Source organism: Vigna unguiculata, chromosome 4 (assembly GCF_004118075.2).
Source record: "Vigna unguiculata cultivar IT97K-499-35 chromosome 4, ASM411807v1, whole genome shotgun sequence".
NCBI classification, from domain to species: Eukaryota; Viridiplantae; Streptophyta; class Magnoliopsida; order Fabales; family Fabaceae; genus Vigna; species Vigna unguiculata.
In genome coordinates this window covers 157,909-266,484 of record NC_040282.1, presented here as the reverse complement: position 1 = coordinate 266,484, position 108,576 = coordinate 157,909, and the positions used below count along the sequence as shown (strand labels likewise).

Here is a 108,576-nt window from a genome sequence, read left to right as displayed (position 1 = left end):
TCATTTGACGAGTTTGAAAGCAAAAAAATAAAGTTTTAAGTTTGATTTCAAAATTTTGAAAAATAAATACAGTTGTATTCTACACATTCTACCAATGAATCTGTGCCAGACTGGCAGCAGCTGATACAAACAAAAACATAAAAACAAAGCATCTTCATTGGTTGGACCAGGTCTTACCCCATTCTATACTCTACACCCACACTGTGTAACGTGCAGGCAATACTCACCCTACACGTGTCACACATCAGCGGCTACTCTCCCCCTCTTCTCTTCACTTATATTGCTACACAGAGTGGCTTCTACTTTGCCAAGATTCTCTCAACCAAACCAATCTTCACTTTTTTTGTTCCTTCTTTCCTTATAAACCATTCAACAACCTTAGCCTTTGAGGTGCAACTGCAATGGAGGTTTTAAGGGTTCAGGTTTTTCTCATGTCCCTTATAGCTCTTGCTTTCTCTTCTCTGCCTTCTTCCATCAATGCTCAGCTCCTTCCTCCTGCACCTGCACCTGCCCCTACAAGTGACGGTATGTATGCAATGCACCTCTTCTCAATTTTCTCTTTTTAGGTTTTTCTTCTTCTTTTTTCATTTATTCCCTTTTCAACGTTGGTCATGATGTCTGAATTGAAATTGGGTGTGCAGGGATTGCAGTGGACCAAGGAGTGGCCTATGTTCTAATGCTGCTGGCTCTGGTTCTTACTTACATCATTCACTGACCTTTGTAAACCTCATTCATCTATTCACTGCGTTTTTCCTTTGTATCATTCTCTATTGTATTTATTTCTTCTTCTCTATTCTTTCAAAGAAATTCTTTTTTGCTATGTGTGTCTCTGATGTCCGCAAATTTCTTATTTTTATTTATTTAGTGGTATTCGGTGGTCTAACCTAATTTTCTGGTTGCACACACCACTCTCTCTTTTCATGAGTCTTAGAGAAATTTCTTTTGCTTTTTTGGGTCCTTTTGCTTCTTAGAAAAGTAGTTCTAAAACACAACCTTTGGTTGCTGAGATTCCAAGGTTGAAGATAAACCCAACTCTCCGCAAAAACGGAATTTTAAATGTGGGATGTGGTTAAAATCAAAGTAGTTTATTTCATCTCCACAATGTCTTGATTAAGTGCTTATTTATGGGATGAGAATGTCATAAATTCCAAAGGAAATTTTAAATTTCAATCGTTTCAAATAAGTCAAAAGAATATTACTATTGTTGGTTTTGACACACACATAAAAATATCCTGCTTTCATTTAGCATGTTTAGTTAGGTCCACATCCCAAACAATTTTGTTTTGAAGGAGTATCTAACCGGTGATACAGATAATTTTGTAGTTCTTGAATTTCAACGTTTTCCAAAATTCATTAGCATAAACCCATAATTTGAACGATTAGTGAATTTGAACGTGTAGAAAATGAAGAGCACTCACTGCCACTAAGTTCATAATGTTATCGGCTAAGTAAACGGGTTGTGAATGTGATCATCTGACCAGGATTCAATTTGCTATTTCCACCTTTGGTAGATACAATCTTAAAACTATTTGGTATTAACCAAAGAAGTTCTTCAGTATGTCTATGTAAAAAATTTATTATAAGAATTAAGAGAAACGATTTCTGTGAACTGAAACTTTTCAATGTTAACAAATGCACATGTGCAACTTTGTCTTAACAAGGACAGGGATGACAAAAGCTACTCACCTAAAACCTAACCCATCCGTTATTTTTATTTTATATATTTTTTATGTTTATACTTAAATTTTTCTAGAAATATAGATAAGTTACTTTAGTAGTTAAATTTTTTAAACTATAAAGTAATTAAATAAAATTTTCAAACTATAAATTTAACTTAAGTATAGTAAATGTTTAAACTTTAATTTTTAAAAGCATTTTATATTTGAATTAAAATACAATGAATAAATTAATATATAAATTATTCAAAATGTATGTAAAATTAAACTTATAAGAAATTATTATCTCACAAATTCATTAAAACTTGACTGGTGTGAAAATAAGTAACAATTTAAAATTCAACCCAAGCCTATCCTCTGCTTCAATCCACTGTCATGCCAAGTTGTAGAATTCCTATAATTCTTTTGCTCAAATGCTGACCTTTATTTATATCAGTTTACTGAACTTTAATATAACCAAAACCAGAGTTCAATGTCATGTCACTGACGTTAATGTCATGACTGTGTTCTAGCGCATAGGATAACCACATTCTTATTCCTTATACTTCGCCTTAGCATGTTTAAGATATACATTAATTTAACAAACCGTGTTAAACTGGGCCGTACAAAATATAACATAAGTATAATGGAAACATCCAAGATGAAAGTAGTAAGTTTTACTTTATGAACGACTTTCATGTTCAATTTCCCCCCTATATACATTCTCTGGTCTGTTCGATAAATCACAAAGACAAGCATGCAGGAGAGACACCATTCTCCATTGAAGTCACCAGTTGTCATGCACAAAAATGCCTGCAAAAATTCTGGCTCAACCAAAGCCAGAGGCAAAACCGATAAGAACAGCTTAACATAACATTTTCATTCTTTTCTCACAAGTTATGATTTGTATCAAACTAAACTGAAACTATTGATGTTCCAACGTGAATAATGAAGCATACACATCATTTAACTGCCATAGTTCATGCAAAACTAGTTGGACGAAAACATACTAACACGCAAGGAGTACAATACAAATTGATAGTGTTACAGCTGAGAAAAGGGACCTGCTCAAAGTGCCATCTCAGCTTGCAGAGCTGCCAATTCATCTTCTTCAGGAGTTGGCTTTGAAGCAACAGGGCGAGTAGGTTGCCGCCCAGCTGGGACCTGCACTGGGGCTGCAGGAGTTGTAGTAGCTGGCTGAAGAAGCTGTTCTTCCAACTCAGCACCTTCCAGTTCTTCAAGTTCCGCTTCCAATTCATCCTGAAAGGAAAATAGATTCAGAATGATCCTCAGACATGGATTGGGCTCTATAGCACTACAACTGTACTACAATCTAAAGATATAAATATCTTGTTTGCAGCTAATATAAATAAAAATCCAGAGGATGACCTCGTCAAAATCAGCAGCTGCACCAATTGGAGCTGATAATGCATCCTGAATCTGTTTCATGTTCTCAGTCTGTTCGTTGATCTCATCCATGGTCTTGTCAACATCATCAATGTTCCTGAAAAAGAAAATGACGCAACTCAACAATGTCATAAATCAGAATCAACAGCTGAAAACAGATATTAGAAGCCATGACACATGAAATTGAGACAAAAGAAATACAAGAAAATGCTGAAAACAGTTAAATCACTAAAAAATTTAAAACATAAAGAGGACTCCAGTACACACGTTGCTTTTTGCATAGCCTTCATAGCAGCTGCTCCTGTTCTTAATGCGTCAACGGTTTCTGTGGTGGCTTTAGCACCTTCCAACATTATCATCTGTAACACAATATAACATCATAAGATGCCCAACAAACTAAATCCTCTTTTGAACCATATACAAATTGCTTCCGCACCTGATCATGAATACGCAACTGGAAATTTCCAAGCTGCTCTATTTGTTGTTCATATAGCCTCTTCCGCTTCAGACATTGTATTGCCGCTGCATAAAACAAGAACTCAAATAACATCTCACAAATTAAGTGAATGTTGGAGAAAAGAAAGGCACTACGAGGATATTCTCGAAATCAAGTATCCATGAGTTTAGTAACCTACCCCTTTTGTTCTTCCCCCTTGTGAACTCTTTGGCCTTTTCAACTTCTGCTCCAACCTTTTTAAGGAGCACTTTCTCCTTTTTCTCCAGCATTTCAAGTGTCTACATGATTCAAAGAACAAAACATTCAATTTGAGAGAGTCTCCCTAGGTGCAAATTGATTCCAACAAAGGGTAAAGACATACCACAAAATATAACAAATAATCAGTCGAACACATGATCATACCAAGGTCGTGATTTGAATATTTGCAAGAATAATAACTAATGTGATGATTTTGAGGATACTAAAGTAAAGACATGGCTTTCCACGACCACAGGAAACCGTTTGCCTAAAAATTTGACCGGGATATGGAGCAACTCTTATTTGTTATTTATTCAATACTCCCAACACGAAAACAAATAACACATTTTTGAAGGAAATTTACAACATACCTAGATAGACATAATGATATAGACACATATTAAAGCGTAATCTACTTACATTAAAGAAAAAACAAGACTAAAACGATTCGCAAGGCAAGAGATACCATCTTATAGTTCGGAACTAGGAAAGCAACTGAGAATATGAAAAGAACTACCCCTATCCTCTCCGGTGACTGAGGTTTTCATGAACTTAACAAAATATCTAGCGAAATTTTATTTTAAAAGCCATATCATATGGGAGTAGATACTCCTCAACACACATCACATCACATGAGTAGACCAACCCATCCAAAACAAAAGTTATTTTGTAATTTCACCAACTAAATTAGCAACCAGTAATACTTCAAAGATTTTGTTGATAGTTCATAGCTGAAGTGACTATGCAACGTTTGCCATGGCGGCGATTGGGGACAACAACTCCCCTTATTGGGGCAAACTAGAATAATAGTAAATTGAAGTCAAAGTAAACAAACACAAAGAGTTGGATTAATGAGATATGCAGAGTATGACAAAGCGTAGCAAAAACGAATTGAGAAAATAAAAGGAACCTCGTTTAACTTGTCCAAAGTGGCAACAGCATTGGTCTCCTGTTTAGGTTTACCAAACATGCGGCTAAACATGATTGCGGTCGATTCAAACCCTACTGCCTCGAAAGCGAAGATATCCTCGATTCTTCAACCGATCTTCCTGAAACCATGAAAAAAAATTGATGAAAACCAAGTCAAAGAATTATGATCAATCTTGAGCTGAGTGAACGATGAAGAAATGATGGGTACCGAAAACGAAACCGGTTGAAAAATTGGAATTTGAAGTGAAAGTGAGAAAGATTAGGGATTGTGATTGGGATTGGATCCAAGAAGAGAAGGGAAAGGGAAAAAACAGAGAAGGGTGGTTTTGAGGTGTCTAAGCTTTGGTTTGCTTAAGCGTGTTGTTTTGGTGTCTTCTTTCTTTCATCTTCCAACCAAAGAAGGAATCGAAGAACCTTCTTTGTCTTTTCTTCCCCTCCACGTGGCGCACATTACTTTTCTCTAATTTAAAAAAAAAATATTGAGTGACCGATTATGATAAAAAATATTTATAAGAAGTAATTTTATTTCAAACACGATTACATTATTACATGTTAAATCAAGTACTTCTAAAGATTTAGAATTCAGATTTAAACTGTATTCTTGGTATTTATAATTAAAGTATTATTTTCAATATACATGGCAAATGTTTAGTTTAATGAAAACTAATTTCTTAACAAATAAATATTTTTAAATTATGTAATATTTAAAAGTCACCATAAATAAACATTTTTGAAAATGTAAATTATATTTAAATTTCTAATGATTTTCATTGCAATGAATTATTTTAACTATTGATAATTATTTAAAAAAATAATGAATAGAATTCCAAACAAATATAAAAGAAAATGAGTTGAAAGAGGAAAAAAATGAGTTGACTTGAAGTTCTAGAGGATAATAAATCAGGATATTTGAAATATTCTATTCCGCGGCTGATTTTATTTTTTATTTTTATATAAAAAAGTTAAACGACTAAATAAATAAATAAATATATGAATAAAAAAAGAGTAATTTTACAATGTTAATTTTTTTAATTTATTCTTTTGCCAATTAGTGAAGGTGGTTATAAAATGCACTGACATGAAACATACAAAAATAAAATATTTAAAATTATTCTAACCAAATTTAGTATATTGTGAATGAAGATTGAGATTCTTAAAAGTCAAATTATGTTGTTTGAAAAATTATTGAATTATATATATATAAAAAAAAAATTCTCTTCTAAAAAATTTCAACACTCAAGTCATTATGAATTTTAGTGAAATATAGATAATTTAATAATAATAACAAAATTATTCCTGTGTTAAAATAATATATTTATAAGTATTTAAACTGAGATACAAAAGAAATAGTATCATATTTTACTAATATCACATATCTTAAAAATTGTCTTTAAAATTTTTTCTCTCTTAAAAATGCTAGATTAAAAAATAAGAATCCTCTTCTAATCTTTTTACAATATAAAAGTAGATCGAAATTTTAGTATACTCATATTATAAATTAAAGTATACAAAATAAAGAAGGATATTATTACTCTATTAAAAATCAACGCAAAAGAAAAATTTTAGGTAAATGAAAAAAATGGCTTGCAATTTTAAATATGCTTTACATATTTATTCAATTACACTTTAAATTTAAAACCGCCAAAATAAAATAAATAATATTCTAAATACAAATAATATAAAAACCATACTGCATTCGACACTTTCATCGGAACCCAATACCTCCAGAAGGAACAAGCGCCGCCGCATCACTACCAGCCTCTGTTGAGCACCTCGTCGTCCGCCCTTCCCACAACGAAGCTGCTGCTAGGGATGGCAAAATGGGCCAGGCCCGATGAACCGGCCCGCCAGCCCGACTGAAAAAGCATGGGCCAGGCCAAGAATTTCAATCCGCCAACCCATGACAGCCCGGCCCGTCAAGCCCGCTGGCCCGTCAGGCCAGCCCACGGGCCAAAACGGGCCAGCCCACGGGCCGTATAAGTTAATGAATAAAAAAAAAACACGTGCAGTGTAGCAGCAGGAGGTGGGTGGAGTGTTTAATTTTTAAGATTTTAAAAAATTCGTTTTCAAAAAGAAGATCTAGAATAAGTTCTTTTATTTATTTATTTATTTTTGCATAGTATTATGTTTTTCTCTTCTTTCTCTGCAGAGATCTCTCTGTCTTCTTCTTTTCACTGCGGCGAAGGCAGCAGGAGTGTTGTGCACTAAGAAAGGATATTTTAGCCTTTTTGATATTAATATGGTGTGCACTTAACAATGATGGGGTGCAAGAAGCACAAACCATGTGCGAATTCTGAAGTGGACGCATTGTGTTTGGGCAAGCCCAATCAAACCCAATTTCATTGTTAACAAAAACCTAGTTTCACCGAGACAAGTAGTGGCGGCAAACTCCATTAATATCGTTGTCACTTTCATCCAAATTCCAAAACCCAGACAAGGCTTAAAAGGTATTAGGGTTTTCTTTCTCCATTATTATCGTTGCCACTGCCAGACTTATTCCTTCATTCCTCTCACACTCTCTTCTCCTCCTCCTCCACCACCCGCGTTTTGGGAAACCAGAAGAGAGCACCCTCGTTTCTCCTCCACCCACGTCGCTGGCCAAGAAACACGAAGGCAGAGTGCAGGCCATTCACGGCGTCTCCTTTCTCCTCCACCGTGACATCCACCACGTCGCTGGCAGGGGCAGCAGCGCCACCATCGGACTGCGATTGACGAACGATTTCGACAGCCACGACCACCACGAACACAGGTTTGTTTGTAATTTGCGTTCTGGTTCCCTTTTCTTTCAATTTGTAACCTAAATTTATGATTTTCGTAACCCTAAAATTGGTTTCTTGTAATTGGAAGTTATGGTGTATGTGTGGTTGTTGTTGCTGCGATTTGTCCTTGTTTGGATTGGACCCATTCTGTGAATCATAATTGTTGTGCTGTTGTTGGTTAAATTTTCCCCCAATTTCAATTTCGTAGTTGCTGCCGTTTTGGTGTGGTGGTGATGTTCATTTCTTTTTTTCTTGTTTTTCTAGTGTTACTATTTTTTATCTGACTGTGTGATAGGCTGATAGTTGTGGTTGTTTTCTTTGTTTGTCTGTTTGTCTGTAATCATGTTGGAGATATGTGGAGAACATGTATTTCATCGTTGCACTGTGATCAAATAAATACTGCCACTGTTTCATATTGATCTATCATCCTTGAGACAAAAATATGTTCTTCATTAATGATTGAATTATATGATAGAAAGTACCAAGTTGCAAAGTTGTATGTGCCGTGTTTGCAAAGCTGGGATTGAGTTGTTTGGCATTAACTTAAACTGAAATTTGCTTATACACTGCAGTATATTTGATGTAGAACTATAATGCCACCTCCTTTTTAACTGTTCTGAACTCTAATTTGTTTGAGGCATCTCTACCGGGGTTTGATGATGGGGAGATTTCAGAAGATGCTCCTATTGATTTGGAGGGTTTAGATGCTTCTGCAGCACATGTTGCCAAACAAATTATACAACCTCTCATCCATAATTAATGCTTCTGTTTTTTTTTATGTAACTGTTTGCACTTTGGTAATGCTCCATGCCTAAAGTACTCTAATTCAGACTTGTTATTGATGTTGCAACAGTGTCTTGATGACTTGCAGAGAGCAAAATGTCATTTATATATATTGTAGGGTTGTTTGTTTTGTGATCAGTTATATTATATACTGCAGGGTTGTTTTTGTTGCAATAATTTTGTTGAAATCTGATTTTGGACTGAAAATGTAACATATGGAAAAAAGCCCGCGGGCCAGCCCACCAGCCTGCCAGCCCGCCAGCTTGCGGGCCGGGTTCAAAAGTGTAACCCGTTTCACCCTTGCGGGCCAGCCTGGCCCGGCCCGTATAAATCGGGCCAAAATCGGGCCGGGTCAAAACGGGCCGGGCTGGCCCGTTTTGACATCCCTAGCTGCCACCGGTGGTCGGGCCGCTGATTTTGAGCCCGGCGAACTCCACCGCGATCATCTCGTTCCTATTCTTGCTCCGATCGATATCCGACGAACCTGGTTTGTTTCGTCTCTATTGCCTAATGATGCTGGTGATTGAGTTAGGTTTTTAACATTTTCTTTTCGGAATATCAATTGGGGAACTGGCTTTGTGGGTTTATGTGCCTTGCTGCTGTTGAATTGGTATGTGAAAAAAAAATTAGGAATGTGGTACTGTGTAAAATGGAGTAATGATTGAAAGGGGTGATAATTTGGTGAGTTTGATTTTGTTGTTTCATTGAACTATATACATCGTTTTCTACTCAACAGAAGGGCGATATGTGATGCATGTATGCAATCCCACCAGTGGAACAGGGCTTTGTTGTTGTGTATATATTATTTTCCATTTTTCTTGAATCTGAAACATGAACTATCAACAAAATCTTTGAAGTATTACTGGTTGCTAATTTAGTTGGTGAAATTACAAAATAACTTTTGTTTTGGATGGGTTGGTCTACTCATGTGATGTGATGTGTGTTGAGGAGTATCTACTCCCATATGATATGGCTTTTAAAATAAAATTTCGCTAGATATTTTGTTAAGTTCATGAAAACCTCAGTCACCGGAGAGGATAGGGGTAGTTCTTTTCATATTCTCAGTTGCTTTCCTAGTTCCGAACTATAAGATGGTATCTCTTGCCTTGCGAATCGTTTTAGTCTTGTTTTTTCTTTAATGTAAGTAGATTACGCTTTAATATGTGTCTATATCATTATGTCTATCTAGGTATGTTGTAAATTTGTGGAATCTATGTGTGCACTTTATGTTTTTGGGTTTAAGTCGATTTTGTTGGTGTTTTGGTTCGTGACTGGGTTGGTATCTTCTGATTGTTTTTTGGATGGGAATCATTGGTTTATAATGTATCTAAGTTTGTATTTGGATTGAGGAGCTAGAGTCAGTACTGTTTGGGTTACATGAGTGAGGAAATGGCCATGAAAAAAAAAAATGAATCGCATTGGTATAGATTTAATTCCATAATTGATTTGTTTGGAATGAGCATTTCGTTAATTGGTAATTGAGCCCAAGCCTTTTGCTGTTTTCATTAATTGGGGTTTTTTCAGTTTATAATTGTGGTTTGAATCTGAGTTAATGCATTCTTTGGGCTATGCTTATGAGGAAGTGAATAATGAGTTAAATTTGGATTGTTGATGATTTAAATTTCGTTTAGAATACTTGATTGTAGAGATGTTCTTTGATACCTCATATGTTTGAGACAAATGCTTATTGTTTGTGCTGACTTCTCCATAGCTATATGATTTTGGTTTGTGAATTCTAAATTCCTTTTTAAAACTTAAAACACCGTCTCAGTGGCGTTGCGTGCAGTGGAGAGAGAGAATAATGGAAGAAACAAAGAGAAAGGGAGAAGAAGTGCTAGCATCAGTTCATTCCACGGTGTTCAAAGAATCAGAAAGCCTTGATGGAAAATGTGCTAAGATTGAAGGCTATGATTTCAACCGTGGCGTTAACTATCCGCTGCTACTCAGGTCCATGGCCACCACTGGGTTTCAGGCTTCGAATCTCGGTGATGCCATCCAAGTAGTTAATCAAATGGTTTGTTTTGTCTAACCAAATTTCTATGTTTAGGTGAACTTGTGCTTTTTTGCTTATAAAGTTGTGATTTTTGGGTTGAAGCTAGATTGGAGGCTAGTTGATGAAGCCGTGACTGAGGATTGCAGTGACCATGAGAGGGACTTGGAGTACCGAAAATGCGTGACTTGTAAAGTGTTTCTGGGTTTCACTTCTAATCTTATTTCCTCTGGTGTTAGAGACATTGTTCGGTTTCTTCTTCAGCATCGCATGGTGAGTCACTTTCCCTTGTTCAAAGGCCAATTCAAGCCTTTCCAATGGTATTCTTCAGTGCTTCTCACACCATCATGGTTAAATAGTAAATTCAAGTCAATTTATTGATTTTGTTCTTTTTTTTTGTTTTTTGCATGTTTTGCTATGTGCAGGTTGATGTAGTTGTTACAACTACAGGTGGCATTGAAGAAGATCTTATAAAGTGCCTTGCACCAACATTTATAGGAGATTTCTCTCTGCCTGGGGCGTATCTACGCTCAAAAGGGTTGAATCGGATTGGTAATTTGTTGGTCCCTAATGACAACTACTGCAAATTTGAGGACTGGATTATTCCTATTTTCGATCAGATGTTAAAGGAACAAAACACTGAGGTATTTTATTTACCTTATGCGTTCAATGCAATGTAAAATATGTAGTTTGGTTTTCGTGGAACACCTGCGGTCATATTTATTAATTCATACTTTTGTTTGTAATTGTGATTCATGTTTAGTTTGTGCTAAACCAAAATCAAACTAACTAAACTATGATTTTATGCATGACCTGGCAAACCTTCTCCAAAGCAAATTCTTTTGAAGTTTTCACTTGTAACTTTTTCCTTGGTGCATTTTCTGTTTCGCAGAATGTGTTATGGACACCATCTAAGTTAATAGCTCGGTTGGGGAAAGAAATAAACAACGAAAGCTCTTACCTTTACTGGGCGTACAAGGTAATTATGAGACCAACTTTTAATGGGTCGTGCTGCTCCCTGTACTACTCTGTTTCTGATTTGAATCTTTTTCGTAATTAGACTCTTGTCCATATCTGTTGTGCTCTATATAATAGTATATACAAGATGCAATGCAGTTATTTGTTTAGATGTTCAGATCTACTGAACAATTTGGGAATTGTAATACATATTACGATATAATATTAATAACATTTTTATGATATTTTGTAGAACAACATTCCTGTTTTTTGTCCGGGATTAACTGATGGCTCGTTGGGGGATATGCTGTACTTCCATTCCTTCCGCAATCCTGGTCTGATTCTGGACGTAGTGCAAGGTTTTTTCCACACTCTTTCTGCTTTTTGTTGCATGCATGATTTTGAAAAATCTGGGAACCATCACTAAAATAGTTTGCAATATAACTAGATATAAGGGCAATGAATGGTGAAGCTGTTCATGCAAGTCCCAGGAAGACGGGAATGATCATTTTAGGAGGTGGCCTTCCAAAACATCACATTTGCAATGCCAATATGATGCGTAATGGGGCAGACTATGCTGTTTTTATCAATACTGCACAAGAATATGATGGTAGTGATTCTGGAGCTCGTCCTGATGAGGCTGTTTCATGGGGAAAAATACGTGGATCTGCTAAAACTGTTAAGGTACATCTTATGCATACTTTCTCAAGTGTTTTCCTTTTCAGATTTTCTTTCTTTGCCTTGCATGTAGCAATGCCAATTTTCTCGGCATGTTTTTAATAATTCCTTTTCATCAGTTTTTACTTTGTTGTAGCCATGCATATTGTACCCTTTATTATAAAACCCGCAATTAATAAATATTTAACTACTCAAACACTATTAATATTCATGAAACAAAATAGGTACCAAACAACCATCAATACCATATCTCTTAAATGTCTTTTTGTACATTAAAACAGGTCCATTGTGATGCAACGATAGCATTCCCTCTGCTGGTTGCTGAAACTTTTGCTTCAAGAGTTAAACCTCACCATTGATGGAGCCTAAAGACGAATTCACTCTCAAGTTTGATTTAGTTGTTTCTTGATTGACGATATTGAAGTTTCAGTTCGCTGTGGATGCTTAACATGGCAATCATTTGATTCTTCTGCTGTACATAGCAGAGGACAATGCAGGCCTTTTCAACCATTCCAAAGTTATCCACTGATCTTGACAGTGTGGAAGTCGGGATTTGTAGATGTAGTTATAATTTTTCACTGGAGATGATTGTACTACTATAGTGTTTAGGTCAAATAAATCTTGAAAAACTAACTGATCTCGTACGTTATTTATAATTTTTTCAAACTGGTGGCTGTATTACAGGTTGGTGAAAAGTTATGACAGTACACAACTAATTTCTGCTAATGTTGCATTTTTCATTGCAACTAGTGTTAGAAAGTATAGAGATAAAATGAAGTCAATACAAAATTAATAATTTTCTTGCAGTAACAGTGTGCCTTTCGTCTTACAATTTCACAAAAAATTACAGTTTAATTAATGAATCCCAATGGTCCCATGTATACTGCTATCTTGGGAAAGAATAGGTGATAGATTCACTATCATAAGAATGTGCTTCTGATGAACTGTAGAATTCAGTGTAGATTTGTTTTGGAGGGGGCACAAATGTTTCAGTGTTACTAGGAGATTCCATTGTCAAACACTGTTTTAACTCTGCTATCACAACACTCATTGTAGGTCTCTGAATGGAGGTTGATGCAGAACATTACAATGCTATTCCTAAAGCTCTACACCCAGAATTAGTGAATTATTTGAGTTCTGATATCAATGCAGGATTCAATTTGCTATTCCCACCTTTGGTAGATACCATCTTAAAACTACTTGATATTAACCAAAGAAGTTCTTCGGTATGTATATGTAAAAAATTTATTATAAGAATTAAACAAAACGATTTATTGAACTGAAACTTTTCAACGTAAGCAAATGTACATGTGCAACTTTATTTTAACAAGGACAGGGATGACAAAAGCTACCCACCTAAAACCTAACCCATACGTTATTTTTATTTTATATATTTTTTATGTTTATACTTAATTTTTTTTTAGAAATATAGATAAGTTACTTTAGTAGTTAAACTGTTTAAATTATAAAGTAATTATATAAAAATTTCAAACTATAAATTTAACTTGAAGTATAGTAAATGTTTCAACTTTAATTTTTAAAAGCATTTTATATTTGAATTAAAATACAATGAATAAATTAACATAAATTATTCAAAATGTATGTAAAATTAAACTTATTATCTCACAAATTCATTAAAACTTGACTGGTGTGAAAATAAGTAACAATTTAAAATTCAACCCAAGCCTATCCTCTGCTTCAATCCACTGTCATGCCAAGTTGTAGAATTCCTATAATTCTTTTGCTCAAATGCTGACCTTTATTTATATCAGTTTACTGAACTTTAATATAACCAAAACCAGAGTTCAATGTCATGTCACTGACGTTAATGTCATGACTGTGTTCTAGCGCATAGGATAACCACATTCTTATTCCTTATACTTCGCCTTAGCATGTTTAAGATATACATTAATTTAACAAACCGTGTTAAACTGGGCCGTACAAAATATAACATAAGTATAATGGAAACATCCAAGATGAAAGTAGTAAGTTTTACTTTATGAACGACTTTCATGTTCAATTTCCCCCCTATATACATTCTCTGGTCTGTTCGATAAATCACAAAGACAAGCATGCAGGAGAGACACAAATCTCCACGTTACCATTCTCCATTGAAGTCACCAGTTGTCATGCACATAAATGCCTGCAAAAATTCTGGCTCAACCAAAGCCAGAGGCAAAACCAATAAGAACAGCCTAACATAACATTTTCATTCTTTTCTCACTAGTTATGATTTGTATCAAACTAACATTTTAAAACCAAACTAAACTGAAACTATTGATGTTCCAACGTGAATAATGAAGCATACACATCATTTAACTGCCATAGTTAATGCAAAACTAGTTGACTCACCATAGATACACGCTTCACATACAACATCATTAGACAACAATTGACTCACCAAAAATACACCAGACAGCACAACCAATGATTCCAAGAGGTGATTGTGAAGTTCTCATTTGATTTCCTTCCAAATTCATGGCCATATCAGTACCAAACGTGGTGATGTTGTAATTTTGTTCCAATGGTTAGGGAATAGATATCAGCACTAAAGTTCTGTTTTCACTCCCTTCTTTGAGATGGTTGTCTTCTTTCCCCTCCACCACTGTCGTATATGACTAGAATATTTGTTTGCTTGTTTCTTCAATGTCATGCTTGTATCCTCAATTCTCCTTTTTATCACCTGTTTCCAGTCTCTTTTTCCACTTTCTTTTTCTTTCAAAACTCTTCCCTGCAAAACGCAGTTTACTCAAACCATCAGTCTCTGTCAAAATTTCAATCAATATGAATAAAAGGAACAGTTAGTACCAATTTTGATGGGAAGTTCGCCTCTTCATCCTCGTCTTCATCTTCATCATCGCCATCTTCACCACCAAAATTCTTCATGTTCATCAAATCATCCCTTGAGTACATTTTCATGCCTGGTGCTCCGGGCATGCCCTGAACCAGAAAGAAATACAACGTGATCATAAACAACAAGTAACATTCAGCAAACAAGAGTTTATTAATCATGTATTATTAGTGTAAGAGGCTTTACAGAATTTGGATTTTCTACCGGGTTTGTTTGTACTGTTAATAGAGAATCTGAACTCGGTTTTACATTGTTAACAAATCAGAATCCTCAGTAAATTTTTCAGAAAGGTACTTATTATGGAAGTCAGAAAATCTTAACATACAAGATCATTTAAGACAGGTTGTCAATGTAACGTACCCTTATACTGTCATACCACATCTGATTTATTCTAAAATATAAATACAAACATAAAATACAAGGAAAGAAGGTGAAATACCTCCATAGATTTCAGCAGTTTTTCCATTTCAGCTTCCTTGGAAGACTTTGCAGCAAATGGTTCACCAGGTGCCCTGTTCTGCAACACAAATAGATATCTTCATGACGAAAATAGCAAGATTTTCCATTAAGAAATCATGCACACCATCAAACAGTAATGCTAAGTGCATACAACTTTAGATAGCATCATTGCAGATCAACTTTCTAGTTTCTTAAAAACCACATAGTCCAAATAATGGAAAGTTTAATCGGTATAGTATCTATAATTTGAATCCTAAAAGTGTTGGGTTTAGGGTAAATATTTTGGTTGATAAAAGTAATCACAGATTAGAATTTTATAACAAAATAAAGTAACTAGCACTTCACCCTGATGTTCAGCAAAGACATTAACAAAAATTAAAGGCAAAGGTTTATATATATGTGTCTGCAAGAAGACAACTGCTCCTATACTTAAACATAAACTGCAATACTATGGTTGTCCATCACACATGCTCAATTTTCTTGTTACTCTTTTGTTTTCTTTTTCCATCATTGACAATAAACCCCAAGCATTCAATTTGAATGCCTAAAGCGCAAGGATTATACAAGACAAACCAAGAGAATCATCGTAACAATGATCACCAGAAAACTTATTATTCTATACAGCAGCAGAAATCACAAACTCAATACTACCCAAAAGAAGATTATCTTTAACAACCAATTTCCATGCATCAATAATTAGTTCACAACGAAACTGTATGCCAATCATAACCATATCACCAGAAGCATCAATTTTAAACTATAGTTACCTTAGGGACTGGGGGTGGCTTGGTACTGCATGCTTTAGTAAGGTCTTTGCAGAGATAATTGCGCAATGAATCAATATCGGGCTTGGAACTATATAAATATTCAGCAACATCAGTATCCGAATATCCTATAACCTGCAAATTCCACATTACCAATCTAGTATCACAAACATCTCAACATAAACATTTGTAGGATACCACCTTCAAATATGGACTTTTTAAAAACACAACATATACAAAAACCAGCGCAGGAAGTACATTTCAGATGATGAACAGTTTCAACAACATCATAGATATTGAGTGAAACTTGTTCCTTTATTCAACTCTCTCACATAAGCCAGTTTCAGAACCAGACCAAAAGATGAAATTTACTGGTGGCAAACAAAAGCACTGAAAGCAGGTGTAAATTGAATTTGGAATATACACATACCTCCTGACAGGCTCGCTCAATTGTCTTGCATTCAGAATTGCATTGTCCTTCAGAGTCTTGTTCCTCAAGCTGATAATGAAAAAAGAAGTTGGAAAAACAACATCAAAGTATTACCACAGAGTCCATACGACCAACACATTTTTTTTTAATTTAATACTAATACTTATTTCTTTCACAATCCAAAGAAATTACAAGGTGCAACAAATGTGGGAAAATGGCATAGCAATGTCAAACTCAAATTAAAAAATAGAAATTTACACTAGCCATAAGAAGAGTTCTCTTACCACCAGCCTATCTCCTTCCTCCACAATATCTATGCGCAATATCCAATCCGCTTCTGCCTTTTTCAGATTACAAACATTCTCCGCTATCTCAATGATCTGGTACTCCGAGATCTAACACAGAAATACACACAATAATCGAATATCTATCACCAAAAGCCTACAAATCAGTTCTAAAACAAATACAAGGAAGCTATTCAGAAGGAGAAAAAAATAAAAAACAAGAACCTTTTTGGGAGCGATCTGAGCTTGCTTGTTATGAACCTGGTGATGCAATTCCTTAGCGAGCTTCTCACATACCTGACACCTTATGTACGGAATGTCCTCCTTTCTTGCCACCCCAACCGGTTTCTTGGAACAGTGTGAGAGGGGCACCCATGCTGCAACCACCACTGTTACAACTACGACCCAAGACACGCCCTTCATCTTCCCACAACGCCTCACAGCACCACCTCGGATAGTAACAGCTGATACTCAGAAAGATCACAATTTTCACCAAATTAGACGACGGTACGATTCGGTGGTTACGTGAGTAACACACCAAATAAATCAACCGTTGAAAAAACCCTTTTATTATATAATATTCTTAAATACATGTAGTTGGCATTTGGATTTTAAGCCCAAACTAAAACCCCAACGACCCAAATCGAAAATCCACCGGTCACCTCGCGTGGCAGCTCCGTCGGGTCTCTGGTTCAGCGGCGTCACTGTTCCCTTCTTTTATTTTCCCTCTTTCGTTGTTCCCTCGTGCGTACGTATTCCCTTCTTCTCTTTCTCCTTTTACCAAACATTATATCTTCCTTTTATTTGTTCATTTCATTTTTTTTATTTTTCTGAATTTCGTTTGCTGCTGTTATATATATATATATATATAAATTATGTAGTTTTGTTTTTTTATTTGTTTTTTTCATTTCAATGTTTGTTTTGTTATTTTATAAAATAAAAATTACACCTTTTTAACTTATTTGATTGGTCCAAATAAGAAAAAAAAAAATCTAGGCCCACATTCTCCACCAATAGGAGAAAGCTAACACGTAGATTGAGATTTCAAATTTTCCCGTAAAAGAAAAATCCAATTTTTATAGTGCACGTAAGAGTCAGTACGAAACCGGTTCGAACCGGGCTCAAATCCTGACTAAAACCCTTCTCTTATAAACCCTAGAAATCAGATTTGCTCGTTTATATTTGTACTGGGGAACGTCGATTAAGCACTCTTTTCTTCTTCAATGGAGGCCACAGATTTGGTCCCTTTAGTGGGTGAGAACTACGCCCTCAAGCTGAAACACTCAATGCAAGAACTTTTGTCTAAGATTTCCGAAAAGTCATCAAATTTGTCTCCTTTAGTCTCTACGTTTTACGAATTGATGCAAGCGAAGGTTGATCCACCCTTCGAGGTGATATGGGCCTATGCAGCAATAACCTTTCGTGGACGTAACCCGGAGAAAGGCGATGCCTTGGATAAAATATTGGTCGCCAAAGACTTGTTTCAGTTGCTATCTGCGTGTTCAGGTTCTGTTTGTGCTTCAAAGAGCATCGTTTTGCTGGCGCCTGTTGTTTTTGTGCTTCACGGAGTGATAGTGGAGCTGTTAGGAAGGGAATTGAGATGTAAGAGAGAGAAGAAAGCTATGAGGGAGGTGAAGTCTTTGGTGGATGTAGTTCTTGGGTATATAAGCCTTTCATGTCATAACAAGGTTTATGAGGAGGAATCTGATTCAGCGAGATTGATTTTTCCTTTCACTGATTTGGCTCATCTTTGGGTGACCATGAATGGTGACGCTTTTCGATCTTTGTTACCTCTTGTGAGCAGTGATGTTTGTGACTGGATTTGTTCTAGAGGGTTTCATGTTGATTACTTGGGTGGTGCTATCATCATGGAAGTGTTCTTATTGAAACTTTGTCTTTCTTTTAATCTGGCAACGTCAAGGGAAGGATTGGAAATGAAGCTGAAGAGTTGGGCTGTTAGCTCAATATCAAGCTTTCAGAACATATACTTTTTGGGTTAGTTAGGTTTTATTTATCTTTTTATTAATATTTCAGTTTCCCCTTACTTTTCATATACATGTCAATGTAGCTTTAATTTACTGGTTTATAGTCGAAGACTTGTACGCAAGAAGTTATAGCTCTGCACTATGATATCCTCTATGAAATGCATGAATTTTCCATGGGCCAGGTTATTTGCATCTTTGGTGCATTTTGTCCAGGAAGTTCTATTTTGAACCTTTTCACGATTGAACTCAGCTGGGTCATCGAAGAGTTCCCATTAGAAGCACTTGATCATTTGCTTCAACTTTTCTCTAGGATTCTCATTTTAATGGTTTCTATTTAACGTGTATTTATCTTTTGTGTAACCAGAGATCCTTATGAGGACGGCACTGGAGACACCATTGCCTCTGATCTCAATAGTGGTCAGTATTTTATCCTTGTATTCGCCATTAGTTTATGTAATTTGTTTCCTTTTTATTGTATGTAATTAGAAAAGGTATTTGTTCTCATTTCCGTTGCACAAAAGTTCAACACCATGATTTTATAGACCACGGCTATTACTAGTATAATCAAACTTTTCGTTGATTTACACTTACCCTTGTTTATTTCCTTAGTCCATTTATGGGAATGTTGGGATTCTAAAAAGTGTTTCCTTCTATCTCTATCCGTGCAGAAACCTGAAGATGAAATTCTATCTAGGAAAGTTATTTTTGATGCTGTACTATTTGTAGACTACCCTTTCCTCTATTCAAATGCCAACATACAAAACCTCACCTTAACCAGATTGATTGTTACTCATGGGGCTGTGGAGTATTTTAGGTATGATACTATGAGGAATTAATTATTGTATTATGTGTATGTAGTTCTCTCATTTTTGTTACATGGTGTAATTTCTAAATCTGTATCAACTCAGAGGACTTGGTGATCAGAATAGAACTATCTCGTATATGAAGGAATTTTCTGCTTCTCGATTGCCATTGCAAATAATTAAATGGGTCACTAGCCAGAATAGTTTGGAAGAAAAAGCTGGCAGAGCTAATGGATCCTCTCCCAAAGCTCTTATACGTGAGTAGATCTGCAACTTATATTTCTGATCAGATATGGTGCTCAATGCATTACACACCTAAAATGTTATTAATGCACTGTGTTTAATCTAACCAGTTTGGCTGCTGAGCCTTGAGAATCAAGGGATCAGAGTTTTTGAAGATGATATTTTAAAGAACCGTGCTGCATTAGGTCTTGATACTTCCAAACCGGAGCACCCTGCAAGTAACTTGAAGAAGAAGATAGCAGATGATGACCTTTTCTATGTTGATAATGCTGGGGAAGAGGGAAATACAGGTGAGGATGATAAGCAAAACAAATTGATTAGTGATGCGTTTGTAGCTGCTGCACAAACTATGAAGTTACCCAAGAATAAAGCTCGGAAAAGAAAAGGAAAACACAGTGAAAAGAAAATTAAATTTGTCAAATATGATCTCCATCAAAACTCTAAGCCAGTCAAAGCCAGGACTTCAACCGCAGATGATAGTTCAAGCGGTGAGAGTGAAGTTGAGGACCCGATCTCTGACACAGATGCGTAAGCTAGAATACCAAACTGATATCAGTGTTAAAGTCACAGCCATGTTATTTACTTACTCCAACAAGTTGCCACAGACCCTTTTTGTTAGGATCCTTTACATGATGAGAGGTCTCAAGAGGTGGTGAGAAGTTGCATACTGCCTCATCAGTTTTGTCAGCATTGTGTTTCTGTGTTTGCTAATTTAGTTCAGGCAGTCTCTAACGAGTTTTTGGTGCTGTCACATTGCAGTTGCACTGAACTTTCTTAAGAACCTGCTTAGTTTTGTGTGTATTATATTATATTAGTAATGTCTGATATTTAATACTGAAATTTGTATCCGCAGAATCTTACATTTTATTTGCTTTTGCCTTTTGGTAATCTAGATATGCATGTAACTGAAAATGAATACTCAACAATTTTGTCTGAAAAGGTCGGCATTTTTTTCTGTTGCGATGCGGTATGGAAGAAAAAAATTAAGAATGTTCCAAATTGCCAAAATCTTTAATCAATGTAGTGCAGTGGAGTTCTAATTGGCTGTTTTGAGCATAGTGGTAGAAACTGTGTTTTCATTTCGTTGAACTGCAGATTGAAGATTTTTCTTTGGTGATTTGAAGTATTATGCTTGCTACTCAAGTTCAAACAATAAAGTCTTGATACTGAAGAATTTAGTAACGTAAGTTATGTTAGTTGGGACAGACAAAAATGTCAGAAGTTGAAAAGTTAAGAAATGAACTTGAAATGATTATAAGTGGTGGTGTGACACATTATTAGAATCAGAAGGAATTGACGATGTAACTCTTGGTCCTTGACTTTAACATTTTATTTATTCCAAGTAAATAATGTCCTTTTATTATTTTCCTTCAAACACAATCCTGTTCGAGAGAAATGTTTCAACAAACTTCCTTGACTACATTGTAAGAGAGTAACCCTTTTTCACATTGACCCTGAAAGTCCTCTTCTAACAAAGAACAAATGAATTGCTGGCGTAACAAAGAAAAAAAGACAATGTGAAAGTGATTAATAAAAGATTTGAAGCTGTGGGAAAGATGTTAAAAATGAAAGAGCCTCTATGTATTATTAATTGCTCATCTTCATAAATAAATCTGGAGTCCGTATGGAATGTACATCATATACAGCTCCCTGATTCCTTTATGACTGCCTACAAATGGGATGCACCCACACACATACATATGTTATTGTTATTATTATACCTATATATATACATATATATATATATATATGTATATGTATATATATTCATATTCATAGCCTCCCACGGATTCTGAATTTCCCTTTCTATATCTACAATCCGCCATCTCCTCTCTATTTGTCTCAAACAATAAAAAAATCAGAAAAATCAATAGAAGAAGAAAGACTGCTATGAAGAAAAATGTGTGCTTGCTCCTCCTGGTCAAACTTGCAGTTAAACACGTGTCTTTATAGGTTTCAGTTTCAATCCCATGCTCTCTGGGGAAAGTAGTTCAGGAGAGATGCAAGATGGACTGAGCGGGCTCTTTGGGCTGCCACTGAGATAGCTTGGCCTATACATCCCATATCCCTTTAGAAAGTTCTCCATAGGGACCAGCATTGCATATGGTTGTTCCTCTGTAACCATTGATCCACAACCCTGGACCTGCCAGATCAATCCACTCTTAAACATGCTTCATGCATCATGCATTCTCAATTTCTTATCATAATCAAACACTAGTTATAGGTTTACAGAATTATAAAGCTAACCATGCATGTATATACTCATTATTTACATGCATGTCACCAGACCTGTCAATTTGACCCATGTGACAGATGTACATGTTACATATACTAATGAACATTCATTCTTTCACGTACCTCGACCAAGGCAGTGTATCTCCTATCAAGTTTTGAAGTCATATGAATAGCCTCTGAATGGAAAGGAGAGCTGTCCCCAACAAAAATAAGTGTACGACATTTTAGTCTCTTCAATCCTTCCGTTATATCAGGTCTCCTGCAAAGTTTGCAAGTGAAGTTGGAGCACATAGATATGCTAACTCAGTTAAGTAAAGGCATGTTCAGATAAAACAATTACAAGCTCTATGAGAAGAAAATACGTAGGTAAAATTGAATTGAGCTTCTCTCAAAATAAAATCAACTTATGCCTTAAACTTTTATGAAAGTTCTTCCGTCTATCCTTTTAAAAAACTGAAGTACATACTTTGATGTTATCTAAAAAGAAAGTCAATTTGTTTTATATCTTTATTTTCATATAAAGAAAATTATCTTAGCAGATCTTACTCATTGATAGCCTGAAGAAACCGAAAGATATTGATGCTCTTTCTCTCATCTAGGAGCTGGAAACAAATCGAGAGAAAGAAGCAAAGTGAGGTATATGCAGCAGAGAAAAAAATAAAATTAAGAAAATAAAATTCATATTTCAGCTGCAGCAGAAAAATGGAGGGACTAAAATAGCTTTGCACATACTTTTCTGCATGCTTGAACTATCTCTGATTCTGGAAATTCAGCATCACCACGAACTTCCTGTTAAGGTTGGCCATGAAAACTTGAAACATAATAAACAAAGAAATGCAAGAGGGCTAAGATCCTTGCATTACAATACCTTGCTGAAGTAGCGCTGGAGCAGACACTCTTTCAACACGCCACACACACCGTAGAAATATAGCAAATTTGACATCATCTAAAATTAAAAGCAGTCTCAGTATAGTAAAGTTATCAACCAGAGAACTCGTGAGTGCATTACTGTTGCCATTTTAAAGAAACCTTATTATAAAACCATTCAGTCCAAGAAGGAGCTTTGCACAAGGGAGATACAAGTATTAAACCAACAACACGCTCCCTATATTTTGTCTGCATCGAAATAAACATAAGATGTGCTACGTATTAAAACATATTAGGTACAAATTTTAAATAGAAAAGCTACTGATAAATGGTTAAACAGTCTCTTCAAATTGAAATAAGGTACATACAGCGAATAGTGAAAGAATGTAAGCACCAGCTGATGCTCCCATACACATCACTGCACCAAGCCTGGACAAGGAAAAAGTTCATGCAATCAGTAAATACATCAGACACATTAGATTTTCCCACACTACATATATGCAGTGCTCTTTTGCTCACTTTCAACTTTTGTGCATAACTATGAAAAGAACCTGAAGTGATTTGTCTCTTTCTACATTGGACGTGTTCTTAAACACATGGAACAGTTTCAGAAAATGAAAAAGCTAACAATAAGGCATAGTATATAGTTACCGAAAATAGTTGAGAACCTCAATTATTTGATTTGCTAAGTCTTCAGCAGAAGGGATTGGATCATCGGGACAAACTGCAGCTGCTCCCAACTACAAAAACTCTTGTGGAATTTGCAGATAAACTATGTAAATAATAATATTCAGTTTAACATGCAATAAAAATTTCATTTTAGTAGATAAACTTACAAACCTCATGCCCAGGAGGACAGATATGATATATACAGAAGTTATGAAGAAGCAAAGAAGCGGCCTCTGGACAGAAAAATAATCCTTGGAAACAAGACAGATCTGCCTCAATACAATGAAATAAGACAATGCCTCAGATCAAACATAAATCTATACAACCATTAACATGCTCACAAAGTACTAAGCAACAAATTTAAGAACAGCTGGGGAAAAAACGATTCTTGACATTTTAAACAAGAGTAATGTGGTCACAAGAAAAATCAAAATGACTCCACTTACAATTTAATGCTACATCAGGGTAAGTGATCAGAGGTGGTTTGTTTTGATCGCCACATACTATAACAGATACAGAACCACAGCCCGTTCGAATATGATGTTCCTAGAATAATATACTGAAGTAAGTGTATGTCAAAAATACAAAAAAGAAAAAATGGGGCAAAGAAGCACAAAAATTGAAGCAAACTTTCTAGTGAAAAAGAACGTCCCTGTAAAGCAAAGGATATCCTTTATTTTGTATGTACTCCATTCAAGTAATGAAAAACTGTTTCAAACATATCTAAATTATTTATTTACTGACATGGCTGCCATGTGCCCCTACCCGTCTTTTTGGATGACCCAAACTAACAAGCAATAGGCCAATAGCATATTAACTCGAGGTTGAAAAAAAAAAAAAAGAAGATAAATGACATAAGTACTGCCAGATTCCAATCATTGTATCTTCAATAAACAAAACAAGGTAAAGCCAGTGAAATGAGGATAGTGTCTTAAAATGTTACATAAAGAACGACTTTACCTAATCCAATAAATAACCGATACGTATATAAAGCACAAAGTAACAGATAGAATTGGCCCAAGTACAATAATGATCAAAAGGCTAAGAAAGGCACAGCGATGATTCTTATAGACTGTAATGCACTTTGAAAGAACCGATGAGACAGAAAAGCCAAACCACAAAGGATCCAATTCCTTCAAAGCGATGAACATCATCATATAAAATACAGGAGGTAGAAAAAGAAAAGAAGAACCCTTGACCCCACCTAAAAAACCAAAAAGAAGAATAAAATGAAAAGGAAAACAACAAAGTGTGTGCAAGCAAGAAAACAACAATGAAATTTCCCATATCATCTAAACCGCATCCAATGCTGCAAATGCAAAGGTAAAATCCATTTCCTCCACGAATCGATAAATCCATATAAGAAGCCCGATAACAGCTTAAAATTAATAAAGAAAAAACGGAAATTCAAAAATGGTGAGTGGATTGGCGATGCAAAACATACGCATTCAAAGGAAGAACATAATGAAATGAAACAAGAAGGAACCCCGTGACGAATTGCTCTACTAAAAAATTCCCAATTATGCGAAAGTGTGAAGGGTTCTTCAAGAAAAACTCTTCAGCAGAAAGAATGTGGTGAAAAGAGAAATTGGAAGAGGTTAATGAAGAGAAATGAACCCATTAGAAAAAAGAAAAGCTTTGGCAGAAAAGAAGAAACCTTTCTGGCTAGAAGGAGCACCTCCATGTCTACTGAAACGGATTCAGCCATGGGTTTTCTTGGCTGCAGCTCTGCCCTCTGTCTTCTTCTATCAAAATTCTTCTTTTCTGTGTTGTTGTTGAGCTATGTCAAAAAGGGTCATGTTATGCATAAAATATATATAGAAAGTGAGAGAGAGCGCAAAGACACAAAGCGGTTGTTCGGTTGTTTCTCTCTCTTCCTTTAGCTAACATTACATTAAACCTACGGTTAACCACCACCCACGGCTCTCTGTGACTTGGGTCAATTTTTAACCGCCACCCAACCATGTTTTACACTAACTAAACATAAATAACCAAATTATCCTTTTAAACTACCAACAATAAGCTCAAACTATAATTATGATTCATACTAATAATTAGTTAAAATAATAATAAATGAAGGCAAGAATGTGTCAATAATATATATATTCTTTTATGTTTTTCTATTATTGCTAATGTTTCCAACAACAAAAAAAGTTTTACTTTTAATGTTTTGGTCAATGTCTTATAAACATTTACTAATGTTTTTATGTAATTATTAATACCAGTAATATTTGTGTACTAACACATTAAAATGTTAAATGAGCTGTTTTTTAATATATTTAAATATAGGATTGAATATATTTTTAGTTTTTAAATTTTAATAAAAAATTAAAATTTATCTTTTGTTTAAAATTTTGATATAATTTGATTTTAATTTTTAACGTAATTTAATATTTTTTTAAAAAAATTTAAGATCAAAATATATCAAAAAAATTTAAGTTTATATTTAAATTTAAAAATTAAAAACATATTTAATTCTTAAATATAATGATACTTTTTACGTATTTTTATTTTTTAAATATCTGGAAATCTTTTGATATTCATTAATTATGAATGTTATTGTTGTAACTTCAAGTCAACGTACGTGAAACTATAAACAGTATCTAATATCTAAAGTATATGAAAAATTTTGTGATGTTAAACTAAATAAACAAATATTAAAATTATATCAACATATTTATAATTTAATATTTATGAAAAAAATTAAAACTAATACTCCTCAAACAAACGCTTTATTTTATTATATTATTTTTTAAAATTTATCATAATTTACGTACAAGAAAATATTGAAACAAATTATTATAACTTTTATTTCTCAATATTTTGTTTACATAATATATGTGAATTATATAGTAATATTTAAATATAATTTAATTTCTTTTGCTATAACTTAATTGTTTGAAACAATTTTTAATCATTAATTTAATAAAATTAAATATTTTTCAAAAAGAAGTCATTGGTGATAATTAAATTTACAGATTAAGTATGTTTTTAATTTCTGAACTTTAATCTAAATCTGGAATTCATCACTCTCTCTAAGAGATTTCGATACATTTTAATTCCTAAATTTTAAAAATAAATGAATATAGTCTTTTTAACTCAATTATGTTAACTTTTTTTTAGGTATCAAACGTATTTCTAAACAAATATTGAATCGAGAATGTGTCATGTAAAAAACTTCAATATGTTACGTAAAAAAAAATTAACGTAATTATCCGAATCAAATTTGAAATTTATAAATACAATTCCACTAAAATTTGATAAATACAACTTTTTTCCTCTCACATGTTCTATTTTGGGTGGATGAAATAAATAAAAACACAATTTAATTATAAATATTTTATACTTTTTCTTGTCTTACTTATAAACTAAGTATATGTACTAATTAGATTATTAGTTTCAAAATACTCATCTTTAAAAAACAATTGTGCCATTTGTCTTCATTAGGGTAAATTTCTTCTTTAACTTTTGCATGTCATTCCACAACACATTAGAGTGTAGACTTCATCATACTTTGTCATTTTTCTCATAATTTTCTACTGATTTATAGTTTGATTGGTAAGTATTATTTTATAATTTTGCCAAAAGCATATTAGCCTGAAATATTAATTTTTTTCCATTAGTATTTTAAAAAAAGGCCAAAAAGAATTAGTGTAAAACAAAAATAAAAGGGAATAAATTGAATTTAAATATTTAAAAAAGAAGAATGAAAATGGGGGAGAGGGAGGGACCTGGTCCTACTTGGAGGCTGTAACATAAATCACTAAACCCCATCCTCATATTCAACTCAACTACGCAATTAAACAATTCTCAAATTCAATTAAATTCAATTGCTTTTTCTTTCGTTCCTTTCTCAATCGTAATTCTTCTGAAAAAATGGAGGAGCAGAAGAGGCATCACCCAGAAGGCGGGAACAAGGGTCCGCTCGATCTCATGCCCCTTTTCGCCAAGGAGTTGCTCGCCGGCGGCCTCGCCGGCGGCTTCGCCAAGACCGTCGTCGCTCCTCTCGAGCGTGTCAAGATTCTCTTTCAGGTCACTCAAATATTCTTCTCGCTTTCGTCTTTCTTTCTTTCATCTTCCAGAATCAAATGTACGATAGAGATATAAAATAATAGTTAGTTTCAGTGTTCTTTGCTTTAAAACTGTTCATGTTTCTTGTTGCTTGATTTCTTAACGGGTTTTCTTTTTTTCTTTTTTTTTTTTTAATGGCAGACGCGAAGGGCTGAGTTTCAGAGCACAGGACTGATAGGATCAGCGGTCAGAATTGCCAAAACGGAAGGCCTTCTGGGTTTCTACAGGTAGTTCTCAACCCAAACTCGTAGTCAAGGTTTTCAAAAAACGGTGAATGAGTCATCAAGGTTTATTGAGTTCACTGTGGCTCCGATGTGGTAGCATTAGCCACACTTGTTCGTGATTTCTGACGATATCAAGAATTGCTATGTAATTGTGATCGTGATCATAACTGCAGATTATAAGCTTCTTTTCACTCTCACGATCTCGGGGGCTGTATCTTTTTAAGTATCTTGTGGATTTATTTGCAGAGGAAATGGAGCAAGTGTTGCAAGGATTATTCCTTACGCGGCTATTCATTATACGTCTTACGAGGAATACCGGAGATGGATTATACAAACTTTTCCTGATGTGTGGAAAGGTCCTACCCTTGACCTTGTGGCAGGATCACTCTCTGGAGGGACAGCTGTACTTTTTACTTATCCGCTTGATTTGACTCGAACCAAGTTAGCTTATCAGGTAAAGTATCTTTTTCAGAAATTAATTGTAATCTATTTTTTGGGGGTTAGGAGCTGTAGGAAAAGTTTTAAGCGTTAATTTGTCTGCATTTGATTGAAACTGCAGATTGTTAGTCCAACAAAGTTGGGTGCTTCGGGGATGGTTAATAACGAACAAGTTTACAGAGGGATCACTGATTGTCTTACAAGGACTTACAGAGAGGGTGGCATCAGGGGTCTCTATCGTGGAGTGGGTACGAATTTAAATCAGCTTATTTCCATTTCTCGTATTTTTGTATCGTGTATCACTGTGGCATTTTGTTCATGGCAACAGCTCCAACTCTTGTTGGAATATTCCCGTATGCGGGTTTGAAATTCTACTTCTATGAGGAAATGAAGCGCCATGTCCCTGAGGAGTACAATAAAAGCATCATGGCCAAATTGACGTGCGGATCAGTAGCAGGGTTATTGGGTCAGACCTTTACATATCCTCTTGAAGTTGTTAGGAGGCAAATGCAGGTAATTTTCGTATTCCGATCACCCAGAGACTGATTGGTAGATATCAAATAACAGTGTACAATTATTTGACAAACATATGGCCAGATTCAAAAGCTCCAGCCCTCTGATAATGCTGAATTGAAGGGGACTTTGAAATCTATTGTTTTGATTGCCCAAAGGCAAGGCTGGAAGCAACTGTTTTCAGGGCTGAGCATCAATTATATAAAGGTGATACAAGTAATAGCTTATTAAAAGTAACAGACAGACACTCTAAACTCATTCTGTATGACTAATTGTTGAATTTTGTGATTCAGGTCGTTCCTTCTGCGGCCATAGGCTTTACAGTTTATGATACAATGAAACTATACCTGAGAGTTCCATCAAGAGAAGAAGCTGCAGTTGAAAATTGAAATGGTAACCAGCAAAAGAATCAGCCAAGCATCATCACAATTATTTTTAGTATAAAATGGGCCCCCTTTCCATTTTAGCCTGCTAACTTCCAATAAGCTTCAAATTGGCTTCTTGGTCTCACTCAATTTGACTGCCATTCATACATAAGTGCTGCTGCACATTGCATTCTTTCAAGTTGTACAGTGAGATGGAGCTTATATTCCATCTTCAAATAGGATAGAACTTGTACTTCAGTTCACCTTACCAAGGAATGATCCCCTGTCTGGGTTTCATTCATATGGTAGCCTGCATTCTTTCTAGTTGTACAGCGAGATGGGGCTTATATTCGATCTTCAAATAGGATACAACATATACTTCTGTTCATCTTACCAAGGAGTGATCCCTTGACAGAGTTTCATTCATTTCTTCAGTTGAGGAAACACCATGTATGTTGTTTAGATAGGAAAACCATGTGCTCATTAAATAAAAGATAAATTTGAATGAGGAAATAGAGAATCATTTAGAAGTGTTGTTCATATCTAATATCTCCTCAATGCATTTGGTTTATTCTAAGCAGTCTCCAGAATTCTATTACCTTCCAGTTTCCGTGGTCAATTGTTCTCAACTAATTACGTTATATACTTCAGGATTTAACATCACAATATACTGTGGGAAGGAAAGACTAATCTTTAGAGAGTTACTACTTAAATTATAGGGGCGACATGGAACACTCTCCATATTCCATCTATAGGATTTACATGCTATCTAAATTCTAGATCACTAAAAGTACATTTCTAAGAACGCTTTATAGCATATTCCTGGAGCAAACATTTCGAAATAAGTATACCGATTGTTTGTTACCTTTACTAATAATCGCGTACCACAAAGAGAGACAAAACACAGGTCAATTCATTGATGGAACAAAAAATTCTTTGATCTGCCTGACTATGAATTTGATCCTTACATATTTGTCTGCAAATAAGAAACAATCTAGTAGTATAACAACATCAATAGTATGTACAGTTGAGCAGTTTTACCAACGCTACCAATAATCTCCACAGGAGCATTTTCCATCTTTAAAATGATGGAATCGCTTGTTATCCCTAACAATTAGCTCCCTTCCAACAATCTTGGACATAATTTTGATTGCATTGTGGCAGTCCCCACAGATACGTAGGTTCTTGATGATTCTAAGTGTCGTCCTCGGGGGTGTACTGATGAGACCATAAGCAATTGCCAAACGTTCGCTATGATATTGCAAGGCCTTCTCTTTTTCCTCCTCATCAATGTCATGGAGGACATATCTTGTATCCGGCACATAACCGGCTTCCCTCATCTGCCCACTCAAACCTCCTAATTTCTCATGAGTCTCTTCTTTATACGGTATAGAATACCGATACTCAGCCACCCTATTCTTCTCCTCTAGCATGTTAATATCATGCTGCTTCTTTCTTGGAGGCATAGGAAGTTTATCAGTAATGGTTTTTGACGGATCAAGATACTTTAACAACTCCTCTGCACGATCTTCAAGATCTAAATTTCCATGTATTCGCGCAAAATTTCGAAGAGACTCCCAAGCCTCAGCTCCAACCTCAATTGGCATCTTCTCAATGAACTCCTCAGCTTCATTCAATCGACCAGCATTCCCCAGAATGTTAATAACCTCCAAGTAATGCTCCATTCTTGGAACTATTCCATTCTCCTTCATGGACTCTAAGTGTATAAGCCCTTCTTCCACAGCTTCTGCCTGTGCACATGCAGCCAAAACCAATTCAAAAGTTTCCCCATCAAATGGCACCCCTGCTTGCTTCATCTTCTGAAAAGCCAATAAACCATCACACGCTAAACCATTAGCCGTGTACCCACCAATCATCAAATGCCACGAAGCGGTATTTCTCTCCTGCATTTGATCAAACACTCGGCGTGCATCCTTCACACTGCCACATTTGCTGTACATTCCGATCAACCTGTTGCCCAGTTCAACGTCCCCACGAAAGGTCGACCTTCTCAGGAATTCATGGACCCTTTTCCCCAATTCAAGCGACTTTGTACGCTCACACAAATTCAAGAGCGCAAGATAAACGCGGTAATCAGCAGCAGCACCTTGACCCATGAGTTCCACTACTTGATCGTGCTTACCCTCTTCACACAGGGCCACCAAGTCCACATTCAAGGGTAATGAGGCGTTTTGGTTTTGTTGATCGAGCTTCGATTTGGGTTCTATGGGATGGTTCCCCTTACGCAAAGGAGGGGTTTTGTAAGCGGAACGACTAGTGTTGTTGCCGTTTCGACGCCTGCTGGAATCAGGAACCGCGTAGGTGCAGATAGGAACGGAGGTAGAGGAATGGGTGAACACGACGGAGTTTGCTGCGCGTGAAATGGATCCCACAGCAGCCATTGATGCGTGGAGTTTGAGCTCCATGCTTTCGGGTAGCGTTGAAGCTATCGGAAAACAAAATATCTGTTTTTCGCCCTCAAATTTAATTTATCGCTCCGACACTATCTGTCGTGGCAAAATAGATTAATAATTCTTTTCTTTTTTACAAAATTCAAGATAATCTTGTATTTTTTTTTTCAATTCAAATTATGTTTTTTACCATTTTACATAATAAAGTGGTCGAATATTACATATGTGTCCTGTTTACAAGACACAACATATATATAAAGAAAGTTACTTTTTGAAGAAATAATACATTCCCGTTGTAAAAACTTTTTTTTATCACTTCAATAAGTTACATAAATTCTTAAGCAACTCACATGATTTGTCTACTTTAATCTAAATGATTTATAATAAAATTTAAAAAGTTACTAGAAATTAATGTACGTAGTTCACTTTATGAAAAAATAACTCCCACGGTAATATTTGTATGCATCTTCTAAATATAATAAATTACAAGAATTTAATAATTTAAATTAACATTTTTTTATTTTCATATAGATTTTTAACTATGTTTTAAATAATAATAAATAATGAATTGAAAGACACCAGAACATAATAAAATGAAATAAACATATTACTCTATTATTTATACTTTTATAATAAAATGAATCAAATACTCTTTTATTTTATCGTTTGGAAAGAAATGACAGATTATTATCGAATCTTACTTTCTATATTTTCTACACTTTAAAGTGTGGTAAGATGGAGAAAATTCACTTACTTTTGTGGATAATATAAAGAACTTACTTTATAAAAAAAAATGAGATGAAAACTAAATGTGGATATTGATTTAATAGAATTGAACCCTTTTTGTTTGACATATATATGGTCAAATTTAATATAAACTATATTTTCTATTTGTAATACTATTATGTATATATCTTCATTATACAGTGTTATACTTATTGATAAAATTATATAAATAGATTCTTATTTGAATACCTATCAATTAAAAGTTGATATATCATACTAATATTTAGAAACCCATTTGAAGAATTTTTTAAGTATGGGGATATGGTTAATAATGTAATGTAATTAATCATAATTCTTCATCATCAATCACGTTTCATCTTTATATTTACAAACTAAATGATGAAATAACTTTTCACCCTTGACTACTAATCCATCTCAGTAAACAACACACTACCTCTTTCTTGTAAGTGTGATCTTTCTCACATAAAATTTATAATAAATATTGAGTTTAACTATGTTTTTATACATTATGAAGAGATAGAATCTTAGATGCTTAAATTTTTCAAAAAATATTTCAATCTCTTAAAATTTTTTAAATATCATGAGCATTACTTAGTTATCTGCTAAATGCATTGAACTTTGTTGATAAAATAACTATGATAGGATGCAGAAACCGATTTTTCCAGGAAGGAAGATTCATTTATTTTCCATTCAAGGTAGAAGCATAACTTTCTTAATATTGGCCATACAAACCACATTGACTCATAATTAGCGTATATATATAGGCCTCAATCAACTTGATGGTTTAAATCTCTGTCTGCATTTTTGTAATCTTAAGTGCTAAAAGAATACAATGGTTTAACATATCTATAAACTTGTACTTTGATGCTGCTGCAGGAAAACAGAGCACATTTCTGACCATAATAAACAATCGCTATTCCTACAATACAACAACAATGGGAAACAACTACTATTACATACTTCCTTGCCTTCAGAGAATTATAAGTGAAATTTCCCTAATAATACAAACATATTTCACCCTTCCAGCATCTGATCAATGCATTTTCTGCTGCAAGAATTTTTTTTTACCTACAACTGGTGGTTTGCCTTTTAAATAGATATCAGCTGTTCAGTTATGACACTCCAAGTCTAGCATCTAAACCCATCTTCTAGCAGGTCATCAGCTAGCAGCAACAGTCTCTGTCTAAACTTCAACTAACTCATTGTGGTGATTAAGCATGACACTTGTTATGCAGAAATTCTGCAGTGCCAGTTATTTCTGATTTACATGAAAGGATGCATGAATTCTTCTTCCTTTGTGCTCATGGCACCTTTTTCTTCCTTTAACTGGTTGTCTTGTACAAGCAGAGCCATCATTTAAGATGATTCCACATATATCTGTGTTTGATATACTCTCATCAACAGGACTCCCTACCAGTGTTTGTAGAGAATTTTTTACATCATAGCTGACATTTTGGTATCTGTATCCATTGCCTTTATTTTGAACAAATGCACCAACTCTCCTCCCTTTATGCTCATGGCACCTTTTCCTTCCTTTAACTGGTTGCCTTCTACAGGTAGAGCCATCATTTAAGATGATTCCACATACATTGGTGTCTGTCAGACTTTCATCAATATTGCTCTCTGACTTGGGAACCCTGGTTGCTTCGGCAATGGAAACATTAGCTCTCATTCCTTTGTGTTCGGGACACCTCAATCTTTTCTCAGCTGGTGGCCTTTGACAAATCAAACCATCATCCAATGCCACTCCACATATTTTAGCATTCTCCTGTTCCTGAACGAAACCAGTGACACTTTGAACTATCCTAGGACGTGATCTGTTAAAACTGAATACCCGAGATAGGAAATTATAGCTCTCATTGTCCGCTTTATCTAACTTGTCATCTGCCTGAGGTGCCTTGCTTGATTTAATTCGGATGCCCACTTGCTTCTGAGTAAATGGTAGTAGCACTTTGGCCACATCTGAAAGTGTTCTAGTGGCTGAAGCAATTTTTTGAAGCTTTTGAAGAATTTCTTCAGGTCTACGGATTCCATTACTGCTTGTGTTCCATGCATAATCAAATGTACTGAGCAGCTGAGCTTCTGTTCGCAGGGCATCTTCCTTGTTTTGCATCTGCTCAACATAAAAGCATGGTTTGCTCATGAAAACTTGGCATTTCTTATTATGTAAAATACAAATGCGCATTTCTTCAATCTTGAGTACAAAATTTCACAAAAAACGCATTAATCCACGTCAAGTATATAGTTCTGTTAACCGTATTTCCCAAATAAGAATTTTCATCACTTCATCAGATACTGTTGGGAATAGTCTAAATATGAGTGAAAGTTCTACATTAGATACAATAGATAAAGTTAAACACTATATAAGAATAAAGACCCATAACACTATTACCTTAAGGTTTTTGGATAAAAGTAATATCAAAAGACTTATATGTGTAAGACCAATATCATATATATATCTAGAACTACAATCTCTCAATGACTATAATCAAAACATATGAAACATAACCCAACAAATACTAAGCCCAGCCATGACCAAGGACTTCTCGTAATAATGAGCTCTGAAAATCTGTAATTTGTAACTAAAGAAATTTGGAATCCAAGTACACATAAATCCTTTCTTTATGTCATACTACTCTTATGACGTTTTTAAGTAAGCGCTTGCAAAATATATTTTGAAATTATGTGTTGTATGTTTAAATGCGTTTTTATTCTAAAAATAAGTTGGCAGCAAAACTCAGTAGGAAAATTAGCCAACATACAAAACCACCTAAAGTTGTTTCAACTCAAAATCAATTCTGCAACATGGACCAATTCCTCAATGTAAAATCAAACATGAGAGCATTACCAAAAATTAATGTAATTGGTATGTTAAAGTGATTCTAACATCACCGAAAGTGAATCCAAACACGCCAATAAGGACTTGTGTGAATTAGGCATAAGATGTTGAAGGCAATAGTGATCTAGCTTTGGGGACAGAAATACAACAAGTCAAGAATGTTCATTGGAAAGCAAAGCATCTTGATCTTATAACTTAGAAAAAGAAAATCACATGAAATGTGAGATATGTACTTACAGGAGCCCATCTATAAACGATTGAGAATCCTTGTGAAAACACTTCCTCAAACAAGGGGCGCCCCTTTTGGGGAGAAGAACCATTCGAACAGCCACTGTGCAGATGAGCACCTGTTCTGCCATAACGTTGGAGTCTTGTTCTCACATTATCAGCTTGTCCAAGGTAAACCACCACTATGCGGTGAGAATGAGGGGCAAGCTTGGAAATTTCACGCCCCAAACCACCATTGATCACAGCAATTCCAAGCTCATACACCCCTGGATTTGATTCCTGAGGAAGATTATGGATCCTGTATCTTGCACACCCTTCCTTTCCTTTGGAATGATCTTCCCAATCAGAAGGCCCAATCAGTATCTGAAATCAAAGCAAAAGCAACTCGTAACATGAACAGTTGAAAGGTCCACTCCACTCCACATTCCATGTCCACAACAACCTCGTCAAATCAAACAGTTATTAACCGTCTCCTCTACTTCTAGTCGGAAATTGCGGATTTTGTTAACAGAAAGAAAAATAAACACAGATTCACATCATTAAAAAACATTAACATAAGAAAGCACAAATTAAAACCTTCCAATGGGAGAAGCTGGAATCGTGTTTTGTGCGGTTGCATTGTTCCCTCTTCAATCTTGTGTTGACCAACGCCACCATCACCGAATAGCGCCGTCACACACGCCGTGGATGAGTTATGGCCGTTGATGATGCTGCTTTTTTGTTTCTTCCATTTAAAGCTTCCAAATACAACGTTTCTTTTTACTATTTTATTGACCAAAGTGCCCTCTTCTATCGTATGGCCCTGCTCATTATTTATTTTAGTTAATAATTGTACATTAATCAATTAGAGATGAAAGTTAGTATGACATTTAATTAATATAATTGTTATAAAATTTATTTTATATGCAAGTTTGTGATTAAATTCATCACAAAACTAATTCACATTATTAATGTATACATTATAATATGTTTTTATTATTGTGGCAGTTTGATGGTTTTCATTATAATAATATTAAATAATTTAAAATAAATTTTGACCAATAATTATTTTTTACCGTTGCAATATGTAAAGTATGATAAATAATTAGTAGAGATTTATTAAATATACTTTTTTTTTACTGGTACAAATTTAAATTTGTGCCATCATGAGAATTTTAATTTATTATTTTCAAAATTGTGTATTTGTATATATTAGTTCATTTATCTATATATAGGATACATCTCTTTGGTGTTTTTTTTTTTTCAATTTTATTCTCTATTTTCAAATTATTTATAATGGTGGGCATAACGGACTTTTGACGTGAACTTGTTTTTGGGTTTAATGAATAGAGAAATTTACAATTTTAGGGAACATGAAAAGGTTTTAATTACAAAGATGGTATAAATTTTAGTTGATCAGAATTATTGGATTTTATTTAACGCATATAAATACTCTCAATCTGATGGTAAATAACTAACTATTCTTTTATTACTAAGTTACTATTTGTTCTTTTTGACTAATTAATGACAATAAATCATGTTTTTAAAGTAAACATTGGGAATAAATGAGATAAAATCGGGAAGAATATTCATTTTAATCATTGATATTATATTAGTAATTTTAACCTTTCATTCATTAAAAATGTTTAGTTCAGTTCTTAATTAAAACAAAACTCATAATCTAATCGACCGTTTCTTACAAAAGAAGGAAGGTGAGTCGTGCACCAGTTAATGGAAGGAGAATAATCTTTAAAGAGAATAAATAATCACTATGATAGTTTTTCATTAATTAATTCATTAACAAATATGAGGTTAGTAAAATTGTTATGAAATAGGTCAAATCAATTCAATTGGACCGAAAATAGTCCATTCTCTGTTCCAATTCGGCCACACAAATTATCACATCAATCTTTCAAATTATATAATGAATAGCTCTTGTAGACTCTAAGTAAATATCTTTTGTTGGCTTATTGCATCTGCCAAATCAAACAAAATGGAAATACCATAATCAATTCTACATGGCTTTGGCCATTCTATATTTCTTATATTCATTTCTGATCTCTGATTTTTGAAGCTTCTCTTCTCTAAAACAGGCTCCATGCATGCACTAATTGTTTAGTGATTTCCATGGTAATAGTTGAAATGAGGCAAAAGGATTGTTACAGAAAGAAAGGTTGGGGTGAATTGAGAGGGAAAGTGGTGGTTGTTGCAGTTGAAGCAACCAAAGAACAAGTTTCAAGGAGTGGTTTGATGTGGGCTTTGACTAATGTTGTTCAACCAGGAGATTCTATTAAGCTTCTGGGTGTCATTCCGGTTTTCTGCTCAAGTACTTCTTTCATGTCACTTCATTATTTTCTTCTGTTATTAATAATGATTCCATATTCAAAGATGCTGACATTATCCTAAGACATGTTCTTTTTGGCACTAACAACGATGTTATTAACTGTGTTTTGTTTTGTCTTCACTTCAGACATCAGGGCACTGGGTCTCTCTGGGCTTGCTTTTGCTACAGATTGTATCACTACTCAGTGGAGATCCCGTTTAGGAACTGTCTCAGATCAAAGACAAGTTTTTGTGAATTCATGTTCTCAAATGGTGCTTCAACTTCATCAGTTTTATGATCCAGAGAAGGTTAAATCATAGCCTTTCAATAACTAAAAAATGTTTCGGTTTTTCACTATGTGCTAACATTCTGCTTCTCTGATCTGTCAACATTTAAATAGATAAAGATCAGAATCAAAATTCTTTCTGGTTCTTTTTGTGGAGCAGTGGCTGCTGAAGCCAAGAGAGCCAAATCAAGCTGGGTAATATTGGACAGGTAAGAAATAATGTAATGAACATGTTCTTTGTGCATGTAACGCCAATTCATTTCTATTTACGCACAAATGTTTACAGAAAATTGAAAAATGAAAAGAAATACTGCATGGAGGGGCTCAATTGCAGTGTTGTAGTCATGGAGCGATCTGGGCCAAACGTTCTGCGATTGAATTTGATCCTTTCAACAGCTATGGAGCACAATGCATTTCCAAGAAACTTCAAAGGCAAGTCTGAACACGAAGATACAATTAAGGGTCCAATTGTTACTCCTGCAAGTAGTGTAAAACAAGGGTCAAAGACTGCTAGTATCACTGGAACACCATTACCCTTTTCTCAGAACGAGGTGAAAAATCTGGAGGAACCTGTATCCAATTCAGAGAGTGAAATTATTATGAGTTTGTCATCCTGCGGCTCATATTTTCAGCCATGGATTTCAAATGCAATTTGTGCTGATGACGATTTTTCAAAAAACATTAACATCAACCAGGTTCTGGTTTCTCCCACAGAAGCATTGGATCATGAAGCTGTCTTAGGAGTGCTTAATTGTAAAATTGATGTGAACATAAGTAGAAGTGTTAGAGAAGCAATTTCTCTAGGCCCAAATGCCACTACTGCATCTCCTCCATTGTGCTCTATTTGTCAGCATAAGGCACCTTTGTTTGGGAACCCTCCAAGATGGTTTACGTTTGCTGAACTGAAACTTGCCACTGCTGGATTTTCACAGGAAAATTTTTTGGCAGAAAGTGAGGTTGGTTCTGTACACCGTGGAGTCCTATCTGATGGCCAAAATGTTGCTATCAAGCAGTATAAATTAGCTGGTACTCAAGGTGATGAAGAATTTTGGTCAGAAGTTGAGGTCTTAAGCTGCACACAACATCGTAATGTTGTGATGCTGATTGGGTTTTGCATGGAATATGGAAGAAAAATTCTGGTTTATGAATATATCTGCAATGGATCTCTATATTCTCATCTTCATGGTAAATATTTTGAATTTCAAACTATTCAATAGTCCATGTATATAGAAAATGGCAAGCTTCAGTCTTTATTTACACAAGTTAAAAAAGAACCTTTTGCATTACAAAAACTTGCACAGATTAAAGTTTTCTGGTTTGCAAAGCTTTTTGGCATATTTTGTACGTCTTAGAAGGTGCAATTATGTTACTGTAGTTAATAAGAATATGCATATTAAAATCTCAACAATATGGTTCTTGCAGAAAAGAATGAAAATGTATTGAATTGGTCTGCACGCAAGAAAATTGCTCTGGGAGTAGCTCGTGGGTTGAGGTACCTTCATGAAGAGTGTAGAGTGGGTTGTATTGTGCACAGCGACATTAGACCCTGCAATATCTTCCTTACTCATGACTTTGATGCATTAGTATGTCCAAGTTCAATTACTCTTTATTAATTTTACAATGATCTATGTTTTAGTTTTATCAGAACTAGTAACTTCATCACTTTTTAGTCCTTGTTCTTCTGTTTGCTGCTGTGTCACTTGCCTATGCAAATACCAAGAATCTTGGTTTCTGATAATATTGATTCAGCTAACTGTGACAAATGGATTCAGGTGGGAAATTTTGGGCTTATGAAATGTCATACCAATGGAGAAATAAGGGTTGTGGAAAGCACGGTGATGGGAAGACTCGGGTAATAGTATAAAGCAGTAGCAGTATTTGAAGAAAATTTTGATTTTGTCTCTGATTAGTTTTGGAAAGTGATGATGAAAAGTTGGTGTTGCATGCACATGCATAGGTATTTGGCTCCAGAATATACTGAAAATGGTGAAATCACTGAAAAAACTGATGTTTACTCATTCGGGGTGCTATTACTGGAGCTTCTTACTGGATGCAAAGCTTTGGATAGAAACCAGCAATGCCTCCATGAATGGGTAAGCTTTTTACAGTTCATCATATTCAGAATATGTGAAACAATATAGTGAGTTCAGATATTTGGATAGGGTTTGGTTGAGCGAGGTGACATTGATGAAGTTGTGGACCCAAGAATAAGAAACTGCAGCATTAATGAAGAACTTCGTCGCATGCTGCAATGTTCCATTTTATGCATCCAACACGGTCCTCATTTAAGGCCATCAATGTCTCAGGTTGAAACATTATGTTTTTTTTTTTTTAAATTATATTTTATTGCATTGGTTCCTCTTAAATTAATCTATAGTTCTTTGAATTATGTTTCTCTCCTACAGGTACTCCAGATGTTAGAAGGTTATGTTTTGAAAAGTCCAAAAGAATGAAGAAGAATTGAGAAAGTTTAAGGTGAAGCTGTGTGGTGGATCGTGATGAAGTCGAAACATGGATTTTGATGAAGTTATTCATATTGTTCTTAATAATCAACGAACTTGAATTTTGACTTTTATTGTCTTTTATAAACAATTCATTTTCTTAGTGCTTTTATTTGTTTGCCAATGAATTGAAGAGGTTTTTTTTTTCTTGTGTGTGTTTTTGAACTCAAATAAAATGCATGTTTGGTGAAATCTATACTCATATTTACACTTTCCACTCCTACTCTTAAATACAATTTGATTTAAAGAAATAATTTAACTTTTAAATTTCTCATAAATTTAACTTCTTTTAATTAAGCTTTTACTTTAAAAAATTATGTACATTAAAGTAATATCGTAATGATGTATCTAACAACTAATATTTATCAATAAAAAAATTTAAAAGGTTAAATTGAGTTCATTCGCAAGCATAATACTACTGAGAAAGAAGTTGTGAATTCTTAAACAACAGTAATTAGTAAAAAGAAAAACAGATAATATTTATTTTTTTGAAACAAGTTATAATTAGTTTTTGCAGAAATAGTCTTAGCGGAAATAGAGTATTAGGAACAATCTAAGTTTAACATGAAACAATCTTAAATAAACATTGTCTTAAGATTTGTTTAGATTAAACATTTGGATTAAAAGTATTGTGAAAAAGGTTGGAATATATATATATATATATATATATATATATATATATATATATATATATATATATATATATATATATATATATATAACCCCTTTTTGAAAACTCCGATGATGGAGAAATAGTGTGGTGATGTTGGAAAGCAAAGATGTCGTGGTCGTTCCTGAAAGCACGCAGTCGCTGCCGCTTTTCCCTTTCTTCTGCGCTCCATCACTCTCGCTTCTTCTTCTTCTCCTCTCGTATGTTCCCTATTCACTCAATTCATTCAAATTTCTCTGTTTCTGCTTTCACCGTGAGTTGTTTGTGCGAGCTACGCAGAGACGAACCGGGTTCACACTTCCACACTCACAAAACCAAGTCTTATCCACCCTACTGCCGCCGTTCACCCTGATGCCGTCATCGGTCAAGTACTTCTTCCTTACACTTTCTCCCTTTATTGCTTCAACCAAAGTTTCCTCCTTTTCTACTCAATTTCTATTGGGTACTTCAAATTCTGTTTCTCCACACTTAATGTGTATCGCACGCACTTTATTAATCCAATGTTGTGCATTAATCAAACATATTTTCACTTCCTAACCAAATGTTGTGCTCAGGGTGTTTCGATTGGTCCCTTTTGTTCTGTTGGCTCCTCTGCAAAGCTGGGGAATGGTTGTCGACTTTATCCTGGAAGCCATGTTTCTGGAAGTACAGAGTTGGGGGACAATTGCACGTTGATGACGTGAGTTTAGGATTCATACCTAAGATCACTGTTTCAGATAAGGTTTTGCACTTCTGAATACTTCTTTTTTGTACCATTATATGATAGTGGTGCTGTTGTTGGTGATGATTATCCTGGACGCACCGTCATTGGAAGCAATAACTCAATAGGATATCATGCTGTGATTGGTGTCAAACCTCAAGACCTGAAATACAAGGTATGCTTCACATAAACCGGGTGATGTTTTTATATTTTTTTTGTAGTTTCATGGATTTTTCATTGACTTTGGTAACTGTCTTGTTAACATACACAGTCATTCCATAGAACCTGATCATTGAATTCAGAATCATGGTCTCATTGTTTATTGTGTTATAGATATGAGGTTGAATATTTCTTTAGTCAGGAAGAATATGTAGTGCTCAAGAAAAGTCTACAAAAAGTGTTTGACTTTCAGTATTTCTACCTGTAAAATCCTGACAAGGTCTTTGCAGAAGTATTGAAAGATTTTATATTTTTCTAGAAACAAAGCCTTAAGTATGGTTTGGACGCACTTTTATCTCTTTTAATTTGCTTGAAGTTTTAAAATGCCTTTCTGTTTTCAATTTCTTTTGTTCTTCTCTTCCTTGAGTTGCATTCCAATTTGTTATTTTTTCAACCCATTCTTAATTAACTGGTTTCAAACCCCAAATGTTTTACTGTAAATTTTGCTTCACAGAGATGCATTCTAGCAAAGCAGATTGATTTAATTTCTTTTTCTTCCAACTTTAATAAGCAGTCTTATTCAATTATTACAGTTTGTTTTTATTCTGGACACAATAATTAAGCTTAAGCTTGTTCAGAAAGGCATAGCAATGGTATTAATTAAATCATTGACTCGACCCTCGACTTGAAAGTTCATTGTGTTTGAAGGATGGATACATCAGACTAGTGTGCTCTTCAATACCATGTTGAGGATCTAGACATAGTAAAAGGCTAGCTATTTGGACAAAGTGCATGATTGATTTTGATTCATGTATTACGTTGTCCTTTTCTGGCAGTAGAACTCATTATTTTTCCTTTGTGACTTCGTTACTGTTTGCCGATGTGCTACATTTCTTTGTGGGTGCAATTTGTGAGAGTTGTCAACATATCTATCTGTTCGGAATATCTTGCTATTTGCAGGACATTATTAACTGGTTATGTTGTGTATCTGTATTAACCTGTGTATGAATCATTTTCAATGTTTGTGTTCATGTTAAGGGTAGAAAAATTATGTTGTTCATGTCTGGCTTATTTTGGAAAAGATGTAAGCTCTTTAATGTGCCTTTCATGCAGCAAGAGGATGAATGTTTCCTGGAAGTTGGAGACAATAATGATATTAGGGAACATACTTCAATCCACCGATCTTCAAAATCAACTGATAGGACGGTGAGAAGTAATTTTTTACAGTAAAGAAAAACCTTAGAAATTTTGGGAGTCATAAAAGTACATGTACCTTTTGATACTCACCCTGATCATATGATCAGGTTATTGGTAATGGAAATCTTATAATGGGGAGTTGTCATATTGCCCATGATTGCAAGATTGGTAACAACAATATTTTTGCTAACAACACTCTTCTAGCTGGGCATGTGGAAGTGGAAGTAAGTTTTTAAAACCTAAATCATTCTTTTATGATAAAATATGTTTGTTATTTTGTTGTGTTTTAAGCATGGAATTTAGAAAATCAACTAAAACTCTTTGCATTGGAGGACAATGTTCACACTGCAGGTGCAACTGTTGTGCACCAATTCTGTCATATTGGTTCGTACTCTTTTCTTGGTGGTGGTTCTGTGGTAGGTTTTTCTGTTAATATACCCTTATTGAAGAACTGGTTAAGCAAATACCTTTTTACATTGCCAAAATGATCTAGAATTACTGAGGTATGCAACTTCAGTGTGATGTTCTTACATAAATGAAGGTTACCCAAGATGTTCCAACGTACGTGATGGTAGCCGGAGAAAGAGCAGAGCTTCGTGGTCTTAATTTAGTGGGCCTTACACGGTGTGGATTCAGCAGTGCAGAGGTTTATCACTTTTTAAATTTAGTTGCTTTAATTATATTTTCATCACCACTAAACAAATTTTTTGGGTAATGTTTCAGATCAGAAACCTGAGAACAGCTTATCGAAACTTATTCATGCGCGTTGATGCGAATGCGGGGTCTTTAGAAGAAAGGATCGCAGAAGTGGTATTATTTGTGTTTGTCTATTTCTTCCTTAGGGTGGATTTCTCATTGTAAGCTTATTCTGCAGGAGCTGCATGAAGAATTGGGTCACGTTCCTGCTGTCCGTGCTATGTTGCAGTCTATTCGCAACTCATTTGCAGAAAATCGTCGTGGAATATGCAAGATTAGACACTGGAATGCCTCTTGAAGCATGCTGTGCTCACTTCATATATATTAACATTAATTGAAGAAACAGAAATAAACGGAGTTTACAATTTTGCAGATGCAATGTAGTTTACAGTGAATTTAGTTTACGATGGAGTGCTTCTTTTCATTGCGGAATTGTGAAAGTTTTGTATAGGTACTGAATATCATTCTCCGAACACATTCTCCACATAATAGCCTTACTTTGCATAAATTGTCACTTTTTTTCAAATCAAGTTTGCCTTGAAATGTATAAAATTTCTCGGTGGCCGATCTCTCTCTAAAAACCAGTTTATTAACATATGTAAGCTTCCAAAAGAACCACAAGGCTAAATTTGCAACAGAAAAACAAATAGAATTGCAAAGCATGCTAAAATATATTAACAATGGATTGAACCCCAAATCTGAATGCAGGACTGAATATTCTATACATCATTCCAAACAAAAAAATTATATTGCGCATTTATCTATTTCATCGACCAGTGGGGAAATGCTCTATAACTGCAAACTGATGGATGAAATCTCACTTGACGTCTCAGTAGCATTGAAAAAGCACATCAATACTACGTCAAATACGTGCTCTTATAGTACATCAACACTAACAGCGAACATAAGGTATTCTTCTGAAAACCTGAAATGGACAAAAGCTAATGAACCATGCAGCTTTCCAATATAATAAAATGATGCAGATGTTACCTTCCCACGCATCCAAAACAAAGGAATATGTCAAAACGTTTACTCCATTTTTTTTTCAAAAAACTGGTAAAACTAATTGGTGATTAATTATAGCAAGTGCAATGAAGATCTTGCATGAGAAAAGAATATTCTAGGATATTTAGAAGGAAGTCAGAGTATTAAGGTCCAACTGAATCTACATCTATAGACATTTAAACGTCATGTTGGAATCAGATTGAAATTTACAATGGCAATGAGATTATGCTGTATCATACCTATCGCAACTTTTTTGCACGTTTAGAGGGTCGTACCGTCTCCTTTTTTGATTCCTCTGGAGTTTTTAAGTCGATAAATGGCTGAAACAATTGAGACAAAGGTTATAACCAATTCATAATGATACAAAAAATAGTCCTTGAAAGAATCTAGTATCTGCACAGCCATCAACGAATTCCTTTTAAAAGGAGAAACAAAAAAAATGTCACCATTGATTGACTAAGAAGAGTAGTGCAAACTATTTGGGGGAGTCGGGGAGGACCATCAACTAACTGCCAAGGTTGAATCAGTTCCAATGATTTGAATAATGGTCCAACTGGACTGGATTAAAATTATCAAGTAGCTTAAAATATTTGTACTTGGCTTATCTCAAGGAGGGTAACCCTTTAGAAGAGATAATGTGTAGTAGCAAAACCATTTATTGGAATATTAAGGCAGTTTTAACAATATTTTGTTAAAAACGTGCATGTATTCTGTTAAAATCTTCAAAAAATTTCAGTTAACAACTACGCCCTGTTTAGATAAACGTCTAATCTAAGAAGGTAAAATATAATTGAGAGGTTTTGGAGATACATATACATTCCCAAAAAAGTTAAACTAAACTTATTCACCTTAAGTACTCCAGAAACAAGATGGTAGGAACTTGAATAAAAATTCAGCGCATAAGTTAATTCTAATCTGGGGGAAATTCAATTTATCTTACTTTCTTGTTTAAAAATAAGTTATTTTAAACGACACTTATTCTCCCAATGCACAGTCCTCAAGTTCAATAAGCCAAATCCAAAAGCTTCTACATGCAGTCAGGTGAAGTCTTTTGCAAATGGGCTATATTCTCAGAATAATGCAAAACTAACAGTCACAACTCGGTTTCTGTTTCTTCACAAAGATCTGACTCAACTGAGGTAATGTGACTAGTCTAGGAAGTGTGTACCAACCATTATCTATTTTTATAGCACTAAAATGCCAACAGTATACGAGGCTCTAAAGTTAATCAGAGAAGTATAATAGAATATAGATGAAAACGAGTTTGCATTTCACCTCTTCCCATTTGGTTTGAAGTTCCAAAAGCTCTTGACAGTAAGCAAGGCATTCGGCATGGTATACCGCTGCTAGGTCTTTGATCAAAGCCTTCCTCTTGATGATACCGACCACTTCAACAATAATTGAAGATTAAGAAAATAGAATTATCATTAATCAAGCGCAGACATCCCAATTGCAATGTCAATTACAGAATATGTCCACAATCACAAATACCAATGCACGACCGATGTTTCAAATCGAAGCCCTAAAAACTCAAAATTTCAATTCGCGAGAAGACATAAAAAAGAAAAACAGAAAATAGAATCTGTAACAGTGAGAGAGAGAGAGAGAGAGAGATACTCCGACTAGGGTCAAACGGTAATGGAGGATCGGAAGGTTGTGGGGGTTTCGGTTCTTCCGCCATAGCTTTCTGCTGCAGTCCCTCTGAACATGCTGTCGTAATTTCATATTGACTGGGCTCACTCTATTGGGCTAACAAATGGGCCTTTTTTTTTCTTAGCATTCAATTCTAGGAACAAAAAAATGTAACACTTCGTATATTCTGCAAAATCACATTTGCATTTTTAAATATGTTTTATAAAAGAAAACTTTATCTGTTATCATTAATGTTGTAGTTTTTTATGTATGTCATTTAGTCTATATTTTTTATTTAACCTTCATATTTATATGATGATGCACTTAAATAAAATTATTGATAAATTGTATTTACTATTTAAAATAAATAGTATAGAATTTATGTCTACGACATGTATATATTTATAGAATGACGCGTTGACATTATTTTCAAAATTTAAAAACATAAAAAAGTAAAATTAATATCAAACGAAAATTTAAATTCTAAATCAGTGATATCCTAAATTGATTTAATACAGAAATCCTTCTATAGTAATAATTATAACATGAATTAATGTAGAAAGGTCTCTCCTAATATTAAAATATTTTGACTTGTTATAGAGAATTTATTGTATATTAATTTAGAGACAAACTTATGTTGTATATCACTTTATATATTAGTAGTATCAACCCATATAAAATCTGAAAAAAACTACTATAAAAAGTGTTCTTTGTACAGGTGGAATATTCTGTAGTGGGTCTTTCATTTCAACCTTTGTGAGATGCAGTTTTCTATGTTTTTCCTTTTACTTCCTAGTTTTGTTTGCACTTCTATCGTATATATAATAGACATGCATAAATGCAACAGTTTTTATTAAAAAAGTTCATTTTTAGAATGATTTTGAATGTAATTATTACAAAAATAAATCATAAACAACTTTTAAACTGGTAGTTCATATATTAACAAATAATAGAGAGGTGCATATAAATATACTTGTGTGTGAATAATTCATAATTGCACGATTAAGATGTTATTATGTGTAAGTTAAGGTGTGATTAAATAGAATAATAGTGGGTGATTAGTGATAGATGATGATATCAGATAAAAACTAGCTAAATGATTTTATAGTATGAACTGTCGAAAACTGTCAAATACAGCTCCCAGTTTCCTCATCTCTGTAATCACTATTTTTTCTTTATTTGTGTTGCTTTTGACTTCAGGACAACGATGTTCTGAAGAAGATACCTCTTAGCAAAATCAGAAGGGTGTTATTCAGAAATGTTGTAAGGGTACTCATACTCTTAATATAATGTATCTCACAGTTGAAAATTTAGTGGCCTGAGCTATTTCCGTAGAAACAAAGTGCTTATACATTGGACATTAATTAAAAATCATTCAGCTATCTTCTTGATTTTGGTGATCATGATAAAGAAAAACAAATGTTGTTATTATAATGTGTCATTGTTTAATAGCTTTGACAGATTGCGACTTGCAAACCAACCTAACCCGTCCTTTAACCTTTTTTCTACACCCTATGTTTGGTGCTTCGTTTTCCATAATACTCAAACACTAATTGTTACTATTGTTAATTTTTTCAGATTGGTCGTCCTTTCTCTCTGCATCTGCACTGCATCGTCACGTCCTAAGGAAGCACACAGAAAAAAACTATAATATGCAAACAGTGCTCGTCAAGGACTTTGATAGGTCAATGAGTAAGTTCAGGAATGAGATAAGAAACATCATATGTAATATACTATATATTCTCTAAACACCACAAGATTCCTTCCCAACAAAATGCCAAATAACTCTCATATACTTCTTCTGCTGCACATCTTCAACTTGGATTCAAATTCCTAATGCTTAATTAATTATAATAATACCACAAACCACTACCAAGGTGGTGGGTGATATAACACCACTTTCTCATAAACAATTTAAGTACGTTTCCCTATGAACAGGAATATCCTTAATTACCTCTCCTTTACCTATGTACCTTTGCAAAACAATCTGCATGCTGCTTTTAAAGCATGATGTGATATGTCTTTTCCATTCAACTTATAGCAAAATTTGCAACAGTTAATTACTCATATACGTATAAAGTATTAAATATGTATAAACTACTTACTTTTTGCAATACATTGATGAAGTGGTTAAAAGCATTAGAAAGTACACGTGTTTTGTGTGTGAGTATGCCGTGTGCAACCCTAAAACACAAGTACTCACCAAATAAGATAAGGTATCTATATCCTCATGATTTCTTTTGTGTACAAAAGAGGAAAAGAATAAAAGAAAGAAAATTATTGCAGAAGCATATATATATATATACATATATATTTCAACAATAAACTATGTCCATCCAATTAATTTCTCTAGGTGTGCTTCCAATTTCACAACCCCACACCTCACTCATCATCATATATACCACCAAACATATCTGTTATTTCTGCTCTCTTTCTCTCTCTTTTTCTTCTAAGATACACACATACACACACACAGTTTCTTATTCTGCTGCTGAAAGTGTCAGCTGAGAAGGGAAAATGGGCAGAAAATGCTCACATTGTGGAAACATAGGTCATAATTCCAGGACATGTTCTTCTTTCAGAGCAACTTTTGTAGGAGTTCGTCTCTTTGGGGTTCAACTACACATATCAAACTCTTCTTCTCTTACCATCAAGAAAAGCTTCAGCATGGATTCCTTGCCCTTGTTATCCTCTCCATCTTCCTCCTTTTCTTCATCAAGAATATCTATTGATGACCATCTATCAGATTCCGATGGCCTCATTGTTCGACCACAAGACAGGAAGAAAGGTATGCATCACACTCAAATTCATCCACATTTTTAGATCTATTCCTCCACAAGGTAACAATAATAACATTAAACTTCCTTTCTTACTGTGGATTTTTATGTTCTTGCACAGAAAAATCAGATTTTTTGCCACTTAATATATATTTTCTTTCTTCGTTCACCCATCATTTTATATTATATGATGATCTTTGTTCATATATACACATATAATATAGGAGTGCCATGGACAGAAGAAGAGCACAGAACATTCCTTGTTGGACTGGAGAAGCTGGGAAAAGGTGATTGGAGAGGTATCTCTAGAAACTATGTGACTACAAGAACCCCAACACAAGTTGCAAGCCATGCTCAAAAGTACTTTATTCGGCTTGCAACCTTGAACAAGAAAAAGAGACGTTCAAGTCTTTTTGACTTGGTATATACATATATAGATATAGATGAACTCCTTAGTTATTACCCCATCTTTAGATATATAATGAAATTTGGTGTTTACAGATATTGATTAATTATGGCAGGTTGGTGGAAGCTCTAACTCTAAGTCAGGTGAAATTGAGAACGATGTCACCTTGTCACTTCTTCAAGCACAAGAAACCAAACAGAAAGACAGTGATGATTGTTGTGAAGATGAAGCAGGTGCAGATCATGAAGCTGTTATGTGGCTTCATCCTCAGATGAAATCTTCATCGAACAATAGTATTGCAGCAATTCCTGATCTGGAACTCACTCTTTCAGTCTCCAAGGGAAAGGCTAAGACCATGGAACAAACTAAATCAACCCCTGGTTCCTTCCTTCTTGGCCCAATTAGCGTCACTTAAACAAAACATCATAAATCTCTCCAAAGAAAACACATTTTTAATATTGTTGTTGTTTTTGATATCGGTAATCATTAATCAGGCACTAATCTACTATGCAATCGCATGTCTTGATGATATATAGAGCAAATGATTATTTTATGTATGTATAATCAAATATTTCTTTGTATCATATAGCAAATTAGTTCAGTCTGTTCAACGGAGTTATTAATGAACTGTGAAATTTTATATACATTTTTGTTCCTAGTTGATACCTTCCTATGGGATGTTTTGCTTAATATATGTCTTAATAAATGGTATATATAGTGTAATAAAGTTTGTTCTGAATGCATAATGCACAAGTTTAATCACAACTGAACAAGTATCCTTTTTAAGTGCTTTGCCATGTCAATAACTCTACATAATAGAGACTGCTGATGGCAAAAAAGTAGGTGATTGGATGAAGTTTGGTTTTCCTTACTTTTGGCACAAAAGCTTTTTTATTTATAATGTTGGGTTTAATTTAAAGTAATAATGTTGGATTCTGTTGAGAAGATTTGGACTCCACTACCACTAGGGTTGGAAAGGTGGCCCTCTAGCCTTTAGAATTAAATAATTAAACACGCATATAAAATCTAAAATTTCCTTTGTTTTGGAAACATGACTCAACATATGACAGAATTTTGTTCATTAATCCATTCATATAAAATTCATTTCCCTATTTGATACACTGATAAAGTGTAAACCTTCTCTTAGTTCAATAAAATCGGTTATTATACTGTTGATTATATTAACATGAAGTGCCATACATTAAATATATTCAACAAATTTGGTAAAGCAAATAGTTTTGGGTGATTGTAGTATATATAACTATATGTAGCAGATGTTCTCCAAGGTGTGATAGTCTAAACAAGTTATAATGAGACTTTGGAACAAACTGTGGAGGGATAAAAGATTATATTACACATGCTTGTATTAGTATTTATTAAGCAAACAAAATGACTCAATACAAAAACTGGTTTATTTGGTGAAAGAATCTCATAATGAATCATTGTATTACATAATTTATTGTACTTAATGTGATACTCTAACATCTTGTCTCCTTTGGCTTCACTCTTGCGACTGAATATGGAAGGTAAGATGTGCACAAAAATACTGAAAACTTCAAACACAATTAAAGGAAGTTGTTTTTACTTTTCAATGTTTCTAGTAATCCACGAAAGAAAATTCAAACGCTTAACAAGACAAAGTAGAATTTTCCAGAAAGCATCCTTGTAAAGCACATGGCTTTAATTAGTCTATTCTGCATCGAGCTATAGTGCTTTTAAACTAAGTGATTTTTAAATTGGTCCGACAAAACTCGTGTATCATATGATTTTCATAGAGTATACATAATAATAAGGTGTGCTAACTTTTCAGATGTTGGTATTTTCAAGCAGATGATGCTTTCTTAATTTTGAAGGCTAGGAAAGTCCACAAAACAAGGTAAAAAAAATTTGTCATATGTTTTCTTCCGATTCATTCTTTAACATACAGCAGAGATTGAACTGTTAAGTACACCTAACTTGCCCATTTTTAAAATGAAAGCCTTTGATGCAGAATCACACATGAAAAGAAAGAAAAAAAACAAAAATTACTACAACATACCCTAATTATAATCCTGTTGAAAATGTGAAGATAAGGATAGAATATGAAAATGAAGCTTGTCCACAAGATTCTAAAGATCAAGAATATTGTATGTGTCAATCAAAGCCAGTAGGGTCCTTTTGTCAGATGTATCCCATCTGTGTTGAAGTTAAAATCCATTAGCAGACAAAACCCTAGACTGCATTTCAATTTCCTTATTCCATGGTTCTTTCTAAATGACTTTTTTATGTATAGAACTTTTTGTATGTGTCTTGAAACATGAACATAATGATACATATATGTAGTGGATTTTAAGAAAACCAACTGCATAATCTTCCAACCATATATACTCATTCTGAATTTTTACGATTGCTTTTATTGCATTTGTCATCATGCATAAGACTGATGGTTACTATATTTTTGCTTGGATGAGTGAATATGATGTATCATATTTATGAGCACTTTTTAGACATAGTGACATCTCAACCAACAATCCGTGTCTTCTTTACTACCTGTAACCATCTGTGTGGTGTCAAATTATTTGGACTTTTCACTCTATAGCAGCTTTATATATACATGTTCTATTATGGTTCACATGAAAATTGTGGATGGAACCATTTTGTCTTTGTTCAAATGTAATAGACCTATGAGTAGCTTATTTTGGATAATGCAGCCACACCTACAATTTACATGAAATTTAATGCAGAACAAAAACGTTAATACAAACAAATTAGGTGTCTTAATTCAGGCATCACCAACCCTCTCAGCATCATCATCAATGCTCAAAGCCCCTCACCAATATGCTACTTCTTAATTTGGATGGGACCTCTTTTGAATTTGGTTTCACTTAAAACCACTTATTAGTAGGTCTTCTGTAATTTCCTAATTCATTGCTTTAACTTTAATCTGTTACCAGAAAGATATCTATGATCATATGGCATGAAAAATGTGGGATTTAACCTCATTTCTCAAATGGTTGGACCAATCATTTTTTGGCCTCGTTCATCATTTAGTTTTGACCATTTGAATTTGCATCAGCTGATTCTACAGTCTCTGAAGAGTGCAATGTAAGAAAAACTACTTCTAGTATTAGAATTAATGATTTCTAAGTTCTAAATCAAGAAACTATATGTAAAAATAATAACACAATTTGAAGACCGACATTCTTCAATGATAAGTAAAACGCATAAATATATTCGACTGGACCAATATTTTCTTTTGTCTCATGCGTCATTTAATGTTGTCCATTAAATTGGCATCTGTTATTTCTGCAATATCTTCCAAGTAAGCAAACGCAGAAATGTGAAACTGGACCATTCTTTTGTCGTATTCTGATTTTGTCCATAGTTAAAATAACATCAGCTAATTTAGTTCTATTTTTGAGACATCTCGTACATATTCTAACTGTATTCGTCCCATTTCACTGCTACAGCATCATTTACATCAAAACACAGTAAGACTTTTTCAACAGAAGAAAGAGATTCACGGGGCTCAAATTATTCTGTGATTGGGAAATATTATTACTTGAGGAGGATGAACTAGTTGACATAGGCTCATTGTGATCACTAACAAAAAACTTCTACAATTTCTTATTGTTCAAGTCAAAAAGTACCAGATTAGTCATAAGCATCAAGAGTTATCTCTATTTTTCCTATTTCTCATAGTTCTTATATACTCATCATTTCCAAACCTCTTATATATCCCCTTAGTTTTTATTGTTCTCAAAACTCTCTATTTACTCCAATAACCTGTCTCTAAAATATTCTCTTCATCCAAATCGGTATTTGACCTAATATATCAATCGGAATTGAGCTTTATTGACCCGATTTAGTCCTTTATTGACCCAAATTAGGTGTCTTTAACACCTAATTTTTTAGCCTAAATTTTTTATATCGCTTTTAGGGAGATTTAATTTCTCGACCAAAGTTTTTATATTGGCACAAGTAAATACATAGTCTGCTAGTAAGTAAAAGACATTAATTCTTGAATAGTTCTCCTGTTAGGCACACAACATCAAATCTCTGGTTCTGCAATCAAGCTTAACACATATCTAGACACTCAATTCAGAGTTTATTCATGCATGAATATTTATTTCAATTTCTACACTTAAAAGGGCAGGTTTCTTTGTTCTTGTGAAGGAGAACTAGAGAAGACATTTAATCCAAATAGACAAACTCTGCTGTTTTATATGAGGAAAATAACTCCTTTGCTTACAAAAGGACCCTGAATTTCGATTTACAAACTGAAAGAACATTAGCAGACAAGTTGCAACTTCAAGATGTACTTTCGGAAGCTTCAAGAATGAAAACAAACTTTAAAAGAAACATATATACAGAAATTATATCTTCACTTTTACAAGAGAAATTCAAAACTGTTCTCCGTTTTATTGGTCATAGATGGTAAATAGAAGATACAAACAACACAATCAGTTATATCAATTCCTTTCTATGATCTTCTCCAACCATAAGTCAGGAAAATGAAAACCATCCATGCTAAATTTACTCACCAAAGAATGAATTGTGCTTTCTTTTAGTCTATATCCTATTCTAAACATGAACTCTAAAACAACCAAAATGTCATCCAACATATCTTCTTGTGATAGACTGTTAATCAGGAACTCAAAAGTCTGCTCCTGCGGTTTCAGCTTCCAACTCGGCATGTTTAGCAACCACTCCAATCCCTGCAGAGAATGTCCTTCTTTGCATAACCCACTTATAATATAATCATGCGTACTGGCTGTTGGTTGCAAATGCTTATCCTGCATATCCTTCCACAGCCTAATCGCACCCTGTGTATCTCCTTCTTCACATAGTCTTTTAATAAGAGGATTAAGAGAGGAAACTGATGGCTCTAATCCCTGTGCCAGCAGTTCATTCAATAGTTTTGTTGCCTGAACCAGCTCCCCATTCTTGCACAGGCCTTTAATAAGAGAATTGTATGTGATCAAATCACGAACAATGCCCTTCTGAACCATTTCTTCAAACAAGCTATGTGCTTCATCTGTCCTTCCATGCAAACACAAACCTGAAATCATTGTGGTATAGCAAACTGTGGTTTCTGCATAACCTCTGCTGCACATATCCTCAAAGATTTTCCTTGCCTCAACAAGATCACCAATCTTAAAATACTGATGCATCATTACATTATAGGTGTATTCATTTGGCTGAAATCCTTTTTTAATCATCTCAAACCACATTTTCCTGGCCTCCCCAGGCAATCCCATCTCACAGAGACCCTTGATCACAGTTGTGTACATAACCCCGTCTGGGAAATATCCTCTGTCCTTGAGATCATTAAATACCCGGAAACCCTCAGAGTTCTTCCTCTTCACGAGTCCATTAATGATTTCTTGATAAGTAAAGATATCAGGATTGCATTGTTTGGCAATCATAATATGAAGGATCTCAGATACTCGAGCATATTGTCTCTCCTTACAAAACCCCCTAATAAGTGCATTGAAAACAACATTCTCAGGAAGTAAGCCATTTTCCAGAAGTTCCCTAAGAAGTTCATACCCTTTCAAAGCTTTGTTTTCTGCACAGAATGCCATTATCAGATATCCAACAGTTTCCACATTTATGCTAGCAGCAACACCGGACTCCGTCATCTGTTCATACAATGTCCAAACCGAACCAGTCCTCCCAGCCCTCAAACAACTCAAGAGACATGCATTCCAAGTTGCTACGGAGGGGCAAAACCCAATCTGTTTCAACATATCAACTGCATCTTCAACCATCCCAGACCTGCCGAGACGCTGAATATAACCCTCCAAGGAAGCAGGCTCTGGAGTGAAGCCCGGGCAATCAAGCAATGATTTAGCTGCTTTACAGGCTCCAGCATCAACAAGCGCACAGAAGAGGGCATTGCAAGATGATTGGTCAGGTGAGAAACCACAAGAAGAGCACAGCCAGTGAAAGAAACGGAGGGAGAGGAAGGCATTGTTCTGGTGGTTAAGATAAAGAAGGAAGAAAGAAGGTTCAGAAAAATTAAAAGATGGATACAGGGAAAGAAGGGTGTCCTCCCATCGGGCCTTTGTTCTTGTAATCTTACAAATTTCATGGACAAAGTTGCAATCTTTAGCATCGAGGTTTTCGGTGGGAAGATCATGATTCCCTTGTTTGGTCTCTGAGGAGAGGTTTCGGAATTGGGCAAATCTTCGACAGAAGAGGGTCGCAGAAGAATACATAGGAGCTCCCCTCACCATTGTCATCGTCATGAAATTGGTACACGCAGCTAAAAACCTTAATATAACAGGAAGAAACAAAAATCAAATGAAAATGCTTGGTGGAGCTTTTCGATGGACCTGAGCTCCATTAGACTAGCCCCTGCCCCCAAACCACTGAACAGGAGAGGGGTATGAATGTAGAAGGTTCCTCCAACTCCTTGCGACCTTTTTATTATTTATGAACTTCAGTGCTCAAACACACAACCATTGAAATTTAATCCATCAGAAATAGATTGAGCTGAGAACCCTGCTATTGAATTGAAAAAGACAAATTACATTCTCAATTCAATTATCCATATGCTTGACAAAATCAAAGTCAAAATGAACCATGTATTTAGTCCAGAAAGAAGATATTTTTTCTCAAACTGAATCAAAATCAATTAGCTTACCCTAATATTATCATTAAGCTAAAAAACTTTTCGGACTCTGAACTAGAATAATTAACAAATTGAAATCTTAGGGATTCTCAAGACCTGAATAGTGTTTTACCCAAAAATTAATAGCATCACAGAAACCTAAAACTTTGTTCGGTGGGTGGAATGTGAAGGCATGTTGGTAAATACTGAAGCAGCAATGCGAAGCTTGCATGAATGAATAAAAGCTAAAATATTTCAAAATCTCAAGGCGTAGAAGGTGGATTGCTAAAAAAATGCATTGAATCAGAAATAAAAACACGAGTGGATTGAGAGAAGGAAACGAAAGAACCTTTGTGAAAGAGTGAGCGTTGCAGAGGAAGAGGATCCACCGTAGACACGAACTGCAACGAGGTTAACGGCTGAGAGGGGAACTAGCATGTACAAAAAAATCATATAGAAAATATAAAAATAAGAGATAGAAAGAAAATATTAAATAAAACTTGGAATTCCTTTATCGCATGAGCAAAAGGTAAAAATTGATAGGAGTTTGAAAGTTTAAAATGCGGGCTGGCCCGGCCCGTTTAGCCCATCCCGCATTTGGCCCGCAAGTTACGGGCCGGACAGGCCCACACCGCACAAAATTCGTGGGCTGGAACACATGGCCCGCCCCGCAGATGTCTTGGCCCGCAGGCATGCGGGTTGACCGGCATACATTGGAACAGTTTGACTTACGAAGAAAAACACAACCTGAACATTTTAAAATAAATTTTGGACATCATAAAATCATAAAGAAACAGGTCCTGCACAAGTGCAATAAACAACATAGAAAAACACTCCATAAAATCAAGTCTTGAAGTATCAAAACAAGTCTTCGAGCATGAGAAAAACAGGTCAAGTTCAATAAAAAACATCAAAATCAATTCAGGATACAATTTCGAAGCAATTCAATTAACAAGTTGCTGCCATACCTCTCAATTTCGCAAAACCCCGTCAGCCACATATTCGAAGCCCCAATTTGGAAGAAAAACCCTGCTCCAGCAAAATCCCCCTCAATTTACAGTCAATCGTGATCGATTCAGCGAAAGAGACGCGTTTTGGCCGTCAATCGTGATAAGTGGCCGTGACTCGTCGTCGCCGCGTTCGAGACACCGGAAACGCTGCAATGGTGTCTGGAAATCGCGAGTTGCAGTCCAGATGCGAGGGAAAGAAAGAGATGGAGGCAGTAGCGTTGTCACCGGTGCACGTGCGATGGAGGCAGCAACGTCGTCACGGCGGTGCGATGGAGGCAGCAGGGAGAGAAGAGAAACAGATGGGTCTGTCCACTGCGAGTCTGCGACGATGGAAGCAGCAAGAGAGAACACAAACCAATATTTCAGTATTTTTTTTTGGTGGTGCTTAAAGACATGAATCATATTGTAAAACTATTATAAGTATTATTTAAGGTGAATTTTAAAAGAATAAAGCACATATATCAGCTTATTTTCTATTTTTATCGAGTTTAAAAATACAGTAACATTTGTAAAATTATTATGTGAAATGGTTTAGACGTAATGGGAATAATTAAATAATCATAGCTTAAACTTAAATATAATAATTGAAAAATCTCGATAAAAAAAGAATGGAATAACTCAAATGTGTTAATTAAAATTATGAAAAAATTATTGTCTAAACATTATATATATAAAAAAACCTATATTCCACACTCACATATAATACACTTTTGAAAAATCATTACCTAAAATTAAGATCATACTTACTTAACTTCAAATCATAATTCTTACTTGTTGACTAATTAAAAAAAAAAAGTCTTGATTTGAATGTCTAAGCATAAAAAGACGTGTTAAGATTTTATTTTTTTTTAAATGAGTCAATTTTAAATGAACACTAATACTTTTACACCTCTACTAAAATAAAATAACCATTGAACAGTTTTATTTTAATAATGTAATAATATATATTAGAAATTTAATCCAAAAATAGAAAAAATATAATTAAAATATTAATGTAATGAATGTTATAGTGATTGTTTTTGTTTTAAGAAATTGTGAAATATCGTTATTTTTTATTATACGCAATGTCATCCAAAACCGCCCACTGGTTTATCAACTCCATTCATAGTTATTCATTCTGCAACCTTTTTTTTCTTTGCTATTGCCCATGGTTTCGTTCAACCAAACTCGACCCACTTGAAGTTGAAAATAATTTTGTTGAACAACAATAACGTGGACCAAGATCAGTGAAACTAAGAAGCATCATTGAACTTGCTTTACAAGGGAAAATCTCATTGTTCATCAAAATCAAAGAATAAAAAATGCAAAGGATCACTTGATAATGGAGAAATGAGCTTCCACTGTTCCCATTCTCAAGCCACCATGTGCAATCATTTTCGGTCTATGCTTAGCACATACTTGTCAAACTATCTAACTTTGGAAAAAATCCATTCACTACTACCAACTTTCTCTTACAATTATCATAGAATATACCACCTTTTGGAAGCCTATATATTCCCCATTCAGTGATGTATCTTGGGCAAACAAACAAACACTTACCACATAAATGGCTATTCCTGTTATAGATTTCAGCACTCTCAATGGAGACAAAAGGGGTGAAACCATGGCACTTTTGCATGAAGCTTGTCAGAAATGGGGTTGCTTTATGGTAAAGAGAATTATGTATATATATGTGTGTTATTACTTCCTCCTTCCACCACTCTTTTTCCTTTTGCTCATTTTCACAAATTGTATATGTGCAGATTGAGAACCATGAACTTGACAAGAAGCTAATGGAAAAGGTGAAGCAGCTAATCAATATTCACTATGAGGAGAACCTGAAGGAAAACTTCTACCAGTCTGAGATAGCAAAGAGCTTGGACAAAAAACAGAAAACTTCTGATATAGATTGGGAAAGTGCTTTTTTCATCTGGCATCGCCCCGTTTCCAACATTAGGAACATCCCAAACCTCTCTGAGGAGCTTCGGTGAGTTAACTTACTCAACATTTCAGTAGTTTTTCATAATTATAATCAATAAATAGAAAAAATGTGTTAAAAAGTACATCAGAAAGTGTTTCTTTCAAACAAGTCACAATCTTTCTCCCAACACATACACAAAGAATCTTAAGATGGACATGCACATAATCTTAACGATGGTATTAACAATTGTGTATATAACTGCAGCCAAACGATGGATGAGTATATTGATGAACTCCTTAAGCTGGCAGAGAAGTTGTCTGAGCTTATGAGTGAAAATCTTGGTTTGGAGAAAAACTACATCAAGGAGGCATTTTCTGGAAGGAATGGACCTGCCATGGGAACAAAAGTGGCCAAGTACCCTCAGTGTCCACACCCTGAACTGGTTAGAGGACTTAGAGAGCACACAGATGCTGGTGGGATCATTCTATTGCTCCAAGATGATCAAGTTCCTGGTCTAGAATTCTTCAAAGATGGCAAATGGGTGGAGATTCCTCCCTCCAAGAAAAATGCCATTTTTGTCAACACAGGTGACCAAGTTGAAGTGTTGAGCAATGGCTTGTACAAAAGTGTTGTGCACAGAGTCATGCCTGACAAAAATGGAAGCAGACTCTCCATAGCCAGCTTCTATAATCCAGTTGCTGAAGCCATTATTTCCCCATCAAACAAGCTTTTGTATCCGTGTAATTATCGTTATGGAGACTACTTGGAGCTTTATGGCAAGACCAAGTTCGGTGAAAAGGGTTCTAGATTTGAATCCATCAAGAATATGACCAACGGCCATTACAAATAAAAGAACTCAAAAAAATGCCCTTCTTTCTGGCTAATTTTACAACTCATGTTCAAACGTGCTTCCAAAACGTAGCCAAGGAAAGGAAATGTAATAGGGGACACGTTTCATTTTTCTTTTTTACATGTTTCAGTATGAATAATAACACAAAAAGCAGTTTTTTCTTTAATTCATGAGAGGGGTAAATTGTAAACCATTTTTATTTGTTTATATGCATCCTTTTCTGTTATTATAATAGATTTCATTGTCGTCGTGAATAGTTGTTCACTTTAGAAGAATCTGATATCCTTTTTCTAAATGAAAAAGTTAATACAGTCGTGGAAGAATACGAAATAAAAGAAAAAGTGAACTTTTAAGCTGTGAAAATACAAAGGCAGAGGAGATTTCTGCATATCTATGTCCAATTCCGTGTCCTCTTCTGCTTTGGTTATTTTTTTAACATTTCTCATGCTTTAGCCAAAGAAGCGTGCACAATGTACAAATAAATCCTTCTCAACATTTATTCATTGATCCAGCCACCAATAAAAACACCAACCAGCAAAAGATGCATTTTTTCTTTAACATATCTATTCTCTAATTTTACTATAACGAACGTTCTAATCCAGAACTTGCAACAGAATGCAGTGAAAAAGTTTAAATGAGATAAACTTCAAAATCTCATCCACATACTTCAGAACTCAAAACATATTATAGAAATACTTTCAGACATTTAGATTACTATTACTCAAGAATTTTTTACATCAAATACTAAATTTAAACTTGTAATGTGAGGTGTGAATAGGCCACCTTTGACACACAAGCCATCTTCATATATTTGGTTCTCTACTTCACTTCGCACACTCCACCTGTGAAGTTTAGTTTACAAAAACACATTTTTGGAAGTAGAAGAAGAGTATTTAAGATCCCATGGGAGTAAGCAACAACATCACTGCGGTGGTGAACTTCATAGCCCTGTTGGCCTCAATACCCATAATAGGTTCAGGAGTATGGCTGGCCTCCAAACCAGACAACGAGTGCATCCACAACTTCCGGTGGCACGTCCTCGTCCTTGGCCTCCTCGTACTCCTCGTCTCTCTAGCTGGCTTTGTCGGAGCTTACTGGAACAAGCAGGGCCTCTTGGCCTTTTACCTTTGTTGCATGGCCATCCTCATCGCTCTTCTCCTTTTCATCCTCCTCTTTTCTTTCATCGTTACTAGACCCGATGGAACCTACTATGTCCCCGGAAGAGGCTTCAAGGAGTCCATGCTCCATGGTTTCTCCCCCTGGCTAAGGAACCATCTCACCGCTTCTCGGAGTTGGAACAAGATTACCACTTGTTTGGCTGATTCCGATGTCTGCATTAAGCTCACGCAGGACTACGTATCTGCTGATCAGTTCTTCAACTCTCATATCTCTCCTTTACAGGTTCCTCTCATATCTCATCACACACTCATTCACTTTGTTAACCATGTCGTAGTTAAGTGAACTTTGTTAGTTACTAGAATTTGCTGAACTTTATTGCATGTTCAAGAACACTTCAATTGCTGATCTTTATTAAAACTAATGCAACGATTCACACGAAAAGCTTTGAACTTCATGGTTTTAAATTAGAAATTCTTTTAGACTGTGAACAATTAAGAATAAGACTTCTTATTGGGTGATATGAGATTCTTAGGGATGAGTGAAACATGATATCCTTCTAGCTCCTTCCCTTTGGAGTGGCTTAGTTGTGAAGTTTCTGTGTAGCATAAGAGGAGTTGGGAAAGAAGAGTGTCTGTGATGTTGGAAGTGGGTGGGACCTGGTTTTCTATCTTATTCCTGCAACTTGGCCTACCATATATGACATGGATGGTTTGGTGTTTAAATTAGAGGGTATCAGGCCTCCAATTCTGATACTGTGACCTACCTGCAGATAACAACTGTCCACCTAAATCTCATCACTTACAACTTTACTCAACTGTATCTTGGGTCAGCATGACTTGAAAATGCATATGTAAATAGTATAAAACGTTACATTCCATCCACATGGACTAGAATGGGAAGAATGATTTTTGTTTTGCCCCTATAAAGGTCTATATGCCAGCTGAAAAAGCTACCAACTCATCACTGATTTACTTGTAGAGAAATGGAGAAAATTCGGAGCAGAATAAATTAATCCGCCAACAATATTTCAGCTCATTTTTTCTTGCTTTATTCCACGTGCTGCTAAAGCCTTGTTATGGTTGCCAGCTTTTTTGGCTGGATGTATATCACGGGGTTGTTTTCTTTATGATAAAATCTGTTTTAGGTCTATTAAGTTTTAGTAAAAATTAGATTTGATTCTTGTATGTTAAGAATGATGCCTTCAGTGTTAAACTTTTGATTGGTACAAACGATCTTGTCCCTTTTCCAGAAACTTAATGAAATTCACATATTACTAAGAAGAAGAGATTTTGAGAGACATGAAACATATTATAGTCCTGTCTCTTGCTTTTCCTTTGAAAATAAAACTCATTGTATATCAACAACTGATGTATTACAGTCAGGATGCTGCAAACCTCCAAGTGCTTGCGGATACAATTATGTGAACCCCATACTGTGGATAAATCCTGTTAATCCAATGGTAGACCCAGATTGCTACTTGTGGACTAATGAGCAGAGTCAACTCTGCTACAACTGCAATGCATGCAAAGCAGGTCTTCTGGGGAATCTCAGAGAAGAGTGGAGAAAAGCAAATATCATTTTGATGGTGGCAGTTGTTGTCCTCATCTGGGTCTATCTCATTGCATGCAGTGCCTTCAAAAATGCACAAACAGAAGACCTTTTCCGTCGTTACAAAAGGGGTTGGGTTTGATCTTCTTTCTGCCACTCAAGGTTTTTTTTTTCAGTTCCCATCCTTCCCTCTTTTTATTTTAATTTTAAATTTCTTATTCCTGTCAGTAGCTTTTTCACTAATGTGTATATTCCTTGGTGGTTTTCTCTTTAGGACTATGAAAAGTAATGAGAAGTGATAAAGGAAGAATTCTTTCAACATTGAAGTAGTCAAAAGAATGGAATCCTGATTCAGGCTTTCCTGGGTATACAGTAATTCTTATATGTCAAATTGTCCATGACTTGTTATATATGCATTTTGAAATAATCTTGGTGCTTAGATGTTGGTGGTATATGCAATCTTGACAAGCATGCCGCTTTAGCTGTATTTTAAATGTGTAATCAAATTATTTGAAGAAATTATAGTTTAAACAGTAATCTTGATTCTTGAAATTGAATCTTAAATATAAAACTGTGTTAAACACTGATAGAGAATTTTATCAGTCATAATGATTCTATTTGACTCCTCCGGTGGAACGTACTTGTGATCTCTATCAAAGCAAAAATTTAAATGTTGATCAGGCAAAAAGGAAAAGGCAACCGACACCACTCGCCATAAAGAAAAGTGCTTTTGAATTTTAATGTTTTGCAGATCTCCCATGAACCGAAAGGTAGATCTTCCCAAAGTAACAATATTTTATGAATGATTGTAGAGTAAAAGAAACAGAGCTAGGAATTCAGTTTGTGAGTCCAATGCTGGTGGCAACACTCACCAACACCAATAGATTAGTTATCTATTGCATATATTGATATTCCATGAGACAATAAAACAATTTAACTGGAGTTTTGTATGCATTTCTATGAAGGGCAATGCTATAAAAAAATTTGCATGCAATATGATTATAAGAATGAATTTCTTGCTGATAACTGATAATAAGTAAAATAGTAAATATATTACTACGAACTCTCATTTCGTATTTGTCTCAAGCAGTAGAGAGTTTCTTGGAGTACACAATGTACATAGGATCTGAGCGTCCAGGATTAGGAGATATATCAACAGCCTACACAAAAAAGCAAACAACATTAAACCATGGAGTATCGACCTCAGCAGTAACACTGCCAATTATAGATGGAGATGAACAATAGTGAAAGAAAGTACCCTTCAGCATTAAATGAAACAGACTATAATATGTTAATAAACTGATATTTGGCGATACATTTAGTTAAGGGGAAAAAAATGCCTTAGAAACATGTCAAACACGGAAGGACTCCGCAAGATTAATCACAAACAAACTAGTTTTGTTGCAGGCTGAATAATGATTCAGATAAATTACAGGAGGAAGAAGTTAGATATTAGAAAGGAATTTAAAAACTGGTGCTACTACAAACTTGTCCCTATAAAATGTGTCCTCCTACAACTAAATGGGAAAAATAACTGTGACAGTGGAGATAGCTGAGTGTCTTTCACTTGAGTATGGAAAGAAAATATCAATTATGGAATTACTACCTGAGGAGGTTCAAATCCTCCAGCATAATGGAAATATGATCCAACAATCATCACATGATCAGCATCCCCAGTTGATGTCCATATAGAAATGGCCTTTGTCCAGAAGCATCGGTTTGAAAAGCTTAAATCACCAATGAAGTTATCATGAGTTGAATAGGGCATGTCAGTACAAGATCAATAACAGATGAAATGTCATCTAAAAGAGAGCAGGCACAGCTGTGAAGATGAAGTGCTAGTTTATATGAAATATGAAATAAAGGTACATTTACATTTGTGTGCATTATGACAATCTGGGAGTGAATCTTTGTGGTCAAGGAGTAACAGATCTTGAATATGATTTAAAATCGAAATGACTGTATAAAGTGGCATTTATAACTAAAAGTGAGACACTTTTATGAAAATTAATGGTGTAAACACAATTGCAGTTGCACCTTTCTTAGTATGAAATTTCTTGCAGATTTCTTTGTGCTAAGTTCATTGGTTTTAAACATTTAGGTTCACTATAAAATACATCATTCTATCCATTTGTCTGGCCCTTTAGCTTGCTCATGTAGCCTTCTTTGCCATCTTTTTTCCTCTACACGTCATAGAATTTCAAAATGACGGAAAATATTATCACCTCATTATGGCTTGTCCACCTGGCTTGAGAACCCTGCACATCTCCTTGAAAACATCAAGTGGCTTTGTAAGGTAATCAACACTGACCTGAAGAGCATATTCAATTCTTAAGGTTTCTTAAATCATGACATATGCTTAGCAAGATATTCTAGTAGAGACACAGTCAATGTATTTAACAAGAGAAGTCCCTTTTCATCAATAATACAGTAGTATCTTTACCACATTAGTGATGATGTCGAAAGAGTTATCCTCCAATGGGAGTTTGGGGTTCACATTTAAGTCTTGCACGACATACTCTGTGAGAACCTACAACATCAGCAACTTCAATTAATAGGTCCCCGTTTCTCTGTCAAAATTAAAATGTTGAATTAAAGATCAATGATGAGCACAAAACACTGTATTATCTTACTGGGTTCCTCTTCAGCTCTTGTTCATTCATGCCTAATCCCACCACTCGTTCTTGCTTGTATCCTGGTGGAAAATGGCTGACCTAATGCAAAGTGGAGATTTATGACAATATGTATATGCAACGCAACATCAGAGAGACCAGAGTTATAGTACTAAAACTCTTACCCAACTGCTACACATATCCAAGATGCTAACTCCAGGAGTGTTGCTAGGTGGGAAAACTTTGGAGTAATACTTAGTCAAAGCAGCAATTGCAGGGTCATCAATGTGTGTCACAAATCGAGGTGCTTCATAGAACAAGGAATCTGAAGTCCTGAGAGGAGATTTTCTTGAGATTATACACAAAGATTAACAGAACGAAAAAAAGGATTAAGAAATATTTGAGGCCACTGGTGGCTTACAAACAGCAAGGAATCAGCAATTCAAGATAGCACTAGCAGATAATAATGACATTAGAAACAAAAAGGTACAAGTCAAAAGATGCAAAAATCTTTATTCTTTTACACAAACAAATATGGAACACAATGCAGAAAGCAAAATGATTACTTTATAAGGAGAAAAAGCATGTAATAACAGTTCTTGAAGCAACTAGTGGAGAAATTTACTCATCATAGCGCTGGAAATCCTCTTCCTTAAAGGGAAACTGCTCAGGCCATTCGACATTCTTCAGTAACTGTAAAAAGGTAACATAGCAGAAAGAATGAGAGAAACAAACAAACACAATTCAATCTGCAAACATATTGAAACCAAAGGCACTGAATAAACAGATAAAAAATTGTGCAACGCTGACTAAATTGCTGAATATGAATACAGTTTCATCATTCAGCTATGAGCATGCAGAGATGATCAAAGATGCAATTAGGGGTAAGATTTATGAAATGGTGACCTCATCCACAGAGGGACCAGCCGTTATCTTGGCGGAGGCCATGAAGGACTTGCTGCTACCCATGGCACCAAGCATGGTCATAAAGTGAGAGAAGAAAGAAGCTCCAAGGCCCAAAACCATGCGACGAGGAGGACCCTTAACTTTCCAATTCAACTTCTTAGTAGTGGCAAAGGTCGAAGAGTAACAAACACAGACAGAACCCAACACCGGCAATGACAACCTTAGTCCAACAACATTTGCCATCTTCCAACCAATTCATCCACTGTCACTGCTGGATTATCCTCACACATCCTTCATCTCACCACACACAACACAACACAACACCTCTAACATATTGCAACACGTGGCTCCCTGCAACTCCACTACCACCATCCAACAATTTTTTAATTTCCTATCCTTTTTCGTTTCAAATAAATTATTGTATTTTCCATGAAAATATAATTTAAAGTTGGGAACAGTGATGTGTGAGATAAAAAAGAAAGTAAATCATGACTTGTAGACCCATTTTGAGAATCATGCATGAAATTACTGCAGATTTGACTTGAGCTAAGTGGGACACTTCATAAACAGAAAATTAATTTATTGTACGAAAACAGTTCACACAATGTTGTCAACACCTTCTAGAAATTATAGACAAATAAAAAATAAAATTAAAAGGTTACATTATTGCTTGAAAAACTTGAGAGCAATTTAATATGCAAACTACGCACTTTCATTGTTGTACAATTACTAAGAAACAACTCGCCAATATTCAATACAAGAAAAATGACATTTATACCCACATGTCACAACCTCTTGACCAAAACAAATGTAGAGATCAAACACAACTTTTGCATATTTATATTTAATTATAGAAACAAAAAATTTGAGACCGTCAATAAGTCTTGGTTTGGTTGTACTATTTTGTCCTTTGTTTTCAGTAAATAGGGTTGTTTTTTCTTATGGGATATCAAACCAAAACTAAGACCTCTCGAAAGTAAATGTTGGAGAACTACAAAGTTTGATACGAATTAGTAAAAAAGACAAGTTAAAGTATATAAGCATAAAGAAGTTCAATTTGGTTTAAAATCTTTTGAATAATAATACTTCTCGTATGTTTGATAGACAAGAAGTAGAAGCAACTCAAACAATAAAACGACAAATGAAGAAAACTAAACAATGATTTGAGTGTTACCACTAACTAAGCATATTGTAATGTGTGTGGTTTTGATGAGAGGTTTCCCTTCTTCAATTCCATTTGCTTTTTACAACGTAACACGCAACTTAAGATGAGAACCAACGTAAGAACTCCATAAGCAGTTTTTGTATTAAACAAAGTTGATAACGGCAAGATATTCACTTCTAAATTTAATTCTATGTATTAGGTTAAGAAACTTCACAATTACTTTCCTATGCATTCCAAGGAAACTCCATCTTTTTGGCTTACAGCTGCACTCCACGCAGTTAATCAAGTCCACGGAATGTTTAAATTAATTAATTAAGCTTATGTTAGATTGAATCAACCTCATTAAGTTTTACTAATCATGATAATGACTACAAAAATATCATCTACGATAAGTAACGATTATTGGAATATTTTCAATTATTGAGGTCACCAAGTTAGGTTAAGTATGTTTTTGTCTTGTGTGAAAAAAAAAATACAAGCTATTACGTCACATTTTAAATTGATTAGATCCGCAGCCATGTAATTATATAAAATATATTAATATATTGTTTATCTTAATCGCATTTTATAATTCACAAAATTTTAAAATCCTTCGCAATTTGGGATTCGAAGAATAAATGCTCTCAGAGTCTCTATAAATACAGTTGCAGGGCTTGAAAAGTTCTCCCTCCTCTCTCTCTCTTTCTCCCTTGTTTGTGGGAACAAAAACCATTGATTAACACTCCAAAAAAACCCATGGAGCAGCCCAAGCCCAAGCCCAGATTCGTAATATCGGCATCTGAGGCCCAAACCCATTCTTCTCCCATCGCCAAACTCCTCCCCTCCCTCGTCGCCCCCGCCCAGTCCCTCGCCCGTCCACCCATCTCCAACTTCCCCGTCGCCGCCGTAGGCCTAGGCGCCTCCGGCCGCATATTCGTCGGCGTCAACGTGGAGTTCCCGGGTCTCCCCTTCCACCACACCATCCACGCCGAGCAGTTCCTCCTCACGAACCTCGCACTCCACGGCGAGACCCGCCTCGACTCCTTCGCTGTCTCCGCCGCCCCTTGCGGCCACTGCCGGCAGTTCCTCCAGGAACTCCGCGACGCCCCCGACATCCAAATCCTGATCACCTCCCACGCCAACCCTCACTTCACCCCTCTCTCCCACTTCCTCTCCCACCGCTTCGGCCCCCACGATCTTCTCCCCAAAACCGCGCCTCTCCTCTTGGAGCCTCGCCACAACGCCCTCTCTCTCCCCACTCCCATTCCCCAAAACACCAACCCTAATAATCTAACGCTTCCCGCGTTGGAAGCGGCGAATAACTCCCACGCGCCCTACAGCGCCTCCCCCTCCGGCGTCGCCCTTCTCGATTCCAAGGGAACTGTCCATAAAGGCTCTTACATTGAGTCCGCTGCTTATAACCCCAGCCTGGGACCCCTCCAGGCTGCTCTGGTCGCCTTCATTGTCGGCGGCGGCGGCGCCTATGACGAGATTGTGGCGGCGGTGTTGGTCGAGAAGGAGGGGGCTGCCATCAAACAGGAGCCCACGGCGAGGTTGGTGCTCCATTCCATCTCCCCTCACTGCCACTTCAGGACCTTCCTCGCCACCGCCTCTTCTCATTCACCTATCTCATCTTGAACCACCATAGCAACAACACCATCAAAAAAAGATTGTTTTTTTTTTCATCTCCAATAAAAACCATTAAAATATAGCTCTGTCTTATCGTCACGTTTGGATATGGTGTAGAATACTTCCCATGCTATTATTGTGCCTCTCTGTGTGCTTTTAATATTATTTTTTGTTGTCACTGTTGTTATCTGTATACAATATTATATTTAACTCTTGGCCTCATAAATTTATGTTAATCATTAAAATAGCAAGAAAGAAGAACACCCCTTCTTTAAAGGAAGCCTTTTTAATGCAAATAGTTGATATCAGTGTCATCCTATCAAAGAGTTGTTTTTTTGATCCTCTGAATGCACCAGTGCTTTTCTTTTGGACCACTCTTTTCCACTGCTCCAGTTGGTGGAGCTTCCATATTCTACCTTTTCTAAGCCACCTTATGTTCAGATATGTTTTGCCACTTCATCAAATGTCAAGTATCTCTCTGTATGTACAAATGTATTTCTCTCTGTGGGAATCATTCCTTCCTCAGGTTCATTCCAACCATTATCAGGGAACACTTTTCGACAAGTGTTTTTCTTTCATTCCCATCAATCCTGTCTTTTTTTCTTTAGTATCCATTCCTAGAGTTACGTTTTAAGAATCAGAAGGAAAGCAGAGTACACATGTTGAGTTTATCTACTCGGTTTTATCGAAATTATTAATGTTGTGAGAAATTATACAAGACTTTGACTTTATGGTTAAAAACAAAAATAATAGTTATAAATTATAATATATAAACCTCCCTTTATATCAAACACTTCTTAATCATTATTATTATTTCTCTCTGAATGTAGTGAGTGCAAAAGTTTTTCCCTTTAGATCGAGTAAAAAAGGAGATAATATAAAAAAAAGTAAAATTTTGATCAAGATAAGAGTTTGTGAATCATGGGTTATTCAACTACTAGACTATGTGCTATGTATTAAAATTGAATGGTGGTGGGGTAGTTGGAACTGACTGAATTGTAATTTGAAGCATTTGTGGCAGTTGCTATCAGCAGGGTATGATGCCAAGCTTGGTGGAGTCTTGACGACTATCATGCTTTCCTAACCCTCTAAATTGCGATGACACCTTTCCACGAGTCAATGTGTACAAACTGCAGTGGAAATTTGCAAGCAAGTGTTTCAATTTGGACGCAACTGTTACCTTTGATCTTTATATGCAGCCAATTACTGACTTCAGAAAAATACAAAAAATTGATTTGGTTCATCGTCAAGACAATAAAGGCAAATAATATTCTGAACACAACACATGTCACAATAAGCTACATTGCATTGGATTAAGATAGCTTCAGAGAAATGACAAAAAGATAATGCAACTTTGGATGAACAATGCATTGAATCAAGAAGGGAAGTGACAAGAAATATAAAAGACCCTTTACAACCTCTTGATTCTAATTGAATATCGTGGCAATAGCATGATGCATCTGTATCAGGGAGAACGAATTTGGTTCTGAGACGAGGAAGAAAAAGAAGATGAAACAGGTTGTCTGAGAGGGACTTTGATGGCAACATCTCTAAGACCCTTCACAATCCCTACCTCTTCATCCATGGTAAACAGATCCTCCGTTTCCCTCATCACAGCATGGAGGAGGTCAAGCACTAGGGCAACACTCATGGCCACTACCACATTGTAGGTTACACCGGTGAGTACAAGCAAACCAATGGTGATCAACAACAGAAAGATAACCACCAATCGCTCATCGATCTCAAACCTCAAAATCACCAAAGGGGTGTCTCGTAGGAAATACAAGTACAGCCATGCTATCATCATAACAACCAGTATGATCAAAGAAACAGGGTGTTCTAGTAAGCTAAGGAAAAGCGCAAACAATATGATGATGACGTAGTTGGCACGAAAATGTCTGGCATTTGTGTTGATTCTTTGGATTGAAGCGTAGAAGGAAGATGGAAGTTTGAGATGAGAGGGTTGCAGCATTTCTTTCCATGGTCTGATTGTGCCTAGAGACGTTTGAATGCGCTCTTTCGCCTGTGAAACGAAAACTGAATCTGGATTTGATGAAGCCTCTGGCTCTTGTGAGATTGTTCCATATGTCTTCATTTTGTGTGTGTTTACTGAGAAGAAGGTAAGAGAGGGAACGCAATTTGGCGGATCTTAGGAAACAACCATTGCTGCTTCAACCATGGAATCACACACCAACACAACAAATTGTGGATCTCTTCGCTTTTCTAGGACAAGCTCTCACGACACATGATACACTCAGATCAAAACACTATTTTTTTTTTTCTAAATCGAAATTCGGAATTCATGATAAATAAATATTTTTATATTACCAAAAAAACAAAATTGATGTAGGAGCAAATTAACAGGAATACATGATAAAAGAAAAAAAAAAATCAGATGTACATATCAAAACGAAGGGAGGTAATCGATATACATACCAGTATTTCTATTCTACCTTATGCACAGGTGACAAGATTTTAAAAATTATAGTATATTTATTTGATCAATTTAAAATTATAAAAGTATAATTAAATTTAATATAAGTTTTTTATTTTATAGAATTAAATAATAATCTCTTAATTAGTTTTATGATGAAAATGTATTGAAGTTATTTATATATATTTTTAACAAATAAGTTTTGACTTTTTTTGGATTTTATTTATTTATTTAGCAAAGTTTGAATTTTGTTTTCGTATTTTATATTTTTTGGGCAAGATACATCGATTTTTTGTAATAGTTTTTTTCTTTATTATATACTTTTTGCATTAATTATTTATTACGATGTTAATGTTAATTATTAGTTATGTTAGGCCAAACACGTAGTTTGGTAGCATGAATCTGAGTGCATTAGGAGAGTTATTTTCTACATTCAAAAAATCGGTTCTTGCATTTTCTTTTTCCATGTTTGAATTAGTCAATCCAAAATGTAAAATCATATTCTGGAACTGTTGATTTTTGGATTCACAAATTCAATTGATGTAAAAAGAAATTGTTAAAAGTGCAGAATGGAACTGCTGGATTTGGAATATGAGTGAAGTTATCGGGTGAGTTGTTTGTAGTTGGTTATTTATCTTAACACTCCCAGTTTTATTTTTATAGATACTGCCATGATTTAAAATCATCATAAACCAAAGTTCAGTTTACTATCCTAATCCGGCGATAATTTCTTCATTTCCCTCACTCAAATATTTAAAAGAAACACACATTAAAAGTTAAGATAGTTTAAAAATTCCTCGGTCAAGCCAGACCTAGCAAAAGAATTAAATCATAACATTTCATTTCACAGAAGCTTAAAAGTACACGATTACAATCAGCTAATGAATGGTCAAGAATGAGACAGAAGAAACAATTCTGCTAGGCATCCTTCTAAAAGCAAAAAAATAAAGTAGTAAATATACAGAGTACATATATTATAAGTTTCTTTGGGGTTTCCCTCTGTGAGATAGCTTATAATACAAATGCGTGAATACAAGATACAAGTACTATGCTTACACAGATTCCGCAGGTCTATCCTTGGCAACAGAGGAAGGTTCAGCAAGCAGATCGCCAATGCCCACAGGTGGACCAATGCTGCATCGTGCCGTGTTATGTATCTCGATGGCATCCTTTATTTTTTGAAACTGTAATTTACAAATGAACTATCAGCTGATTAAGAAATTAAAAGATTTGGCTCCTACCATTCTGTATAATTAGGTTCTATGCATTTTTCTAACTATTTAACAACACACCAGATGAGAAGAAAATTGTCAAACAAAATATTCCCTTAAGTTTCGGTATAAACATTCTTGGGAAAATCATAGGCATCAATTATCAACTTCTGCTGCTCATCTACTTAAATTGAAGACAGAAATGCTAAGCATTACCAACTAAATTGTAAGAATTACCTTGGCAAGTGAACATGAAAATGATTCAAGCTGCCCCTCAGCTCCGCGATAAAAGTGGAAGTAAGGAAGTACTTTAACATTCAGCCTTTTGCACATTGGCTTATTCTCATCAAAATTTACTTTGAGAAAAAGAATTTCGGGGTTTTCTTCAGCGGTTCTGCATAACTGCCAAATCCACATCAAGATTCAGGATATGTGTGATATACTTTCAGCAGCATGCAAAAAGAATTACAAATTAATTCACAGAAGATACACTACAAGAATACTTTATTCTTTGGATCTGGAGGCAGGCTCCCTACTGACAGTGAATTCATTTGTTTATAGGAAAAAGACGACCATCAAAATTGAATAAAAAGGGAGAAATGTGTCTCTCAATGGCAGTTGGACCATTCCAAAAAAAAATTTCCTTATTCAACAAATTGGTTAAAGGAACAGCCATAGCTGTATAGCCCTTAATGAATCGTTTATAGTACCCAGTGAGGCCAAGGAAACCTCTCAGTTGTTTCAAATTAGCAAGCAAAGGCCAAGGAAACCTCTCAGTTTCTTCATCTATAGCCACACCTTGACCAGAAATAGCATGACCTAAATGATCTATCTGTTGAAAACTAAAGTAACATTTTGACAACCTTTGAAGCAGAATTTTCGATACCACCTCCAATTGATGCAAATATAAAGGCCAAGAAGAACCGGATACCAAGATGTCATCAAAGAAAACCAAGACATACTAAAAGACCTTGAATACCTCATTCATGAGACTCCGAAATGTGGCAGGAGCATTAGAGAGTTCAAATGGCATGCTAGCCATTCATCAAGGCCCTATGGGTTTTGAAGACTATTTTATGCCTATTGTCTTTCTTCACCGATACTTGATGGTACCCCAATCTTAGCTGCCGTTTAGGAAACCACCGAGCTCCATTCAACTCATCAATGAGCTCATCAATAGTAAGGATGGGGAAACTATCCTTCACTATAGTGGCATTCACAGCCCTATAGTCGGTACAAAATCTCCATGTGTTATCCTTCTTCTTCACCAAGACTATGCGAGAAGAAAAAGGACTAGTGCTAGGCATTGTATTCCCTTCCTACAACATCTCTTGTATCATGGCTTAAATTTAATAGTTTCTGGCTATAAGAATGCCTGTGTGGTTTGACCTTAATAGTGTTTTAGGCCAAGGGTTAAAATTATAAGATCATGGTTTAGCAACGTACTTCTCTTTATATAGCTTGGCTAGGGAATTTCAATAGGGTGGTTGGGGCCTGAGCAATACAAATCTTTAGCTTAACAGCAGCAATAAAACAGTCCAATGTTGCTTGTGGGTTATGTTCTTGACCCTATTTCCAAGAGCTGTAAATTGCACAAAATAGTCCTGTACAATAATGGCTTGCATCAATTTTAAAGAGTTGTGCTCTGGGATATTCATAAGGTAAACCATGAATGAAACGGATTGATGCTAATCATCATGTGATACTAACTAAGGCACGACCTCCTAGTCTAGATGAATTGCAACAACAGTTAAATGATGTCCATCTGGTGTATTGTAATAACTGAACAACTGTTTAGCTTTAGAGATCCATCAAAAGGACATCTGATCCATCAATCTGAGGGAAATCAAGCTTAAAACTCGTTACCTGAAATGGTTGATAAATGGGAGCAACAACAAGACTAGACTCTGGAACGGTATTTTGCTTGAGTACCCATCCATGGCTGACTCCAAAGTTTCAAACCACCTAGCATACTCCTAATCTCATGTTTCCATAGTGTCCAATAACCGCTAGAGTTCCTTTTACACAAGTTTTTTCAGCCATGAATCAATGAAAGCACCAATGTAATTGCATACGAATGTAATAGAACAAAAAGAGAGCTCAACTCTGTATTTGTATTATGGCTGATGGACTTTTCTCACAAGGAAGGGAGGGCTGCTGACATATGGCAGAATTTCAGAGGAGCAAATACCATGAAATAAAAACTGGAATGCAGAGACTAGGTTTTCAGAGAGCACAGAATACCCACAGCAGAGGAGCGGACCAGAATTATTTTTTTCGATACCTTCTCTCTCCCCTAATCAAATTTCAATATTACTAGCTAGACCAATCATGAACTCACATCCTACTGTTGGTTATTTTGGGCCTCGAGCTTTTTCTCCACTCCTGATGCAAAGGATTAGCAGCCACATGCCCCTTTCCAGCTGTCTCAATTTCTGCCTTTCTTACCACTGTTCAACCAAATTGCCTGCAAATATACTCTCTAAACTGTAGGATAAATACTCAATTGATCTAACAAAGGTCCCATTTCCTCACTTTGGTCCCTATTAGAAGAACATTTTACTTAATTAAATTTTTCCTCTCGCCTTCATTGTTGTGCACAATAAGAACCAAAACAGATCACGAAACCTTCAACATGAATTAGAAAACCAAGATGCTGATATAGTAGTCTTCAATCAAGAATAAGAACTGGAAATGAAAATGAGACAGACCAGAGACTTCTAAAGCAAGTCGATCAAGGATCATGAAAACATATATCCAGTGATTCTCCAGTGCAATTCAACGTCTTCATTTTTACATGGACAGAAAAAGAAAAAAATGTTTACTTGCAGAACAGTACCACCCCTCGAACCACGTATAACATGTTACCCAAGTTAACCCACATTTGACATGTTACCAGCCATTTACATAACTGTTACTAAACCTCATCTAAAAGGAGTTTTCTTTCTAAAAAAGGAAATTAATATGTGGTCACTATCAAATCTGATTCAAATTAAAAAATATGTTTTGAAGGTGTGGGTGCAGACTGCAGACAGTATCTCAAACATCGCCTCTTTCATTCCATCACGTTCAGATCCTATTCTAATTTATGTCAGTATAGCAGGACCAGCATGGCATAGACAGGAACGCCAAGCATCCATATCAGTACATTCATAGCAATTCAGACCAATATCACACTATCCACTAATTAAGACGTCAGCCCATAATATAGTATTTGGATGACCATGCACATTAGATCACTGATAATTTTACATCTTGTTCAATTTTGAACATGTTATCAACAAAGTACAGTTGAGAGCATATGTTGCAGGAAATAAAAAATCTTCTGAAAAGTATAAGAATGAAAGGGTGAAAGTCAAGAAGAAAGAGGACCTTAGGGAATAATGCTCGGCAAGAAGCACACCAAGTTCCATAAAATTCAACAATAACAAGTCTATCTCCAGCTTGACTCAAAGCACTCAGAAATTCTTGCGTGGAGTGAATATCAACCATGTTTGGTGCATTCTTTTCCCACCATTTTGGCTGACCAGTTTCAGCAACAGTTGCACATACCTGAAGTGAGGTGAGTAAAATCAAACAAAAGACTGGGAAAAACACATCATACTTCAGCAATCCATAAAAATTGACTAACAGTCGAGACATAGTAAAAGCAAAGTATAGTCATCAGTAGGCTTCCTTTTCTGTACTGATTTCGAAATAATTAACTTATTCACTTGGAAACTCTACCAATAAATACCAAGGGAAAAAATATCCTAGCACTGATTCACATCAGTAAATGAAACATTCTAAAGTTCATAAGCTATCTCAGACGGTCTAGTTAGTGAGAACATCTGCATAGAATGGAATGGACCAAACACAAAATTACAATGGAAAATTATTAATACCAATAGTCAGCAACAAATAGCAGCAGCAGATGAGCATCAACCACTATATTTTACACATGTCCAAAGATAAAATTAGAATAAATATCACAAAGAAGCAACTTCTAAAGACGGCGTTTGGGGAAGTCACAGGGTCTGAATAAATAGCACTCAATTTCCTGTGCAACCCTAATCAAGCAAGCAACTAAAGCTGTTTAGTTAATCCAACTACATAACACACTGGTGATCACTGCAAACTAATAGCATAATCACATTGAGAAAGACAGAGCATTCTAAAATGGCAAACAGTCCTGGGCAAAACTTGATTCTACTCCTCAAATGGTAACAAAAAAATGGCTATTAAAATAATTTATTTTAGCATGCTCTAAAATGTCAATAGTATTGTATATTGTATTACAGTAGCATGCAGATATGAGTGAGAGCTAAACTGTTCTGCCGTACATCAGCAACCTATGACCAAAATTAATAGAGCAAGCAACGAAGTTACCCTTTCAAAGATACACTAGAGGTTATATTAGTCCTGGAAAGATGAAAATTAGCGCGTACACGTTTTGAAATATGCATTGGATGGATGAATTAGTCCATAAGGTATGAGTAATTTGATTGATGAAATACATGCAATCGGGATAGTTGTGCGGCAATTTTCACTCTTTAAGCAATACCCTCTTGCAAGGGACTAAATATAGGGTTGACCACAAAATAATAATGATAGTAACAACAGTAAAGTATAGGGCTTGTCCTGCTCCAAAGGCGGCAATTAACCGCGATTGAAAATGGGGGCGTAATTGGAGAACGCTAAGAAGAAGAGATGCAATAAAGTTAGTTAACGAGAGTGTCCTAATTGAGAATGAAGAGAATAAGGGAAGGGTTAAAAAGTGACCTTGAAAGAGGGAAGGTGCTTTCTGGGCGCGAAAGCAAGAGTGGGAGGAGGCGGTGGTGCAGGCGAAGAATAGGCGAGGGGAGAGAAGAGGGTGGTGGCAGAGGCGGAGTTAGGGGCGGTGAAGAGAGAGGTAGAGGAAGAGGATAATCGGAATTGCAATCGGAGAAGGTGAAGATGTGCCATTTACGCGCTCTGAGAGTGAAGAGCGCTACAACATCACATGAGGATGGTGATGATGATATGATGCGATAGAACAACAGAAAAATCAATGGTCTTCCTACAACTCACTCTTTCTCTCTTCGCATTTTTTTCTTTTCCTTCATCATTTCTTATTTTCTATTTATTCCAATATAAAAATTTCTTTTATTTTCTACAATTCAACTTCACAGATAAATATTGAAAACTATATAATTTTGAAATTTTTTTTCTTCTTCTTAACTCTAAGAAAATTTTGGAATGAGAACTTTTCAAAACTTTAGACTAATTTAATTTTCTATTTTTTGTTCGTAGATTTAAATCTTTTTAATCAATTTTTGTTAAGTTTATTTGACATTTCAAACACGTTTCATAATAGTATTTGACTTAACATTAAAGCAAAAATACTTAACATTAAAATAAAAATATGTCAAACGATATAAACAATTCAAATACAATTCTGATATGCGTACGCAACATCAAATAAATCTAACAAAATTTGATTTTAAAGATTAAATCCACGTATTTCGAAAAATGAATGACTAAATTGGTCAAAAGTTTTGAAATGAACTAATTCTAAAATTAACTTAAACTTAAGAGACAAAAAACATATTTAACCCATAATATTACGATAACATGTATGATAATTTTTATAATGATTATTTCAAAGAATCATATTAATAATAATGTTTTATTGGTTTACTGTTAAAAATATTACATTATGTTATTATTCAACATTTTTTGGTTGAATTGAAGGCTTCAACAATTGATTATGAGAATATATTTTGATATTGTTAAAAAATTAGAAAAAATGGTAATGATTCTTGAAGTATATTGTAAAAAGTACCTTTTTGAGAATTCTTAACTTCTTGCTTGGATTAAATTAAAAAAGCTTACATAAAAATATTATCTGAGCAGAATTTCAAAGAGAAAAAGTATTTACGAAAAATTAATTTGTTAAAAACGTTAATTTCTTCCTTAAAAACAAAGTGAGTTTATAAATTTGGTTTTTATTGTATGGTTCAAGAAGTACAAAAAATCTATTTTACTTATCCAAACAATTAAAACAAATCTAACTTTTTTTTTTGACATGTTCTATTCTTCTTCTCCCATTTTTCTCCTAAACAATGAGAGATCAACTTTCGGTTTTTTCAATTGGATTAAATTGGTTTTAATCTATTAAATGTGATTAGAAGATGAGGAGAAAAAAAAACGCTTAGATTGAATGACAGAATAAAATTACTTTAAATTGTTTGTTTACAACTATAAACTCTTTAAAAAGATGTTCAAATTACTGTCAATAACAAATTCTGCATAAATATGTGTTCTGTTATATGTGAGAAATAGATGGAATACAACACTAACATACAGTAACTAAACAGTAACTGAAGGAAGCTTTTGGTTTAAGTTTTCATGAAATATACGGATGAATATTAATCTAGTGTATACTTTCCTGCAAGAATAATATTCCCAAAACAAGGATAACATAAGGGTTTATGCTAATTGCTTTTACTATATAGCAGTAGCTTCATCTAGCAGCAATGACTTAGCAATAATTTTTCCCACATGTAGGATTGAGTGAAATGGATTAGCAACTTCAGAATACAAAAAGTAGCACCATTGATTCATTGATCATACAAGTAATACGCCAGAAATATTTACAGAGAGTAAAAGAGTAGAGTATATCAGTGAGTTAATGAAAAGTACTGTCATCAAAGACATTTTCCAAACTGAAATGGAAAGAGGACCAATTCAGTGAAATGCCAAAGTTAACAATGGAATCAGTGTCTAACATTTGGGAGCTGGGAGACAAGTAGACAACAATCATTAGCCATTTGAAAAAAAGTTGAAACACATGATTTACCACTCCTAAAAACAGAATAGCAGCAAAAGGGTAGAGTAATATAGAACTCAACATCAATCCAAAAGGGAAATATTGCATGTGGATCCATTCATAGAACCAAACAACATAGTAATATATGTCATTTGGGTGCTGTCCCTTTCCACAGATAATGCAGTTTCTACTAGGCTTCCAGCCCAATAACTGAATTAAGCCAAGAAATTAATACATTATACACTTATTGCTACTGCAACATCTAAATTCACCATTTCAGAAACTGCAACATCTTATTTATTTTGCAATACAAAAGTTAAGTTTCATCTCAACAACCTGCATAATAATAATGCATTAAAGGTGAAGATAGATAATGAATGTGAAACTTCAATTCTGATTGGAAATCAACAATTTACGTTGTCACGCAGTAGTAGGCAGAAGAACAGAATCCGGAAACGTGGCAGAGCCATCATTAGGCGCACCCTTGATGTCAAGAATGGAAGTAACAAGATTATAAATCTGAACATTCTCAAAGGAGGGTATCTTCCCCCCTCTGGGAAACCTAGGACCATGTCCAATAAAAATAGTCCTCATGGAGAAAAACGCATTGTCATAACCATGAGCACCGCCACATTCCTTCTTACCCGTTCGATTCAGCTGAACCTTGAAACCCTCATCAGCCAAACCAACAATGGGCGTAATCCGATCGCTGTCCGAATAATGAAGCCTCTCAGGCAAATCCTCCTTCAGATAAACCTTCAACCTCCCCCCATTCTCAACCTTCCCAGAGCTCAACCCTTCGTTCATCTTAGCAACAACATACGCTGGATCAACGGAAGGAGGAGGGCGAATAGCCAGCAATGGGGTGTAATACTGGATCCAATCTCGAGGGATCTCCACCCAAGGTGCCAAATCAACCAAAGAGACAAGCTTTGTATCACATGTACCTACCATGCCATGGTCACCGACCAAAATAACATGAACATCCTCGAAAATGCTTCTCTGTTCCAAGCCATCGATGAGCCTCCCAACCAAGCTGTCGATTCTGGCAACAGCATCAGTGATCTCAGCAGCATCAGGTCCAACCTGGTGACCCTGATGATCAGGATCCTCAAAATATAGAGTAATGAAAGAGGGAATTTGGTGAGGGGGTAAATCGAAGTAGCTCAAAACGGTGTCGACTCTGTCCTCAAAGGGGACAGAGCCATTGTAGGGTTGGCAGAAGCCCTCTGGGCAATTCCATGGGCCTTTGTGGACCTCGGAGCCCGGCCAGAAGTAGGTGGCGGCGGAGAGGCCGTTGAGGAGGACGGTCTCCCAGAGGGGCTGGCCAAGCCACCACTTGGGGTCGTGGTTGGACATGGAGAACTTTTCGGAGGTGATGGGGTCGTAGAAGAGGTTGTTGACGATGCCGTGGTGGGGAGGGTAGAGGCCGGTGACGATGGAGTAGTGGTTGGGGAATGTGAGGGTGGGGAAGACGGGGATGAGGCCGGTCTCAGCCTCCGTGCCATTCTGAATCAAACGGCGGATGTTGGGAGTGGGGGTTTTGAACTGGTATCCGAAGCGGAAGCCGTCGGAGGAAACGAGGATCACGACGGGGTGAGGGAGCTGCGAGGAGGAGACGGGGGCTGAGGAGAAGTAGAGGGCTAGGGACAGGGCCACCAGGAGCCACAAGGAAGCCACCACCAGGATACTGCCATATGTCCAAGTGGAAGGGTTTCTGTCGGAGAGCAATGGAGTTCTTGAAGCTTCTTCTTTTTCTCCTCCCATCACTTCTTTTTTCCACTCCTCGGATCTTCTTATCTTCCCACCATCAACGAAACTACGTTTTATGTAATACGTGTTTAGATAATTCAAAGTTTACTGTTTTTTATTGTTTGAAGCGACATTTTATACATGTTTTAAAATACACCAATAACAACCATTCATGAAAGGTCAACACTTAACCTAGTTTCCTTTGCTACACAACTATGGATGAAAACCTTAATTATCGAACAGAAAATGTTTGCTAAAGCACAAAACTTTAGTAAGAACATGCTTTGATTATAAATAAGCATAGGTATTCTATTCAAGAACAAAACAGGATAAACATAATTTGGAGCAGGACTTGGAGGCAAGCATAGTAATTTAAAATTTGAAAGTCTTAAAATTTAATTAATTTGTCAATAGTTTCAAACGAAGAGGGAGAGGGAAGTGAAATTAGGTAACCTAAAAAAAACGTGTTGGTTTCATTCATTCGTGCGCAGTAAGCGAAATGAATTATTGGGTGCGACAACAGTTTGGCAAAGGTGGCAGGGATTCTTCGGTTTCCCTTCTCGTTCTCTTTCTCCGTTCCTACGCCACTCGCCGCTCCAAACCCACCCCGCCGGAGATTCCTTTTCAGCCCAAACTGGCTAACGCCGTCAATCTCATCGGTCAGCTACTCACGCCCCTTCAGTTCCACCAATCTCCCGAAGGCAACGCCTGGGCCACCGCCGTCATCACGCGCCAAGAGTCCCCTTCTTCTCCTCTCCTCTCGTACGTTGCTCTCTCTGTTTCCTTTCTCTTCTTTGCTGTTCCTGTAATAACTACTCTATCTCCCCATTTCAGGATTCCGCTTCTGTTCGAGGGTGATCTCGCTCATACCGCCAAATGCCATCTCAAACTCAATGATTTCATCCACATTGCTGGAAATCTCACCACTGATCCTCATGGACTACACCCCCAACACCACCACCATCAAACCAATATCCAGGTACCTCTCTTTCTTATACTATCTTATCTTTTGTTACACTCCCACTTTTCATCTTCACTATCTACAACAGGTTATGGTGCAAACCCTCAACTTTGTTCAAGGATATCCCCAACTCAACACTACAACCGCATCTTCAACCACCAAAATACTTCCTTTCTCTCGTAAGTCCTCCCTTCTCGTTTACTACCTTAATGTCCTCTAGTCTCAGCAATACTTCATATATTGATACCGCAATAACGCTTTTCTTTCTTAAATGCATACAATTTATATTTATGTATGCTCCAAAACAGACAAGAAAAGAACCCAACAGAGCAAGTTAATTAGAGGATGATAGCTAGTATTCATTATGTTAGATGAAATTGAAAATTTTGATAGTGTGTGGTGTGGTTTTAGCAGTGACTTCCGTGAACTTGGTATTTCTTTTTGACATGTTCTGTTTCTATCCTATTAGAAAGTGAGGAGCATGACATCAATCCATCAAGGAAGGATATCCGTGCCAAGCAGAGTGAAGAGCTGGACAAAGACAATTCTTGGAAGGATCTCCTTGATAACCCCGTTGAATGGTGGGATCTTCGTTCAACAGAGGTTGGAAGTTTTCTCCTTGATTGGTTTTGTCATGCACCTTTAATATTTGGCTATTATTGATGATGCTTCCTTCAAATTTGTTTTCTGACATCCGTTACAAATTAATGTAGGAGAATCCAAAAGGTGCAGCTTTTGAAAGAAAGACAAATGGTGAATTACTCTTTATCAGTAGCTCAACTCCCAAATGGGTCCAAGAGAAATTAGAGTTAGTGACAATTGATCTGAAACCTGAACCGAAACACTCAATATGTAAGTATAAGTATGTCCGTAATTGGGTTGTTTGAACTTTCCAACAATTTGCAATTTGGTTTGTTTTAACAGCCTCTGCGAAGAAAAACCCAGATTCTTCAATGAGTTCTTGGATAGACCTTGTAGATAATCCAAAGCAGTGGTGGGATTTCCGTGACAGCAAACAAAATGGATTGGTAGTGAACTAGTGATTAATGACTTTTCACTCGATGTATCTTTCTCTCTTTTGTCTAATTTATCTGGAGGATCCTTTTATCCCTTTATCTATATAGTACAGGTACATCCAAAGCACCCTGATTTCAAGCGCAAGGATGGCAGTGTTTCCCTCTGGCTTAGCAACTGTACAACATTTGTTTTAAGCAAACTGAAAGGGCTTGAATTTGAAGTTCCGGTTGTTAAATCCAAAAAAGCAAAGGATAGTAAAGGTTTGTGTAGATATCTCCATTTTTATCTTTGCCCAGTGTCTCGTGTTTGTTTTGGCCCTTCAACTTAAGATTCCTCGTGTCCTACTTTAATTTCACTTCTTTGGTCATCATATTTTGTTTTTTGAAGTACGCATGTCTCAACCTGGTTTTAGGTGGTGATGTTTCCTGGAATGATTTGGTGCAAAATCCGGCTAAATGGTGGGATAATAGAGTAGATAAGGTAACCCATTTTCTGAATTGTCCTTATGTTCTTAAATATTTACAAATTTATATCGCTGTTTTGGATTTTGTGTAATGAGTTGATAGCTCATTTTTATCATCAGAGGAATGAAAAAGCTCCTGATTTCAAGCACAAAGAAACTGGTGAAGGGCTGTGGCTTGGTTCTTCACCAAGTTGGGTGTTAGACAAATTGCCACCCGTGAAGCCTAAAAAAGGTGTAGAAACAGACAGGAAATCGACACTGGTTTCATAAGCAATGGAGAAAGTAGAGAAAGGAATCACTTACTCAGTTGGATATAGGATATATCCTGCTTATGAGTTTCACTTCCATGTAATTAACTTTTTCCTTACTAGAGTTCTGTTTTAGTGATACCTTTACAAACTCAGTATCCTCGCCTATCGCTTGCTCAGCATTTGACTTGTAGTCTCTACCAGCAGCAATATCTATACAAAATGACTGGTGTTATTCAAATACCTGTATTGCAGTTTTGCTTTACTCTGCCTCAAATGCATTTAATCTACTTTAACTTCCTTTTTCTCCCTAAAATGTAGACTGCATTCTGAAAAATAAAAAAACAGCGTATTTTTTTTAACTACAATGATGTTCGACTTCTCAAAGCTATGATTAGTTCTTAGTATAAAAGGATATTTTTGCATATAGCCAAACATCCATTAAGCTCTATTTCGACGGAAAACCAAGTAAAACGCTTGAGAAGCTTTTGTTCAAAGCTATAGTAACTTTGCCTTGTAACGTAAGAAAGTAGAACTCTCATGGATAAAATCTTTAACAAACAAGTGTTTTATCCTCGATTATTAGTTGGACACAATCACCAAACAAACAAAATTGTAGAAAAGAAGGTTTGCTTCATGAACTTTGATGTTCAAATTTACTTTCAAGATGGGGTTGGCTTAGCCATGCTTACCTATATTTGTTTATAGTTTATATATGAAAATAGTAACCATTGAAAACTTTAAACGAATCTTTTAAAAAGCGAAACTAATTCCATCACAAGGAAAATCGAAGAAACAAAAAATGTGTTTGCAGTGTACATTTGTAGGAGGTGGGGGATCACAAGAATGTCTAAACATACTTTACCTAATAATAAGAGTGTTGTGCGAAAAGAGTACATTGGTTGTGAACAAATAAAATGAAGCATTAAAGGTTGATTAATTTGGTAAGAGAGCAACTAAAAACAATAGGAAGAACGAGAAAATATCTATTTTTTGCTGAGACTTGACAAGACAGATAGACAGACAAACAACATACTCTCTAGGGCTTGTGGAGAATCCCTCCAGCCAGTAAAGCGGCTTCCATCACAAATTGTATTACTTCAACAACATCATCCACATCGCACGTGTTTCCTTTGAATGTAGGAGCCCTCGAGTTCTTGAAGTTATTCATACAGTTTATCAATGCTTGGCTACATTCTTAGCTTAGGTAGTCATCTGCATAAAACAATCATTAATTACACAACGTAACTAAGAGTTGCTTTTTAGGTAATTTTAAGTGAGAATCTCGGATGGAAAACCAACCCACTTAGTCAATAAAGCGAAATTGGATTTTATTGTTCAATTACACAAGTCTACAAGATTTCAGTATTCGACAAAAATAGTTCAATAATAATTTTTGTGGGGTACAAAGTTGACTGTTAGTTGTAATTATCACTCGAATGTCCTCTTATGCATGTTGTTTGAGTGTAGGAGAAGGGATGCAATGAGGGTCATCTTCATAATCAAGCCAAGGAATCGGTCATTCAAAAAAGAAGTAAATAGATGAAAGATCACGATTAGTTTCTATTTATGTTCATCAACTTCATGGCATTTACTGGATTCATTAGTATACTGATAAAAAGCAATTAAGTAAAGAATCCCTATCAACCGTCATCTTTATTTCATTTTAATTGAAGACTTCGGAAACAATTCCTTGGGTTATCTGCTTTTGAACATTGGTTTGTACAATAATGAGATGCATATTTTGCCTTTTCTTCTAATATAGGGTTTGGTCCAGCTCTGTTTTTGTTTTTCTTCTAAACGAGTGAAACTTTTATTATTAATTTCCATAAAAAACTCTAACTTTTGGGATATAAGTTCATTGGAAAAGTTATTTTACTTCTACGAATTTGTGTTTAAACCCACTTCCTTTTTGAGAAAAAGAGAAGGTAAACAAGAATCTAGACTACACACTACCTATATCCCTTTTCTAATTCTCACCCTCTCCATCCTAACGATTTTCTAAGCCATGTGCTTGCAAAAGCAAATGCACTGACCGATTCAATTTCCTGTCATATCTATTTCAATGGTTCATTACCATCAGAGCTAATTTAGTACAGATTCAGATTTTTTATGTACAAATAAGTAATCATGGATCATTCAAAACTGAGTGTTAAGATAATACGGGACCTATCAAAATAAAGACAAACATGGTACAAAAAAAAAAAAACAAACTGAATTGAACATCTAGTCTGTGAAGGGACGAGATGATCCCACTTACAAAGAGTCAGATCCGATAGATTCTGATACTGGAAGTATTCAAGCAAATCTTTCTCTAATTCAAGTCATAATGTAAGATGTCTTAATTAGAAAGCTATTAGAGAACTCACTGTTTTTGGCTTGCACACATTGATCATGCTTCATACAACAAGCATCAAGGCCATCATCACAAGGTCTTTCACCAGGGCACCCACTATACAAAAGTCCACACTATTTGCCATATCGCAATAATGGAGGCACTGTCATTCCAAATTCCAAAGTGTTATTGAACAAATTATACCTTAATCCAATCAGCCAAATCTTAAAAATAAGAAGAAAAACACTCATAGAGTTAGTCTTGTACCTGAGCAGAAACTTGACTCACATTGTCTACTGCACTCTTTGCTCTGCAGATGAACAATAAAAAAAAAGAGAATTAGGAAAAGTACTAGCTGTATATGTTAATTTAAGGCTTAATTAATTTGTTTGGAATTGGATGCTGTAAAAATTAAACAAGAAGATTACCACAGAGACAGCTACTCCAGTGGTTTCAGCTCCTATGTTGAGGGCACAGCCAGGAGGGTTAACAAGTTAAAGGAAGAAGTATAATAAAAGAGGAGAAGAACACACTTAAGTGAGGAGGTTGGTACCATGTTTTGACGAACAAAGGGGGAAAGTGAGGTTATTTTTGAGTTTGGGAAACTTGGTTTTGCTTAAAGGCTCTGATTTATATGATGAAAAGGTGTGCTAGATTTGAGAACAAAGTTTCGAACACATGGCAGGCACAGTCTCAGCCATAGCCAGAGCCAGAGGCACAGCTCAGAGAAAAGAGTGCAAGGTAGGTGATTTGTTTTGTAGTGTCTCGGTATTGTTTACATTATTTTTTTAGCTGCATTACAAACTTTAATGCATTCCCATTATGCAATTTTCACAGCCAATACAGAGAAATCTCTCAGCATATGACGATATTGCAGAGAAAAGGCATTTACAATGTCAACACTTCAAATTAAAAATCTTAAATTAATGACAATAAAACAAACCCTTATCTTGTGGAGGCTGCTTTCATTGTCTCTCTCAACTCGTGAACTAATTGCTTATTAAGTTATTACTTCCTACCTATTTCTCTATCCAGGGCCAAACAACGATCAGTGATTGTCAAATTCTACATCATATATTATTATCAAGTACTATTTACCATCACTTTTTATATCTTTCAAATTCTATTTTCCTTTATTCAAGAAAAATATTCTACCTCACTTTCTGAAAACCTCTCTCTACCGAGTACCAGACATGTATATTACATTACTATTATTAGTTTAATGTGTAAAAGCAACTCATTATCTATAGAAAACTTTTAAAGAATAACTATTAAAAGCTAAACATATATGCATGCAACCAAAATACACATATATGTTTATTATACACGCATGAGCAAGTTGAACAAAAGACAAAAAGATTCCATGTTATAAGAATTTTATTTTATTTTATGGTGAGAAGCAAATGGGCTGTTGGGTTATGATACAATGGAAACTACTTTTTACACCTAAAATGTTTAATCAGATATAAAGATTATGATATAATATTTATTACGATTTTGGTAGTTGGTTAGAAATGGACTTTAAGTTTAACCTAATCCCACAAAATCAGTTTGTAAGGTATTTCACCGTACTTGTATATTATGAAATTGTTTTATTCTAATTTTGTGGGGTTGAATGATTCACTCAATCTTACAAAACCAGTTTGTAAAATGAAATTTACACTTCTCTTATATATTATAAAATTGTTTGTCTTACTTTTTATCGATATAGAAGTTTCAGAGAACATGAGTAGAAGTAATGGAGGGAAAGATTATCCGATTTAACATTGTAATTGATGGTGGCATGAAAGTGACATGGCATGACAACCAATTGTATGTAAAATAACTTGAGGATAAAAAGAAGTTGGAAGATATGTTGCATGTGTAAAAAAGATGGTGTATTGAAAAAGCCCATTGAGTGGTGAATTAATATCACACCTAACTTTTATTTTATAAATTGCAATTTTCCATTATGAATTGGAAATGGGCATATGGGAAAGAACGATTCGTTGTCATCATCATTCCGTCATAAGTTCCAAGTATGGAGAAAAAAATAAATTAATGCAACTGATTTGGTACTTTTAGAAATAAAAATGTTGAGTGCAGTTCAATAATAATAATTTGGAGAAGAAAACAAATGAATATTTTCTTTGAATGGAATATGAGTGTTTATGAAAATATTTATAAATAAATATATTACTGAAATTAAAGTTTATTCGATATTTAATAATAAAAAACGCGTAAAACAAATAATATAAAAAAGTACAAAATGTTGAAACAAATGATTGAAATGGTTGAAAAGTTTGCAGTAAGCGTGCATCCTACACTGTTGTTATACAGCTAATGGTACGGAGTGTTCATATTCACGACTATTTTCAATCTCATTCTTTAATGATTTCATACAAATAAATTAAAATATTTTTTTTGTAAAATATTATTAAAAAATTACAAAATTTAGCGTGTTTCACGATTTATTCGAAAACCATGTCTTCTAATAGATTTTAATTAATGGAAGAAAATTTATTATAAAAGGTGATCTTAAAGTCAGTCTAAAACATAAAAATGATAACTAGACAAGTTCATGTATTATTTGTATGCTACGCGCTTTATTTAAAAAAACCAATCTCATTACTAGTCGGAATATCACAATTTTTTATACTTACAGATCTATATATATATATATCTATATATATATATATATATATATATATGAATATATATTTTCTATTTTTATTTTTTAAATATAAATTCAGATAAAAAATTAAACTACATTTCAAATATAAATTTAGAGAAAAACCCACTCCCTTTGAGTTCTTATATGGTATTTTTTTATTGGAATTTTACTCATCGGGTGACTAAGGAGAGCCTAATCATGACTTAATCATGATTTAGTGGTCAATCCCTCTTTAATTATGTTATGGTGATAACTTAGCATTGGTTGATTTTTCGGTCATGCAAATCGGGAGAGCAGTGATAACATTCGTGATTCTAGTACTGAATGGTTGAAAGTTATACCAAAGGGAATCCAGATATTTGAAAATGGAAGGAAGATGGAGAATGTGTGTTATCGGTTAGGTCTGCCTACAATAGGCTACAAGGAACGTCCGAAGGGGGAGAGAATAAAGCATTTGAAATATTGTGGAAAACGAGAATTACACCGAAGGCACAAGTATTAGGTTGGAGGTTGTTTTTGGATAAGCTTCCAACAAAGACCAAACTAATACTGAGGGAGATTCTCTTACAACATAGCCTTTGTGAGTTTTGTCTATAATGTGAAGAGACCGTAGAACACTTATTCATTTCATATAGAGAATCCTAAAAAGTATGGAATATGTGTCATAAGTGGTTTGGGCTTAAGCATTGTATCCCATATTAAGGTAAGGAACAACTTCTAACACTTTTGTCTTGTTAACCTTAATAGGAGACAAAAAATTGTATGGGAGAGAATGTGGTTAGCAATTATAGGGAAATTTGGAAACAAAGGAATGTGATAATTTTCAAGCAAAATAAAGTAGATCCTAATGAGATTTTTGGTCTTGCCCAAGTAAATGCATGAGTATGGATGAAACACAAAATCACATTTGTAAAATTCTCAGACAATGATTGATGTCTCTCTCTTTATACTTGCTTAAAATCTCTTTGATGTGGTAATTATTGTGTGTTTAAGTGTGTCATGTAAACAAACTAGTACTTTTACCCGTGCAATGCACGGGGCACGAGATTTTAAAAATTAAAAAATATAATTAAATTTAATAAATTTTTTTATAAAACTAAATAAATTTTTAATTAATTTTATGATAAAAATTTATTTAAATTATTTATATATTTTTTTAACAAAATATATTGTATATAATTATTTTAAATAATATATTAAAATCGAGTTAATTAAAATTAAGAAATTAAATAAAATTTTAAATAAAATATTTAATAGATAATGTAGAAAAATGTAATAGTTGATTTTTTAATAACAAAGATGATGAACGATATATAAATTGTTAAGTAGACTCTATAAAAATACAAAAATAGACAATAAAAAATGTAAAGAGTAGACAATATAAAACTATAAATGATAGGTCGTGTATATAAATGTAAATAATGGATTCTTTCAAAATACAAATGTTAGACAGAGGATGCAAACAAAACATCAAGATATAAACGATCAGAAACTACATATGTAAATCCAATGTAGAAAGATATAAAGAATAGACTATTCTTTTGGAATCATTTTTCTATTTTTTTTTTTTTGATATTGAATTTTAAATTTAAATTTTGTTACCATATTTCCATAGTTTTTACAGTTTAGAATTTTAAATCCAAACTTTATTACTTTATATTTTAAATTTTAAATTTGTCAATATGAATCTTAATTTAGAAAAAAAAATATTGAAATTGAAATCATTAGTGAATTTTAAATCTTTAAAAGTTTCAAGAATTTATAATTTTCACTTTGCAATGATACACGTATGTCTATGTTATAAAAATTATGTTTTAAATTATTGTTTAAGCTTTTGTGAAATGTCAAAAATATGTGAAAGTTGTTCAAAAACATTTAAAAATTCATTAAGGCTTTAATGTTACAGTTTTTTGTAGGGTGTCAAAACGTACCAGTCCGACCATTTTGCCTCTCCTTGCCTTTTCACTTTACATTTTGAAATATTTTTTGTAGCTTAAGTGGAATATTTTTATAGCTTTTTGAAATTTCAAAATTCAAATTCAAACTTTATAACTATATATATTTCAAATTTCACAATATTAAAATAAGATTAAAATTTAAATGTTGGGTATTTTCATATTTTTAAAGTTAAAAAAATTTGTAATTTTTACATTATATTTTAATTATTATTATTATTAGGTTGATATCATTGTGTTATTTTATAATTATATTTTTATTAAATATTATTATATTTTATAATAATTATTATATCGTTATGAATTTTTGTATTTTTTATGAGAAACATTAAGAATATTTATTAGAAAAACTTTAAATTTTTGTACATGTTTTATATTTTAAATGTTAAATTTAATTTTATTTACGGTTTTTTACAATTTCAAATTTTAAATCCAAACATTATTATTTTATATGTCAAAAAATATTTAGTTTCAAAAAACTAATTTAAAAAGCAGAAAACATATCGGTTGTCAATAAACTATTTATATTTAGTTTCAAAATACATTTTACAATGCCTTTAACATATATTAGAATTTGTATGTATGAATGTCGTATATATTTGAAAGTTTGTAAAATAAATGAACTAATAAATAAATAAATAAAAGGTTTAAATTATGAAAAACTTAAATTATGAAACACTTGAATAATCAGTTATAATATTAAAAAAATTAAAATTTTAATTATGAAATTATCATTTTCAAACACTTATACATAGAGAAATGAGACTATTATTTTACAAACAAATTTTAAAATATGTCAGTGTCAGAATTAATTTATATTGACTTTATGTTGTACTAAATCAATTAATTTAAAATTAAACAATTAATCAATCTTTGTTATCATATTATTATATTTTTTGCGATTTTAAATTTTAAATTCAAACTTTATTACCGCTTCGAATTTTAAATTTGGTAATATGCATCTTAAGTGTATTAAAAAAATTTATTTTGAAAAATATTGTTGAGGAAAATCACTGACAATGCTCTGAATTTTAAAATAGTATGCATTATTTTTTGCTTTTACCCATATTTTCTGCACATATTAAAGAAATCAAAGAAAGAAGAATAAAAGAATAAACTTGACCTTGTAAACCAAATAATGGAATTTGAAAAAACGTTGGATATCTATGCATAAAAGTTCATTGTATCAAACATTTGAAAAAATGAAAAAGGAAATGAAAAGTGCATATCTATTTTTTTTGATAAAATTTAATGTTCATACAAAATATTTATGGTTGGTAGAGATGGGAGAATGTGTGTTGGAAAGAGGCCTATATTAGAAAACAACATTTATTTAATGTGTGTGTTAGAATCAATACATGAAAATATATGCACTCATTTAATGCAAAATATGTTATTATATTATTATTGAATATTATTATGAATTATAACATATTATTTTATTATTAAGAATCCTCAAAGTTTTTCAACTCTTTATTTTTAAGATTTTGTTCCCAAATACTATATTATTTAAGATTATTTTTTAATTATCATAACCAATAAATAAATGAATAAAAAATACATTAGTAAATATAAAAAAAAATTATATTGAAATTCTGAAGTTTGTATGCAAGAACTAAATCCCTAAATCATTAAATAAATTGAATAAATATGTGTGCGTCATTTATCAGTATTTCATGGTAATATTTATTTAAAAATATGAATATGAAAAAGATTTAGCAATCCAAAAACAATGATTACATTGCATTTAATATAATAATAAATAAATATAAATAATAATTGAAAAAAAAATAAGTAAATAAATGAAGTTTGTAAAATAAATAATTAAAAAGCTTAAGTATAAAGACTTAAATCATGAAAAAATCGTTTCAGATAATTTTTCACGTTACTTAAATTAAAGACATTTTGAAAACACAAAATGCTTTCAAGATATAACACTTGAGTGACCGACTACAATATTAAAGTAATTTAAAATTTTAATTATGAAATTGTCATTTTCAATTGGTGGGCATACATACTCATATAAAACATACTTTCAAAATATGACACTGTCAGAATTAATTAATATTGACGATATATGTTCTACCAAATCAATTAAATAAGAATTAAATAATTAATCAAACTTTGTCACCATATTATTCTAGTTTTTTGTGATTTTGGATTTCAAATTTCAAATTTTGTAATATGAATCTTAAGTGTATGGAAACAAAAAAAAAAGCAAACTATCATCTTTGAGAAGAGGTATCTTAAGTTATTTATATTTTTGTCAATATAATTGATTTCTGGAGATGAAAAGTAGGTATGGAAAAATGAAAATTTTTAAAAGGTATATAAACCTTCTCCAGAAAGTTAAATAAAATTAAGTCAATGTTGAAAGAGTCCTTCATAGATTTAACTTATTAAACTTTAATAAATATTTATTGGAGTGTGATCTTGATTTTAATTTTAATTTTTTTGAAAATTTGGATTTCACCTTAATGATCTGCATTTATTATAAAAATAAATTATAATTTATGATTTACTTTTATGATTTGCATTTAGTTTATTTTTATAATTGTCAAATAGTAAATTTTATGTTATGAAATTAAATTTATTATTTAAAATACTTACTTCAAAATATATACAGTGAAATATTTAATTATATATTTATGTTTGAAAGTATTTACTTTCGTATTAAATTAAATTATTATTATTATTTAATATATATATATATATATATATATAATTTATATAATTAAAAACATTATTTTTTAAAAAGTTGTAGGTTATAACTTTGTACACCTAAGATCAATTAAGATTTTTGAATGTCTTGTTGTCATAAGATGTTTTGGTAACTGAAGATTACTTCTATTTTTTCACTCATACATCTTTTGAATTTATTTTTTCCAATAAGATTACTAATATAACTTACTTAAATAAGTTTATCACTGAAAAAATTTATTTTAAAAAATATTGTTAGTAAAAATCACTAACAATGTTGTGAATTTGAAAAAAGTACATCTTGTTTATGACTATATTTTTTGCACATATAAAAAAAATCAAAGAAAGTATAATAAAAGAATAAATTTGACATTGTCGACCAAATCACAAAAAACAGTTGACATTTCTGCATAAAAGTTCATTGTATCACACAATTGAAAAAATGAAAAAGAAAATGAAAAGTGCATACCATACTCATTTAATGTTTGTGCTAGATTCGATGCATGAAAAGATGCACACTCATTTAATGTAGAATAAAATTTTTGATAAAGGTATGCAATCAAGTTCTTTAAATTTATTATTTGTTTATGAACAAATTCATAAAGTCTAAACTATATGTATTTATTATATATTATATATAATAAATATATATTTATTTATTTTGTTATCTATTCTTTGTTATTTCTCTTTCTATCTTTCTTCTTTATTATAAGTTAATTATTGTCTACTATTTACAATTTATTTATTTATTTGAAATATTTACGATTAATAATGGTTAAACTTATAACTCAGAATAATATTGTTAGCTTTGCAATATTATGTATTACATATTAGATCATATATCATTAGAGATTTGATAATTCAAAATGACTTTTACTTTATGGGAATGTGAGAAGATTTTTGAAACCAATATAATTTTTTTTCAAAAAGGTAGGTAAATCTTTTAAAACATTTTTCATTAAAATTATAATACAATAAATTCAAATATAACATTGCATTGAGACACATGAAAAGTCATTTGTTTCTTCATAATTAATGCAAATTGATGATAAAAACACGTTGGAAGAGTCAAAAGTTTACCTTGAAAATAGTGTTGGGAGAAACTGAAAAATTATTTTTATTCTTCTCAAAAGTTTACCTTGGAAGTAGTATTTGGAGAAACTGAAAAAGTTGTTTTTATTCTCAATATCTTTTAATTTTTGGAAGAGGAAAATTAAGTTTTGAAAAGTATAAAAAGCTTCTTCAATAAGCTAGGTAAAACAAAAAATAAAAGTCTTAATTTTTATTTTGGTAAATAAATGTATTTAAAGTAAGTGATATAAAATAGTTAACAATGGTTAAATAATGATTAAAATTAGAATTCAAAACAATATTATTTTAAAATATAAAATAGAAAACATGAAACATTGTAAACATAAAAGGTCTTTTAAATAAGAATAAAAAACTTGCGATGAAAAATAAATGAAATAGAAAAAATTAATCAAACAGATAAATAACTATGATATCTTTGTTGATTTTGTCTTCATCACTTTCAAAAATCAGCGATTATCGTTCCTGAAGTTCAAACTTTGTAAACGTTATTGACCACTAAACTTTGTAAACGTTATTAACCATTAAACGTTATTGACAAATATGAATACATCATAATAAAGGTATCTCCAAACTTTATTTCTTCTTATGTATTTATTTTGTTATAAATATTTCTCATCCAAACTTTATTTTTATTAATTATTTATTTTGCTTATTCACTTGTAATATTTAATTAAGTTAATTAAATTTAAATATTTATTTCTTGGCATTACTTTGATTACAATGGATACAGATAAGTGTTGATAAATTTATTCATAATTTACGACTTTTAAGATAGTATACAACATAGAAAAAGTGATAAAACAACGTTAATTTTAACTGATATTTAACCATAACAATAGATTGGTAATGAAGAAGAATAGTAAGAGAAGACGAAAAAGATTGTTACTTATAGATGGAGAATGAAGTGGGAGAAGATTGCTACTCATAGAATGTGAATAGATTGAGAGATATAAATACATTTCAACATTCGTAGTTTATATAAAGAGAATACGATAATGATGGTTATTCTAACAGTCACAATTGTACACCATGATGGTTCACATTTATTGCTTATCCTACACTTACACAACTTATTAAATAGCAAAAATTATGGTTAAATAAATAAACAAAAATAAATTAATTTTAATTCAAATATAAAGACAAAATTATAAATGTGTTGTTATGACTATTCCAACCATAAATATAAATATTAACGTTAGAGTTATTAAAATGGAACGAATAATAAAAAAATAAATTAAATTTAAACATTTGAAATGGAACCTTTGGAAAAAACAAATTCTAATGTAGTAAATGAAGAAAAGAAAAAAAGATAACCTTCGTTGTGGTAGAACAAAAACTTCAGTCAAAGAGAACTAAAAATTCAAAAATATAAAATTCCATAAATAAAAAATCGAAAGTGAAAATCATTAAAAAAAATATGAATGTGTTTGAGATCTAGGAGAAGAAGTATTCAAATCTAGGAGAAGAAGAAAAAATTCGCAAGAAGAAGAAAAGTTTGTACCTTTATTGTGTTATTCAAACATTTCATCCATTTGACATAAAGAAATCATCCATCAGAGAAAAAAAAAATTTCAAAAGAGTATTTAGATCTGGGAGAAGAAGAGAAGATTCGCAAGAAGAACAAAAACTTATACTTTTATTGCGTTTTTGAAACAGATCCATTTGCGAGAAAGCATATATTTAGAGAGAAAAAACACAAAAAAATATTCAAATCTGGAAGAAGAAAAGATTGGCGAGAAGAACAAAAGCTTCTACCTTTATTGTGTTCCTCAATAGTTCATCCATCTTACAGAAAACATTTATTCATCAAAGAAAAAAGAACATAAAAAAATATTCAGATCTGGAGAAGAAAAGATTAGTAAGAAGAATAAAAAAACTTCGACATACCTTTATTGTGTTATTGGAAAGTTCATCCATCTCCTAGAAAATATTCATTCTTCGGAGAAAAAACAAACATAAAAAAATTATCAGATATGGGAGAAAAAGAAAAGATCTGCGAGAAGAACAAAAGTTTCAACCTTTAACCTTTATTGTGTTCTTGACACATTTCATCCATCTGCCAAATAAATTCATCCATCAAAGACAAAAAACATAAAAAAGTACTCGGATCTTTGAGAAGAAGAAAAATTCTTTTTTAATGTTCTTGATGGTTATGAATCTGAGAGCAAAACATATACAAAGAAAAGTAGATCTGAGAGCAATACATCCATCAAACAGATAAATATGACAAAGAAAAGAAGATAAATATGGTAGAAGAACGAAAAATGGTAGAAAAGTTTTTACCTTTTTGGTGTTCTTGACAGTGCTCATGATTCTGAGAGCTAAACATCACTCCAAACCAAAAATAAAACAAAAACAAAGTAGATCTGAGAGCAAAACATCACTCCAAACCAAAAAATTACATACCAGTTAAGTTGTACAGCGAAAAAGACTTTTGCATGTGTTTGAACTCTTCATTGGAAGCCTGTCAACAAAAGAAAAATACCATCAACGCAAAAAATAGTTAGATCAAAGTAAATATAAGAAGAATATGAGTTGTTTGCTTCAAAAAACTGAAAATAAAAACGAAATCTGGGTAAAAAAATCATATGTCGCAGTGACCCATATTAGACCTGTAAAAAAGGAAAAATACCATCAACGCCAAAAAAAAGTTAGATCTGAGAAAGTATAAGAAGAATATGAGTTGTTTGCTTGAGAAAGGTGAAAACACAAACAAAAACAGAGATAAACATCTTCAGATCTGAGTAAAAAAATGATATCTTCAGATCTTCTCATTTCATTCATCTGCGAAGAATGACGAAAACAGAGATACCACAAAAATAACTACAGATCTGAAGAAATTAGACAAATAATGCATCTCCATAGTCGATTTTTGCAGTTTAAAACACATGAATGTGGTTGTACTCTTCATTTCAAGGATTTAAACACTTGAAACATAAGCTCAAGCCAAGAATCACTTAGATCTCAGTAAAAAACATAAAGATCTCCAAAAAAAAAAAACTCTCATTATGAACGGCAAATCTCACATGCATGTGTTTGTAATCTTCAGTTGAAGCCTGTAAACAAAAAAAAACATGATGAACAGAAGAAGATGAATAGAAGAAAGCTCAGAAAAAATATAAAGCATCTCCATAGTCAGTTTTTTGCGATTTAAAAACAGCTCGATCAAAAGAAGAAGATGAACAAAAGAAGATGTTAGAGAAGAAGCTAAGAAAGGCAGAGAAACCATGATGAACGCGGAGTAACAGAGACAGAGAAAGAGAGAGAAAGAAGTGAGAAGGCGGAAGCAGAGAAAATGAGAAAGAGAGAGAAAGAATTGAGAAGGCGGAAGGTGAGAAGACTAAGGAAGAAAGAGAATGAAGTTTGAATAAAAACTTTCGTTTTTCCATTTGTTTTTCAATTTTTTTTTTACCTTCAAAATGCTAAAAGCTTGACACATCAGCGTTTTTTTCCTTTTGTAGATAAAAATTTGAAATGAGAAGTAGCTCAGATATATTATTCAATAGAAAAACTTACCTTTTGTTAGTTCCCAATTGTATATAGTATTAGATGCATGATCTTTAGAGGAAGAGACCATGTAAAACTAAAGCTTCAATAGCATATGATGTTTGAATTTCATATGGAGGGTTACATGAAGTGACCTTCTCTTCCTACAAGACATTGAAATATTGATTAAAGGATGTGAAAAGTCTGATTTTAAATATAATGCAAATTATATTGTTATTTGGAAACTTAGGTATGAATAGTTTTATGATGTGTTCACACATTGGTCCTTTGATGTGTGGATCATATAGTAGCATCGAGAGTTTTATGATGTATTTTGCCTCTGTGATGTTGTTGATTGTGTTCATTGGCTAGTGTGGAGTTTTTGTTTTGATGAAGCTATGAAGTCAAGCTTTTGCTTTTATATATACAAGTTGTACATCTTTTATATATGGGTTAGAACAACCATAAAGACTCTCTTTAACTATATTTATTCTTTAATGATTTAAAAAATATCTCTCTAAGTAATTAATGTGTTAATCTTTTCACGAGTTTTCTAAAGATTAATTTTTTAAAAAAAATATAATATTAGTAAGATACGAGTCTGATCTATATCTATGTTAGATATCAACAATCGTTTTCGACTTAACGAATCTTTTTCATTATACACTATTTAACTTTTTTATTTTGATTTAATTTAAGACTTATATTCAAATAAATCGTCAATGATTCGAATAGTAGATTTCATTTCATATCATTTCATATGGATCTTAAGTTAAAATGCTAAGATTCCAAATCTAACTATTTTTTAGCTTTATATATAATCACATTTGGACGAGATAAGACAAAAAAGGGTCTATTTCATATGCAGATATATGCTTTACATTTGACCCATTTTAAAATCGTTGATAAGATAAAGAAAGTATTATATGCTCCGGAATAAGATCCATATAAATTGTAGTCTAATAATAAATATTCACATCAATGATATTCCGAGACAACATATTAATTTTGCATCTTCCAGTGCTTCCGGACGGAACAACTTCTAACTATGTTTTAGTCATACATGCATGCAGTGTAGGTGTTTGAGAATAAACTTAGCTAAGAGAGGTGCCACGCTTTGCCACCTTTCATGTTGAATTTCTTGAGCCTCCCAAAGAACATGACCAAGATAAGGATGAACTTTCCTTTGTTACTCCATCTTCCAGAAAACCCAACCCATGAATCTCTGCAGGTGCCATCGTCTTTCAATCGCCTGGCGCAGCTGTATCCCGTTGAGAACCCTACGTTCCCATAAGCACTGCATATACACATTTACTTCTCATTCATTTCTCACAAAATCATCCATTCAAAGTAAGATATTGCAGAAACAGAGAAGATTTAAAACCTGATGACTTCGAGGGTGATGTTGAGCACGTTAAAGTTGAGTGGATCCTCTTTCAAGCTTCTGCTCTCAGTGATGCAAACCAGAATAACGAAAATCGCCAAATAAGAGAGTTGAGAAAACACAACACACTCCACTGCGCTTTTTCGTTTTCTCTTGCCATCATTTTTCTCCTCCATTACAGGTAAAAATGAAGTGTACGGCGGAAGGTACCTGTTAGATCCATCAATATATACAATTATATCAAACTCCTCTGAATCTTTAACACCTGTCATGTTCTCTCTGTGAATCATATTCAGTTGCTTTTCTGAGAAATCAAATCAAAACTGATATTCCAGTTGAGTAGTGGAGTACAGAATATATGCAAACACTCACTCCTAGGCAAGAGAAGATAATTTGTAAATTCGCTTACAACTTGTAGAGTGCAATCGACGAAGGAAAAATGTTCTTTCATATTATTTAACGATCATTTCACATTTTATATAATGGTAAAACAGTATTAACAAAAATTAACTTTTATATTTTTAGAATTAATAGAAAATAAATATTAATAAAGGATAGTGTCAAATAATAAAAAAAAAATAATATCAAAATATGAGTGTCTGAACTAGAAGAATATTTGGTCAAAGAAACATTGGAATGCTTATTTGACAAAGGGAGAGGGATATGATAATCACTATGTGGTTTTTAAGACCAGAAATTATTATTTCCTATCTTCTTATTTTATTCATTGAGGTGAGGATTCCAAATAACTATTATTCTTTCGTACTTAACAAGCATGCCACATCGTGGAAAGGGAGAGACTACTCTCAAAAGTCAAATCCTTTCATTATAAAAACTATTACAACAAACACATATAAGTATGAAGATATACAAAAAAAAAAAAAAATTGTCTTCAACCTGATTTAATTTTTCATCACTAATTAAAATCAATTTAAATTTTATTTCTTAAAAATAACTGTTACAAAACCTTTTTTTTGTTATATAACAATTAAAAACTATAAATATATAAAAAAAAGTTTGCTTTCTAATTATATTTCAATTAGATTTTAATAATATAATATCCAAGATATGATATTCTTTACTTTCCATTGCATTATAAATACTTTGGTGGAAACTTCTAGTCACAAAATTTTGTCGCACGTCCATCAAGCAATGTAATTGATGTCAACTAGGACTATGCTAAATGCATTAGGAATATAAATTCATCACTATTGGGATAGAATAACATAAATTATTTTTATCTAAAAAATTAACGTTTACATGCGTGTGTGTGTGTGTAAAATATTGGACACCGAACACAATTTAAGAATGATGAACTTTGTCACCAGAATGTAACATCTTGTGTTGCTAGTAATTTCTGAAACAGGCTTCTAAATCCTTTAATTAAAAATAATATCTTTGAGTGATACTGCTTCTTAAACTATTTTTTTAAATACTGTTTTTATTATTTTCGGAGCTTAATTATATATATATATATATATATATATATATATATATATATATATATATATATATATATATATATATATATATATATATATATAGAATCAACTTGTGAAGTTTTTTATTCAAATCTTCTATTTCCATACCCAGTTTTACACTTAATTTTTTTGTGTGTATGGTTTTAAATAACATTTATTTTATATTCTTAATTTTTTACATTATTTTTATGCTCTCGCCTTTTTAGATCAAAATAAGAGAAAAAAGAAAAGAAAACTGCGAGTAGTGAAAATGTGAATTGAACGTAATTTTTTATATTAAAGTCTTTGCTAGGCAATGACATTCTTCGTGCATGGGAATGCCCGAGAGTGAAAAAAAAAAAGTATTCAATAGAAACTATATTGTGAGAATATATATATATATATATATATATATATATATATATATATATATACTGTCGTTTTTTTGGCATGAATATTGTTTGATGGAAAATGGTGGATGGACACTGCCTAGAATTAAGACACCTAGAACAGGAGGTAAAAGAAAGAGCCATTTAATTGAGATGATGATAATATAGAGAAGAAAAATGATTTTTTAAGTGATTTTTTATGTTTTTATAATTTTATTTTTAATATTTTAAAATTACTTAGAAGATGATATTTTATATTGTAAACAAAAATTGTTAAAAATTTAACAGTCAAAATATCGTTATCTCCTAAAGAAATGAAAGATATAAAAAGCATAGAAAAATAATTTTTGACGATGAGAAAGTTACCGAATAGAGTAATTTTTTTATTTTTTAATGGAAGTTATGATAATAAACAAAAGCATAAACGGTGTTAAGTTGCAGAGATATGATTAGGCATGTGTACTTAAGCCGATCGATGATCCTAAGAGAGAGTAGCGACTTACATCATCACAACGAAGACCACCAGTATGGCTGAAGACAGTGAAGACAGATCGAACACAGACTCACCAGCGTGTCGGGCATTTGCAACTTGGAACAACGACCCCACCACTTTCTCGTAAAAATTCAAACCCTCCATAGTTTTCGTGTTCCACTCCATCGACCAAAACATCACAAACTGTATAACATTCAAACACAGAACAGTAGCAACCAGGAAGCAACAATGAAGACCAGACAGCATATGATCATAGCCAATGTCTTTGAAATTCTTCAGCATGTGCGAGAATTCCTCTCTTCTGCTCACCTTTCTTAGACCCATAATCACCAGCCTCAAACATGGAGGGTAAAGGGTGTTACCTAGAAACACATGTGGTAGGATAAGGAGGAGAAGCCCCGAACTCTTCTTGAAAACCATCATGTTTTCGTTGGTTGGGACAAAACCACAGCTGGCAAAAGTGGAAACTATGGTGAACAAAGAAAATGTTGCAATCTTAATGTCTTTGTTTTTCAGTACTTGTCTTGCACTTGGTACTAAGGTCATGTACATAGACACCAAACTGAAGCCAACCAATTGAACCACCACAAAGTAACCTAAAACTACGAGAGTTAGATAAGTAAGAGAGTTATACGTAAGTGTATCAGTGTCCTTAAAGGGAACGTTAGTGTGACTAGGTTTTTGGTTTTCAGATTGAGGTTGAGGAATAGAGATTAAACCGAGCTCAACATGGTTGTCATGAACTTGGGGCTTCTCTGGTGTGGGTGGAAAGTGATTGGTGCTAACTCTGTTTCTGAATTTATACCTGGCAAATAGAAGGTCAAGCATGGAAATGAAAACTTCCCCGCCAACAAACATGAGAAAGGTGAGGAGAATGAGCTGAGAATTGGAGAAAACCTCCATTTCCACCGCCACCATGCTAGAAACAGTGGAAGCAGAAACAGAGGTGTAAAAGAGGTCAAGGTCATTTGGTCTAACGGGGGTTCTTGGGTTTGAGTTCTTGAGAGCGAGGTAACCAAGCAGAGAAAGTATCCCAAAATAACAGAGTTGAATAAAGAAGGGGTGGACATGGAAGGCCACAAAACGGAGCAGGAATCTGAGACTGTGTGGAAAAAAACTACAAAAACGATGATGTTTTTGATTGAAGTTGGCAAAGTTGGTCATGGTGGTTGTATTTAATTAAAGTAGGAGGAATAAGGAAGCGATTTATAGAGCATGGAAACATCTCATCATGTGGCTCTCCTTTCCTCACTGTAACCATGTAATAGGTTGTGCAAACAATAACCACCATAAACATGCTCAATATTCATTAAAATATTGGAAAACTTTACATTTTCTCCCTTAAATTTTTCTATACCTTTACAATACCTACTTAAAAAAATAATATTTTAACTTTTCTAGTTGATTCACCTTAAATAATTTTATATTTTAATATAAAAGCATTAATGGGTGTTTGTTGACTATATATATGTTCAGAAATACAACGTGTATTTTTATGTCCACGACTAGAAAGTATTAACGTGGTTCGACGTATAATATGAACTACGTTAAATTCTCTCTATCTATTTTTCTTTCTTTTATTTTTTTATTGTTTTATTTCTAACTATATATATATATATATATATATATATATATATTTCTTATATCTACTTGTAGTTATAATTATAGAAATTTAACTAATATATAAGTTAAAAAAATAGATTTGTTGAAAATCTTAAATCAACTTAAAGAAATGATCAATTCAGAGTATATAAACAGGTGTAAATTTTATTTTACAAGTTAATTTTGTAAATTTAAGTTTAAAATTCAATTTTTGACATGACTGCTATTATTGAATTATTTATTAGTGTTTAGTTCTATATTTGAGATGAGATATATATTTGTAAGACCAATTTATAATATATAAGTGAGTAAAATATCATTTTACAAGTGGGTCATGTGGTGTTGAGTTATAAAAATTTATGTGTGTACGAAAAAAATTGTTGTTTAAAATGTGATATATTAAAGTGTGTTGAGGGCCATGAGTTTTGGTCAATCTTAGGAGTAATTAATTCCATTGCCTAACTTGTACGGTAAATTGAGTGTATTGGTATTTACCATATTTCTAACTTTGTTTCGAAGTGTGCATTAATAAAATTTGGACTTTGAAAATTGTTTGCTCCCTAAAGTAAGGATGGACCAATTTTGTTTTCCAGCTCTTAAGGGTGTTAAAGGTCATTTATTAAAATTGTACGTAGCACTCATGTTAGTGGAGTAGTTTGATTCTAATTGGGTGTGAAAATTGTGTTAAGAATCCAAGTGTGAGTCTGAGTCTCACATTGACCAGAATTGAGAGAGTAGAGCACTATATAAGAATCAAGACCCATAAACTTATTGCCTTAAGGTTTTGGGTTGAGAGTGGTGTCAGTGTCTTATATGGTTAGGCTCAGATCTCATTGGTGTTGTTCTCCCCAATGAAACTCTCTCTGTAAAACCTGACAAATTGTGCTTAATTTATGTCCACGAATTAGATCACAATTTGTTTTTAATAAGCATGGAAATGAAGTTATGATTCCCCGAACGTGATAAAATTCAAAGAGCAATTCCATTATGCAGTGTCCCACTCATTCGTTGCACCTTCCACTTTCAGCATCGAATTCCACTAAATAATGCATTGTGGATGCTATGCTAATTTTCATCATTATTCCATTATTCATGTACTCATAAAAATGTTTTTTTTATGTGTTCTGTTATTTTCTGTTATACAACCGCCTAACCTCTTTTTTATGTGTTAATTAGTTGTTTTCTTGCTCTCTGTTCTTCTTTTAGTTTTTGGATAGGAAAAATGTTGTGTTCATTCTCATAATAAGAAGTTTGATTTTCTAGAGAAATATAAAAAATAAAGCTTATACATATTTTTAACTTTTTTATAAATTGGATAGGAAAAAAATTTCAATAAGAAACTGAAATGGTATTCTGGAATTAGAATGATTTGCAGAAATATTATTGGAATTAGATAAAATTTCTGTTTCAAAAGAAAATTTAAATTAACAAGAAAAAGATATTAACAATTACTGAAAAATTCAATGATCAATAAAATATTCTCCCTTCGTGACTCCATCGCCGACGTTCACATTGCAGCCTCCATTGTTGTAGGGAAGTTTGTTTTTTTAAGCACTGTGTTGACCAACTTTCATAATATTTTTTTTTTGTTTGAGATTTAATTCATTAATTAGTATAGTGCTCTTTCAATTTGTAAAATGTCCCAACGTCATTTTAAACGTTATATATACACTAATGAAGGTTGTACCAACATTTATTGTATTTAATATTGAATTGTACGGTTAAATAGTTTTATGAAATTAATCACTTCTCAATATATTTGACTTAATTTTGATTAATTGCGTTAGGTGTTGTTGTTTGGGAACATATTTTGACTATGGGGATTTCATGTGACCACCTTCATTTGTGTCACCAAAATTTTGTTAAAAATATCAGAGACGTTGATTAAATTTTTGTTTGTTGAACTATAAAAAAATGAATATTTTTTGAATAATATAAGGAGAAACCTTTGAAAAAAAAAAAGAAGGAATTTACATGCATTGTACAAAATATAATTTCGGATTAAAGTTGGATTAATTCAACACAAATAAATGAGGATTACGGGATTGGGGTGAAACAATTCATATACATTTTTATATATACTTATAAAACTCTCTTTTTTATACAAATTTATAACACTTCTAATAAAAACATTCAATTATATTTGGGTTAAATGAATGTATTTTCTTAAAGCATAATGTAAGCCTAATTTCACCCATACTCTCACACCTAAGAACCTATCACTATCCGAAAACAAAAAAGATTGAAGCTATATTATAATTTCAAAATCTTTGTTTTTTGTCAGTTTATATAAAAAGCACCTTTATTTAAAGGATAACATATAATAACTTCTCATATTTGATGTGCATTGTGCATTATAGAACTAACTATAAACATTTCCAACAATGTATTTTTTTAATCTATATATGTGTTTTTGTAAATGTGTATAACCATCGTGGCTGCCGTCACATTTTATAAATATTCTTGCTTAGGAGGTGTCATAAACTTTAATATGTCTATTTTCACTTCTCTCGTTCTTTGTACCTTGAGTAGTTGCAATTTTTAGAATATATATATATATATATATATATATATATATATATATATATATATATATATATATATATATATATATATATATATATATATATATATATATATATATATATATATATATATATAAAGATATTTTTTCCCTATAAGAAATTTTTTATTAATAATTAATTTTAGTGACCAAAAATTGTTAGTCACTATAGTAACCAATTTAGATATAATTTATAAAGTAAAAAATTATTGTTTACTAAAATAGTCACTATTATGAATAAAAAATTATAATTGATTTTTAAGCTGGTTTATAAATTTAGCTACCAAGATTTAGTTACAAAAGAAAAACTAGTCACTAAACATTAGCTACTAAGGTTTTTTCTACCAAAAAAAATTATTTCTAAATTAATTTCTAATTAATTAGTGACCAATTTAGCCATCAATTATAAATTTTTATTCATAAAAGCAATTATTTTAATAACTAATAATTTTTTATTTTGTAAATTGGTCACTATAATGACTAATAACTTTTGGTCACTAAAATTAGTTATTAATAAGGCATTTTCTTGTAGTGTTCATTAATATGTTAATATACACTACAAGAAAAATATCAAATAGTGACCAATTTTATGACAAAAAAAATGTTTACAGACAAATTTATAAATCAATTTTGTAATTAGAGACTAATTTAGAGAAAAAAAAAATTGGTAGCCAAAACATAGGTAACTAATGTTAGTGACCAATTTAGAAACTAATTCATAATAGAAAAAACTTGTTCAGTTACCAATTTAGAGACCAATTATAATTTTTTGAAATTATTTTAGTTATTACTAATTTTAAATTTATAAATTGGTATATTAATTGGTCCTTATAGTGACTAATTATCTTTTGTCATTAATATTGATCATTAATCAAAAAAATTTCTTGTAACCATATTAGTTAGTTAGCGTAAGGATAAATATATAAAAGTTCTCATGTAAAGTACATTATTGAAAATTTCAAAACATTTAAAAAAAAAATAACATCAACAAACATGTTAATTAAAAGAATGATACATGTTCATAAATTCCTAAACAAATATTCTTAAGCAAAATAGGTTCTTATTTTTTTTCTACTACTAAGAATTTAAGCAAAAATTACTTAATAGTTAATTGTCATAATGTCACCTTCTTAGGTGTGAGAGACAGTGAAACTGGACTTAAATGTATTTACATGAATACTTGATGTGAGAGATAGTGAAATGAGACTTAAAATTGTGTAATTTGGGAATATGACACTTACAAAATTTACTTCAAGGAAAAGTAAAGTTCTTTTTTCATAACTTGAAGAAAAAAAAGTTAAAGAAATGTTTTTATTCTTTTTTTTTATATTTTTGAGAGCAGTTTATCGTGTTTTTGGGAAGGTCTAGGATTTCTAAAAGGATATATTTTGAATAAAAGTAAGAAATAAATTTGTATTTGTGTTGCGGATATTCTTTGAGTTGTTCTTGGAGAATTCAGGTTGATCGAACATGAACATGCGCAAAAGTAATATCCAATGTTTTAAATGAGGTATAAATATGAATATATTGGTCCCCTCTTTGTTTCCTACTCATTTTTGTTTTTGTTTCGTACTCATTTTTGTTTTGAATTCCTAAAGTACTCTTGATTTATTTGAAATTCTATTTTGAAATCTATATAATTATGAATCTATGATGGTTATTTAGCACTAAAGAGATGTGTTTTTTTTAAATTGAATTCTTGGTAATGCTATCTTTATTTTGTCTTAAATTATATATATATATATATATATATATATATATATATATATATATATATATATATATATATATATATATATATTGAGTTTATCTTATTCTCATCTCTAATTAGGGAGAATTAGGAGTGTTGCCAATCATTTGAGTGGGTTGACAGTGATGGTGGAGAAAACTAGTTGGGTGGTATTTTTGAATGTCTAAGGTTTGGTTGGATCTAATATATAAGTTGATGGAGAAAAAGTTATAACTTTAGGTTTTATGTTGTGGATATTTTTTATTCATCCACTATGTCTAATTTCTATACCAACATGAAATATTTGTATGAAATAAAATTATTTATATATTTGTGCGTTTGATTTAAGAATTCTGAATTGTATTTCTTTTTGAAAAAGACTTTGATGCTAAACAACAAACTATTCAAAGATTTATATATTTATTTGTATAGATTTAAGTCTCATTCAAGTGTGTCTCATTCATAACAATTACATAAGAATAAAAATTACATAGGAGTAGTAATGATTAACGTGTCACCATACCATAACATTTAAATGATGAATGTTGACGTAGATTTTTATTAAAAGTTCCACCGAGAATTAAACATAAGATAACGAATTCTTTTTTCAAAGATATAGATTTAAAAAGAAAATTTATTTAGAGAAATTTGTTAAAAATATTTTAATATAATTTAAAAAATATTTAATTAAAATATTATCCTACTGTTACTTATATATTTTATGCACCAGTTAACAATTATATTTTTTTATTATGAATTTATATTTTATTTAATCAAACTTATTATAATTAACTTTTATAAGTCTTTCTAGTACTTATAAATATTCATATTTTTATAAGAATAAACACAACAACAAACACTAGAGGTAATATAAAAGTGTTTTGTATTCCTCTCTAGTATTTATAAGGTTAAAAGATTATTTGTTGTACTCGA

At 33.6% G+C, this 108,576-nt stretch overlaps 22 protein-coding genes across 41 annotated transcripts; 10 read left to right on the top strand and 12 right to left on the bottom strand.

Annotated features, from left to right (window-relative positions):
* Positions 1–2,192: 2,192 nt before the first annotated feature.
* LOC114181783 (vacuolar protein sorting-associated protein 32 homolog 2-like) lies at positions 2,193–5,089 on the bottom strand. The gene is made up of 8 exons (XM_028068338.1): positions 4,895–5,089; positions 4,667–4,805; positions 3,698–3,797; positions 3,499–3,584; positions 3,330–3,421; positions 3,045–3,159; positions 2,720–2,915; positions 2,193–2,479 (listed from the first exon to the last, which is right to left on the bottom strand). The coding sequence occupies exons 2-7, from the start codon at positions 4,736–4,738 to the stop codon at positions 2,724–2,726; spliced, it is 657 nt and encodes a 218-aa protein (XP_027924139.1). The 5' UTR covers positions 4,739–4,805; positions 4,895–5,089; the 3' UTR covers positions 2,193–2,479; positions 2,720–2,723.
* A 1,781-nt stretch (positions 5,090–6,870) lies between these two features.
* Positions 6,871–12,579, top strand: LOC114181781 (deoxyhypusine synthase). 7 transcript variants are annotated; one of them, XM_028068333.1, is made up of 9 exons: positions 6,871–7,133; positions 7,246–7,435; positions 10,000–10,242; positions 10,324–10,491; positions 10,644–10,862; positions 11,111–11,197; positions 11,429–11,534; positions 11,624–11,859; positions 12,135–12,579. In XM_028068333.1, exons 3-9 carry the CDS (start codon positions 10,030–10,032, stop codon positions 12,210–12,212), a joined length of 1,107 nt encoding a protein of 368 aa, XP_027924134.1. In that variant the 5' UTR covers positions 6,871–7,133; positions 7,246–7,435; positions 10,000–10,029; the 3' UTR covers positions 12,213–12,579. The 7 variants fall into 7 exon arrangements, 4 of the variants coding, with proteins under 4 accessions (XP_027924134.1, XP_027924133.1, XP_027924135.1 ...); XM_028068332.1 differs by having other exon boundaries at positions 7,126–7,435; positions 10,015–10,242; XM_028068334.1 differs by lacking the exons at positions 6,871–7,133; positions 7,246–7,435 and having other exon boundaries at positions 10,038–10,242; positions 10,328–10,491.
* A 1,126-nt stretch (positions 12,580–13,705) lies between these two features.
* LOC114181782 lies at positions 13,706–17,466 on the bottom strand. 4 transcript variants are annotated; one of them, XR_003603921.1, is made up of 9 exons: positions 17,233–17,450; positions 16,867–17,105; positions 16,642–16,752; positions 16,358–16,426; positions 15,931–16,062; positions 15,144–15,221; positions 14,662–14,793; positions 14,206–14,584; positions 13,706–14,007 (listed from the first exon to the last, which is right to left on the bottom strand). XR_003603921.1 is itself a non-coding variant. In XM_028068337.1 (8 exons), exons 2-8 carry the CDS (start codon positions 17,062–17,064, stop codon positions 14,402–14,404), a joined length of 903 nt encoding a protein of 300 aa, XP_027924138.1. In that variant the 5' UTR covers positions 17,065–17,105; positions 17,304–17,466; the 3' UTR covers positions 14,041–14,401. The 4 variants fall into 4 exon arrangements, 2 of the variants coding, with proteins under 2 accessions (XP_027924138.1, XP_027924137.1); XR_003603922.1 differs by having other exon boundaries at positions 14,255–14,584; positions 17,233–17,449; XM_028068337.1 differs by lacking the exon at positions 13,706–14,007 and having other exon boundaries at positions 14,041–14,584; positions 17,304–17,466.
* A 290-nt stretch (positions 17,467–17,756) lies between these two features.
* Positions 17,757–20,584, top strand: LOC114182461. The gene is made up of 5 exons (XM_028069334.1): positions 17,757–18,636; positions 18,991–19,043; positions 19,295–19,440; positions 19,535–19,686; positions 19,783–20,584. The coding sequence occupies exons 1-5, from the start codon at positions 17,865–17,867 to the stop codon at positions 20,202–20,204; spliced, it is 1,545 nt and encodes a 514-aa protein (XP_027925135.1). The 5' UTR covers positions 17,757–17,864; the 3' UTR covers positions 20,205–20,584.
* Positions 20,585–21,231: 647 nt separating this feature from the next.
* Positions 21,232–25,323, bottom strand: LOC114181207 (protein NDL1-like). The gene is made up of 11 exons (XM_028067592.1): positions 25,101–25,323; positions 23,890–23,989; positions 23,615–23,712; positions 23,426–23,514; positions 23,143–23,203; positions 22,937–23,023; positions 22,776–22,853; positions 22,640–22,696; positions 22,454–22,509; positions 22,031–22,166; positions 21,232–21,815 (listed from the first exon to the last, which is right to left on the bottom strand). The coding sequence occupies exons 1-11, from the start codon at positions 25,149–25,151 to the stop codon at positions 21,606–21,608; spliced, it is 1,023 nt and encodes a 340-aa protein (XP_027923393.1). The 5' UTR covers positions 25,152–25,323; the 3' UTR covers positions 21,232–21,605.
* Positions 25,324–27,216: 1,893 nt separating this feature from the next.
* Positions 27,217–29,577, top strand: LOC114182209 (mitochondrial carrier protein CoAc2). Its single transcript, XM_028069024.1, has 7 exons — positions 27,217–27,475; positions 27,656–27,741; positions 27,985–28,192; positions 28,298–28,424; positions 28,505–28,689; positions 28,774–28,896; positions 28,983–29,577. Exons 1-7 carry the CDS (start codon positions 27,320–27,322, stop codon positions 29,076–29,078), a joined length of 981 nt encoding a protein of 326 aa, XP_027924825.1. The 5' UTR covers positions 27,217–27,319; the 3' UTR covers positions 29,079–29,577.
* Positions 29,578–29,697: 120 nt separating this feature from the next.
* Positions 29,698–31,551, bottom strand: LOC114182208 (pentatricopeptide repeat-containing protein At2g15690, mitochondrial-like). Its single transcript, XM_028069023.1, has one exon. The coding sequence runs from the start codon at positions 31,478–31,480 to the stop codon at positions 30,101–30,103; it is 1,380 nt and encodes a 459-aa protein (XP_027924824.1). The 5' UTR covers positions 31,481–31,551; the 3' UTR covers positions 29,698–30,100.
* A 1,397-nt stretch (positions 31,552–32,948) lies between these two features.
* LOC114180349 (protein EFFECTOR OF TRANSCRIPTION 2) lies at positions 32,949–36,018 on the bottom strand. Its single transcript, XM_028066651.1, has 3 exons — positions 35,856–36,018; positions 35,289–35,642; positions 32,949–34,325 (listed from the first exon to the last, which is right to left on the bottom strand). Exons 1-3 carry the CDS (start codon positions 35,934–35,936, stop codon positions 33,465–33,467), a joined length of 1,296 nt encoding a protein of 431 aa, XP_027922452.1. The 5' UTR covers positions 35,937–36,018; the 3' UTR covers positions 32,949–33,464.
* Positions 36,019–37,156: 1,138 nt separating this feature from the next.
* LOC114182477 (inactive protein kinase SELMODRAFT_444075-like) lies at positions 37,157–40,502 on the top strand. The gene is made up of 9 exons (XM_028069354.1): positions 37,157–37,584; positions 37,729–37,889; positions 37,982–38,076; positions 38,154–39,052; positions 39,290–39,450; positions 39,640–39,719; positions 39,825–39,960; positions 40,030–40,173; positions 40,273–40,502. The coding sequence occupies exons 1-9, from the start codon at positions 37,386–37,388 to the stop codon at positions 40,318–40,320; spliced, it is 1,923 nt and encodes a 640-aa protein (XP_027925155.1). The 5' UTR covers positions 37,157–37,385; the 3' UTR covers positions 40,321–40,502.
* Positions 40,503–41,097: 595 nt separating this feature from the next.
* LOC114180256 (probable acyl-[acyl-carrier-protein]--UDP-N-acetylglucosamine O-acyltransferase, mitochondrial) lies at positions 41,098–44,316 on the top strand. Of its 2 annotated transcripts, XM_028066541.1 has the most exons (10): positions 41,098–41,238; positions 41,318–41,406; positions 41,593–41,717; positions 41,805–41,913; positions 43,011–43,103; positions 43,202–43,318; positions 43,427–43,510; positions 43,636–43,740; positions 43,818–43,904; positions 43,969–44,316. In XM_028066541.1, the coding sequence occupies exons 1-10, from the start codon at positions 41,148–41,150 to the stop codon at positions 44,086–44,088; spliced, it is 1,020 nt and encodes a 339-aa protein (XP_027922342.1). In that variant the 5' UTR covers positions 41,098–41,147; the 3' UTR covers positions 44,089–44,316. The 2 variants fall into 2 exon arrangements, with proteins under 2 accessions (XP_027922342.1, XP_027922343.1); XM_028066542.1 differs by lacking the exon at positions 43,427–43,510.
* A 45-nt stretch (positions 44,317–44,361) lies between these two features.
* On the bottom strand, positions 44,362–46,520 carry LOC114180257. Its single transcript, XM_028066543.1, has 4 exons — positions 46,413–46,520; positions 46,071–46,183; positions 45,035–45,115; positions 44,362–44,715 (listed from the first exon to the last, which is right to left on the bottom strand). Exons 1-3 carry the CDS (start codon positions 46,474–46,476, stop codon positions 45,035–45,037), a joined length of 258 nt encoding a protein of 85 aa, XP_027922344.1. The 5' UTR covers positions 46,477–46,520; the 3' UTR covers positions 44,362–44,715.
* Positions 46,521–48,774: 2,254 nt separating this feature from the next.
* LOC114181430 (transcription factor MYBS3-like) lies at positions 48,775–50,278 on the top strand. The gene is made up of 3 exons (XM_028067882.1): positions 48,775–49,215; positions 49,429–49,625; positions 49,726–50,278. The coding sequence occupies exons 1-3, from the start codon at positions 48,945–48,947 to the stop codon at positions 50,023–50,025; spliced, it is 768 nt and encodes a 255-aa protein (XP_027923683.1). The 5' UTR covers positions 48,775–48,944; the 3' UTR covers positions 50,026–50,278.
* Positions 50,279–53,940: 3,662 nt separating this feature from the next.
* On the bottom strand, positions 53,941–57,646 carry LOC114181210 (pentatricopeptide repeat-containing protein At5g18950). 4 transcript variants are annotated; one of them, XM_028067597.1, is made up of 3 exons: positions 57,177–57,646; positions 56,558–56,639; positions 53,941–56,102 (listed from the first exon to the last, which is right to left on the bottom strand). In XM_028067597.1, exon 3 carries the CDS (start codon positions 55,841–55,843, stop codon positions 54,062–54,064), a length of 1,782 nt encoding a protein of 593 aa, XP_027923398.1. In that variant the 5' UTR covers positions 55,844–56,102; positions 56,558–56,639; positions 57,177–57,646; the 3' UTR covers positions 53,941–54,061. The 4 variants fall into 4 exon arrangements, with proteins under 4 accessions (XP_027923398.1, XP_027923397.1, XP_027923400.1 ...); XM_028067596.1 differs by having other exon boundaries at positions 53,941–56,099; XM_028067599.1 differs by having other exon boundaries at positions 56,558–56,609.
* An 868-nt stretch (positions 57,647–58,514) lies between these two features.
* On the top strand, positions 58,515–60,136 carry LOC114181211 (1-aminocyclopropane-1-carboxylate oxidase 1-like). Its single transcript, XM_028067600.1, has 3 exons — positions 58,515–58,866; positions 58,961–59,184; positions 59,383–60,136. Exons 1-3 carry the CDS (start codon positions 58,765–58,767, stop codon positions 59,966–59,968), a joined length of 912 nt encoding a protein of 303 aa, XP_027923401.1. The 5' UTR covers positions 58,515–58,764; the 3' UTR covers positions 59,969–60,136.
* Positions 60,137–60,794: 658 nt separating this feature from the next.
* Positions 60,795–63,187, top strand: LOC114180232 (tetraspanin-2-like). The gene is made up of 3 exons (XM_028066520.1): positions 60,795–61,369; positions 62,466–62,797; positions 62,910–63,187. The coding sequence occupies exons 1-2, from the start codon at positions 60,872–60,874 to the stop codon at positions 62,775–62,777; spliced, it is 810 nt and encodes a 269-aa protein (XP_027922321.1). The 5' UTR covers positions 60,795–60,871; the 3' UTR covers positions 62,778–62,797; positions 62,910–63,187.
* Positions 63,188–63,479: 292 nt separating this feature from the next.
* Positions 63,480–66,560, bottom strand: LOC114180231. The gene is made up of 8 exons (XM_028066519.1): positions 66,154–66,560; positions 65,873–65,940; positions 65,433–65,580; positions 65,269–65,349; positions 65,079–65,165; positions 64,861–64,946; positions 64,242–64,362; positions 63,480–63,795 (listed from the first exon to the last, which is right to left on the bottom strand). Exons 1-8 carry the CDS (start codon positions 66,394–66,396, stop codon positions 63,718–63,720), a joined length of 912 nt encoding a protein of 303 aa, XP_027922320.1. The 5' UTR covers positions 66,397–66,560; the 3' UTR covers positions 63,480–63,717.
* Positions 66,561–67,950: 1,390 nt separating this feature from the next.
* Positions 67,951–69,152, top strand: LOC114182652 (cytidine deaminase 1-like). Its single transcript, XM_028069563.1, has one exon. The coding sequence runs from the start codon at positions 68,054–68,056 to the stop codon at positions 68,933–68,935; it is 882 nt and encodes a 293-aa protein (XP_027925364.1). The 5' UTR covers positions 67,951–68,053; the 3' UTR covers positions 68,936–69,152.
* A 63-nt stretch (positions 69,153–69,215) lies between these two features.
* Positions 69,216–71,365, bottom strand: LOC114182653 (PRA1 family protein F2-like). The gene has a single exon (XM_028069564.1). The coding sequence runs from the start codon at positions 71,019–71,021 to the stop codon at positions 70,392–70,394; it is 630 nt and encodes a 209-aa protein (XP_027925365.1). The 5' UTR covers positions 71,022–71,365; the 3' UTR covers positions 69,216–70,391.
* An 808-nt stretch (positions 71,366–72,173) lies between these two features.
* Positions 72,174–77,630, bottom strand: LOC114180313 (thioredoxin-like 2, chloroplastic). Its single transcript, XM_028066609.1, has 4 exons — positions 77,333–77,630; positions 75,944–76,123; positions 72,809–72,973; positions 72,174–72,544 (listed from the first exon to the last, which is right to left on the bottom strand). Exons 1-4 carry the CDS (start codon positions 77,513–77,515, stop codon positions 72,413–72,415), a joined length of 660 nt encoding a protein of 219 aa, XP_027922410.1. The 5' UTR covers positions 77,516–77,630; the 3' UTR covers positions 72,174–72,412.
* A 1,500-nt stretch (positions 77,631–79,130) lies between these two features.
* Positions 79,131–86,959, bottom strand: LOC114180306 (ectonucleotide pyrophosphatase/phosphodiesterase family member 3-like). Of its 5 annotated transcripts, XM_028066594.1 has the most exons (7): positions 86,691–86,959; positions 86,566–86,597; positions 86,405–86,447; positions 86,172–86,300; positions 84,839–85,017; positions 84,047–84,131; positions 79,131–81,180 (listed from the first exon to the last, which is right to left on the bottom strand). In XM_028066594.1, the coding sequence occupies exons 6-7, from the start codon at positions 84,082–84,084 to the stop codon at positions 79,782–79,784; spliced, it is 1,437 nt and encodes a 478-aa protein (XP_027922395.1). In that variant the 5' UTR covers positions 84,085–84,131; positions 84,839–85,017; positions 86,172–86,300; positions 86,405–86,447; positions 86,566–86,597; positions 86,691–86,959; the 3' UTR covers positions 79,131–79,781. The 5 variants fall into 5 exon arrangements, with proteins under 5 accessions (XP_027922395.1, XP_027922394.1, XP_027922396.1 ...); XM_028066593.1 differs by having other exon boundaries at positions 86,566–86,959; XM_028066595.1 differs by lacking the exon at positions 84,047–84,131 and adding an exon at positions 83,858–84,015 and having other exon boundaries at positions 79,344–81,180; positions 86,566–86,956.
* LOC114180308 (protein OSB3, chloroplastic/mitochondrial-like) lies at positions 81,454–84,067 on the top strand. Of its 3 annotated transcripts, XM_028066600.1 has the most exons (9): positions 81,454–81,875; positions 81,948–82,092; positions 82,163–82,253; positions 82,544–82,677; positions 82,788–82,926; positions 82,999–83,102; positions 83,204–83,351; positions 83,504–83,571; positions 83,675–84,067. In XM_028066600.1, exons 1-9 carry the CDS (start codon positions 81,613–81,615, stop codon positions 83,822–83,824), a joined length of 1,242 nt encoding a protein of 413 aa, XP_027922401.1. In that variant the 5' UTR covers positions 81,454–81,612; the 3' UTR covers positions 83,825–84,067. The 3 variants fall into 3 exon arrangements, with proteins under 3 accessions (XP_027922401.1, XP_027922400.1, XP_027922399.1); XM_028066599.1 differs by having other exon boundaries at positions 81,454–82,092; XM_028066598.1 differs by having other exon boundaries at positions 81,454–82,253; positions 82,548–82,677.
* An 11,647-nt stretch (positions 86,960–98,606) lies between the features above and the next one.
* Positions 98,607–102,948, bottom strand: LOC114180960 (sodium transporter HKT1-like). Its single transcript, XM_028067260.1, has 3 exons — positions 101,760–102,948; positions 99,408–99,617; positions 98,607–99,320 (listed from the first exon to the last, which is right to left on the bottom strand). The coding sequence occupies exons 1-3, from the start codon at positions 102,911–102,913 to the stop codon at positions 99,122–99,124; spliced, it is 1,563 nt and encodes a 520-aa protein (XP_027923061.1). The 5' UTR covers positions 102,914–102,948; the 3' UTR covers positions 98,607–99,121.
* Between the last annotated feature and the right edge of the window lie 5,628 nt (positions 102,949–108,576).

Coding starts and splice junctions, on each gene's coding strand:
- LOC114181782 (XM_028068336.1), bottom strand. Junction 16,753..16,866: donor CTCAGATCGCTCCCAAAAAG/GTTCTTGTTTTT, acceptor TTTCTGTGTTAG/ATCTCGGAGTACCAGATCAT. Junction 16,063..16,357: donor TTGAGCGAGCCTGTCAGGAG/GTATGTGTATAT, acceptor TGGAATTTGCAG/GTTATAGGATATTCGGATAC.
- LOC114181430 (XM_028067882.1), top strand. CDS start 48,945: ATGGGCAGAAAATGCTCACATTGTGGAAACATAGGTCATAATTCCAGG. Junction 49,216..49,428: donor ACCACAAGACAGGAAGAAAG/GTATGCATCACA, acceptor CATATAATATAG/GAGTGCCATGGACAGAAGAA. Junction 49,626..49,725: donor GTTCAAGTCTTTTTGACTTG/GTATATACATAT, acceptor TAATTATGGCAG/GTTGGTGGAAGCTCTAACTC.
- LOC114180313 (XM_028066609.1), bottom strand. CDS start 77,515: ATGGCACATCTTCACCTTCTCCGATTGCAATTCCGATTATCCTCTTCC. Junction 76,124..77,332: donor AGCACCTTCCCTCTTTCAAG/GTCACTTTTTAA, acceptor ACCTCACTTCAG/GTATGTGCAACTGTTGCTGA. Junction 72,974..75,943: donor GCCGAGCATTATTCCCTAAG/GTCCTCTTTCTT, acceptor TGGATTTGGCAG/TTATGCAGAACCGCTGAAGA.
- LOC114181210 (XM_028067597.1), bottom strand. CDS start 55,843: ATGACGATGACAATGGTGAGGGGAGCTCCTATGTATTCTTCTGCGACC.
- LOC114182652 (XM_028069563.1), top strand. CDS start 68,054: ATGGAGCAGCCCAAGCCCAAGCCCAGATTCGTAATATCGGCATCTGAG.
- LOC114181207 (XM_028067592.1), bottom strand. CDS start 25,151: ATGGCTGAATCCGTTTCAGTAGACATGGAGGTGCTCCTTCTAGCCAGA. Junction 22,697..22,775: donor TCCAGCGCTACTTCAGCAAG/GTATTGTAATGC, acceptor CAACCTTAACAG/GAAGTTCGTGGTGATGCTGA. Junction 22,510..22,639: donor TAGTTCAAGCATGCAGAAAA/GTATGTGCAAAG, acceptor ATTTGTTTCCAG/CTCCTAGATGAGAGAAAGAG.
- LOC114180257 (XM_028066543.1), bottom strand. CDS start 46,476: ATGGCGGAAGAACCGAAACCCCCACAACCTTCCGATCCTCCATTACCG. Junction 46,184..46,412: donor ACCGTTTGACCCTAGTCGGA/GTATCTCTCTCT, acceptor TTATTGTTGAAG/TGGTCGGTATCATCAAGAGG. Junction 45,116..46,070: donor TTCAAACCAAATGGGAAGAG/GTGAAATGCAAA, acceptor CAATTGTTTCAG/CCATTTATCGACTTAAAAAC.
- LOC114180306 (XM_028066593.1), bottom strand. CDS start 84,084: ATGCATTTGAGGCAGAGTAAAGCAAAACTGCAATACAG. Junction 81,181..84,046: donor AAAGCAAAACTGCAATACAG/GTATTTGAATAA, acceptor CATAAAACGTAG/TTTCGTTGATGGTGGGAAGA.
- LOC114180231 (XM_028066519.1), bottom strand. CDS start 66,396: ATGGCAAATGTTGTTGGACTAAGGTTGTCATTGCCGGTGTTGGGTTCT. Junction 65,166..65,268: donor AAGAGCTGAAGAGGAACCCA/GTAAGATAATAC, acceptor CTGATGTTGTAG/GTTCTCACAGAGTATGTCGT. Junction 64,947..65,078: donor TCGACATCATCACTAATGTG/GTAAAGATACTA, acceptor TATGCTCTTCAG/GTCAGTGTTGATTACCTTAC.
- LOC114182209 (XM_028069024.1), top strand. CDS start 27,320: ATGGAGGAGCAGAAGAGGCATCACCCAGAAGGCGGGAACAAGGGTCCG. Junction 27,476..27,655: donor GTGTCAAGATTCTCTTTCAG/GTCACTCAAATA, acceptor TTTTAATGGCAG/ACGCGAAGGGCTGAGTTTCA. Junction 28,897..28,982: donor TGAGCATCAATTATATAAAG/GTGATACAAGTA, acceptor TTTGTGATTCAG/GTCGTTCCTTCTGCGGCCAT.
- LOC114181783 (XM_028068338.1), bottom strand. CDS start 4,738: ATGTTTAGCCGCATGTTTGGTAAACCTAAACAGGAGACCAATGCTGTT. Junction 3,160..3,329: donor AAGGCTATGCAAAAAGCAAC/GTGTGTACTGGA, acceptor TTTCTTTTTCAG/GAACATTGATGATGTTGACA. Junction 2,916..3,044: donor CAGCTGCTGATTTTGACGAG/GTCATCCTCTGG, acceptor TTTTCCTTTCAG/GATGAATTGGAAGCGGAACT.
- LOC114180960 (XM_028067260.1), bottom strand. CDS start 102,913: ATGACCAACTTTGCCAACTTCAATCAAAAACATCATCGTTTTTGTAGT. Junction 99,618..101,759: donor GTGGTCTTCGTTGTGATGAT/GTAAGTCGCTAC, acceptor TGGATCTAACAG/GTACCTTCCGCCGTACACTT. Junction 99,321..99,407: donor ATCACCCTCGAAGTCATCAG/GTTTTAAATCTT, acceptor GTGTATATGCAG/TGCTTATGGGAACGTAGGGT.
- LOC114181211 (XM_028067600.1), top strand. CDS start 58,765: ATGGCTATTCCTGTTATAGATTTCAGCACTCTCAATGGAGACAAAAGG. Junction 58,867..58,960: donor AGAAATGGGGTTGCTTTATG/GTAAAGAGAATT, acceptor GTATATGTGCAG/ATTGAGAACCATGAACTTGA. Junction 59,185..59,382: donor AACCTCTCTGAGGAGCTTCG/GTGAGTTAACTT, acceptor ATATAACTGCAG/CCAAACGATGGATGAGTATA.
- LOC114181781 (XM_028068333.1), top strand. CDS start 10,030: ATGGAAGAAACAAAGAGAAAGGGAGAAGAAGTGCTAGCATCAGTTCAT. Junction 11,198..11,428: donor ACCTTTACTGGGCGTACAAG/GTAATTATGAGA, acceptor GATATTTTGTAG/AACAACATTCCTGTTTTTTG. Junction 11,860..12,134: donor GATCTGCTAAAACTGTTAAG/GTACATCTTATG, acceptor ACATTAAAACAG/GTCCATTGTGATGCAACGAT.
- LOC114182653 (XM_028069564.1), bottom strand. CDS start 71,021: ATGAAGACATATGGAACAATCTCACAAGAGCCAGAGGCTTCATCAAAT.
- LOC114180232 (XM_028066520.1), top strand. CDS start 60,872: ATGGGAGTAAGCAACAACATCACTGCGGTGGTGAACTTCATAGCCCTG. Junction 61,370..62,465: donor CTCATATCTCTCCTTTACAG/GTTCCTCTCATA, acceptor GATGTATTACAG/TCAGGATGCTGCAAACCTCC.
- LOC114182477 (XM_028069354.1), top strand. CDS start 37,386: ATGGTAATAGTTGAAATGAGGCAAAAGGATTGTTACAGAAAGAAAGGT. Junction 39,053..39,289: donor TCTATATTCTCATCTTCATG/GTAAATATTTTG, acceptor TGGTTCTTGCAG/AAAAGAATGAAAATGTATTG. Junction 39,451..39,639: donor CTCATGACTTTGATGCATTA/GTATGTCCAAGT, acceptor AAATGGATTCAG/GTGGGAAATTTTGGGCTTAT.
- LOC114180308 (XM_028066598.1), top strand. CDS start 81,613: ATGAATTATTGGGTGCGACAACAGTTTGGCAAAGGTGGCAGGGATTCT. Junction 82,678..82,787: donor GGGATCTTCGTTCAACAGAG/GTTGGAAGTTTT, acceptor AAATTAATGTAG/GAGAATCCAAAAGGTGCAGC. Junction 83,103..83,203: donor ACAGCAAACAAAATGGATTG/GTAGTGAACTAG, acceptor TATATAGTACAG/GTACATCCAAAGCACCCTGA.
- LOC114182208 (XM_028069023.1), bottom strand. CDS start 31,480: ATGGAGCTCAAACTCCACGCATCAATGGCTGCTGTGGGATCCATTTCA.
- LOC114180349 (XM_028066651.1), bottom strand. CDS start 35,936: ATGGTGGCGTTGGTCAACACAAGATTGAAGAGGGAACAATGCAACCGC. Junction 35,643..35,855: donor CCAGCTTCTCCCATTGGAAG/GTTTTAATTTGT, acceptor CTTTGATTTCAG/ATACTGATTGGGCCTTCTGA. Junction 34,326..35,288: donor TCGTTTATAGATGGGCTCCT/GTAAGTACATAT, acceptor TATGTTGAGCAG/ATGCAAAACAAGGAAGATGC.
- LOC114180256 (XM_028066541.1), top strand. CDS start 41,148: ATGTCGTGGTCGTTCCTGAAAGCACGCAGTCGCTGCCGCTTTTCCCTT. Junction 41,718..41,804: donor GACAATTGCACGTTGATGAC/GTGAGTTTAGGA, acceptor ATTATATGATAG/TGGTGCTGTTGTTGGTGATG. Junction 43,104..43,201: donor CAAAATCAACTGATAGGACG/GTGAGAAGTAAT, acceptor TCATATGATCAG/GTTATTGGTAATGGAAATCT.
- LOC114182461 (XM_028069334.1), top strand. CDS start 17,865: ATGGAGGCCACAGATTTGGTCCCTTTAGTGGGTGAGAACTACGCCCTC. Junction 18,637..18,990: donor TCAGAACATATACTTTTTGG/GTTAGTTAGGTT, acceptor TTGTGTAACCAG/AGATCCTTATGAGGACGGCA. Junction 19,441..19,534: donor GGGGCTGTGGAGTATTTTAG/GTATGATACTAT, acceptor GTATCAACTCAG/AGGACTTGGTGATCAGAATA.